Source organism: Trematomus bernacchii, unplaced genomic scaffold (genome assembly GCF_902827165.1).
Source record: "Trematomus bernacchii unplaced genomic scaffold, fTreBer1.1, whole genome shotgun sequence".
Taxonomy (NCBI): domain Eukaryota; kingdom Metazoa; phylum Chordata; class Actinopteri; order Perciformes; family Nototheniidae; genus Trematomus; species Trematomus bernacchii.
In genome coordinates this window covers 2,801,892-2,942,369 of record NW_022987801.1, presented here as the reverse complement: position 1 = coordinate 2,942,369, position 140,478 = coordinate 2,801,892, and the positions used below count along the sequence as shown (strand labels likewise).

At 40.8% G+C, this 140,478-nt stretch overlaps 6 protein-coding genes and 58 non-coding genes across 65 annotated transcripts in view; 60 read left to right on the top strand and 4 right to left on the bottom strand.

Moving 5' to 3' along the window:
• pik3c3 (phosphatidylinositol 3-kinase, catalytic subunit type 3) overlaps nt 1-2,561 on the bottom strand; it is an 11,677-nt gene extending 9,116 nt beyond the window's left edge. The window contains 6 exon segments of the mRNA XM_034150059.1: nt 316-372; nt 375-447; nt 612-755; nt 1,034-1,140; nt 1,142-1,223; nt 2,197-2,561. Coding sequence (XP_034005950.1) covers nt 316-372; nt 375-447; nt 612-755; nt 1,034-1,140; nt 1,142-1,223; nt 2,197-2,261 — 528 coding nt within the window. The 5' untranslated portion in view covers nt 2,262-2,561.
• Nucleotides 2,562-5,310: 2,749 nt separating this feature from the next.
• On the top strand, nt 5,311-6,576 carry msmp (microseminoprotein, prostate associated). The gene is given in 5 exon segments (XM_034150066.1): nt 5,311-5,419; nt 5,503-5,611; nt 6,308-6,377; nt 6,379-6,396; nt 6,398-6,576. Coding segments are annotated over 5 exon segments (393 nt in total). The 3' UTR covers nt 6,485-6,576.
• A 367-nt stretch (nt 6,577-6,943) lies between these two features.
• rgp1 (GP1 homolog, RAB6A GEF complex partner 1) lies at nt 6,944-11,532 on the bottom strand. The gene is given in 11 exon segments (XM_034150065.1): nt 6,944-7,497; nt 7,499-7,614; nt 8,018-8,195; nt 8,284-8,411; nt 9,470-9,616; nt 9,827-9,976; nt 10,145-10,208; nt 10,210-10,229; nt 10,398-10,531; nt 10,851-10,966; nt 11,176-11,532. Coding segments are annotated over 10 exon segments (1,161 nt in total). The 5' UTR covers nt 11,176-11,532; the 3' UTR covers nt 6,944-7,389.
• Nucleotides 11,533-12,795: 1,263 nt separating this feature from the next.
• Nucleotides 12,796-26,031, top strand: gba2 (glucosidase, beta (bile acid) 2). The gene is given in 19 exon segments (XM_034150064.1): nt 12,796-12,852; nt 12,854-12,928; nt 12,930-12,994; nt 16,293-16,384; nt 16,542-16,657; nt 17,605-17,823; nt 18,364-18,603; nt 18,822-18,924; nt 19,376-19,529; nt 21,323-21,448; nt 21,555-21,739; nt 22,333-22,437; nt 22,534-22,641; nt 22,800-22,951; nt 23,083-23,189; nt 23,866-24,008; nt 24,251-24,366; nt 24,526-24,717; nt 25,017-26,031. Coding segments are annotated over 19 exon segments (2,610 nt in total). The 3' UTR covers nt 25,272-26,031.
• A 477-nt stretch (nt 26,032-26,508) lies between these two features.
• trnan-guu lies at nt 26,509-26,582 on the top strand. The gene has a single exon. It is a non-coding gene; the product is annotated as a tRNA-Asn (tRNA).
• A 29,559-nt stretch (nt 26,583-56,141) lies between these two features.
• trnan-guu lies at nt 56,142-56,215 on the top strand. The gene has a single exon. It is a non-coding gene; the product is annotated as a tRNA-Asn (tRNA).
• Nucleotides 56,216-56,518: 303 nt separating this feature from the next.
• On the top strand, nt 56,519-56,592 carry trnan-guu. The gene has a single exon. It is a non-coding gene; the product is annotated as a tRNA-Asn (tRNA).
• Nucleotides 56,593-56,903: 311 nt separating this feature from the next.
• Nucleotides 56,904-56,977, top strand: trnan-guu. Its single transcript has one exon. It is a non-coding gene; the product is annotated as a tRNA-Asn (tRNA).
• A 311-nt stretch (nt 56,978-57,288) lies between these two features.
• Nucleotides 57,289-57,362, top strand: trnan-guu. Its single transcript has one exon. It is a non-coding gene; the product is annotated as a tRNA-Asn (tRNA).
• A 305-nt stretch (nt 57,363-57,667) lies between these two features.
• On the top strand, nt 57,668-57,741 carry trnan-guu. The gene has a single exon. It is a non-coding gene; the product is annotated as a tRNA-Asn (tRNA).
• A 311-nt stretch (nt 57,742-58,052) lies between these two features.
• On the top strand, nt 58,053-58,126 carry trnan-guu. The gene has a single exon. It is a non-coding gene; the product is annotated as a tRNA-Asn (tRNA).
• Nucleotides 58,127-58,437: 311 nt separating this feature from the next.
• Nucleotides 58,438-58,511, top strand: trnan-guu. Its single transcript has one exon. It is a non-coding gene; the product is annotated as a tRNA-Asn (tRNA).
• Nucleotides 58,512-58,823: 312 nt separating this feature from the next.
• Nucleotides 58,824-58,897, top strand: trnan-guu. The gene has a single exon. It is a non-coding gene; the product is annotated as a tRNA-Asn (tRNA).
• A 304-nt stretch (nt 58,898-59,201) lies between these two features.
• trnan-guu lies at nt 59,202-59,275 on the top strand. The gene has a single exon. It is a non-coding gene; the product is annotated as a tRNA-Asn (tRNA).
• Nucleotides 59,276-59,586: 311 nt separating this feature from the next.
• Nucleotides 59,587-59,660, top strand: trnan-guu. Its single transcript has one exon. It is a non-coding gene; the product is annotated as a tRNA-Asn (tRNA).
• A 312-nt stretch (nt 59,661-59,972) lies between these two features.
• On the top strand, nt 59,973-60,046 carry trnan-guu. Its single transcript has one exon. It is a non-coding gene; the product is annotated as a tRNA-Asn (tRNA).
• Nucleotides 60,047-60,357: 311 nt separating this feature from the next.
• Nucleotides 60,358-60,431, top strand: trnan-guu. Its single transcript has one exon. It is a non-coding gene; the product is annotated as a tRNA-Asn (tRNA).
• A 311-nt stretch (nt 60,432-60,742) lies between these two features.
• On the top strand, nt 60,743-60,816 carry trnan-guu. The gene has a single exon. It is a non-coding gene; the product is annotated as a tRNA-Asn (tRNA).
• A 311-nt stretch (nt 60,817-61,127) lies between these two features.
• On the top strand, nt 61,128-61,201 carry trnan-guu. The gene has a single exon. It is a non-coding gene; the product is annotated as a tRNA-Asn (tRNA).
• A 311-nt stretch (nt 61,202-61,512) lies between these two features.
• trnan-guu lies at nt 61,513-61,586 on the top strand. Its single transcript has one exon. It is a non-coding gene; the product is annotated as a tRNA-Asn (tRNA).
• A 305-nt stretch (nt 61,587-61,891) lies between these two features.
• On the top strand, nt 61,892-61,965 carry trnan-guu. The gene has a single exon. It is a non-coding gene; the product is annotated as a tRNA-Asn (tRNA).
• A 311-nt stretch (nt 61,966-62,276) lies between these two features.
• trnan-guu lies at nt 62,277-62,350 on the top strand. The gene has a single exon. It is a non-coding gene; the product is annotated as a tRNA-Asn (tRNA).
• A 311-nt stretch (nt 62,351-62,661) lies between these two features.
• Nucleotides 62,662-62,735, top strand: trnan-guu. The gene has a single exon. It is a non-coding gene; the product is annotated as a tRNA-Asn (tRNA).
• A 311-nt stretch (nt 62,736-63,046) lies between these two features.
• On the top strand, nt 63,047-63,120 carry trnan-guu. The gene has a single exon. It is a non-coding gene; the product is annotated as a tRNA-Asn (tRNA).
• A 300-nt stretch (nt 63,121-63,420) lies between these two features.
• trnan-guu lies at nt 63,421-63,494 on the top strand. Its single transcript has one exon. It is a non-coding gene; the product is annotated as a tRNA-Asn (tRNA).
• Nucleotides 63,495-63,805: 311 nt separating this feature from the next.
• trnan-guu lies at nt 63,806-63,879 on the top strand. Its single transcript has one exon. It is a non-coding gene; the product is annotated as a tRNA-Asn (tRNA).
• Nucleotides 63,880-64,191: 312 nt separating this feature from the next.
• Nucleotides 64,192-64,265, top strand: trnan-guu. The gene has a single exon. It is a non-coding gene; the product is annotated as a tRNA-Asn (tRNA).
• Nucleotides 64,266-64,579: 314 nt separating this feature from the next.
• Nucleotides 64,580-64,653, top strand: trnan-guu. Its single transcript has one exon. It is a non-coding gene; the product is annotated as a tRNA-Asn (tRNA).
• A 312-nt stretch (nt 64,654-64,965) lies between these two features.
• Nucleotides 64,966-65,039, top strand: trnan-guu. Its single transcript has one exon. It is a non-coding gene; the product is annotated as a tRNA-Asn (tRNA).
• A 311-nt stretch (nt 65,040-65,350) lies between these two features.
• trnan-guu lies at nt 65,351-65,424 on the top strand. The gene has a single exon. It is a non-coding gene; the product is annotated as a tRNA-Asn (tRNA).
• Nucleotides 65,425-65,734: 310 nt separating this feature from the next.
• Nucleotides 65,735-65,808, top strand: trnan-guu. The gene has a single exon. It is a non-coding gene; the product is annotated as a tRNA-Asn (tRNA).
• A 311-nt stretch (nt 65,809-66,119) lies between these two features.
• Nucleotides 66,120-66,193, top strand: trnan-guu. Its single transcript has one exon. It is a non-coding gene; the product is annotated as a tRNA-Asn (tRNA).
• A 311-nt stretch (nt 66,194-66,504) lies between these two features.
• trnan-guu lies at nt 66,505-66,578 on the top strand. Its single transcript has one exon. It is a non-coding gene; the product is annotated as a tRNA-Asn (tRNA).
• A 311-nt stretch (nt 66,579-66,889) lies between these two features.
• trnan-guu lies at nt 66,890-66,963 on the top strand. Its single transcript has one exon. It is a non-coding gene; the product is annotated as a tRNA-Asn (tRNA).
• A 304-nt stretch (nt 66,964-67,267) lies between these two features.
• trnan-guu lies at nt 67,268-67,341 on the top strand. The gene has a single exon. It is a non-coding gene; the product is annotated as a tRNA-Asn (tRNA).
• Nucleotides 67,342-67,651: 310 nt separating this feature from the next.
• On the top strand, nt 67,652-67,725 carry trnan-guu. The gene has a single exon. It is a non-coding gene; the product is annotated as a tRNA-Asn (tRNA).
• Nucleotides 67,726-68,036: 311 nt separating this feature from the next.
• On the top strand, nt 68,037-68,110 carry trnan-guu. The gene has a single exon. It is a non-coding gene; the product is annotated as a tRNA-Asn (tRNA).
• A 311-nt stretch (nt 68,111-68,421) lies between these two features.
• Nucleotides 68,422-68,495, top strand: trnan-guu. The gene has a single exon. It is a non-coding gene; the product is annotated as a tRNA-Asn (tRNA).
• A 304-nt stretch (nt 68,496-68,799) lies between these two features.
• trnan-guu lies at nt 68,800-68,873 on the top strand. Its single transcript has one exon. It is a non-coding gene; the product is annotated as a tRNA-Asn (tRNA).
• A 311-nt stretch (nt 68,874-69,184) lies between these two features.
• On the top strand, nt 69,185-69,258 carry trnan-guu. Its single transcript has one exon. It is a non-coding gene; the product is annotated as a tRNA-Asn (tRNA).
• A 310-nt stretch (nt 69,259-69,568) lies between these two features.
• On the top strand, nt 69,569-69,643 carry trnan-guu. The gene has a single exon. It is a non-coding gene; the product is annotated as a tRNA-Asn (tRNA).
• Nucleotides 69,644-69,954: 311 nt separating this feature from the next.
• Nucleotides 69,955-70,028, top strand: trnan-guu. The gene has a single exon. It is a non-coding gene; the product is annotated as a tRNA-Asn (tRNA).
• Nucleotides 70,029-70,340: 312 nt separating this feature from the next.
• Nucleotides 70,341-70,414, top strand: trnan-guu. Its single transcript has one exon. It is a non-coding gene; the product is annotated as a tRNA-Asn (tRNA).
• Nucleotides 70,415-70,724: 310 nt separating this feature from the next.
• trnan-guu lies at nt 70,725-70,798 on the top strand. The gene has a single exon. It is a non-coding gene; the product is annotated as a tRNA-Asn (tRNA).
• Nucleotides 70,799-71,109: 311 nt separating this feature from the next.
• trnan-guu lies at nt 71,110-71,183 on the top strand. Its single transcript has one exon. It is a non-coding gene; the product is annotated as a tRNA-Asn (tRNA).
• A 310-nt stretch (nt 71,184-71,493) lies between these two features.
• Nucleotides 71,494-71,567, top strand: trnan-guu. The gene has a single exon. It is a non-coding gene; the product is annotated as a tRNA-Asn (tRNA).
• Nucleotides 71,568-71,871: 304 nt separating this feature from the next.
• Nucleotides 71,872-71,945, top strand: trnan-guu. Its single transcript has one exon. It is a non-coding gene; the product is annotated as a tRNA-Asn (tRNA).
• A 311-nt stretch (nt 71,946-72,256) lies between these two features.
• Nucleotides 72,257-72,330, top strand: trnan-guu. The gene has a single exon. It is a non-coding gene; the product is annotated as a tRNA-Asn (tRNA).
• Nucleotides 72,331-72,633: 303 nt separating this feature from the next.
• trnan-guu lies at nt 72,634-72,707 on the top strand. The gene has a single exon. It is a non-coding gene; the product is annotated as a tRNA-Asn (tRNA).
• Nucleotides 72,708-73,018: 311 nt separating this feature from the next.
• trnan-guu lies at nt 73,019-73,092 on the top strand. Its single transcript has one exon. It is a non-coding gene; the product is annotated as a tRNA-Asn (tRNA).
• A 311-nt stretch (nt 73,093-73,403) lies between these two features.
• On the top strand, nt 73,404-73,477 carry trnan-guu. The gene has a single exon. It is a non-coding gene; the product is annotated as a tRNA-Asn (tRNA).
• A 311-nt stretch (nt 73,478-73,788) lies between these two features.
• Nucleotides 73,789-73,862, top strand: trnan-guu. Its single transcript has one exon. It is a non-coding gene; the product is annotated as a tRNA-Asn (tRNA).
• Nucleotides 73,863-74,174: 312 nt separating this feature from the next.
• Nucleotides 74,175-74,248, top strand: trnan-guu. Its single transcript has one exon. It is a non-coding gene; the product is annotated as a tRNA-Asn (tRNA).
• A 311-nt stretch (nt 74,249-74,559) lies between these two features.
• On the top strand, nt 74,560-74,633 carry trnan-guu. Its single transcript has one exon. It is a non-coding gene; the product is annotated as a tRNA-Asn (tRNA).
• A 311-nt stretch (nt 74,634-74,944) lies between these two features.
• On the top strand, nt 74,945-75,018 carry trnan-guu. The gene has a single exon. It is a non-coding gene; the product is annotated as a tRNA-Asn (tRNA).
• Nucleotides 75,019-75,323: 305 nt separating this feature from the next.
• On the top strand, nt 75,324-75,397 carry trnan-guu. The gene has a single exon. It is a non-coding gene; the product is annotated as a tRNA-Asn (tRNA).
• A 5,092-nt stretch (nt 75,398-80,489) lies between these two features.
• trnan-guu lies at nt 80,490-80,563 on the top strand. The gene has a single exon. It is a non-coding gene; the product is annotated as a tRNA-Asn (tRNA).
• A 1,541-nt stretch (nt 80,564-82,104) lies between these two features.
• Nucleotides 82,105-82,178, top strand: trnan-guu. Its single transcript has one exon. It is a non-coding gene; the product is annotated as a tRNA-Asn (tRNA).
• A 1,541-nt stretch (nt 82,179-83,719) lies between these two features.
• On the top strand, nt 83,720-83,793 carry trnan-guu. Its single transcript has one exon. It is a non-coding gene; the product is annotated as a tRNA-Asn (tRNA).
• A 609-nt stretch (nt 83,794-84,402) lies between these two features.
• Nucleotides 84,403-84,475, top strand: trnak-cuu. The gene has a single exon. It is a non-coding gene; the product is annotated as a tRNA-Lys (tRNA).
• A 313-nt stretch (nt 84,476-84,788) lies between these two features.
• On the bottom strand, nt 84,789-84,861 carry trnak-cuu. Its single transcript has one exon. It is a non-coding gene; the product is annotated as a tRNA-Lys (tRNA).
• A 556-nt stretch (nt 84,862-85,417) lies between these two features.
• On the bottom strand, nt 85,418-85,490 carry trnak-cuu. Its single transcript has one exon. It is a non-coding gene; the product is annotated as a tRNA-Lys (tRNA).
• Nucleotides 85,491-90,272: 4,782 nt separating this feature from the next.
• On the top strand, nt 90,273-117,980 carry cunh20orf27 (chromosome unknown C20orf27 homolog). 2 transcript variants are annotated; one of them, XM_034150171.1, is made up of 6 exons: nt 90,273-90,438; nt 93,967-94,070; nt 102,821-102,960; nt 109,353-109,491; nt 112,361-112,486; nt 116,061-117,980. In XM_034150171.1, the coding sequence occupies exons 2-6, from the start codon at nt 94,052-94,054 to the stop codon at nt 116,159-116,161; spliced, it is 525 nt and encodes a 174-aa protein (XP_034006062.1). In that variant the 5' UTR covers nt 90,273-90,438; nt 93,967-94,051; the 3' UTR covers nt 116,162-117,980. The 2 variants fall into 2 exon arrangements, with proteins under 2 accessions (XP_034006062.1, XP_034006063.1); XM_034150172.1 differs by having other exon boundaries at nt 93,947-94,070.
• Nucleotides 117,981-126,980: 9,000 nt separating this feature from the next.
• The window catches only part of vax2 (ventral anterior homeobox 2), a 22,065-nt gene continuing 8,567 nt past the window's right edge, over nt 126,981-140,478 (top strand). Inside the window, exons 1-2 of the mRNA XM_034150208.1 lie at nt 126,981-127,575; nt 131,722-131,909. Of these exons, the coding sequence (XP_034006099.1) occupies nt 127,347-127,575; nt 131,722-131,909 (417 nt within the window). The 5' untranslated portion in view covers nt 126,981-127,346. The remainder of the gene's footprint in view (nt 127,576-131,721; nt 131,910-140,478) is intronic.

Here is a 140,478-nt window from a genome sequence, read left to right as displayed (position 1 = left end):
GAAAAGAGTTTTTTTTTTGCAAATACGTTTGGACCATGGCCTGTTTCACACACCATACAGTACACAAACGCACAAATACTGCAGTGCCAACACTAACGCTCCTCTTGTACTCACATCACCTAGTATCTCCAGGTCAGGGCCCTGGAACAGATGATGATTTAGACACATCTGTCCACCTTTTCCAACACACACACATGTCCCTAATCTTATTCCTTTCCCTTATCCATTTATGTAGCCGTTTAGTAAACACACCACATCCCTTTTCTCCCCAATCCTTAACCCTATTCTCCTGTCCACAGACATACAGTACTGTACCTTGGCGAGTCTGCCCATCTGGTCCTCCGTCAGGCTGGTTGCTGGTGCGTCCGGTGTGTGGTGGTGGGCTCGCCTCCGTTCCCCTCCACACCTGGCCACACTTTCAGGTCATGCATCCCTTGCCGGAACATACTAGAAGACAACAGGCGGAGGTGTTTTAAAAATCACGTGTGTTTAATTGAACTTGTACATTCAAATCTTACAAGTGCAGCTGTAAGTGAAGTAATAATTAATCCTGGTGCCAAAATAAAGAATATTCCAACATGTTTTACAGTCATTAACGAGTTTAGACTGACCCATATTTGCCAAACAGGGTGACAGTGGTTCCTCCAACTGGGACCGCTCTGCCGGGTCCATATATGTCCCAAATTGTGAGAGCAACCTGGGCACTTTGGGGAAGGTCTGGGTACTTGACAGGCAGCCGCAGCCACTCATTCCAGCTGTAGAGGTGTGAGAGATGGTAAGAAGAAAGAGAAAAATGTCAGAATAACTAACATTTAACTACGGTAAAAAAAAGGATTTGCACGTTTTTTAGGCGCTGTTTGTGTCTTTTAAGCACTGAAGAAGGCAAAATAAGAAGTAGGGTAAACTGAGAGGAATTTCTTTTGAAGGTGAACATTTTTCTAATATACATTACGATTAAGATTTTAACAATGGCATCAAAAGGGGTATGTCTGCTAAGTGACTGAAATAAGAAAAGAGACAGATTTGTTCTCACTTCCAACGTGTGCTAAACGCTTTGTACGAGGTGCGGACGGGCAGGGCGAGAGGTTTTCCTTCAGCGAACACCTGACAGGTGACGTAGAGGTCCGAGCAGTTTTCCTGGGTAGAGGCCGGAGAACCGCAGCATGGGGTCTTCCAGCAGAGCTTTGTAGCTGTTCTGCTCTCGTTTCCCCTCTAAACTGCCTCTGGAAGAAGAGAGGAGACAGAGAGGGCGGTAAGGAAGGGGAGACGTTGTTTTCTGATGCTTTCAAGAGTACTCTCACTTGTTCACTTACAGATAAGTCAAATTAATTAACTTTCTTGGCAGGTTTAAGATTGTTGGTAACTTAAATCAATGTTACCATCTTCACATTATGTTGATATTCTTGATAATCATGATAAAAACCCATTTCTGTAACAGACTTATAAGACAGTTAATTAGAACTTTAATACATCCACAAACATTGTGATTATTTATTTCATGTGGTGTGCATGGAGGAAGTGATAAAAGAGAAATGATATAATAACAAACGCATTGTTTAAGAGAGGTTACAAACAACAAAGGTCTTATTGTAAAGCCCCCCCTCTAGGATTTAAAATGTATCCTATTAGGCTACTATGGAGAGTTTTGCCTTCTCATATGTGAGTATTGGCTTACTTTTCTTACAGATATAGGTCACACTAGAAATAAAAATAAAGAATATGATCATTTTCAATAAACGTATATATTATTCTCTCCACTAATCAATGAGTTCGTCCATAAAAGGCCTATGTATCTACTATTACAACGTAAATCATAGAGCAACAGCAAATGATTACATGTTGGCCAGATGAATACTTATTTAATCATCAAAATGAATGCCTATTATGTCCAGTAATACATGGGGAAAGTGATTGAAACACAGGGTAAGAATACATCTCCATACACATTTTAACGCATGTCCCTGGGAATATTAAAGTGAAATGTGATATTTACTTGTCGGTTTGATTAAACTCCGATAGATAAACAGTGTCTTATGACATATTTTAAAGCTTAAAGTCATAAAATCATGTAAAATACACACATGTCGTCCAACACTCACACAGACACACAAACAGACCAAGTATCCTGTTAAGTCACAAGATAGATTAGTTACACTGCTGGATACATAAGCGACGCATTATAAGTACAACACTTACATCTTAAGTTGAACATTGATGTCCATGTCACAGCTGTAAACATAGTTGAATTTATCAGTGTCCATCTTCCGACGGAAAAAAACACTTAATTTTAATAAAAAACCTGAACAACATGAAAATCCCGGACGGTTATACGAGACTTGGCGAGCGGTTGGGTTTGCGACAAGGCCCTCGGCACAAAAACACCGTTTGAAACTACCTCTCACACGGAAAGCTAATTTATAAGCGTGTAGACAAGTTTAAAAATGTAACTTGTACTGTGTGTATTCACGGTAAAGACATTATTTTAACCGCTGTCTCACCGGGCATGATTTAATGTTTTTGATAAGCTACACACAACAAACACAGCATCAGCCAAATCTACAGCCAGGCCAGAGTAGTCAATCCTCGATACAGCACGATAGATAAATTCAACAGGCAATCATTGTATCGTGTTGTGATTTGTCGAGTCTGATAGAACCAAGGAGGAAGTAGAAAAGAGGCGGGGTTAACAATACGCTTATTAAAGTGACAGTTCACCGAAGAGTGGAGCAGCAAAGCCCAAACACACATTAACCTGTTTCTCCACCCAAATTAAGGAAAACGGTGGAGTCATTTGTTTATATTCCACTAACGATATATATCTTTACTGTTGTATTTCATTGTACCTTTAATTCATGTGCAATGTTTTATCTATCTGCTGTGACGAAAAATAAAATCCCAAATTAGGATCAATAAAGTGTATCTAATACACCACGTTTTAGGTTATGTGAACTGGGCATACTCTAAACAAAAAATTGCATTGAAATTGGTATGTGTATTATTAATTATTTGCTGAAGAAACATACAGCTGTGGGAAATATGCAGATTAAGTTTTTATAGCATGAGTTCACTGGACTTTAAGGCTGCAGTTTGGTCTATATGGAAAATATGTATTATGTGTTAAAAACTCCCCATCAAACATTCCTGTTACAAAACATGATGACAGCCCCTTGAACTTTCATTTCACAGAAAGGTCACCAAATTCAAACGCACTTGTCCCTAATGAAATGCATATCCGTGAAGGGCAACAGGCGTTTGTAAGGAAAATCCTCATCTTTTGTTTTATGGGTCCTCCCTTTTCCTCCACATTGACGACAACCAGTTGTCAAATCAGGTTGTGAACTCATCGTCGGGATATTGTATGGGACCCTCAGGCGCTGAAGAGGTCAGCACCACCCGAGTTGAACTGATGTAAGAACATCTGCCAATAAAACATCTTCCAACGTCTGAAACAGCATCAGAATAAATTCAATTAAGGTTGAAACCGACCGCTGGCGCTGACCCTCCTCAAATCATCTCTGCTATCAGGTACGATATTTATCGTTACCTGTGTATTACTCATGTCAAGGGCACCAATACTTGAACTGCAATAAGTCTTCATAGAACCAATGTACAGCTTGAGAGAGGCAACTGTGAGTCATACACATGTATGAAGAAGAAGCACCCCGGGACTGATGAGGCCTATCAACACTCTCCGACTACTGTAGGGGTACGAGAGAAAAAGCACGTAAAACACCACGTTAAGAGGCCCCGGGGCCTCCTGTGGGAGGCTAGAGAGGATTTTTCCTATGATCTCGCACCTCAGACAGCAAACAACTGGAAGAAGATGAGCTAATGTTTTGTTGCCCCAGGCAGCGACACTATGCTGACTAGTCAGGGTCACATCTTATATTTTAAGATTACACAGAAATGCACACGTGTGCACGACATACAGCAAACTAAAGACCAGTGGAAGATGGATTTTGGGTTATCGAAAAAACATATAGGCCAAACTATGAAAAGAAGCACACACCTTTTGTGATAAGAGATGGGATAAAGAAATAACATTTTTTATTATTTTAAGCTTGACCTAGAAATGGCAGCACAACTACTCTATTAAAGCAATTACATAAATATGATTTAATATGTTTCTTCTTACTTAATACTCTGCATATCCATCATTCCTTATGGGTTGGACGGGACTGGCATGAGGTCACAGACTGGAGTTAACAGTGTGACATCATTAATATGAGGTCATTCTGGAGGTAGGGGTCAGAGGTTATAGCAGAAATGCATATACATGTATGTGTGCAGTGTGGTTAAACGTACAGATGGGTGTGAAATTAAACATTACATCTACTGGAGGAATGAATCTGGTTAAATAAAGGTTAGAAATGAAATGAACATTAAATCCTAAGAAAGAAATTCCCTCATTTAGTGTCTTGATGATTTTGGTGGAGACACTTGAAGCTCTTTCTACTCTATATTTTGAGTGTAGACATTTGATATTACTTTAGTGTATCAGGCATGTGTTTTAAATGTACATTAAGGCAAGGGTAAGTTAATGTCTGTTTATTTATGTAACATTTTAGCAACAAGGAAAGTGCTTACCACGAGACAATGTGCAAACGAGAGTAAAAAGCGAAATAGAAAGCCATCTAAAATAGAAGAAGATGGATATAAAGTATAAGAATAAAGGTTAGAGTGCAGTCAGCTTATGAAATTAAAGGAAAATAATGTATTTAATAAAAGGCACTGGCCAACAAGAGATTTGATTTAAAAATAAATAAATTCCCCAGGTTTATGGTGCATAAAAACTAAACGCTGCTTCTCCACGTTTACTCTCGACTCTGGGGACAGGATTGAGACCGCATTAGACACATCTTTAGTTACTGGACATCAACCTGGCTGAGAAACCATATGAAAGGTTGAATGGTGATGAATCATGTTTGATAATTCCATCCCATCCCTCTCTCTCTCCTCTCCCCCTGCCCTCCATCTCACCTCTCTCCTACCCTTCCCTCTCTTAGTCACCACATGGATGTGTCATTGTTTCTATCACTTTTTAGAAGTTCATGCCCACTGAAGCGCAGCGAGGTGATCTCCGGAGTGCCAAAACACCGCCAAGATCCTTACACCCCCCCCCCCCCCCCCCTCCACACAGACCACCACCTCCTCGTTCCCCAATGGATGGCACCGCTGACACCTTCCTCCGCCAGGCCTGTGGGCCACATGACGGTCTGACCACACCTCCACGCCAGGCTCGTAAAGCCCCAGGATGTGTATAAATAAGGGAGCAGAAGGAGCAGAAGAACCAGAAGCTGATCAAACCAGATGAAGATGGAGCTCGTCGGGGTTAACTGGTTCTTGCCGCTGCAGGTTTTCTTTCTGTGGACCAGCGTTGGTTCTGCTGCTCCCATGGTGTGCCACTATAACTCCAGAGGTGAGGTCCCATGCTTTAAAATGTAATCTGAAAAATGAAATACATATTTGCAATGTTTCTGAGTTGTTTTTGTGTCGTTGCAGCACTGTGTGAGTTCCAGGGGAAGAACTACTCGCTGGGGGAAAGCTGGATGGACAACGCCTGCATGCAGTGCACCTGTCTGCACCCTGTGGGAGTCGGCTGCTGCGAGACGTGAGTACACAAAAAACCTATGTGGTTGGAAGCAAATCAGTAAAAGTGGGGGATCAAAACGGATGTGTCTTCATCAAGAAATGTGGGTATAGTGGTGGACAGTTAGCAGGCACATTTGCTCACGTATAGACCATTTTTAGATACTTCTTACTTGAGTATTTCCATTTAATGCAACTTTGACTTCTACTCCACAGCAATCTAGAAGCAAATATTGTACTCTTTCCTCAACTAAATGTATCTGATAACCTAAGTTATCAAATAATACAAAATAAAATCAACTAATATTGAATCATGTATTAATACATGTCAAGATACTTAATTGATCGCTTGTGGAAATGCACAAAATTCAGGCAGAACTTGAATTAATATAGCATAATACAGTTTAAAAATACTATGTACATTTTGACTGAAGTACCAGCTGAATGTTTGACCTATAAGGGTTACACAGAACATTGGTCATGCTGAAGAACTGTTATTATTGTTTGATTAATATCATCTCTAACAACATTTGTGTACATTTATTAAGGAACCCTTTTAGTTTAGTTTAGGAAGATTCACTTGATATTTGGCAACCTGTAACTGCAAAATTAGTCAAATGAAAAGAAAAAAAGGAGAGTTCAAGGAAAAGTGTTTTTTGAAGCCATGAGTGATCGAAGAAGCTGCTGACTGCTCTCTTTTACCTCGATATCGGTCCAGGGTGCAGCGGCCGGTGGACTTCCCCGCGTGGTGTGAGCTGCGTGTGGAGCAGCTGACCTGCAGCGTGTCCCCTGGTCCAGACAGCCGACCCCCCGCCTGCCCTGCTCCCCCGGGGAGGGCATGAAGGACCCCGGCCACGGCTCCTTTGATCTGAAGCAGCAGCAGCTCGACTGGTAGAAAACCATCTCAGACACCGCTATCTGTTCAAGCTGTTTGCCTGTGGAACCAGTACTCACTAGGGTTAAATACCAGTAACCACTTTATACACAAACTGTATCAATATAAGACGTAACAGCATTTGTTCTTTCTGGATTGTATTATAAATGAAGGAAATGTGAGTGAAATGTTTATCTGAAAATATGATTTTAGCACTGAGCATTAAATGTTAACAACTTGGTAAATATGTAAGCATCTATATTTAGATCTTTATTTTCAGTATGTTTTTGCTTCTTCTATTAATCCAACAATGACTCATTGTAAATATAAGCAAATATAAGCGTACATTAATATATATAACTATTCCTGTTGACCTGTTCTCTGCTGTAACTCATTTACCCTCTTAATAAAAATCTTGTTTTTAACAAAGAATGTTGAATTTTGTGAAGAAAAAAAAAAATGGCTTCCTCCCACATAATCTTTCAAATTTAAAATCACACTTTTAATGATTTTTTCTTGTAGTATTTACATTTCAATGCAGCCTTTGCACAAGCTGAAAGAAAAAACAGGAAAACAGTAAAAACATTTGGATTAAGAAACAGCTGTTTCCTAATATGTGCGAGTGAGTAAAGGGATCAAAAATAAAATAAATACAGAAAAACACCGCAACCACGAACACAGTTGCATGTCATTAGGTCCAAAAATAAAGAAGGTTAAGATGCACTGCAAAATGCATAAGAAACAAGGCAAAAAATAGGTTGCATAATATACATATGGAATCCATCACTGGCTCTGCATAAACAATGGAATCAACAAAAACATAATGCTCCTGAAATGTGCACCTCTGTGCTAATAGTGTCTCTCACGCACACACTCCCATTGATGCCTGAATGTCTCACGTTCAAAAGGTCACACACACACAGCGGTCAAATGGTGATGCTGTTGGTCCCTGAAAAGTGGGACATGTAGGATGCCAAGGCCGGGTTGGTGGGGAAGACTTTGATAGGCAGATCCCAGCTGAAGGTGTCCACGGTCCACGTGCTCCGCCCCTGCCCATACGGTGACCTCTGATTGGTTCTGCAGAACTGTGGGCGGCTCCATAGGCTCCCGGGCGGTGACGAATTCAAAGTGAAGGCGCCACCTCAGCATCACTGTAGAAGCAGAGATACATTTGATAGTTAAGTTAACAGTATGGTTATTTACATTTTTCAAACAGTTAATCGTTAAAATCTCCACTTTATTCACAAAAAAGTTTCCATATTTGCCGTGTGAGTCATTTCCAGTAACATTTAGTCTAGTGATGGCTCATGAAACATTATATTAATAAAATGTCTAACACCCAAATCTTCTCTATGTCAAACTTTTGAGTAACACTAATCTACAGTAGAAGTCATTGTAGTAGAGACCCCCATTCGTGCCATTTTTGATTGCTAGAACACAGTGTATTATATTATTGTTATTATTATTATAAGTATGGCAAAAATATCTGAATATGGTGTCTGAAATATCACTAGATGTCATATTTGACATGTTTCAAGCCGACAGATGACTGACCTATGTCGGTGCTGAAGCCCGGCGTGACGTTGAGCGGGATGGGCAGAGAGAAGTGGCTGGAGGCGGTGTGCAGGCACGACTCCATGTGGCGCCCGTGTCCTGTCACACTGAGGATCTGTCCGGGGCGCCGCTGGTGCTGCTGCTGAATCTCCTCCTCACTCTGAATGCTCACCGAATACTGGAATACATACACACAGGGTAATATAAGGTAACGTTTTACAACTAAATGTACCACAGTGGTACTTGAACGAGAAGAGATAACACACCTGCAGGCAGGGAATATCTCCCTCTGAGAAGTTAAATGTGCCAACGATGTCCTCGCCGAGTCTGTAAACTATCTTGAAGATGCAGAACTTTGCCACTTTCCCACGCATATTGGTGATATTAAACATGTCTGGACAAAGCAAAAGGAATAAAGTCAAACTAGGACATTCAAATAAAGAAGTGTGGAAAACATAAGAAGTAGAGAACACAAGGCAAGGCAAGGCAAGGCAAAGCAAGGCACCTTTCAACACAAGGCAATTCAAAGTGCTTTACAACAATGAAAGACATTAAGAAAATGGCATTTAAAATCAGTCATTAAAAAGCAAAGATAATCAAATAAACATTAAAAAAATACATGGATAAAAGTTACAGTGCAGTTTGAGATGTGAATAGTTCAATTAAAAGCAGCGGCAAAAAGAAAAGTCTTCAGCCTAGATTTAAAAGTAGTCAGAGTTGCAGCGGACCTGCAGATTTCTGGGAGTTTGTTCCAGATATTTGGAGCATAATAACTGAACTTCTCCATGTTTAGTTCTGACTCTGGGGACAGAAAGCTGACCAGTCCCTGAAGACTGAGAGATCTGGATGGTTCATAATTTAGCAGGAGGTCAGAAATGTATTTTGGGCCTAAACCATTCAGTGCTTTATAACCAGCAGCAATATTTTTAAATCAATTCTTTGACACACAGGAAGCCAGTTGTAAAGACTTCAGAACTGGAGTGACGTGATCCACTTTCTTAGTTCACAAGTCATATTTAGAGATTGAGAGTAATTACTAAAACACTATTACTATTTACATCTATATTATTAGTACTATATTTTTTTACTTTTATCATCCAGGACACATATAATAGGTAAACATGTCAAATCTAGCTTGAAGTTAGCTGCTTTGCTGGTAAACAAAGGTACATCTTTTACATCTCGCTGTCATAAATGTAACAATTGAGCTAGAGAGGCAACACCATTTAGTTAATTGCTCTAAACTTACATTTTTACTTGGGAATGATAGATGACATCAAGCGTACATTTAACAAAATAATCTGAAAATGTTCAATTTAAAAGACAAAAAATAAAAAAACATAATGAAAACTGATTAAAAAAAGAATAATGCTTTGTATTTAAAAGGCAACTAGTGTGAGACATAGGGCTTCAAAATACAGCAAAGAAAAGCGAGATGACGATGAGACTCACGGGGGCAACGTCTCGATGTGGTGATCATCAGCATGTCCAGAGCTCTCTCTAAAGGTCGAGCATCCCTCCGGCTCGCTTCCTCTTCCTCCAGGAAAGGGTTGGAGGGGCAAACTTCCTCGTCCTGGGGAAATGGAGGCTCTGGCATGCCTACAGTTCAGACAGGATCATGTTAGCTATCAAGTTCTTGTTGTAGTAGTTTTTAATCATTCTAATTCTTCCAAATACAGTTTGTTTAAGCACAGTAATCACTTCTCATGAGTTTTTAAAGTTTAAGTCACGCCACTTTATCAGCACTGGAAGCATTGCTGTGCAAAATGCTTGCAACTAAACTTAAGGGTAGGCGAAAGTGTATCTGACCTTGTAGAACCAGCACTCTGAAGGGAACTCGGAGCAGTTTGATGGGCGAGTTGACTCTCTGGCAGCCGATGGTCAGTTTGTACACATACTTCACTGCCTGACCACGGTAACTAGGAGGACCATCTATGGGTACGATCTCACTGTATGAATCTGTGGAAGAGTGAGCACTCATGTCAGACTGTTAGACAGAAACAAATATGTTAATTATAAATGTTGCACGACCATTTGGGGAAAAATTAGATATGAAGCATCCAAGAACTTTATACTGTAAAACTAGTGATTTGTATGGACGTAGACTTTTTTTCACAATGTACATACAGGTTTTGCTCTCCCCGGGGTCCAGGCGCAGGTCACAGAATAATATTTTAGGTGGTGTGTCCAGGCACACATTGACCCCGCTCTCCTGTAGAAGAAAATAAAGAGTTTTGAAGGGATTTAAGGCATATTAATGATACAATAATAAGGCTAACCAACAGTGCTATAATATCCAGAACCTTTCTTCATAACAGATCATTCATGTACACTAATTTCTGCTTTTCTCTGATTTCGTTTTCTCCTCTCCCAAACTAACCTCTGCTTGGAATAAGCACTGTGTTGCTCTCAGCCTGGACATCGTGTTTGTTGCCCTGGGTCGGCAGAGCCACTCTGCTCTCACTGGCATGAAACTGGCAGTGGATCTGAGCACTGGCCCATGCCAGCATCTCACTGAGACACAGTCAGAAAACACAGTTACAAAAGGGTATCTACAGAATGATTAGTTACACGATTGATTTAACTGTCTTGCATTACATACATGGTCCCAATCCATATCGTGTTACAAGACACACACAAAAAAGGCATTTCGAAGGATCATAGCTTAACTCTTATCAGGCTCCATGGGCACTGCATGTTGCATACATAAACTAAATAAATGCTTTTCAGGGTTCAGGAACACCTTAATATTTGAACACAGCAATGGGCAAAAGACAGGTTTTGAAAGATCATACCTATTATGGGTAAATGCATTAAAGTTTTAAAACCCTACCTGCTGGCAGAGGTGGACAGGTGGGACATCGGGTTGGTGAATGTTATGAGACACTCCATGAGCTCCCCGGCGAGAAACACAGGGCCTCGGGCCATGGAGGCCACCACCTCGATCATCTGTAACGTTAGACGCCAAAAACACTACATTACTACATAACATCACTACTGTGGCGATCATAATGCACTGAGATCAAGCATGCTTTGTTATTCTGGAAAGATAACACTACATGTTTGCACATACCGCTACATGCTAAACAGAAGCTGAATAGTTTGGACTGCTTGCTAGCTAAAAGCTACTATTTTAGGGTCAATATAAACATACATACCTTGGCCTCAAACGTTACTGTTGCGAGGCAAAACGCTGTCTTGTAGATCGGAGCACCTAAATGTACTTTCGAGAAAGCAAATATACCCTCCTTCCCAAAGTACTAGACATGGCGTATGAGGTTAGCTAGCATTTCAGCTACAGTAAACAACACATCCGCCTCCGTATGACCAAGCACTAACCAAGGGATGCACAATTAATATATAAATATCACAACTATAGAAGAAAAAAACATTCTCTTTAAGAATATGTTTTGTCCGTCATCATTGTTTTACCTCGATCTTAATCGAACTTTTTTTTACAAAAATAAAACAACAGTGTAGAAATACAGTAAAAGTTTTTGGTCGACCATTTAGAAGCCGTCCCGTGGCACAGTTAGCGAGAGGTGGACTGTTGCTATGGTAACTTGTAGGGAGGCGTAAGCTCAATATGTAAACAAAACATTTAATTTTGTGCGCTAACACTTCACATTCTTCAGGAATCCTTTCAATACGGTCTTTATACTTTTATATTTATTCACATGGAGCAATGGCTGTCAATTGTAGGGGAAATGTATAAGTGTTAACTAATACATGTCCCCCTTTCTACTGAGAAAATGGTACAGTCTCAGCAGCGGCTTTGCCCGTTTCCTGCACTGTGTATCCCTACAGCACACTTATCAGGCTTCCTTTACTACCAGGCGGTTTACTGATTTTGACTTTATCAAGCTCAAGCATCAATTATCAACCTTCAAAATATGTAATCTAAAAGGGTTTTCTAGCTAACTGATGTTTTAGATCGGCCAATCTTGTAAAAGGAAGGGGAGTGCGTATGCAGCCTGATCGAAATTGTCACCTGAAAGACAGAGCTGAGGCCATACACTTGTTATTTTACAGCGACAAATGTAAATCATTTGCATATTGAGCAGATTGAGCCACCGCGCTAGCAGCAGAAGCTACAGTCCTGCAGACAGAGGTTGGTTTGGAGCAGCTGTGGAGTGACGTCGTTCTGGTATTAAAACAAATAACTTACTCTTCTCTACTGCTGTCAAGGCCGAGCTATTTGCTAATAGCTAACAAAGTTTGCCACTGTAACCAGCAGCGGTTGGGTAGCTAACGTTACATGATTCATATTAACTAATGTTGTCAGTTTGCAGTTTTGCATGATATCGGCCCTCCTGTATTTCTATCAGATGGATGTGATCACTCCTTTTAACCATTTTCTCTGATCTTCTTTGATGTCATTGTAGGTGTCCCGGCTTTTGTTGAGCTGTCATAAGGAAAAACATCCGGACTACATGCAGAGGGGGCCAAGGGGTCTGCTATCTCTGAAAACAGGAATCCAGAGAGTGATGGTGATGCACATTGCTGCAACTAACCCCTGACGATATGGACATACTGAGCTATAGAGGCTAAATTCTCTTGTGGATATTGAGAGTATTATAATGGCACTGGGACATGCAGGTATTCAGAGCTTGTTGGATGAGAACCAGTTTACCCCACAGGAATAACTTCTTGATCATCTACTTGCAGATTTCACATGCTACCTCCAGTGAAAGCATTGATAAAGTGGTTGAGATCTTCCTGATTTCCTACTCCCATTCATACATTCTTTAAGCTCCCCTCACCTATATCCTGCTAAAATGACTACTTCAGAGTGGGGTGAGAAATCCTCAGCGGACCTTATGAGTCGGTATGTCCTCCAAGGAAATGGGATATGGAGTTCCCAAGGAGGGATGGCGTATCTGTCTGGCACATGAGTTCAAGGAGAAGAGGGAAGCCCTTTCAAGCAAAGGATGTCTCGCTGTCCAACGTCTTGGAGCACGTTGGGCTTGGGATCAGGTGAGACATTCATGGGTTAAATGAGATGGGGAGTTACTTATTTACCTATGCAAGTTTTAAAAATCAACACCACCTCGTCTACAGGACCACACCCATTTTCCTGTGGTACATGAACTGGTCCGACTACAAATATTTGTCATTGAAAATCAGTAAATCAACACTATGTCTCAGAGCACACCGTGGTTAGTTCCTTTATTGACACAGGGTGTTTTCAGTTTACACCTCCCTCTCATGTAATGGCAACCTTTAAATAGTCTATACCCATTTAACCCATGAGACTGCTTTGACAGAGGAGTACCTGGGGAGGCATTGGCATACAGTGTCGTATTTCTCAAGCCACCACAGAGAGCAGGTAATCCTGCCTGAAGTGGTTAAGGCTGGCACAAGTTAGATTTTTTTTAATATAATTTTCTATCAACATAAATATGATATAACTAATAACTGTCTACCTTAGAGCAGTCTCAATGACATACATGACGTAAGAAGCACCAAAACAGTAGTATACCCATTTTTTCTTCTGCATTTTAAACTGATAATGCATGAGGGAGTACATTTTATGCTGTCCTGTGTGTATTAGCTTTTGTTTCACCCAGATAGGTGTAGCAACTGATTAACAGAGTAAACAGCTCTTTTGCAACACAGTCTACCATTTAGCTTTGTCTATTCGTGGGGTTGATAGATAGTGCTTTGTGTTTCTTGCAAAAACGGCAAACAAGTAACTCTATAAATGTTCAGTTTAATCAAAAGTATGTGCTTACATTCCATCCTTACTGAGGTAATGGACATGTATTTCAAAGTCAAAGTCAAAGTCAGCTTATTGTCAAAAATTCTACATGTGTTATACATCCAGAAATATCGAAATATCGTTTCCCACAGTGTGACATGTATACATTAAACAAAACAAAAAGGGCCTAGATAACCGGGGTATACAGTTTAAAATGTTAATAATATAATATTTGACACTAGATCCAGGTCAACTTTTAGTTCAAGGTTCAGGACATTTACTCTTCCAAGTACAAGATTGAGATTGCCAATCTTTCCACTCATAAAGTTCTCAGAGATATAGAGCATAAAACTCTGAATTGTCACCCTAAAGCTATAAAAAAACATCCAGTACAGATTTCAACATCTGTTGATCTGATCCTGTTTGTTTTCCTGACAAAGACATGCTGCTGCTTTTAGTGGATTGTCGGCACACAGCCAGCAACATTTGTCTTATCATTTCAATCGTGAGAGCGTGTCTCTGTGACCGTCAATATCAGTCTGGCATCAGGCCTCGGCTGATTTATACTGATTTATACTGATTTATACTCCCTGTTGATGATGGCCATAAAGATATGTACTTTGACTGAATAACTTTAAGCTTTTACATCCATCCTAATCACTGCTATTACTGCTTCTACATTTGTTCACATTGTCTTAACATGTGACACCTGCAGTGCAATGTAGATGTTTTTAACTCCGCGTTAAACCACAAACTTGCTTCATATTTCAGAAATCCTTTGCAATGTTGTGGTTATACAATCATACTGCATGTGAAAACTGAGAAACAAAACACAATCTTTGTCAACTCTCACCTTAAGGTTAGTTAGAGTTAGTTAGTTATTGCACAGACTAATGGGGTCGTTATTATTGTGTAGTAGGAGGTTCTACCTGGGTTAATAAGTTTAAAGAAGCCTTTACTGTTGGACCAATGTATAGAAATACTGTACATTTTCTGAGCTATTTGCACAGTATACTGAACCAAGAAGAAACAAGCTCATACAGCTCTTATAATAAACATTCAAGGAGAAGGAACAATGGGATTGTGTATCTTTTAGTAAGGGAACTTTGCCCTTTGCTGCAAGCTCTTGCCAGCTGTGGGTAGGTTTGGTCTTCAGTGGAGAACATGGCAGCTTGAGCACACACAGGTTAGATTCAGGTTTGCATACGTTGCTTTTATTCAGAGCTTATCAGGGTGAGGTCTAACTGTTCGAATTTCAGCTGAGCTACGAACAACACCTTCCTGACTATAATGCAACCTGCAATGGCTTTGAATTACTCACTTTAACCAAACCTATTCATCTCCTGAGGGGAGCGGCACTGTTGTTTCTCTGGACTGAGCTTTTCTGTTCGTGTACATTCAGGCCCTGCTCCGGCATTCACAGCAATTTGGCATGGGATGTTCATTGCAACAAGTAGAAAGCCCTCAAATGTTATTCGTTATTTTTGTATGTAAACAAGAATGCTGAGCACTAAGCCTCTCAGAGTTGTGACTTCTTATCATCAATATAAGTTGACATGGTGGACTAAAGGGTTAGCCCATTGACTGAAAAACGATTTGACTATTTTGATTCATTGATCAATTCATCGTTCAAGTCATTTTTAAAGCAAAAACAATGCTGTTTTCAGTCTATCAATCATGGTGATATCCTGCTTTTATCTGTCGAACATCATATTCAACTGGATCTTTCTTGGTTTTGGAGTGACAAAGTGAGAACATTAGTAAGTGCTTTCTCACTGGTGTCATTCACCGCCTTGTCAGCTTTCTGCAGAAACATTAGTATCATTCTTGGCAGTGGAACGTAAAATGTTTATCACATCTTAATCGTGTTTTTCTCATTTAGCTAAAGCCCTCTGGAGACATTTGGAAGAAGCACTCAAGGTCTCGGAGCAAAGAGTGAGCCAAATGATGCGGGCTAAATGTAATAAGGGGCTTTTATTACATTGCAGCCGGTTCTCTGCAGAACTGATGGCCTTTCTACTAAACTCAAAGTTTGACCTCAACCCAGCATCAGCGAGCTTTCTACTGATAAGGCATATGAATTGAGACGTCACCACTTCACACATCAAAGCATAAACAGATAAAGGCTCGCGATGACTGTGATCTCCCTCGGACTCTTGTGGTTGTCCGTAACCTGCTGTAACATAGCCTAATTAATATTTTACACCCTGCTCTGATGGCGAGTGCTGCACCTCACATTCATGCACATCTCACACTGCTAACCTCTCTCAGATAAAGTAGCCCTCCCCTCATCTTACAAGCACTTCCTTTATGAGGTTGCACAATGCCCTCGTTTCTCTCTGCCTGTGCGTGTGTGCAAGTTGTCCACCTTTTGGTTCCGGTGCTTGCAAACGTCTGAAGCTGACTTTTTTTAAACAAGAAAAAGAAAAAGAGCATGCAGAAAAAGCATGTTAACCAATTACAAATGCATTTTAAAATGATGAGCATGTTTATTCAAAGTAACACATGCAGTTAGGGCGCATTCAGTGCTGTGCTGTGTTGTGACTGTACTGTATACTCTGTGTGTTCATCCAGGTATCTGAAGTGGTGGTACAAGAAGACCCAGGTGGAAAAGAAAGCTCCGTTCATTGATATGTTTCGTGCCCAACCCTTGCGACAAATATATGGTGAGATCAGGATCTTACAGTGTGCTGAGCTTGTGATATTAAATCCTATTTAATATTTCACCAAAAACATACAGTACTATAACTCTTGAATTTGACCAGTTAAGCTCCTAAAGATAATAAGGAAATGACTGAATCCAGTTGATACCCTAATTTGCAGGTGCTCCACTTGGTGGTATCGGAGGAGGAACCATCACGAGAGGTTGGAGGGGGGAGTTCTGCAGATGGCAACTTAACCCCGGGATGTACCACTATAAAACTGTCACAGCAAACCAGGTATATAGAATGTTAAAGTAGGCAGAGACTATGGTTAAAGCATTTCATCAATTAAAATGACTTATTTAAGGAATATTTCCCTGGCTTTATATATGTTTTTCCCTATACAATAGCTCATTGGCTTATTTATCAGTAAACAATACCTCAACTCCTACTGCCTGTTACGTGAAGGTGTCCTAGGTCTATATATATATATATATATATATATATATAAGATGTTATTATTTCCAAATGAACAACATGTTTATGTATCTGCTGCAATCCATATTTGTTGGTGTTTATCCTTTAACCTGTGATTCAGTAAGGAATGTGAGTCAACCATGCTCTTAATTCATAAGAACAGTCTCCTTTTAAGTACCGACAAAATGCTAATGAGAAAACAAATCCCTAAAACACTTTAAAAAAAAAACGTTACATAAATGTATTTACTTTGTTCATTTGTGGTGTTGTTTTCTATTCGCCAAAGGAAAGAGCTAAATGTAAACCGCAAAATACCATATATTTCAAATATACGACCACAGTGGAGTTAAATGCTAGGAGACAGATAGCCGATTCTCTTCTGACAGCAGCCTCTGCACACTAACTGCAATGCATGGTGGGTGTGTTTTGGGAAAAGGGTGTGACTCTTTCTGTCCCTGGAAAAACTGGCTCTCTTGGTTTTGACTACACTGCACACCACCCTAATGTAGAACTATTAACTGGAGGCAGAATCAGGCTCAAGACATGCCTCTTGGGGGTTGTCTGAGGACATTCTGGGAAATGTAGGAAGATTCAGAATCAGAAAACCTTTAATAGTCCCACAGAGGGGAAATGTACGTTGTTAAAGAAAGCTCAGGCAGTACACTAAACAGTACATTGCACATACAGAACTTGTTGGTTATAAATGTCTAATCTCCTAAACCACAGATTAAATTCTCCACTTGCCCACATCCTTTTCTCTTTCTTAGTTTACAGTTTGTTTACGCCGTGGAGGGCAAACGGTTTACCAGCAGGTGCTCTCTGTAGAGCGTCCTCCCACTCTGCAGGGCTGGAACTGGGGCTACTGTGGAGAGTACGCCTTCTATCACGCCTTGTACCCCCGCGCCTGGACCGTTTACCACCTGCCGGGACAGAACGTCACCTTAACCTGCAGGCAGATTTCCCCAGTCATCCCCCACGACTACCAGGTAACTGAGACATCCCTGGATCGTATACATTATAATAGACTTATGATAATATTGTTGCATCAATCTAATTATGACACGCATCATGTCTAACCCCTGATCACCTGAACAATGAGAAGGTATTTGTTGAAAAACCCTCAAGCTTGTCAAAATAAATGTGGGAACCCCAAGACTATGATTGATGTTTCACCTACTTTCACCAACTCAAACTAAAAAGTGAATTATTTTTCGGGCGGATATAGAAATTGCAAATGCTGCAATCTACATTCTAACAAGTTACTTGAATACTTGCTTTGCTTTTGAGTTTTTTCAGCCTCAAATCATTTCAGCAACTGATGTCTCAACACTTTTGAATATATAGCAGAAGATCTAGGTTGTGGTGAAATAGCCTGTGACCTAAGTTTTTCATTTCCATATCTACACTGTAGCTAATGTGCACATGACAATAAAGCCTTGAATCTTGAAATGCACATTTTAGACGGTGCCTGTCGACATGCCCGTTTCACAAAAGTTATTTCCCAATGTGTATCTCCTTTATCCCAGGACTCTAGTCTCCCAGTGGCAGTATTTGTGTGGGACATAGAGAACAAGAATGACTACGCTTTGGATGTCTCCATCATGTTCACCATGGTCAACGGGTCGGGACACAAGGAAGATAAGAGCGGGGGACACTGGAATGAACCATTCCACCTGGAGAAGGAGGGGGAGGCGGTGTCTGGGGTTTTGCTACATCACTGCCTTGCTGTGAACCCTTACACTCTGTGCATCGCAGCCCGAGAACAGGTTTGATTACCAAGTTTATGCATTGTAAGGTTTTTGTAGTAGTTTGAACTGTACAGCTGCACAAGAAATTCCCAGGGAATAAACAGGATTTGCAACAATAGTCTCTATTATCTGGAAGTGGATTTATAATAATGAACTAGTTGTGAAATGCGTGGTGTTAGTGAGCATTAGGTTTTAGATTGACCCTAAATATGTGTGTTTTGTTCCCATTTGAACAGCCTGACAGGGAGGTCAGTCACCAGACAGCGTTCAGTCCAAAGGGAACCTGCAGCGGCCTGTGGAGTGACCTCATCACTGATGGACGGCTGGACTCTCCCACAGGTCGGTGCTTAAAAACTCACTGTGGAGAGATGAGACAGATTCATAACGGAACAGATGTCTACATTTGTCATTTCCTCAATATGAAACAGTAACAGAAAGAAGAAGAAGAAGAAGGAAAGAAACTGATGCACAGTAAAACACCAACAATTCCATCTAGGTCATCACGGAGCACTTGTCTTTGTAACCAGATTTGACCATTAAGTGTCATAGAAACTGGTGTACAAACCACAGTATAGAAAGTGAACACACTATAGATCAGGTATAAATAAGACCGTTTAATACAGACACAATACAGAATAGAGTGAATAAACATTAGTAGGTAAATAAAGACAAAGGCAGCAAGAGCTGAACCTCCAGTAAGATGTTTAACAACCTGCACAGCGTGATAGAGATACCATATGCTAACCTCTCTTGCTATCCTCCCCTCCCTCTCTAACTCTCACCTCTGCAGGATCCAGCCCGCCCACGCCTAAAGGAGAGAAGGTGGCAGCAGCGTTGGCTGTGAGCTGCTCGGTGCCGGCTCAGGGCCATAACAGCCTGGAGTTCTGCCTGGCCTGGGACATGCCCAATATCATGTTCGGCTCTAGGGAGAGGAAACACACCAGGTACGTCAAACAAACAGGAAACACACAGCTAACACACAGGAAACACAGGTAGAAACACACAGGTAGAAACACACAGGTAGTAACACACAGGTAACACAGAAACAACACATAGGAAACATACAGGAAGTAACACACAGAGAACACACAGAAAACACACAGGAAACACAGAGAGAACACACAGGTAGTAACTCACAGAAAACACACAGGTAACACATGTGCATCAGAGTTCCCGTTAGAATATTTTTTTGCCGGTCAACATGTCCGTTAAAGTTGAAATCTTCCGGACAAAATGAGAAAAGTGCCGGTCAAAGGTCTTCTTTGTTATTTATTGAGCTTTAAAACAAATTGATATGATTCGATATTAAACAAACTAATTATAGTAGATTAACTACATTATTCAAAAGTGTACAGTAACTTACAATAACACGGGAATAATAAACGGAGCGCTCTCCCCCTCTCCTGACAGCCCGTCAGTATCATGCAGCTCGCGGATCCAGTAATGAGTGACCCGACAGTAAAACTAAACATATCTATAACTAGTTTAGGTAGTTTGAGAGGTAATTAAAATAGCTACGTGATATTCTAACCTGAAGTGTGTGTTGCTCCGCTCACCGCTGCAGGTGATCATGCAGAGCTGCGTGTCGACTCGTCGGCAGCAGCTGATCTCTCTCTCCCGTCAGATTAGACTTCACTCTCGTTTATGTCCATATCGATCAGATCTAGCTAGTTCTAGCTAATGATATACCTGCTTATTAAAAGACACCTAAACAATAAGTCGCTATGCAACCGGGTGAGGCCACAAAGTATAGCGCAGCATTATACATTTGTTTACATGCCCACCGGAACCCCGAGGCATTACCAACAGATCAACGCACAATCAACCCATACAGGACATCTCTTTCTCCACATTAAGTGTTAGACATTAGAATTGACTATTCTTGTCTGTCACATACTCTTCTTGTCTGTCACATACTCTTCTTGTCTGTCACATACTCTTCTTGTCTGTCACATACTCTTCTTGTCTGTCACATACTATTCTTGTCTGTCACATACTCTCTTGTCTGTCACATACTCTCTTGTCTGTCACATACTCTTCTTGTCTGTCACATACTCTTCTTGTCTGTCACATACTCTTTTGTCTGTCACATACTCTCTTGTCTGTCACATACTCTCTTGTCTGTCACATACTCTTCTTGTCTGTCACATACTCTTTAGTCTGTCACATACTCTTTTGTCTGTCACATACTCTCTTGTCTGTCACATACTCTCTTGTCTGTCACATAAGTGGCGCAACTGATGCGGTATTGTGCTAAGGGAAAATTATTTTGACCGGACATTTTGACCGGAGAGATTTAAATTTGCCGGTCTTCAGCATATTTTACCGGTCAAAGTCCGGTAATTACCGGCTAACGGGAACTCTGATGTGCATTGTGTTGCTTTGCAGGAATGTAAACAAGCCAGAGTTAAACACAGTTACAGATATCGTTCTTCCAGTTTCTATTACTTTTGAAAAAGACCAGTCTAAGGTTGTTACAACAAATGCTATTAGCTGTTCCCTTTTCTATCCAGGACTCTGATGCATTTTATTTTATCTCATATTACAGTCTCAAAAGCTACGCCATGAATAATACATAGCGACATAAAACACAATACGCTTCCCTAATTGCAAATAAAACCCTTCAGTGACGGATATCCGAACAAGTATGCTTTCAATGCCGTGTCCTTTTTGAAGCCTCATTGTGTTTTCTGCTGTTGTTTTTCTGATGAAACTAACATCAACTTTCTGTTCCCAGGAGATACACTCGTTACTTTGGGACCAAAGGGGATGCTTCCCCCTCATTAGGTCACTACGCACTAACACACTACAGACAGTGGGAGAAGAGCATTGACGAGTGGCAAAGACCCATTCTCCAGGACAGGTAGTTGACAGTTCAAACATTGATTATAAATGATGAAGACATAAATAACAATAGCTTTCCATCCATGAATGCTTATAATTGTTTATCACCTTGGCTTGTGTTGCAGCTCCCTCCCCTCCTGGTATAAGTCGGCCCTGTTTAACGAGCTGTACTTTGTGGTGGATGGAGGGACGGTGTGGACGGAGCTACCGGAGGACGCTGATGTCAGTGGGGGGGTGCGCAGCGAGGACGGGGGGCTGCCAGCTCAGCCCGCCGTCGTTAAGGAGTTCGGACGTTTCGCCTACCTAGAAGGTAAGTGACAATGTGGCACTTGATCGATAGAAAAGTCATCTGAAACTTGGCAATCCATGATAGTTTCAGTTATTTCTCATGCAACACATTTGAGCTTCTTTTACGTGAGGAGTGTCTGTTTTCCCTACTTCATGATGGTCAACTGAATATTTTGGGGATTTGGGTAATTGTTTGAAATGTACAAAATGTTGGAAGAAATCATCTTGAACTCTAGGAAATGATAAAGGGTATCTTCATTGAAGAGACTTTTTGGACAAAACAATTATTTGATTTATTTCAAAAAATGATTAATCAATATGAACAGATAGTTGGTACTTTAATGTATATTATGTTATGTTAGAAATGATTAACTTTATTGATTGTAGTTCATAATTAACACATTTTAAATATCAGATAAGGTGAACACACCCAAAACTGTGTTAGTATTTTTTGATTGTCTGTTCCCTTATGCTACTACCTGCATGCTGTGTTTTGGGGCAGCTACAACACTAACCATGTTTTAACCATGAGATATTTGTTGGCATGAGTAAAAAGAAAGATCTGTCTTAATTAAATATGAAACCTACATAACTAAGCTATTGTTTTTTCCCCAGGTCAGGAGTACAGAATGTACAACACATACGACGTGCACTTCTACGCCTCGTTTGCACTTATCATGCTGTGGCCTAAACTCGCCTTGAGTTTGCAATATGATATTGGTGAGTGAAGTGCTTTCATCTTAGCGTTTGTATCAACTATCTCATCATGTGTGTTTGATTAAGAGCAATAGCTAAAAAGCTTTGATATCTTCTCAGCCGGCAGTGTGGTTCAGCAGGACCCGATGGAGAGGCTGCATCTGATGAGCGGGCGCTACTCTCCTGTCAAGGCCAAAAATGTGGTGCCTCACGACATAGGAGACCCAGGTATGAAGAGTGAAACTAGAAACTGAAAAACTAGGGAACACTCAAATAAATACATTATGAAGAATTACATTCCACTGGTGGCTGCGTAGGATTGTTTCCCAATGGTGTGATTCAAACATTTCTTGTCTCATTGCACAACATGATGACTCTTTCCCTAGATGATGAGCCGTGGCAGAGGGTAAATGCTTACCTCATCCATGACACTGCAGACTGGAAGGACCTGAACCTGAAGTTTGTGCTGCAGGTCTACAGGGACTTTCATCTCACTCAGGACCATCAGTACCTGAAGGACATGTGGCCCGTCTGCCAGGTACGAGGGATCTATGGGGTCTTCACGGTGCTGCATTTGAGAGTTGAAGCCCATCTGTAGTCATAACATAATTATCCTGGATTTGATGTTGCTTGTTCCACTTGGCTTTGTTATTGTGGTTGGTCTTCTAGGCGGTGATGGAGTCAGAGATGAAGTTCGACCTGGATGGAGACGGCCTTATAGAGAATTCTGGATATGCAGACCAGACTTATGACGGCTGGACGGTGACGGGACCAAGGTGAGAGGATGGAAAAACATGATACATAGATGGGTACTTTATTGATCCCAAATTGGGAAATGATTTTATTAGATATCAGGTTACAAAAATATGCAGAAATCTTAGCCCTTATTTTGAGTACACATTACCTACTTGTGTTGTCTTATATCCCAGTGATTTCAAATACTATGATATAACACAAGAATAATTGTAGTAATCTAGCTCAGTAATACTACCCACTACTGAAACTTTATATCAATAGAAAAATGAATTCTATTAAATTAGAAACCTTGAAGCAATTCAAACTTAACATACAAACACCCTCTATTTAATTAAATCAATCCTTAACAGGTCGTTCAATTCATTGAGCACTCCTCAAAGAAATAAAGTACTGTATGATAATTTCATTACAGGGTTTTCTCTAAATGTGATTGGATTAGAGGTAAAAGTGAAGATGAAGGGCTTGCCTTGTACATTTACAATTATATCTATTTTTATAATTAGATCTTGCAAGCTGGGAAATCAACTTAGGAAACGTTAGGGTTTTCATACACTGGCAAGATCAATTGAAGAAAAATACTATGTCATTAGCAAATGTTTTGTAATTAAAATATGACATTCAGAGCTATGGATCTTATTACCTCTTATTTTACAGGTTACATTTGACTAAAATTCTTATATTTTTGTTTTTTTGCAGTGCGTACTGTGGTGGGCTGTGGTTAGCGTCCCTGTGTGTTATGTGTAAAATGGCCAAACTGGTGGAAAATGAGGAGGCATACAAACGTTACAGAGACATCTTGGACCGGGGCAGCGCTGCTTATGACAAACTGCTGTGGAACGGTAAATTATCTCTAGTGATTGTGCAAAATCATCGCAACAAAATGTCCCTTTTGGTATTACTGCTTGCAACCGTCTCAAGCACTGCTCTTATAAAGAACTTCACACTTGACATTGCGCTCCCTATGTCGATAGACTTCCGGGACATAGTTGTGATACAAAAACATGTTCCCGATACTCAGAAACACCAATACTGTCTGGTATTTCTGCTTTTCGTTCATTTCCTATTTTCCTCTCATGTTTAGGCAAGTACTACAACTATGACAGCAGTGGGAGAGACCTTTCTAATAGCGTCATGTCTGACCAGTGTGCTGGCCATTGGTTCCTGAGAGCGTCTGGACTGGGAGAGGGAGAATACCAGGCAAGTTACAAAAAAAACAAGCCCTTATGAAGAAGTGCGACAAGAAAGATTCCCTATGCCAACCTACAGATTAGACAAACATCAATAAAGTTATGTTTTTCATCAGGACATACTTCAAATCTTTGTAGTCTCAGCATCACTTCCCCTCTCTCTCTCTAGGCTTTTCCCAAAGAAAAAATTCAGAGCGCACTGAAATCTGTCTTTGACTTGAATGTAATGAGCTTCGCTGGAGGCCAGATGGGGGCAGTTAACGGCATGCGCCCCGAGGGAGTGCCTGACCGCTCCAGTGTCCAGTCGGATGAAGTCTGGATTGGAGTCGTGTATGGACTAGCAGCCACTATGATACATGAGGTAAGTGTGTATGTGTTTTAGTCTATACACCTTACATTAAAGGGGTAAAACAATTTGGTATATTTTGTATATATTCGTTTTTTTCCCCAATGCCTCAACTAAGAAATCTATCTATTGAAAGCCTGCATTCAAAGTTTTCTATGGTTCAAGGTCTCGTTATATTTTAAACTTAATGGAGGCAAGTAATTTAGGAGAAGCACTCCAGCCGGGGAGTAGAGAGTAAATGATTGGACACATTATAACAATCCTCTGAAACACTGCCTCATGCCTCTCTGGCTATCTCTTTTTTTTTTGTTCAGGGGATGCAGGAGGAGGGTATGCGCACGGCGGAGGGCTGCTACCGAACTGTGTGGGAGCGGCTGGGCATGGCCTTCCAGACTCCTGAAGCGTACTGCGAGAAGGGAATCTACCGCTCTCTGGCGTACATGAGGCCTTTGAGTGTGTGGGCCATGCAGCTGGCCCTCAACACTTCACAGAAGGATCAGACCACAACAGCTCAAACAGAAGCTACAGATGGAGAGCAGGGACAGGATTTGGGAGAAACTCAGAGCTAGGACCTGATTATTAAAACTGGTGTGACTAGGAAGGTCTTCTGAAAATAACATCAAAACTCTCCTGCAGTCATCACCCTCATCTGCACTACTGCCCTGCTGCCCTGCTTAGTCACAGACTTTTAACTTAATTCTCTACTGTTTTTTTCTTCAAATGTTTGAGGCTCAAGGTCAGCACACTGATGGTTTACGCTTGAAAAACTCAGTAGCTACTGTCGATCATGATATTGTTAGGTCGGGATCTGAAGAGACTGCAAATGGTTCCTACTTTTTTCTTTTTTTGTCATGTGTAGGCCCATGTCAAAATCATAGCCAGTGTGTATTGCTAATTAAAATGTGACCCTTTGTTTCTGTAACATATTGTCTACTTTCCCACCTTTACATTCATTTGCAAGCACTACATTTCACAGTTTTTCAATAATATGGAACAAGTTAATATGCTTAATATTTTAGGACTGTTTCTTGTTTTTATACCAGCCTCAAGCAGTCACTATTGTCTTTGACAGTCGGGTTCACAAGAGGGCCTGTGAGAGAATCAAACAAGATTTGAAATATTGGTCAATAAAAACGGTCGATTCGAAGATTTCCTCTAAAATTTGAATTCTGTTCTTGGTAATGTAATATGTTTTTTGTTTAATAACATTTGGTGCCTTGTTGCATGTTGGCCACATCTACAATATATTAATGTAGCGGCAACATTTACTATGTTTTATAAAATCCAATACTCATGACAATCATGCTGAATAAATGACTGAATAATAAACCGGAGGTTAATTGTGTTATTTAAATGTATATTGATAAAGTTGTTAGTAAATACAAAAAAACTCTGTACAACACTTTACATTCACAACTTGTAAGATGTAGACATTTCACAGAACTCTTGGTCCAAGTAGCTAAATGATTAGCCATTCATATACATTTCATTCATTGGTTGGACTGGATGATGTGAGTTTGATGTTGGCTGGTAATATAGCAGAAGTGAAAACATCTGTGTGGAAAAAGGAACAGGTATATCTATCTTTTTCACATAAATGCAGAGTTCACAAAATTAGAAAAACTTTAGGTAAAAAAATAATATTTACAACAATATAAACTATATGTTAACACTTTTAACTGTCATCAGCCCAACACTATAGTCTCCAAATGACCATAATATTTGATCAAGATCTCTCTTAATCATATGTAACGATAACTGATGTTGGCAGGAAAAACAAATTGGCAGAGCGATAGGATCTGACATGTCTCTGTGGCGCAATTGGTTAGCGCGTTCGGCTGTTAACCGAAAGGTTGGTGGTTCAAGTCCACCCAGTGACGTTGATCCTTATATTAACACATACCTGCCAACCCTACCGATTTGGGCGGTAGTCTACCGCTTTTGACATGTTTCTACCGCCTACCGATTTAGCTGACTCTCCCTACCGATTTTCAATCTTCCCAAACTATAACAAATAAAAATGACACTACATAGACACTGGACTCGACTTTTGGCGGACACCGTTTGCAGCGTGTCTGTGATCCCATCATACAAACAGTCCTCTGTGTTTCAGTCGATCGCGAGATGTGTCTAAAAATAGAACAACAATATTCTGTTTTATCGTTAATGTCCTATAACATAATCTTCCTGTGCCAGAATAATGCACATGAACGCATCAAAGCTTTGTGATTGGCGTGACCCCATGTATCGGGGCGTGGCTGGTAGGCAGTGGGCACTAGTTTGCTGTGCAGTCCGCACACACAAGACCACAATTATGGCAGAAGCAAAAGAGCCCAAAATATATAATTTTCACTCTGAGTGGGGAGGATGATTATTTTTGTATCTATTCCAATTCAAAGTCTATCTGTCTCATCTGCAATGCGAGCGTGGCTTTATCGAAGAAGGGTAATTTAGGAGCGGCATTTCAAAACAGTGCACAAACGCTACGAGACGGAATTCCCTCCTAATTCTGCCCTACGCTCCCAAAAGGTGAGGGACCTGAAAGGACAGCTAAATGCACAGCAGTCCATTTTCACCAGGCCCAACAACAAGAGCAAGGCTGCTACCATAGCATCTTATCGTGTTAGTCACGTTCTTGCGAAACACATGAAGTCTTTCAAAGACGGCGAGGTTGTGAAAGAAGCATTCCTGGAGGCTGCGGACACGCTTTTTGGGGACAGTAAAAATAACAGTAGCATTTCAACAGGTTTTTGATATAATAAAAACTCAAGTTAGATACCGTTATTAATCAGCTGTAAGTTTTAGTTTGTTTGAACTTATTCATTATAATTATTGTACAAAATGGTATAAGAATGCAAACTTTAAGATCTGTTCTGTTTAAATTGATTATAGTCTATTATCAATTCAGAAACTAGTGTTGCTTGCATCCTATTTTAAAGGCATTTCTTTTTATACTCTACTAAAATGCAAAAAAAAGAAAAGGGTTTGATTCTATTAATTTTGTCTTTTTTATTGCACTTTGGCAGCAGATTCCTGTGTAGCTTCAGATCTGAGTTGTCTTATTAGTCAAACTAATTTATACTTTTGTAGCAACACTATTTTTATATAATGGCAAAGAAAGGGTTCAGTCTTTTCTTTTTTTCCTGTGTCATATGTGGCAGCACTGTTCAATGTTTCTTGAAAACATGACCCACTGTAGTATGTGACGTGTGAATAAACTCCAAACTCTGTATCAACAACACTGTTGTGTAACTTCAGTTAAATACTTGTATGTGTGGAGATTAGAAAGAGGTAAGATAAAGGATCTGCAGTATTTTATGAAGTATTAATCGTACAAAGGTCAGTTTTATACAAGTAGAAGTGTGTATTTACCTGGTAGTAGGCTGTCAGTAATGGCTACACCTCTCTATTTGGACTGGTAGATCTCGGCAGACTGGCAACTTTAAAAGTAGCTCTCGGTTCAAAAAAGGTTGGGCACCCCTGATCTACACTGTCAAGGTTCAAGGTTCTTTATTGTCAAACTAACACAGCTACAGAGTAATTATGTCGTTGAAAATCTTATGTCACAGGCTTCTCCAACAATGCAACTGAAAGAGGACCAGAAACACATTAAAAATATAATAAAATGTGGAGACTTTGGGATATTTATCTCCCATTCTTTTACTTTTCGGGCATTTTACAGACCAAACATGTCTTTGATGTCACTGTTTAGTGTTTACCAAACTACCACTTTTTCTGAAAAATGCATAAAATGATGCAATATATATATGTTAAATACATGCTTTATACATGTAATTACTGGGGTTCTGATTACCTAATTTGGGCGTGCACATTTGCCGCGCGCAAACCTACCTCTTTTGGATTTGGAAAGGTTGGCATGTATGTTAACATGTTAAGCAATGTTAGGATTTCTTTAGCCCCGAGTCTAGGATAAACTGAAAAGAGTACAAGGAAGCTTATAAAAGTTAACAGCATTTATTAAACAAATGATACGATGATACAAAATGAAATTTGCGAGTGGAGGCGCTCTCCCCATTCAGCTGTTGCCTGTCACGTGTGCGTTGGGTCAGCGCAGGTGAAGAAGAGGTCGATTCTTCCTGTCCATCACGGGTTATCAACTGTAGTCTTCTCCTATTGGCCGGCGTCGACGGGGGCGTGTCCAATGCAATCCTGCCGTTTTCTGTTGCTAAATTACATCATTAATGTCTGTGGTTATTTAAACATTCCCAAAACGTTTTGCAGCGTCAATAAGTGAAAATTAAAAACAGTGTGTTTTTAGGGTACAACATCACATGTCATTTCACCTTCAATTCACGGTTTCAAAACGTAGCATTCGCCACATGCTAATGCTAACCGGAAATGACGAGATTTACTTAGCGGAAAACCGGAAGTCATGTGTGAACATTCGGTTTTTAGAATAAAACAGATTTAAATTAAATACAGTGTATTTAATTTAAATGACGCCATATCAACATTGATTTTAATTTCTTGCAGCAACAAGCCAGGTCCCATGTTCAAGGATAAGCTTCCAGGAAACCACCAACATATGTGATATCTCGTCAGTTCACATGACCACATAATTCAGGGTTCTTACACCTTTTCCAAAGTCAAATTCAAGCACTTTTCAAGCATTTTCAAGGTGCATTTCAAGCTTATCAAGCATCTTACAGCTGTTGTAAATTACATATTTATATACACATACTTGTCCTCAAATGATTATTTCCCTACCTCACATTAAATCAGATGTTCTTTATGCTATAAACAACCAAATGTGTGTTTCGTGATAGCATTCTACATGAGGATGATAAATTAAAGACAAAGAAAACAAAGTGTAATATTTCAAAATGAGTGACCCATCTGTACGTAGACTGGGCATCCCATATAACCTGGCTGAGCCAATATACAACAATCCGCCATATAACTTAATTAATTAATTTAATTAAATAATATTTTCAATAAATTCTTTATTAACATGTTGGAGGTCCTTAGGTTGGCAGTGAACATAAGGCTCTCCCAGGTTAGGCCAAAGGGTGCATTATATGCACACATATACTGTATAAACTCAAATGTGAATTTTCCTTCACATTGAATCAGAAATTATGCAAATCAAATCAACTTTCAATCAGTCTTTGAGCTCCTTGAGTTGAAAAAGCAAACAGAAAACCTGCACAGAACACTGCACTGAATCATTCAAGGTAAGGCTACACAGCATACGGCCTATTAGGGAGTGTCTTTCAGTTCCTTGAGTTTGTCAGTTAGCTGTCTCTCCAAAGTCTCCAGATGTATTTCCTTTTCCTTAGCAGCTCTTCCAAGGCCATTGGGCTTGGAGATGAAGCTTAGTTTTCTTGTTATGCAACTGTGTACTACTTTTACTCCACTACAGTTCAGAGGTACATGGTGTACTTTGACTCCACTACATGTATTTAATACCTTTAGTTACTTTACAGATGTGGATGAATGATGTGAAATCTAATCACGTGTTAAATCAGACTTTAGTTCCACCTGGAGTAAATTCACAAGCTACCCTGCAGTATACAAAGTCATTCAAACTAGCTGCACCTTTACCAGCTTTGAGAACACTTTCATGATCAATCATTATAACACATATCATATATATTATTCTAAAATGGAGCCTCAGTGACCTTTGAGATATCACCCTCTTTCAATCCCAAGAGAACATTCCTCCTCAAAGACACATTCACCTCTGACAGACTTTCACTTGTGGACTAGAGTTATCCTGTGGATGAACTCAAGAAACACTATCTCCGCCTACAAGGCCTTCCCCTTCCCTCTTTTCCCAAAGTGCAGCCTCTCCTACTAATAGGTGCAGATAACTTTCACCTCATTACCCCAACCAAAAGAGTCTCTTCCGGTCCACAGGGGGCACCAATAGCCCTCCAGCTAGGTTCAAATACAAGATCTCACTCCTCACCCATCATTGCATCCACGGGAACGCTCCTTCATACCTCAAGGAACTACTCTCCACACGCAACCTCCATTCTACAACCAACCATCTGCTTCCCCCCCCCCAGGACCAAACTCCGCACCATGGGGGGGCTTTCTGTTCACCTGTGGAATTCCCTCCCAGACAAACTGAGGACTCCACAGACCACTGACTCCATTAAGAAGGGCCTACAAAAAAAAAGTATATTATGCCCCTTGTAGCACTTTGAGATTACTTTTAGCAATGAAAGGTGCTTTACAAATAAAATGCATTATTATTATTCTTATTAGGTTGGATACTCCAAGGGCCTCCCCTATTCAGGAGCCATCGGATGCCCCCCAGAGTCTCTTCACCCCAACTGGAACCCCCGATGCCGAACTCAGTCGTCAGGTGGAAAAACTATGGCAGATAGGTGTCCTCCCCTTTCAGGAAGGGCAAAGCATCACCAGATCCAAGCGCCCCTCCAGTCCAGTGGACCCCCTTCCAGCAGCTGATTGACCGGGGTCCTGCGTCCCACCCTCAGTATGCAGATATCCGGATGACTACATCGTTCAAAGTGAGGTGTTGGGGCAGGTAAAGGCGGGGCTCCAAGCTGACCTGAAGAAGAGTGAGTTGGGGTATCTGGGGTCGATGGAGTCTCCTCTTTGGTGCCGGGATGGGTGGGAGGTGGTGGTAGGTAGCAGCAGGTGTATGTGCAACACATCTTTCTTCTTAAGAAAAGCTTTAAGTACAATTGATTGTTTTTGTTCATTTAATATTGAGGAGAGCTAACAGGAAGTCTCTCATCAGCTGCAGCCTTCTTCTTTATTTTCCAAAATGCCTCCACGTTCCTCTTTACGTCTCAAACTCGCCCCGTGATAAATACACTGAGAACAAATAAAACCTGAGCTTACAGATTTGTCTGGAACACCAGAAAAACGTGTTGAAACCTCAATAAATAAACTTCACACGGTACGACCTCTCACCTTTCTGTGTGTCTTCACTTCCTGTCACCTGAGAGGAGAAGGAGAGAGAGAGAGAATAATGATGATAATAAAACTAAGAGAAACAGCCAGAATGATGAAGAGAGAAAGAAGAGTGTTGTTTTCCTCTGAGGTCATGCTCCATTAAAGAGTTTCATATCTTCATGAATGGAGGATATGGTTTCAGTACTCACAGGTCTTCTGGATCTTGGCTCTGATCATCTCATCATTCCTTCTTCCGATCCTGTAGAGATGAACACAACCCAACAGTTTGAGATCCAGTTTAAAATAAGTGTTTGTTCTTTGAGTCAGCTTCAGAGTCCTGATCTCATGCTTTACATCCCATCATATCTTCTCTGCAAACACTACGACTGCCACAGCTCTCAACTGCTTTACAGGAAGCAACCAGTCATTGGTCTAGAACAGGGGGGTCCAAACTTTTTTCACCGAGGGCCACATACAGAAAAATATATAAAGGTCTGGGCCACTCACTAGAGGTTTACTGCCTCATATGTTAAGTTATAAGTCAGGAAACTCAATCAAATGAAGGTAAAGGATGATTGTTACTTGAGGATGCTTTAAGAAACAAAACAGCTCACAGCTCTCCAGAGGGTTTACTGTATTCTGTCAGCAGCTCATTCCTTTAAACAGGAGCTTCAGATTGATTATAATTACAGGAAATATGAAGGGTTTATTTCACGCTTGTTATAACAATAAGTTATTGGGCTTTTTTCTTATCAAGTTAGATTTGTTAGAAAATGTTTTCAGCTTTAATTGACTGAATTTATTTTAAAGGTGGGCTTATTAACACATGAATACTACTGTGTAATATATGTGCACATATATATTTAAGAAGTACAATACAAGACAAGCAGAAGTTTCATTTGTGGGCCGTATTTCATTATACTTTCAGAATTTGCTGAGGGCCGATTCCGAGGGCCGCATTTGGCCCCCGGGCCGCAGTTTGGACACCCCTGGGCTAGAAACTGAAAACATCCCATAAGAACAGACTACCTTTCCCACTCTTCTGTAAAACCCCATATGTCTGTTATGCGGCTTTCACACCGGCGCTTTTCACTTTCTAGCTCCTCGCGAGAGCTTTTCTGGTTCAGCTCCCGTTTCCCTTTTCAGCTCCCGCTCTGTTCACACTGCCCAGAGCTGCCGCTGCTGCGTCATGACGTCACAGTTTACGTCGCTGATTTTCTCCCACAACAACAACGGGCCGGGGACTGCGTCGGGTCGATGATCGTGTTGCTTTTAATCATACGAAGCCAGATTAAATTAAATAACGACTTCTCCAACCTTATACTTTTCTCCAGAGTGCCGTGGTTCATTGTTTATTAATGTGTTTCAGCGGCATTTGCCGACCACTGCAGTGCTGGCTGCTCTTCAACGGGAGTGTATTCTCCCGTTAGCTCCGGGTTAGCTCACATGGCTCTAAAGTATTCACTGTCTGACTGTCACACAAGCAGCTGATACATATCCCCAGTTCCCCTTAAGTGAATGTGTGTCAGTCTGAATTGACGCTGTTTGGCATCACAACGCTGTTATGAAAGTTTCTCTGGTATAACATGGGTGATGTTAGCATAGCAACCGAAGCTAAACTGACTACTTGCTAAGCCGTTTTCTATAGGCACATTTTACCGGCGTATTTTTCATTATGATTCTACTTCTGATAGTCGGACATGACAACCTGTACAGCCCATGTATCTCCACAATGATCAATAACAGCGAACGGATGGTCAAAGTAAGGTTTCCTGCACGCCTCGACGTAAGAGACGTAAGCGACGCCGCGTCATAGCTCCGAAGCTCTTGCCTCTGGACCGACAATTTTTTGGAGCTGGAAGTGAACCGCATTCCGGAGCTATGACGCGCCGCCGCTGCGGTGTGAACAGGAAAAACCGGCGCTTTTCAGGCTCTAGCTCCCAGCAGGAGCTGGAAAAGCGCCGGTGTGAAAGGGGTAACAGAGAGTTGATTACTAAAGTGTGGCTTTGCATGTTCAGCTGGCCTTCTATGGTTGATGGAAGAATGAAAGAGCCTGCAGTCAGTGGGTAACATCACTGATCTGTTTCCCCAGTGAGAGAAACACCTCCCTGTGGTTCATACAATACTGCTGAACCAGCAGAGACCCCTTAAGGCCCTGACACACCAGGCAGTCACCAGAAAACTCGCCGACACCGACACCGACAGTTCCATCGACGAGTTCTCCTGCGTCTTGGCCATGTGTCGCACTGGAACACACCGCAAAGACTTCAGCCGAGCACGTACGAACTGCGCATGCGTGAGTGGCAATAACTCTCCTTACCAGCAGGCGGCGGTAGTGTGTATTCGTCATTCAAAATAGGCAACAACCGGAAGACAGAGAAGAAGAACAGACTGATATAAACAAACAAATAGCGTGTGCGTTCCATTTTCACTCTCGTCCATCGAAAACATGTTTTAGAATATAAAAATACATGAATGATGAAATGAGCACATAAAGTGCAGACATACTATAAAATCACAGTTAATAGACCTGCATCTGATGATCGCAGTGTTCTGGCGGGTGTGTAGTTTATTGAGTCAGCAATGTAGTAATGTAATAATGGCCACTTCTTGCTAAATTTACATTTCCATGTGATGCTTTTATCCGAGGCGACTCACAATAGGTAAATGAACAGCAGTAGACAGTATCTCATTTACTTAGACACTGTACTTAAGGACATGTTGAGGTACTTGAGACTAATCCTGCAACTTTATACTGACAAATAAACTGATGAGATGAAAAACCGGATATCAGAGATGTCCCTGCTATGTGTGGGAGGTAAGAGAGGACATTTAAGGGCTATGTTTGATGTCTTTAAGTATCACCTGCTGGGGTTTAGCTGCTGTCCTGTGCCTTTTTAAATCGTTTGTTTACGTCCCTCACTTCCGTTTCGCTTCTCATTTGCTAGCTGAACAGCTGATCAGAGTGGTTTCTTGGCCCGATAGCTTGTGTCCGTATTTTGAACATGTTGAATCGGCCATGTGTCGACCGTGAAAGGCCAAATAAGGCGTGTCACGGCTGAGGGTTCGGGACACACCAAATTGACTTTGGGCGACAAGGAACGCGTTGTCGCCAGACAACCGAAGACGGCCGAATACGGCCTGGTGTGTCAGGGCCTTTACTGACCTGAGGGTCTCCAGTCTGCAGTCTGGACTCTCCAGAAGATCTCTCATCAGCTTCTCTCCTGAATCCTGCAGATCGTTGCCAAACAGGTCCAGCTCTCTCAGATGGATGTTAGACTTCAGAGCTGAGGCCAGAGCAGAACAGCTGATCTCTGACAAACAGCAGTGCCTCAGTCTGAATAAAGAAAACATGATGAGGATACAAATCAGTATATAATCAGATGTGTTACTCAACATTGAAATGAATGGGAACAAAAACATATGTCTTCTTCAGAAAGTCAACTTTATCCTGTAAAACTAATATTACTTCAGATTAACTTTATTCAGACGTTATCGTTTACTAAATATTAAAAACATAGATTTACTTTTTACAACTAACATCTATTACAGTTCCTTTGAGAATCAGTCAACATTTATCTCTGCCGTTCTTACTTTAGTACCTACAATAGAAAGTATGAATAAAAGAATATTTACAACTTTATGGATGTAAGTTAATTATGTAGAAGAATCAGGTTGAATAACTAATGAAACATGAGATCTCCAGCAGTAACAGAGAGTCAGTGAACTGACATGAGAGTCTCCAGTCTGCAGTCTGGACTCTCCAGAAGATCTCTCAGCTTCACTCCTGAATCCTTCAGAACGTTCCAACGCAGGTTCAGATATCTCAGATGGGAGGGGTTGGACTTCAGAGCTGAGATCAGAGCAGAACAGCTGATCTCTGACAAACTGCAGTCTCTCAGACTGAATAAAGAAAACATGATGTAAGTTTAGAAAACAATGTTCCTGTTTGAAATAACTCCAGGTTTAATAATCTGTTCAGAGTTAAACAGGGTTTTAAAGGTCTCCTATCAGGCTATTTTTAGGCATATATTATGGGTCTCAGATATATACAAATATATAAAAAACATGTCTATGATGTGTTTTGCTCAAAATACCAAACAGATCATGCATTTTAGAAATCCCTCATATCCCTCTGTTCCAGCTGTTAGAGAAACGCAGGTTCGGGTCCTTAGCTTGAAAACAAAAACAAAGGAGGTGGAGCTAATGCCTGATCAGAATTCTACCAGGAGAAACTCAGCTAAATGCTGCCGTGATTAAACTCCATATCATGTTCCAAACCACATCAAGGATTATCTCTGAAACAGTATGGAGCTCAAACTCTTTCTCTCTCTCAGGTTTACAACAAGGTGAGTTCCTTTTTATTTCCTGCTTCTTCACACATGCTCTCTCCAGTACAGGTTAGCTCTGAGTGTTAGCCATGCTAATGTAAACACAGACCATATTACTTCCAGAACACGTCTCATTGTTTTCTGACAGCAACGTTTCTGATTGGCCCGTTGGTGTAAAGCCTGCCCACAATTTAGTAATGCCGTCATGATGCAGAAAATCTGGATCAGCTCCGTTGTTCCCCCGTTTTTAGAGATGTGGGTACGGAGGAAAAGAGAGAGGGTTTTGTTTCCTGACACTTTGTGAGTCTCCTGACACCGGGGACACATAGGGACATCAGAAAGTGACTTTTGCATGATAGGAGACCTTTAATATCAGAGATGATGTAGAAACTAGGGCTGTGCAATTAATCGTATTTTAATCGCAATTACGATTTTGGCCTGCCACAATTACGAAAACAACATAATCGAAAAAAACGATTATTTTGCTTTGCTAGGTTGTGACAGTGCAACATATTTGATCAAATTTATTTTAGTCTAATTTATTTTTATTTATCATATTTATATATGTTTAGTAGCTTGTGGAAGTGCGCTCCAAAATATTTGTTGATCTTGTTTATTGGTATTTATTATTTTGATATTATTTATTTAAATGTAAATATAAATGTATCATTTATTTTTGTATTGGTTTTTCAGTTTAATTATACATTCAGGGTAATCAACAGTTAAAAAAATACTGTTCAAATGATTATTTGTATTTGTTTTAAAGTTCAATAAATGGATGTTTTTTTAAAGTCAATGAATAATCGTATTTAATAATCGTGATATCAATTATTGACCAAAATAATCGTGATTATGATTTTTGCCATAATCGCACAGCCCTAGTAGAAACAATCCACTGATAATCTGGAACTTTAACTTTGATCAGATGTTTAACAACTCCTTCATCTCCCTCACAGCTCATCAGTACTGACAGCATCTCCACTGACTCATGGAGCACAGAGTGAGTCTGTGGAAGCTCAAACACTCTCCCTCACACATTCACCTTCTCTTTGTTATTCTGATCAATATTCAGTCATTAGCAAAAGTGGAAAAAAAACGTATTTGTATTTTTTTCAAATTCAGAAAATCATAAACACAAACAGATGAAGTTCAGTCAGTGAACTGACCTGAGAGCCTCCAGTCTGCAGTTTGGACTCTTTAGTCCAGAACTCAGCAGCTCCACTCCTGAATCCTGCAGAGAGTAGTTGTGACTCAGGTCCAGATCTCTCAGATGGGAGGGGTCAGACTTCAGAGCTGAGGCCACGACTTCACAGAGAGTCTCTGAGAGTCTACAGTAAGCAAGTCTATAATAACACATATATTACAACATGTGTTAAAAAAAGAGGAAACATAATGACCTCAAGCATTTGATGAAAAACATATTTGACATATGTTCTGATTGAGATTTGCTGTTAGTCTATTTTATATATAACAATATATGATAATAGAGTGTAATGTGTTGTCAGTGTGATCTGATCACAGGTCTGTGCTCCTGCTGTCACTGACTGCTACCAAAGAAACAGAAATTAAATAAATCACTTGACAATATTAGAGATGTACATATTTAAATGTTAATTAATATTGAGATGTGAATGATGGATGTTTTGGTTTCTCTGAGCATCTGGAAATGTATTGTGCACACAAACACAGTTAACAAACCAATAAAGTTTCAATATTTTAAACTGAATACCATCAGATGTTCTCACTATATGAGTATTAAGACATAACTCTGGTATTGGTGGGATATGATATAGATCTGATTTTAAACTCTTAAACATTGTGATAAAAACGTGTGTGTGTTTAATGATAAAGAAACTACTAGAAAGTAATAATAACTGATAACTGTAAGTCCTGCTGTGTGGTGTGATCACATGCTGAGAAACCTCTAAAGTCCTTCATGTGTTTGACATGTCGCCTCCATCACTCAATATGAAGAGAGAAACGGTTCAGTTTAAGAATTATTATAAATAAATAGAAGAACAGTGTTGGTTTATTTTGCTCTCAGTCTTTAAACAGCAGAAATGTTATAGTGTTTATTTGAATAATTAAACTTCTGATCCACATTAGTTTTTAAAGTTAATCACATCTGGACTTACCTGGCCTTCCTGCAGTTCCTCACAGCTGGAATCAGTCTCCGTTTCCCCTCACCTGATGTGTTGTACTTGGTCAGGTCCAACTCATCCAGAACCTCCTCTGACATCTGCAGCATGTAGGCCAGAGCAGAGCAGTGGATCTCAGAGAGTTGATGTGATCTGTTCTTTGACTTCAGGAACTCTGTGATCTCTTGATGTACTGAGTGGTCCTTCATCTCTGTCAGACAGTGGAAGATGTTGATGCTCCTGTCAGGAGAGATATCATCACTTCTCATCTCCTTCAGGTTGCTGATGGCTCTCTGGATGATTTCTGGACTGTTGTCTGTGCGACCCAGCTGGCGTCCTAACAGTCTCTGGATGATTTCTAGACGGTTGTCTGTGCGACCCAGCAGGCCTCCTAACAGTCTCTGGTTGGACTCCAGAGAGAGGCCGTGGAGAAAGCGGACAAACAGGTCCAGGTGGCCATTTTTACTTCTGAGGGATTTTGCCATGGCTCCCTTTAGGAAGACATCCAGGGATGGGTACTCCTGATCACTGCTGTTACTGTTCTCATAGGGCCAGTCTCTCTGCAGGAAGTCCTTCAGTACCTTTGTGTCCCTGTTGGTGTAACAGTGCAACATGTAGACTGCAGCCAGAAACTCCTGAATGCTCAGATGAACAAAGCAGTAGACTGTTTTCTTGAAGATCAAACTCTCTCTTTTGAAGATCTCTGTACAAACTCCTGAGTGCACCAAGGCCTCGGTGACATCAAGACCACAGCGCTGCAGGTCTTCTTGGTAGAACATGATGTCTCCTTTCTCCAGATGTTCAAACGCCAGCCTCCCCAGCTTCAGAAGAAGCTCCCTGTCAGCCTCCGTCAGCTGCTGTGGACTCGTCTCATGTCCCTCTTCATACTTCTGCTTCTTCCTCTTGGTCTGGACCAGCAGGAAGTGTGAGTACATGTCAGTGAGGGTCTTGGGCAGCTCTCCTCTCTGGTCTGTAGTCAACATGTGGTCCAGAACTGCAGCAGTGATCCAGCAGAAGACTGGGATCAGACACATGATGTGGAGGCTCCTGGAGCTCTTGATGTGAGAGATGATTCTGCTGGACAGGTCTTCATCACTCGATCTCCTCCTGAAGTACTCCTCCTTCTGGGCGTCAGTGAAGCCTCGTACTTCTGTTACCCTGTCCACACACTCAGGAGGGATCTGATTGGCCGCTGCAGGTCTGGAAGTTATCCAGACGAAAGCAGAGGGAAGCAGCTTCCCCCTGATGAGGTTTGTCAGCAGCACATTGACTGAGGACTGCTGTGAGACATCAGACACAACCTCATTGTTTCTGAAGTCCAGAGAAAGTCTGCTTTCATCCAGGCCGTCAAAGATGAGCAGCACTTTGCAGACAGCCAGCTGCTCTGCTGTGACCTTCTGTAAGGTCGGATGGAAAACATGGAGCAGCCTGAGAAGACTGTACTGCTCACCTTTGATCAGGTTCAACTCCCTGAAGGAGAGCGGGATCACCAGACTGACATCTTGGTTTTCCAAACCCTCGGCCCAGTCCAGAGTGAACTTCTGCACTGAGAAGGTTTTTCCAACTCCAGCGACTCCGTTGGTCAGGACCGCTCTGATGTGAGTCTGTTGGTCAGGTAAGGCTTTAAAGATGTCCTGGCACTTGATTGGAATGTCATGGAGGGTCTCTTTTTTGGAAGCTGTCTCCAGCTGCCTCACCTCATGTTGGGTATTAACCTCTTCACTCTGACCTTGTGTGATGTAGAGCTCAGTGAAGATGCTGTTGAGGAGGGTTTCACTTTCATCAGTTCCTTCAGTCACACGTTCACATCTCCTCCTCAGACTGAGCCTATGTTCATCTAAAACCTCCTGCAGACCACTATCTGCTGGAAGAGAAGGAAACAGGAGAGAATCAGAAAATGCTTTTGAGAATATAACAATAAAACTAATAAAAACAGACTGAGTTTAAATGTTTTATAAACATTTTAATGTCTATGTTCTTCAACAGAATACCTAATAAAAAAAAAAAATTAACCAGGAAGAGGAATAAGACGCTGCATGTGTTCGGCCTCTTACCTCGTACAGAGCTGGTCTGACTGGCTGTCTGCAGGCCAGCTCTGGTTCTGGATCTTTTCCCACACTGGGGACAGGAGGGGTCTCCTGATGGAGGGCGCTGCTCCCAGTATGAGGTGATGCACTGTCTGCAGAACCAGTGTCCACATCTGGTAGAGACTGGATCCTTCAGGACGTCCTGACACAGAGCACAGCTGTAAGGCAAGGCAAGTTTATTTATAAAGCACCTTTCAACACAAGGCAATTCAAGGTGCTTTACAAAAATGAAAGACATTCAGACAAAGGCATTTAAAAACAGCCATTAAGAAGAAAAGATAATATAAGAAACATTAAAAGAAAAAATACATGAATAAAAAGTTACAGTGCAGTTTAAGATGTGAATAGTTCAATTAAAAGCAGCGGCAAAAAGATAAGTCTTCAGCCTAGATTTAAAAGTAGTCAGAGTTACAGTGGACCTCCAGGTTTCTGGGAGTTTGTTCCAGATATTTGGAGCATAATAACTGAACTTCTCCATGTTTAGTTCTCACTCTGGGGACAGAAAGCTGACCAGTCCCTGAAGACCTGAGAGATCGGGATGCTTCATAATTTAGCAGGAGGTCAGAAATGTATTTAGGGCCTAAACCATTCAGTGCTTTATAAACCAGCAGCAGTATTTTGAAATCAATTCTTTGAAACACAGGAAGCCAGTGTAAAGACTTCAGAACAGGAGCTCCTCCACAGGAATACGACTTTTCATCTTCCCTCTGTGGAGATGAACACATCCTTTATAGAGTGGCGAAGTCCCTCCCCTTCCGGTGGACCTCCATGGGACCTTATTTCGGAAAAATTATGTATTGAAGTCAATGGAGAGAGAAAGATTATCTTTCGATCCCGTTTGAATTGTGCCACGAATTACACATATGATGTTTGTCAATTTAAAAGATAATTTTGCAAGTCAAAACAAAAAAAATGTGTCGTAAAACTGTGAAGTAACACATTTGTTTGTGTGAAACGCTCAATGAACTACATCTCTGGTCAACCACACACGTCACCAAGATGGCCGTCACTACTGTCTTGTCAACAAAACGATTGACTACCCTCACTATCACCACAATGAAACACGTCCTGAAGAATGTCATACAAAGCTGCCTGCCTGCCTTCCTTTGATTCTCTCTGAACTGCCTGGTCGTTTTAATGTTTAATGTCAACCATTTGTGCAGATAGCATGAAGTAGAGAAGATCGCCGATGCTAGCGTTAGCGTTAGCATTTCTCCCCCGGGCTTAAATTGTGTATTATAGAATGATCACACCGGTGACAGTACTATTCAAAGGGTTCACGAAATATGACTACTACTCTTACTGTTTAACATTTTGGGTTACTTAATGTTACTTCATGTTAAGGCTAATAAAAATGACAAGGCTGTAATGCTAACTAACGTGCTAGCTACTAGCTAGCTTGATCCAGACACTCCTGGTCCTTTCATCAGACGGGAAGCGAAAGAACAAGCAAGACCCATTGCTGGTATGATAACAACCTGGTACTAAGCACACAGGCATCTTGTTAAAGTTATCTTATCTTAGCCAGCGCCATATAGATAGATTATATCTATATGGCGCTGATCTCAGCTATCTCTTAGTGGAGGAAAACAATTGTGACATCACTTACGCGACTCTGGGATTTGTAGTCTTTCTAGTGGCGTATTTTTCATAGTCTTATATTTCAACAGTTTTACGACAAACTGTGACTTTTTTGACATGGAAATGATTTTTTAAGATTGACAAACATCATATGTGTAATTCATGGCACAATTCAAACGGGATCGAATGATAATCTTTCTCTCTCCATTGACTTCAATACATTATTTTTCCGAAATAAGGTCCCATGGGGCGGAAGTAGATGGGCGTGACTTCGCCACTCTATAGCACTTTACTTCCGAGGGGCTGATTCTCACCAAAGGTACAACAAGGGGGCACATTCTAGTTTGATATTTAAAAAAAGGTCTATATAATATATACCCTTGTGATCAGGTAGATAGCTTACAATTCACATTATCATAAAACCAAAGAGCATCCTGTCTGGATTCATCACCCAGAGGAGCACATGTTCCCTGTATCTACACACACAGCTGTATTAACCTGGTGCACTATAAACCCAACTTGCATAGAATCTGCTGTGAATTCATAGAAATAAACATATGGAAAGGATGCCAAAATAACAGAATGATACTGATGTGTAAAAAGCCTGAGTTAATGCTTTGTCAGGTCTGTCTCCAACACAACAAGCATAACATTTTTATTTTTTCTGAAGAGATCGGTTTGATTAAAGCTAGGCTAACATTAGCTGCTCCATCAACACTCAGAGTAACTTCATGAAGTCATAAGTACAGCAGTCACTATATTGTTAGCACCACAGACAGTCTCTGGTTTAAACAGGAACATGAATAACCCTGATTTAATATGAGCTGCTGTCGAGCTCTGTTCTCCTCTCTGATTCCCCTCAGACCGTCAGAGACCACAGGAGCACAATCTCAACACTAACAGGTTTTTGTAACAGAGCGTCACAAACTTTACACTCAAGTTGAAATGTGTCACGCTGCACGAATACGCAGGTGACATGAATTTAACATCTTCACTTCCTTCATGTTGCCAGGCACGGATCTGGGTCTTTGCATTGACTCTACATGTGATTTTACAAAACACTGTTTAATCTGCTAATGCTAAACACAACCAGCTCACCAGGTTATCACTATTATTAATAAACATCTTAAAAAGACATATCATAGATATGCCCAAGTAGTTAAATAATGTTTTGGACAATATATATAGTTTTTAAATCAGTATTTATCAATATTGTTGCTATTTAAAACCATTTTATACCACAGATACAATGATAATATAATTGCATATTGAAATATCCTTAGATAATGTTAGCTTACTCTGCTGCGTGTTTCCTTTACAAACTGCTCACATGATATCATTAAAGAACAGTTTAATATATTAGATTACATAAAAGCTGGATCCTCTTCAGGTCAGTTTACAGGAGAGACTCTTACTTTGTGTCTGAGGGTCCAGGATCATTACTGAAGTCTGGAGCCCACCCTTTAGACTAGTGATGTGTCGGTCGCGAACGAGCCGGCTCAAAGAGCCGGCTCTTTTAAGTGAACGACGGGAGCCGGCTCGCGCCCGCGAACGAGCCGTTTTTTTGTTTTTGTTATTTTTTGTTAAGTAATACAAGACAGAATGATATGATGATCTCCGCGCTACAGCTGCTCCGTGCATGCATGCAGTGGCATGTAATATCCAAGGATTAGAGACTGTTGGATGCTGCTGTTTTGAGCATTGCAATACATTTATTTGTATTATGTTTTTTTATGATTAGAGACGGTTGGATGCTGCTGTACTGAGCATTGCAATATATTTATTTTCACTATGTTATTTATTTATGATTATCCTTGGGCTCAGCAAAGATTTGATGTCAGCTGTTGCTGTCTTTTTTTCTATAGTTAATACTGAAATAGAGCCCTGCTGTTTTGTCAGGGCCTTTTCTTTAAATATAATTTTAAAATGTCGATACAGTAGCCCCTTTTTTTAAATGTCTATGCTTAAGTTTTTATAGGTGTTGCTATCTGCTTTGTGTAGCGTGGTTCTACAAGCAAGTCTGTGCATTCATTGGGTGGTATCAGAGAGATACAAGGGTCTGTAAATGCAATGAAAACAATTGGCCACATGCAGCAAATAATTTATATTAAACATGTAATTTTTACTTTTGAATACTTCAGTACAAAGGATGTATTGAATAATTTAAGTGATATGTGTACACATATAAATCATTAGTCAAAACAGGGCTACATTTGATTGAATTATAAAAGGTATACTATGTGGTAAACTGAAGAGCCGTTTGGGAGCCGAAAGAGCCGGCTCTTCTTGGTGAGCCGAGCCAAATGATCCGGCTCACCAAGAAGAGCCGGAATTCCCATCACTACTTTAGACCAGTCACTCTTCAGAGAACACATGGAGACCGTAGACCCTGCTCTCTGTCTGTGGAAACAACACATGTTTAAACATCATTAGTTCATTTAAAGAGCAGCTTTTGATCTATGACTGTTCACCTTATTAAAGATGTTTAGAGTTGTTGAGTCGTGGTTGTGGGTTTCTGTTGTGAAAATTCATTAGAATGTGAAACGTTTTACGTATTTGCATTTTATTTGCTTAATTTAACACAAAGTCCAACATGTAGAGAGTGAGGATGATTTCACTAGTAGATTATTTACTATCTCTGATGATGACAAGAAGCAAGAGATCAATTACACTTTGTTAATGTACTCTACTGGGTGTCATTAAACACTTTAGATGATCAGATACCAACAAACTGAATCCTCTTCAGGTCAGTTTACAGTAGAAACTCTTACTTTGTGTCTGAGGGTCCTGGTTCATTACTGAAGTATGGATTCCACCCTTTAGACCAGTCACTCTTCAGAGACAGACCGCTGGAGACTGAAGATGTGTCCTCTTCCTCTTCTTTTACATCACTCATCTTCTCCAGTCTGAGAGATAAACCAGTAACACCACACAGACACACACACACACACACACACACACACACACACACACACACACACACACACACACACACAAAACTATCTTTCATTTCATTTCATTTCAATCTTTATTTCGAACAGATTAAAAAAATAATAATAATAATAATAATAAATGTGAAAAACAGAATACCGTATTGTTAAAATACAGTATTTATCCACATTCACGATAATATTTATATATTCAACAAAAAAAGTCTTCATATTAATAATAATAATAATAATTAAAAAAAAAAATCATGTGTCCGAAAGGGAGTAGGAGGAAGCAAATGCTTATTAATTCCCACCCCTTACTTGATCAATGATTGTCCTTTAAGTCATTATGCAAGTTATTCCTACTTACATTTACATTTATACATACATATACAATAATTTCTCATCTTCAGTCACCTCTCTTCATTCTCATAGTTTTCCAAAAAAGTGTTTCTGGACGTCCATCTTAATAATAAACTTGGTTAAAACACATGAAATCAGTCAGACTTCAGGCCGCTCTCCATTTGGGCTGTCACATATTATGTAACTCTGACGAATCAGAAAACACGAAATAATAAAAGTGTACAACACTTGCAGAAGTCTCATTGGACTCTAGGACGCAGATTGTTAACCAATAAGTTATTTTCTGACATCCAGTTTGACAGAGTAAATAATAAATGTGTTAACACTCACCCTGTTGTTCTCCTCGTCTCGAGCTGTAAAATGGCGTCTGGCAGTCGGACTTCATACTTGGACTTTCACACCTTCACCTGTCTGCACCTCCTCCCTCTGATTCATAACCAGCCTTATCAGCTGAAGCAGTTCACACACAGGGACTTTGTTCAGTGAGATAGAAAAACACATGCAGCTAAAAACAAGCTCAACAAAGTTATCAAAAGACGACACAACATCCACACATCAGCGTCCATAGGATATAATTAAATCTGCTTTATATGACAAACAATGAACAGCGACTTAAATAAAAACACAAGGCTACATTTAACTAATTTACAAGATGTGCCAAAATCAGGGCTGAAATAGAGATTTCACCTCTAGCAAGTGTTTTAAATAGAAGGAAAAGTGTTTTAAATAGGGGCAGAGACAAGGAGAGAATCAGGCTGCAGCACTTCACTGAAAAGTGTTTTAAATAGGAGGAAAGTGTGCAGGGATGCTCAAATTCGTGTTCATGCAGCCCCTAAATAATGGTAATACTGATTAAAAATCATTTCTAGGGCAGAAAGTATTTTAAAAGTGAGAAAAACTTTCAAATGGCTTAAAAAGCACCAAGTGATTTAAGTGCAGTTCCAAGTTTCCCCACAGGAGGGCTCCAGGGAGCGCATCACCCGACATGAGCACAGTGCGTTAACAGCATAGACTGTATATATAAATGGACGTAGGGTCCGTGACGTCACCCATAGGATTCTGCAGAGTTGCCGAGAAGCCCTTAGTAGGCGGAGTCGGCCACTAACGGCTCGACAGTGACGTCAGAGTCTGACTCACGCCTGCTCCAGCCTGCTCCAAATAAGGGCAAAGAGGCGGAGCCGAGGCGGGACCATAGACTGTATATATAAATGGACGTAGGGTCCGTGACGTCACCCATAGGATTCTGCAGAGTTGCCGAGAAGCCCTTAGTAGGCGGAGTCGGCCACTAACGGCTCGACAGTGACGTCTGAGTCTAACTCCCGCCTGCTCCAAATAAGGGCAAAGAGGCGGAGCCGAGGCGGGACCTGTTGCCTCCAGCTGGGAAGTAACAGAGCTAGCTCAAGCTAAGAAGCTAAGCTAACATGCTTCCCCATCTGCACACTGCCGTCACATTTTACGTTTCTAAGGTAAGCGGACATGAAACTATTCAGCAAAACTATAAACAATAATTTAAGTTATTGAGTTTTTAGCATAATACTTCAGAATCTTAAAATCCCTTAACGTTTGTATGCAACGTGCTAAATGCAACACTGGAATCAAGCAAATTAATATGTTTGCATGACATTAGTTATTTATATTTTGCTATCACTTAATTATACGTTTAATACATTTAAGTCAAGCTAAGGTACAGTACATGTGATGGTAGCTAGTTAGTGCTCTTACCTGTGAGGCCTCCTCCAAACAGCATTATAACCAGACTGTATCATTAAAACTATAAGTACCAGTTCTAGATCCTTGACTTTAGACAAACAATTCAAAAGACAAAATGTATTTAAAGACCAATCTTTATTTGAAGGTGCCTCTTAACCTGAGATATTAGTTATACAGTAATAGTATTGACAATCTAAAAAAACTGAGCAACTCAACAGTCAACTTTATATTTCTTATTGTCTAAAGCATTTATTATTTTCATTTTCCCCCACTCATATTCAGTGTGGACGGATTGAGACAGCGTGGTGTCCAGAGAGCTGCAGAGACTTCAGGGAGAAACCTCCGTGTGATGGACGTCCAGTCTGTTGGTTTGGAGAGGACTGAGGGTCTTTCCTCTGCGAGGAGGACCAGGCCTGATGGAGGAGCCCATGCTGGACATAGCTGATACCAACTGCACAGGCCTTGTCTGTCACTTTATTTGACTAAATGTGTTTACTTATACATTTAATAGGTTTACACCTTCTGTCCATATGTGCTTTTTTATTTAAAACATGTTTGATTAACTTTTGGTTCAGATTTCAATAAATTGAATTTGTATTTGCATTCCTTTTGTCCATTATTCTTACTGAAAATGTTAGATTACACATTCACATCTGACTGAAGATTGGCCCCATTTATTTGTGACGTTGCAAACTCTGCGGTACAAGGTACAGGTGTTGTGAAGCTCATAAAGTGAGGGAAATAGAATTAATCAGCTGATGGAGTGTAGATGTGGAAATAGGTGCATTCGATCAGCTGACTTCACAATAAAAGTAGTTTCTTAGTGAATGTCCTGTACTGGTCTTAAAATCTCATAACATCAGCTTTTAATTTTCCTCTTGGATGTTCTTCTTGACCCTCAGAGAAGGAGAAAATGTTGAGTCGTGTCTTTCAGGCATGTCCTTTCCTAACAAAAATTACAGGAAACATAAAACATATTATTGCAGAACAAGTGTGTTATTTATGAAAGAGGTGTGTTTGTGTTTTTAGGGGCTGTAGATATAATTATTTTGTAATTGTAATGTTTTATTTTATTTCAACAGTGAGCTACAAAGACAATCAGATTATGAATGAACAGTATGACATTCATCAACATTGAAATATATTTTATTATCAAAATAATATTTAACTGTTATCAAAACTTAGTGCAACTGTAGAAGCTTGCTCTGTTCTCTCACTGAAATCATAACTTTTACCACGTTTTTTACAGACAATATTGAGAGATAAATAGTAGCAGTTCTCACTAATAGCTTTGCCTTCAATACCTTAAATTAGAAAGCTGACAAAGTAATATTGCTTGTTAACATGTAACCCTTTGCATGGAAAAAACCCTCAACTTCACTGATGTGTAGGTGATCTAGTATTTAGTATTGTTTAATGGAATGTATATCAGTGTATTAAAGTCAATACTTCATTTATTTAAACCAATATCTTTCTTGATTCTTTGTACAGTATGAAAAAAGAGTATTTGTACCTGTGCTGAAGTTCACTGCTGTGAGGAGTCCAGTTCTGTCTCTCACTCTCTGGTCCAGCCTGTCTGCATCACCTGGAAACTTTAAACAAACAGATATATATGTAAAGAACCATGTGTACAAACAATATAACTTATTCTCTTCTGTTGAACATGTTGGATTGTGTATTGCCCGAGTCAGGGTTCTTTTTATTTTACTGTAACTTTGGAAGTTGTGTTACCAATGCTGTTGTGTTACTGTTTATTTGATACCAATTTGGTAATGCAATTAATAAAAACAACAACGTTTGGGTTCGTTCTTCAGATGACTGTGACGTTAACGTGTAAGCTCAATAATGAACTCCAGCTCAACCAACCATATTGTAATATCTAAGTAATCATCTTGAAATATGACATTAATAATTGTAATATACACACATCTTATTGTGAGGTTGATTTCACATACACTACTTCGACGTTAGCTTGTCTACATACTTGAGCATAGCCAATTTAAATTAACCTTAGCGATGCATACAGTGCCTACCTACATAATAAAATATCTCTCTAAGTTACAAGGATGACCTTATTTTATCAACCTCAAACAGAAGCCTTTTGTTCTACAGTACTATCTCACTTAACGCTTAACACTTGTCTATTTCATTTTAACCTTTATATATACAGTCTATGGTTTTAAGTTAACTTGGAGGATACGATTAGCATCGTTAGCACCGATGTAGCTACCACTCGCTTACACGCTAACCCAAGCCTTAACATTCATTACGTAGCTGATTAAAATCATAAACACATAAATAAAGTACTCGAATTTCACTTACCGCAAAACGGCATTCATGCACCGTCTGTTTTAACCGCAGAGCGAGTCACAATAGTCCGATAAGCATGAAGAACAAACAAACACGGCCGGGGTCAAGTTGTGTTCCCTGGATGAACTGGGCAGGCAGAGTCCCTGTAGCTTCACGGACGGAGCAGCTAGCAGAGAGACAAGAAGCTAACAGCAGCAGTCACCTGACAGAGCTGTCACTCAATGTGACCACGCCCTAATTTATGCAAAAACTTTAAGACCTAATATAAATAAAAGGGTCGTGTTAGAAAACAATTCACTCACAGATTCATAATCATGAAGGTGAAATCTAACTATATTCATAATAATATTTATTGGATCCATGGGTAGAAACATGTTTTTTTAGGCTGTGAAATTGGGCATTTTAACATTGGGGTCTATGGAAATTGCTCCTTTCTGCAGTCAGCGCCTATCGGCCAATATATGAACTGCAGTTTGTGGCACTTCCGTATTGGCGTCCCGGCTCTTCCCCAGAGTTTGCCGCTTGGGCGGGACCAAGTTTTCTAACACGACCCTTTTATTTATATTAGGTCTTAACGTTTTTGCATAAATTAGGGCGTGGTCACATTGAGTGACAGCTCTGTCAAGTGACTGCTGCTGTTAGCTTCTTGTCTCTCTGCTAGCTGCTCCGTCCGTGAAGCTACAGGGACTCTGCCTGCACAGTTCATCCAGGGAACACAACTTGACCCCGGCCGTGTTTGTTTGTTCTTCATGCTTATATATCGGACTATTGTGACTCGCTCTGCGGTTAAAACAGACGGTGCGTGAATGCCGTTTTGCGGTAAGTGATATTCGAGTACTTATGTGTTTATGATTTTAATCAGCTACGTAATGAATGTTAAGGCTTGGGTTAGCGTGTAAGCGAGTGGTAGCTACATCGGTGCTAACGATGCTAATCGTATCCTCCAAGTTAACTTAAAACCATAGACCGTATATATAAAGGTTAAAACGAAATAGACAAGTGTTAAGCGTTAAGTGGGATAATACTGGAGAACAAAAGGCTTCTGTTTGAGGTTGATAAAATAAGGTCATCCTTGTAACTTAGAGAGATATTTTATTATGTAGGTAGGAACTGTATGCATGCTAAGGTTAATTTAAATTGGCTATGCTCGAGTATGTAGACAAGCTAACGTCGAAGTAGTGTATGTGAAATCAACCTCACAATAAGATGTGTGTATATTACAATTATTAATGTCATATTTCAAGATGATTACTTAGATATTACAATATGGTTGGTTGAGCTGGAGTTCATTATTGAGCTTACACGTTAACATCACAGTCATCTGAAGAACGAACCCAAACCTTGTTGTTTTTATTAATTGCATTACCAAATTGGTATCAAATAAACAGTAAGCATTGGTAACACAACTTCCAAAGTTACAGTAAAATAAAAAGGACCCTGACTCGGGCAATACACAATCCAACATGTTCAATAGAAGAGAATAAGTTATATTGTTTGTACACATGGTTCTTTACATATATATCTGTTTGTTTAAATTGTGCAGGTGATGCAGACAGGATGGACCAGAGAGTGAGAGACAGAACTGGACTCCTCACAGCAGTGAACTTCAGCACAGGTGCAAATACTCTTTTTTCATACTGTACAAAGAATCAAGAAAGATATTGGTTTAAATAAATGAAGTATTGACTTTAATACACTGATATACATTCCATTAAACAATACTAAATACTAGATCACCTACACATCAGTGAAGTTGAGGGTTTTTTCCATGCAAAGGGTTACATTTAGATGTTAACAAGCAATATGACTGTCAGCTTTCTAATTTAAGGTATTGAAGGCAAAGATATTTAACGCATAGTGACAACTGCTATTTATCTCTCAATATTGTCTGTGAAAACGTGGTAAAAGTTATTCTTTCAGTGAGACAACAGAGCAAGCTTCTACAGTTGCACTATGTTTTGATAACAGTTAAATATTATTTTGATAATAAAATACATTTCAATGTTGATGAATTTCATACTGTTCATTCATAATCTGATTGTCTTTGTAGCTCACTGTTGAAATAAAAAAAAACATTACAATTACAAAATAATTATATCTACAGCCCCTAAACACAAGCACACCTCTTTCATAAATAACACACTTGTTCTGCAATAATATGTTTTATGTTTCCTGTAATTTTTGTTAGGAAAGGACATGCCTGAAAGACACGACTCAGCATCTCCTCTTTCTCCGAGGGTCAAGAAAAACATCCAATAGGAAAATTAAAAGCTGATGTTATGAGATGTTAAGACCAGTACAGGACATTCACTAAGAAACTATTTTTATTGTGAAAACACAGTCAGCTGATCGAATGCACCTATTTCCACATCTACACTCCATCAGCTGATTATTTCGATTTGCCTCACTTTATGAGCTTCACAACATGTACCTTGTACCGCAGAGTTTGCAACGCAAATAAATGGGGACAATCTTCAGTCGGATGTGAATGTGTAATCTAACATTTTCAGTAAGAATAATGGACAAAAGGAGTGCAAATACAAATTCAATTTATTGAAATGTGAACCAAAAGTTAATCGAACATGTTTTAAATAAAAAGCACATATGGACAGAAGGTGTAAACCTATTAAATGTATAAGTAAACACAAATAGTCAAATAAAGTGACAGACAAGGCCTGTGCAGTTGGTATCAGCTATGCCCAGCATGAGCTCCTCCATCAGGCCTGGTCCTCTCCAAACCAACAGACTGGACGTCCATCACACGGAGGTTTCTCCCTGAAGTCTCTGCAGCTCTCTGGACACCACGCTGTTTCAATCCGTCCACACTGAATATGAGTGGGGAAAAATGAAAATAATAAATGCTTTAGACAATAAGAAATATAAAAGTGAACCGTTGAGTTGCTCAGTTTTTTAGATTGTCAATACTATTACTGTATAACTAATATCTCAGGTTAAGAGGCACCTTCAAATAAAGATTGGTCTTTAAATACATTTTGTCTTTTGAATTGTTTGTCTAAAGTCAAGGATCTAGAACTGGTACTTATAGTTTTAATGATACAGTCTGGTTATAATGCTGTTTGGAGGAGGCCTCACAGGTAAGAGCACTAACTAGCTATCATCACATGCACCTTAGCTTAACTTAAATGTATTAAACGTATAATTAAGTGATGGCAAAATATAAATAACTAATGTCATGCAAACATATTAATATTTGCTTGATTCCAGTGTTGCATTTAGCACATTGCATACAAACGTTAAGGGATTTTAAGATTCTGAAGTATTATGCTAAAAACTCAACTTAGATTATTATTTATAGTTTTGCTGAATAGTCTCATGTCCGCTTACCTTAGAAACGTACAATGCGACGGCAGTGTGCAGATGGGGAGCATGTTAGCTTAGCTTGGTAGCTTGAGCTAGCTCTGGAATTTCCAGCCCGGAGGCAGAAGGTCCCGCCTCGGCTCCGCCTCTTTGCCCTTATTTGGAGCAGGCTGGAGCAGGCGGGAGTGGAACTCTGACGCCACTGTCGAGCCGTTAGTGGCCGACTCCGCCTACTAAGGGCTTCTCGGCAACTCTGCAGAATCCTATGGGTGACGTCACGGACCCTACGTCCATTTATATATACAGTCTATGGGCGGGACCTGCTGCCACTGGGCTGGAAGTTCCAGAGCTAGCTGAAGCTACCAAGCTAAGCTAACATGCTCCCCATCTGCACACTGCCGTCGCATTTTACGTTTCTAAAGTAAGCGGACATGAAACTATTCAGCAAAACTATAAATAATAATCTAAGTTATTGAGTTTTTAGCATAATACTTCAGAATCTTAAAATCCCTTAACATTTGTATGCAATTGTGCTAAATTCAACACTGGAATCAAGCAAATATTAATATGTTTGCATGACATTAGTTATTTATATTTTGCCATCACTTAATTATACGTTTAATACATTTAAGTCAAGCTAAGGTACAGTACATGTGATGGTAGCTAGTTAGTGCTCTTACCTGTGAGGCCTCCTCCAAACAGCATTATAACCAGACTGTATCATTAAAACTATAAGTACCAGTTCTAGATCCTTGACTTTAGACAAACAATTCAAAAGACAAAATGTATTTAAAGACCAATCTTTATTTGAAGGTGCCTCTTAACCTGAGATATTAGTTAAACTGTAATAGTATTGACAATCTAACAAAACTGAGCAACTCAACGGTTAACTTTATATTTCTTATTGTCTAAAGCATTTATTATTTTCATTTTTCCCCTCTCATATTCAGTGTGGACGGATTGAGACAGCGTGGTGTCCAGAGAGCTGCAGAGACTTCAGGGAGAAACCTCCGTGTGATGGACGTCCAGTCTGTTGGTTTGGCCGGAGAGGACTGAGGGTCTTTCCTCAGCGAGGAGGACCAGGCCTGATGGAGGAGCCCATGCATAGCTGATACCACCTGATCAGGCCTAGTCTGTCACTTTATTTGACTAAATGTGTTTACTTATACATTTAATAGGTTTACACCTTCTGTCCATATGTGCTTTTGATTTAAAACATGTTTGATTAACTTTTGGTTCACATTTCAATAAATTGAATTTGTATTTGCAGTCCTTTTGTCCATTATTCTTACTGAAAATGTTAGATTACACATTCACATCCGACTGAAGATTGGCCCCATTTATTTGTGACGTTGCAAACTCTGCGGTACAAGGTACATGTTGTGAAGCTCATAAAGTGAGGCAAATCGAAATAATCAGCTGATGGAGTGTAGATGTGGAAATAGGTGCATTCGATCAGCTGACTGTGTTTTCACAATAAAAGTAGTTTCTTAGTGAATGTCCTTAACATCTCATAACATCAGCTTTTAATTTTCCTATTGGATGTTTTTCTTGACCCTCAGAGAAAGAGGAGATGCTGAGTCGTGTCTTTCAGGCATGTCCTTTCCTAACAAAAATTACAGGAAACATAAAACATATTATTGCAGAACAAGTGTGTTATTTATGAAAGCGGTGTGTTTGTGTGTTTAGGGGCTGTAGATATAATTATTTTGTAATTGTAATGTTTTTTTTTATTTCAACAGTGAGCTACAAAGACAATCAGATTATGAATGAACAGTATGAAATTCATCAACATTGAAATGTATTTTATTATCAAAATAATATTTAACTGTTATTAAAACATAGTGCAACTGTAGAAGCTTGCTCTGTTGTCTCACTGAAAGAATAACTTTTACCACGTTTTTACAGACAATATAGAAAACAATTCACTCACAGATTCATAATCATGAAGGTGTAATCTAACTATATCTATAATAATATTTATTGCAGCCAGGGCTAGAAACATGTTTTTTTCTGCTGTAAAATTGGGCATTTTAACATGGGGCTCTATGGAAATTGCTCCTTTCTGCAGTCATCGCCTATCGGCAAATATATGAACTGCAGTTTGTGGCACTTCCGTATTGGCGTCCCGGCTCTTCCCCAGAGTTTGCCGCTTGGTTAACAGTAGAAAATACAATAAAAAAAGGCAAATCAATTGATTTAAAGTGCAAGGAGGCTCCGCACCAGACCCAGGTACATTCCTACATCCCCACAATAGTGACACTGATGTTTTAAAGTCGTTTCTGTGGGGGAAAGAGTGCTAAAAGTCTGATAAAAGTCTGATAGTGTGGTAAAAGTCTGATTGTTTCAGAGACCCATAGAAATGATACAATAAACCATTTACATCTAAAAGTATTGATTACAATTCATTTTTATGGGGAAAAGTGCAGATGAGGTATTTTTGGTATTTTGGGCAAAACACTTCTCCCAACGCTGTATATATATGCTGTTAAAAACTGCAATATATACCTGGCTGCTAAATCCTCAGAACTGTTACAGGATGTGTTTTTTGTAAATTGTATAACTTTTTATTTTATTATATTCTTTTATCATATAACTTTTTTTTTACTTTAAATACTTTTTTTTGCATGTGACATATGTAACATTAAGCTGTCAGTGGCTCTTTTCTGCTGTAACAACGTACATGTCCCCTCTGTGGGACTAATAAAGGTTTTCTGATTCTGATCTGAACTACGATGCTCAACAGCTCGCTTAACGGAATTTTGACGCTGGTATCAGTTTGGTTTCCCACCAATCACGGGAGTATTGTGTATAGAAAGTGTTGAGTTATATTTCTCGCGCTACCTTACATCCATGAAGGCAACATGACAGAGGGAGGGCTGTCACTCAGGATGCTAAACTACTCTTTGGTAAGCCCCCCCAAGCAACATCAGGGCCAAAAGTTTGAAAGCGGAAAAAACTGTGAAACCTGAAAAAACAAGATTTGAAACTGAAAAAATAATTGTTTGGAATCTGAAAACGGAAAATCTGCAACTGAAAAAAAGGATTCAAATATCAAAATATGTATGTAAAAGGAGTGGAGCTGTCTTTTTATGAAAAGTAATTAAGCTAGCTCCGACTTCTTTCTCTTTTTTTTTATCGATAAAAGCGAACTATTCAGTCAGACAGCAATTTATTATAAAAGTAAAGCAAGTACAATTTCAAGCACTTTAACCAAAATTCAAGCACTTTAACCAAAATGCAAGCACATGAAATTTCAAGCATTTTCAAGGATTTCCAGCACCCGTACGAACCCTGATAATTGGTCACTGTATGTCTCTATCCAAAAGAGCACATTTTAGCTCCTACAGGTTTGTATTAAGGCCCCTTCCACTTTGCTGTGTGAAAGGAAAATTAAATCATAATATGTATTCTTTCAGCTTGACTTTTATAACTATTATTTCCAAAACAAATCGGTGGAGCTCTGAAATGTAGACCACACCCGCTCCTTTAGGTAGGAAGGCAAACAGACCCCTTGAAGCATATAGCAAATTAAGGAGGGTGGGGGCTGAGATTCAGTCGAAAACCAGTAACAAAAGTAAAAGTGTAATTGTTACACATAATCAGTTGCTGATAATACACTTATTTGCCTAGTAAGCAAACTAGTGAATTTGAATACATGAACTAAGTCTTTATAAACTATAGCACACATTTAGCTTCCACAGGTTTAATTTGAGGCAACTTCTCAACTTCTTGAAGCAAAGAGGTATCCAGGCCAAGCCCCTTTTAGCAGGGTAGGATGTCTCTGTGGCGCAATTGGTCAGCGCGTTCGGCTGTTAACCGAAAGGTTGGTGGTTCAAGTCCACCCAGGGACGTTTACTGTTTGAATAAACATGTAAGGTAACATGCCAGTTGACGTGTTCAGGGGCAAGGTTCTAGGAAACCAGTAACAACAATATAACTGTTACACATCATCATTTGCTGTACGTCCTTGTTTCCACAAAAATTGAAGACGTGAACTAAAGCTTTAAAAACTAGCGCACATTTAGCTTCCACAGGTATCATTTGAGGCAACTTCTACTTCTCTGTATTCTAGGCAAACAAACTTCTTGAATCAAAGAGCAAATGAAAGCGGGTGGAGCAGGGATACATGCCACGCCCCTTTTAGCATATTGCATGTCTCTGTGGCGCAATTGGTTAGCGCGTTCGGCTGTTAACCGAAAGGTTGGTGGTTCAAGTCCACCCAGGGACGTTTACTGTTTGAATAAACATGTAAGGTAACATGCCAGTTGACGTGTTCAGGGGCAAGGTTCTAGGAAACCAGTAAAAACAATATAACTGTTACACATCATCATTTGCTGTACGTCCTTGTTTCCACAAAAATTGAAGACATGAACGAAAGCTTTAAAAACTAGCGCACATTTAGCTTCCACAGGTATCATTTGAGGCAACTTCTACTTCTCTGTATTCTAGGCAAACAAACTTCTTGAATCAAAGAGCAAATGAAAGCGGGTGGAGCAGGGATACATGCCACGACCCTTACAGCAGCATAGCATATTGCATGTCTCTGTGGCGCAATTGGTTAGCGCGTTCGGCTGTTAACCGAAAGGTTGGTGGTTCAAGTCCACCCAGGGACGTTTACTGTTTGAATAAACATGTAAGGTAACATGCCAGTTGACGTGTTCAGGGGCAAGGTTCTAGGAAACCAGTAAAAACAATATAACTGTTACACATCATCATTTGCTGTACGTCCTTGTTTCCACAAAAATTGAAGACGTGAACTAAAGCTTTAAAAACTAGCGCACATTTAGCTTCCACAGGTATCATTTGAGGCAACTTCTACTTCTCTGTATTCTAGGCAAACAAACTTCTTGAATCAAAGAGCAAATGAAAGCGGGTGGAGCAGGGATACATGCCACGACCCTTACAGCAGCATAGCATATTGCATGTCTCTGTGGCGCAATTGGTCAGCGCGTTCGGCTGTTAACCGAAAGGTTGGTGGTTCAAGTCCACCCAGGGACGTTTACTGTTTAGAATAAACATGTAAGTAACATGCCAGTTGACGTGTTCAGGGGCAAGGTTCTAGGAAACCAGTAAAAATAATATAACTGTTACACATCATCATTTGCTGTACGTCCTTGTTTCCACAAAAATTGAAGACATGAACTAAAGCTTTAAAAACTAGCGCACATTTAGCTTCCACAGGTATCATTTGAGGCAACTTCTACTTCTCTGTATTCTAGGCAAACAAACTTCTTGAATCAAAGAGCAAATTAAGGAGGGTGGGGGCAGAGATCCATGCCAAGCCCCTTTTAGCAGGGTAGCATGTCTCTGTGGCGCAATTGGTTAGCGCGTTCGGCTGTTAACCGAAAGGTTGGTGGTTCAAGTCCACCCAGGGACGTTTACTGTTTGAATAAACATGTAAGGTAACATGCCAGTTGACGTGTTCAGGGGCAAGGTTCTAGGAAACCAGTAAAAACAATATAACTGTTACACATCATCATTTGCTGTACGTCCTTGTTTCCACAAAAATTGAAGACATGAACTGAAGCTTTAAAAACTAGCGCACATTTAGCTTCCACAGGTATCATTTGAGGCAACTTCTACTTCTCTGTATTCTAGGCAAACAAACTTCTTGAATCAAAGAGCAAATGAAAGCGGGTGGAGCAGGGATACATGCCACGACCCTTACAGCAGCATAGCATATTGCATGTCTCTGTGGCGCAATTGGTTAGCGCGTTCGGCTGTTAACCGAAAGGTTGGTGGTTCAAGTCCACCCAGGGACGTTTACTGTTTGAATAAACATGTAAAGTAACATGCCAGTTGACGTGTTCAGGGGCAAGGTTCTAGGAAACCAGTAAAAACAATATAACTGTTACACATCATCATTTGCTGTACGTCCTTGTTTCCACAAAAATTGAAGACATGAACTAAAGCTTTAAAAACTAGCGCACATTTAGCTTCCACAGGTATCATTTGAGGCAACTTCTACTTCTCTGTATTCTAGGCAAACAAACTTCTTGAATCAAAGAGCAAATGAAAGCGGGTGGAGCAGGGATACATGCCACGACCCTTACAGCAGCATAGCATATTGCATGTCTCTGTGGCGCAATTGGTTAGCGCGTTCGGCTGTTAACCGAAAGGTTGGTGGTTCAAGTCCACCCAGGGACGTTTACTGTTTGAATAAACATGTAAGGTAACATGCCAGTTGACGTGTTCAGGGGCAAGGTTCTAGGAAACCAGTAACAACAATATAACTGTTACACATCATCATTTGCTGTACGTCCTTGTTTCCACAAAAATTGAAGACAGTGAACTAAAGCTTTAAAAACTAGCGCACATTTAGCTTCCACAGGTATCATTTGAGGCAACTTCTACTTCTCTGTATTCTAGGCAAACAAACTTCTTGAATCAAAGAGCAAATGAAAGCGGGTGGAGCAGGGATACATGCCACGACCCTTACAGCAGCATAGCATATTGCATGTCTCTGTGGCGCAATTGGTCAGCGCGTTCGGCTGTTAACCGAAAGGTTGGTGGTTCAAGTCCACCCAGGGACGTTTACTGTTTGAATAAACATGTAAAGTAACATGCCAGTTGACGTGTTCAGGGGCAAGGTTCTAGGAAACCAGTAAAAATAATATAACTGTTACACATCATCATTTGCTGTACGTCCTTGTTTCCACAAAAATTGAAGACGTGAACTAAAGCTTTAAAAACTAGCGCACATTTAGCTTCCACAGGTATCATTTGAGGCAACTTCTACTTCTCTGTATTCTAGGCAAACAAACTTCTTGAATCAAAGAGCAAATGAAAGCGGGTGGAGCAGGGATACATGCCAAGCCCCTTTTAGCAGGGTAGCATGTCTCTGTGGCGCAATTGGTTAGCGCGTTCGGCTGTTAACCGAAAGGTTGGTGGTTCAAGTCCACCCAGGGACGTTTACTGTTTGAATAAACATGTAAGGTAACATGCCAGTTGACGTGTTCAGGGGCAAGGTTCTAGGAAACCAGTAAAAACAATATAACTGTTACACATCATCATTTGCTGTACGTCCTTGTTTCCACAAAAATTGAAGACGTGAACTAAAGCTTTAAAAACTAGCGCACATTTAGCTTCCACAGGTATCATTTGAGGCAACTTCTACTTCTCTGTATTCTAGGCAAACAAACTTCTTGAATCAAAGAGCAAATGAAAGCGGGTGGAGCAGGGATACATGCCACGACCCTTACAGCAGCATAGCATATTGCATGTCTCTGTGGCGCAATTGGTTAGCGCGTTCGGCTGTTAACCGAAAGGTTGGTGGTTCAAGTCCACCCAGGGACGTTTACTGTTTGAATAAACATGTAAAGTAACATGCCAGTTGACGTGTTCAGGGGCAAGGTTCTAGGAAACCAGTAAAAACAATATAACTGTTACACATCATCATTTGCTGTACGTCCTTGTTTCCACAAAAATTAAAGACAGTGAACTAAAGCTTTAAAAACTAGCGCACATTTAGCTTCCACAGGTATCATTTGAGGCAACTTCTACTTCTCTGTATTCTAGGCAAACAAACTTCTTGAATCAAAGAGCAAATGAAAGCGGGTGGAGCAGGGATACATGCCACGCCCCTTACAGCAGCATAGCATATTGCATGTCTCTGTGGCGCAATTGGTTAGCGCGTTCGGCTGTTAACCGAAAGGTTGGTGGTTCAAGTCCACCCAGGGACGTTTACTGTTTGAATAAACATGTAAGGAAACATGCCAGTTGACGTGTTCAGGGGCAAGGTTCTAGGAAACCAGTAAAAACAATATAACTGTTACACATCATCATTTGCTGTACGTCCTTGTTTCCACAAAAATTGAAGACGTGAACTAAAGCTTTAAAAACTAGCGCACATTTAGCTTCCACAGGTATCATTTGAGGCAACTTCTACTTCTCTGTATTCTAGGCAAACAAACTTCTTGAATCAAAGAGCAAATGAAAGCGGGTGGAGCAGGGATACATGCCACGCCCCTTACAGCAGCATAGCATATTGCATGTCTCTGTGGCGCAATTGGTTAGCGCGTTCGGCTGTTAACCGAAAGGTTGGTGGTTCAAGTCCACCCAGGGACGTTTACTGTTTGAATAAACATGTAAGGTAACATGCCAGTTGACGTGTTCAGGGGCAAGGTTCTAGGAAACCAGTAAAAACAATATAACTGTTACACATCATCATTTGCTGTACGTCCTTGTTTCCACAAAAATTGAAGACATGAACTGAAGCTTTAAAAACTAGCGCACATTTAGCTTCCACAGGTATCATTTGAGGCAACTTCTACTTCTCTGTATTCTAGGCAAACAAACTTCTTGAATCAAAGAGCAAATGAAAGCGGGTGGAGCAGGGATACATGCCACGACCCTTACAGCAGCATAGCATATTGCATGTCTCTGTGGCGCAATTGGTTAGCGCGTTCGGCTGTTAACCGAAAGGTTGGTGGTTCAAGTCCACCCAGGGACGTTTACTGTTTGAATAAACATGTAAAGTAACATGCCAGTTGACGTGTTCAGGGGCAAGGTTCTAGGAAACCAGTAAAAACAATATAACTGTTACACATCATCATTTGCTGTACGTCCTTGTTTCCACAAAAATTGAAGACGTGAACTAAAGCTTTAAAAACTAGCGCACATTTAGCTTCCACAGGTATCATTTGAGGCAACTTCTACTTCTCTGTATTCTAGGCAAACAAACTTCTTGAATCAAAGAGCAAATGAAAGCGGGTGGAGCAGGGATACATGCCACGCCCCTTACAGCAGCATAGCATATTGCATGTCTCTGTGGCGCAATTGGTTAGCGCGTTCGGCTGTTAACCGAAAGGTTGGTGGTTCAAGTCCACCCAGGGACGTTTACTGTTTGAATAAACATGTAAGTAACATGCCAGTTGACGTGTTCAGGGGCAAGGTTCTAGGAAACCAGTAAAAACAATATAACTGTTACACATCATCATTTGCTGTACGTCCTTGTTTCCACAAAAATTGAAGACAGTGAACTAAAGCTTTAAAAACTAGCGCACATTTAGCTTCCACAGGTATCATTTGAGGCAACTTCTACTTCTCTGTATTCTAGGCAAACAAACTTCTTGAATCAAAGAGCAAATGAAAGCGGGTGGAGCAGGGATACATGCCACGCCCCTTACAGCAGCATAGCATATTGCATGTCTCTGTGGCGCAATTGGTTAGCGCGTTCGGCTGTTAACCGAAAGGTTGGTGGTTCAAGTCCACCCAGGGACGTTTACTGTTTGAATAAACATGTAAAGTAACATGCCAGTTGACGTGTTCAGGGGCAAGGTTCTAGGAAACCAGTAAAAATAATATAACTGTTACACATCATCATTTGCTGTACGTCCTTGTTTCCACAAAAATTGAAGACAGTGAACTAAAGCTTTAAAAACTAGCGCACATTTAGCTTCCACAGGTATCATTTGAGGCAACTTCTACTTCTCTGTATTCTAGGCAAACAAACTTCTTGAATCAAAGAGCAAATTAAGGAGGGTGGGGCAGCGATCCATGCCAAGCCCCTTTTAGCAGGGTAGCATGTCTCTGTGGCGCAATTGGTTAGCGCGTTCGGCTGTTAACCGAAAGGTTGGTGGTTCAAGTCCACCCAGGGACGTTTACTGTTTGAATAAACATGTAAGGTAACATGCCAGTTGACGTGTTCAGGGGCAAGGTTCTAGGAAACCAGTAAAAACAATATAACTGTTACACATCATCATTTGCTGTACGTCCTTGTTTCCACAAAAATTGAAGACGTGAACTAAAGCTTTAAAAACTAGCGCACATTTAGCTTCCACAGGTATCATTTGAGGCAACTTCTACTTCTCTGTATTCTAGGCAAACAAACTTCTTGAATCAAAGAGCAAATGAAAGCGGGTGGAGCAGGGATACATGCCACGACCCTTACAGCAGCATAGCATATTGCATGTCTCTGTGGCGCAATTGGTCAGCGCGTTCGGCTGTTAACCGAAAGGTTGGTGGTTCAAGTCCACCCAGGGACGTTTACTGTTTGAATAAACATGTAAAGTAACATGCCAGTTGACGTGTTCAGGGGCAAGGTTCTAGGAAACCAGTAAAAACAATATAACTGTTACACATCATCATTTGCTGTACGTCCTTGTTTCCACAAAAATTGAAGACGTGAACTAAAGCTTTAAAAACTAGCGCACATTTAGCTTCCACAGGTATCATTTGAGGCAACTTCTACTTCTCTGTATTCTAGGCAAACAAACTTCTTGAATCAAAGAGCAAATGAAAGCGGGTGGAGCAGGGATACATGCCACGCCCCTTACAGCAGCATAGCATATTGCATGTCTCTGTGGCGCAATTGGTTAGCGCGTTCGGCTGTTAACCGAAAGGTTGGTGGTTCAAGTCCACCCAGGGACGTTTACTGTTTGAATAAACATGTAAGGAAACATGCCAGTTGACGTGTTCAGGGGCAAGGTTCTAGGAAACCAGTAAAAATAATATAACTGTTACACATCATCATTTGCTGTACGTCCTTGTTTCCACAAAAATTGAAGACGTGAACTAAAGCTTTAAAAACTAGCGCACATTTAGCTTCCACAGGTATCATTTGAGGCAACTTCTACTTCTCTGTATTCTAGGCAAACAAACTTCTTGAATCAAAGAGCAAATGAAAGCGGGTGGAGCAGGGATACATGCCACGCCCCTTACAGCAGCATAGCATATTGCATGTCTCTGTGGCGCAATTGGTTAGCGCGTTCGGCTGTTAACCGAAAGGTTGGTGGTTCAAGTCCACCCAGGGACGTTTACTGTTTGAATTAACATGCCAGTTGACGTGTTCAGGGCCAAGGTTCTAGGAAACCAGTAAAAATAATATAACTGTTACACATCATCATTTGCTGTACGTCCTTGTTTCCACAAAAATTGAAGACAGTGAACTAAAGCTTTAAAAACTAGCGCACATTTAGCTTCCACAGGTATCATTTGAGGCAACTTCTACTTCTCTGTATTCTAGGCAAACAAACTTCTTGAATCAAAGAGCAAATGAAAGCGGGTGGAGCAGGGATACATGCCACGACCCTTACAGCAGCATAGCATATTGCATGTCTCTGTGGCGCAATTGGTTAGCGCGTTCGGCTGTTAACCGAAAGGTTGGTGGTTCAAGTCCACCCAGGGACGTTTACTGTTTGAATAAACATGTAAAGTAACATGCCAGTTGACGTGTTCAGGGGCAAGGTTCTAGGAAACCAGTAAAAATAATATAACTGTTACACATCATCATTTGCTGTACGTCCTTGTTTCCACAAAAATTGAAGACGTGAACTAAAGCTTTAAAAACTAGCGCACATTTAGCTTCCACAGGTATCATTTGAGGCAACTTCTACTTCTCTGTATTCTAGGCAAACAAACTTCTTGAATCAAAGAGCAAATGAAAGCGGGTGGAGCAGGGATACATGCCACGCCCCTTACAGCAGCATAGCATATTGCATGTCTCTGTGGCGCAATTGGTTAGCGCGTTCGGCTGTTAACCGAAAGGTTGGTGGTTCAAGTCCACCCAGGGACGTTTACTGTTTGAATAAACATGTAAGGAAACATGCCAGTTGACGTGTTCAGGGGCAAGGTTCTAGGAAACCAGTAAAAACAATATAACTGTTACACATCATCATTTGCTGTACGTCCTTGTTTCCACAAAAATTGAAGACAGTGAACTAAAGCTTTAAAAACTAGCCCACATTTAGCTTCCACAGGTATCATTTGAGGCAACTTCTACTTCTCTGTATTCTAGGCAAACAAACTTCTTGAATCAAAGAGCAAATGAAAGCGGGTGGAGCAGGGATACATGCCACGACCCTTACAGCAGCATAGCATATTGCATGTCTCTGTGGCGCAATTGGTTAGCGCGTTCGGCTGTTAACCGAAAGGTTGGTGGTTCAAGTCCACCCAGGGACGTTTACTGTTTGAATAAACATGTAAGGAAACATGCCAGTTGACGTGTTCAGGGGCAAGGTTCTAGGAAACCAGTAAAAACTAATATAACTGTTACACATCATCATTTGCTGTACGTCCTTGTTTCCACAAAAATTGAAGACAGTGAACTGAAAGCTTTAAAAACTAGCGCACATTTAGCTTCCACAGGTATCATTTGAGGCAACTTCTACTTCTCTGTATTCTAGGCAAACAAACTTCTTGAATCAAAGAGCAAATGAAAGCGGGTGGAGCAGGGATACATGCCACGCCCCTTACAGCAGCATAGCATATTGCATGTCTCTGTGGCGCAATTGGTTAGCGCGTTCGGCTGTTAACCGAAAGGTTGGTGGTTCAAGTCCACCCAGGGACGTTTACTGTTTGAATAAACATGTAAAGTAACATGCCAGTTGACGTGTTCAGGGGCAAGGTTCTAGGAAACCAGTAAAAATAATATAACTGTTACACACCATCATTTGCTGTACGTCCTTGTTTCCACAAAAATTGAAGACGTGAACTAAAGCTTTAAAAACTAGCGCACATTTAGCTTCCACAGGTATCATTTGAGGCAACTTCTACTTCTCTGTATTCTAGGCAAACAAACTTCTTGAATCAAAGAGCAAATGAAAGCGGGTGGGGGCAGGGATACATGCCACGACCCTTACAGCAGCATAGCATATTGCATGTCTCTGTGGCGCAATTGGTTAGCGCGTTCGGCTGTTAACCGAAAGGTTGGTGGTTCAAGTCCACCCAGGGACGTTTACTGTTTGAATAAACATGTAAGTAACATGCCAGTTGACGTGTTCAGGGGCAAGGTTCTAGGAAACCAGTAAAAACAATATAACTGTTACACATCATCATTTGCTGTACGTCCTTGTTTCCACAAAAATTGAAGACAGTGAACTAAAGCTTTAAAAACTAGCGCACATTTAGCTTCCACAGGTATCATTTGAGGCAACTTCTACTTCTCTGTATTCTAGGCAAACAAACTTCTTGAATCAAAGAGCAAATGAAAGCGGGTGGAGCAGGGATACATGCCACGACCCTTACAGCAGCATAGCATATTGCATGTCTCTGTGGCGCAATTGGTTAGCGCGTTCGGCTGTTAACCGAAAGGTTGGTGGTTCAAGTCCACCCAGGGACGTTTACTGTTTGAATAAACATGTAAGTAACATGCCAGTTGACGTGTTCAGGGGCAAGGTTCTAGGAAACCAGTAAAAATAATATAACTGTTACACATCATCATTTGCTGTACGTCCTTGTTTCCACAAAAATTGAAGACGTGAACTAAAGCTTTAAAAACTAGCGCACATTTAGCTTCCACAGGTATCATTTGAGGCAACTTCTACTTCTCTGTATTCTAGGCAAACAAACTTCTTGAATCAAAGAGCAAATGAAAGCGGGTGGAGCAGGGATACATGCCACGACCCTTACAGCAGCATAGCATATTGCATGTCTCTGTGGCGCAATTGGTCAGCGCGTTCGGCTGTTAACCGAAAGGTTGGTGGTTCAAGTCCACCCAGGGACGTTTACTGTTTGAATAAACATGTAAAGTAACATGCCAGTTGACGTGTTCAGGGGCAAGGTTCTAGGAAACCAGTAAAAACAATATAACTGTTACACATCATCATTTGCTGTACGTCCTTGTTTCCACAAAAATTGAAGACGTGAACTGAAGCTTTAAAAACTAGCCCACATTTAGCTTCCACAGGTATCATTTGAGGCAACTTCTACTTCTCTGTATTCTAGGCAAACAAACTTCTTGAATCAAAGAGCAAATGAAAGCGGGTGGAGCAGGGATACATGCCACGACCCTTACAGCAGCATAGCATATTGCATGTCTCTGTGGCGCAATTGGTCAGCGCGTTCGGCTGTTAACCGAAAGGTTGGTGGTTCAAGTCCACCCAGGGACGTTTACTGTTTGAATAAACATGTAAAGTAACATGCCAGTTGACGTGTTCAGGGGCAAGGTTCTAGGAAACCAGTAAAAACAATATAACTGTTACACATCATCATTTGCTGTACGTCCTTGTTTCCACAAAAATTGAAGACATGAACTAAAGCTTTAAAAACTAGCGCACATTTAGCTTCCACAGGTATCATTTGAGGCAACTTCTACTTCTCTGTATTCTAGGCAAACAAACTTCTTGAATCAAAGAGCAAATGAAAGCGGGTGGAGCAGGGATACATGCCACGACCCTTACAGCAGCATAGCATATTGCATGTCTCTGTGGCGCAATTGGTCAGCGCGTTCGGCTGTTAACCGAAAGGTTGGTGGTTCAAGTCCACCCAGGGACGTTTACTGTTTGAATAAACATGTAAAGTAACATGCCAGTTGACGTGTTCAGGGGCAAGGTTCTAGGAAACCAGTAAAAACAATATAACTGTTACACATCATCATTTGCTGTACGTCCTTGTTTCCACAAAAATTGAAGACATGAACTAAAGCTTTAAAAACTACCGCACATTTAGCTTCCACAGGTATCATTTGAGGCAACTTCTACTTCTCTGTATTCTAGGCAAACAAACTTCTTGAATCAAAGAGCAAATGAAAGCGGGTGGAGCAGGGATACATGCCACGACCCTTACAGCAGCATAGCATATTGCATGTCTCTGTGGCGCAATTGGTTAGCGCGTTCGGCTGTTAACCGAAAGGTTGGTGGTTCAAGTCCACCCAGGGACGTTTACTGTTTGAATAAACATGTAAGGAAACATGCCAGTTGACGTGTTCAGGGGCAAGGTTCTAGGAAACCAGTAAAAATAATATAACTGTTACACATCATCATTTGCTGTACGTCCTTGTTTCCACAAAAATTGAAGACGTGAACTAAAGCTTTAAAAACTAGCGCACATTTAGCTTCCACAGGTATCATTTGAGGCAACTTCTACTTCTCTGTATTCTAGGCAAACAAACTTCTTGAATCAAAGAGCAAATGAAAGCGGGTGGGGGCAGCGATCCATGCCACGCCCCTTTTAACATATTGCATGTCTCTGTGGCGCAATTGGTTAGCGCGTTCGGCTGTTAACCGAAAGGTTGGTGGTTCAAGTCCACCCAGGGACGTTTACTGTTTGAATAAACATGTAAGTAACATGCCAGTTGACGTGTTCAGGGGCAAGGTTCTAGGAAACCAGTAAAAACAATATAACTGTTACACATCATCATTTGCTGTACGTCCTTGTTTCCACAAAAATTGAAGACGTGAACTGAAGCTTTAAAAACTGCTGCACATTTAGCTTCCACAGGTATCATTTGAGGCAACTTCTACTTCTCTGTATTCTAGGCAAACAAACTTCTTGAATCAAAGAGCAAATGAAAGCGGGTGGAGCAGGGATACATGCCACGACCCTTACAGCAGCATAGCATATTGCATGTCTCTGTGGCGCAATTGGTTAGCGCGTTCGGCTGTTAACCGAAAGGTTGGTGGTTCAAGTCCACCCAGGGACGTTTACTGTTTGAATAAACATGTAAAGTAACATGCCAGTTGACGTGTTCAGGGGCAAGGTTCTAGGAAACCAGTAAAAATAATATAACTGTTACACATCATCATTTGCTGTACGTCCTTGTTTCCACAAAAATTGAAGACGTGAACTAAAGCTTTAAAAACTAGCGCACATTTAGCTTCCACAGGTATCATTTGAGGCAACTTCTACTTCTCTGTATTCTAGGCAAACAAACTTCTTGAATCAAAGAGCAAATGAAAGCGGGTGGAGCAGGGATACATGCCACGACCCTTACAGCAGCATAGCATATTGCATGTCTCTGTGGCGCAATTGGTTAGCGCGTTCGGCTGTTAACCGAAAGGTTGGTGGTTCAAGTCCACCCAGGGACGTTTACTGTTTGAATAAACATGTAAGGTAACATGCCAGTTGACGTGTTCAGGGGCAAGGTTCTAGGAAACCAGTAAAAACAATATAACTGTTACACATCATCATTTGCTGTACGTCCTTGTTTCCACAAAAATTGAAGACATGAACTAAAGCTTTAAAAACTAGCGCACATTTAGCTTCCACAGGTATCATTTGAGGCAACTTCTACTTCTCTGTATTCTAGGCAAACAAACTTCTTGAATCAAAGAGCAAATGAAAGCGGGTGGAGCAGGGATACATGCCACGCCCCTTACAGCAGCATAGCATATTGCATGTCTCTGTGGCGCAATTGGTTAGCGCGTTCGGCTGTTAACCGAAAGGTTGGTGGTTCAAGTCCACCCAGGGACGTTTACTGTTTGAATAAACATGTAAAGTAACATGCCAGTTGACGTGTTCAGGGGCAAGGTTCTAGGAAACCAGTAAAAATAATATAACTGTTACACATCATCATTTGCTGTACGTCCTTGTTTCCACAAAAATTGAAGACGTGAACTAAAGCTTTAAAAACTGCTGCACATTTAGCTTCCACAGGTATCATTTGAGGCAACTTCTACTTCTCTGTATTCTAGGCAAACAAACTTCTTGAATCAAAGAGCAAATTAAGGAGGGTGGGGGCAGCGATCCATGCCAAGCCCCTTTTAGCATATTGCATGTCTCTGTGGCGCAATTGGTTAGCGCGTTCGGCTGTTAACCGAAAGGTTGGTGGTTCAAGTCCACCCAGGGACGTTTACTGTTTGAATAAACATGTAAAGTAACATGCCAGTTGACGTGTTCAGGGGCAAGGTTCTAGGAAACCAGTAAAAACAATATAACTGTTACACATCATCATTTGCTGTACGTCCTTGTTTCCACAAAAATTAAAGACATGAACTAAAGCTTTAAAAACTAGCGCACATTTAGCTTCCACAGGTATCATTTGAGGCAACTTCTACTTCTCTGTATTCTAGGCAAACAAACTTCTTGAATCAAAGAGCAAATGAAAGCGGGTGGAGCAGGGATACATGCCACGACCCTTACAGCAGCATAGCATATTGCATGTCTCTGTGGCGCAATTGGTCAGCGCGTTCGGCTGTTAACCGAAAGGTTGGTGGTTCAAGCCCACCCAGGGACGTTTACTGTTTGAATAAACATGTAAGTAACATGCCAGTTGACGTGTTCAGGGGCAAGGTTCTAGGAAACCAGTAAAAACAATATAACTGTTACACATCATCATTTGCTGTACGTCCTTGTTTCCACAAAAATTGAAGACGTGAACTAAAGCTTTAAAAACTAGCGCACATTTAGCTTCCACAGGTATCATTTGAGGCAACTTCTACTTCTCTGTATTCTAGGCAAACAAACTTCTTGAATCAAAGAGCAAATGAAAGCGGGTGGAGCAGGGATACATGCCACGACCCTTACAGCAGCATAGCATATTGCATGTCTCTGTGGCGCAATTGGTTCAGCGCGTTCGGCTGTTAACCGAAAGGTTGGTGGTTCAAGTCCACCCAGGGACGTTTACTGTTTGAATAAACATGTAAAGTAACATGCCAGTTGACGTGTTCAGGGGCAAGGTTCTAGGAAACCAGTAAAAACAATATAGCTGTTACACATCATCATTTGCTGTACGTCCTTGTTTCCACAAAAATTAAAGACGTGAACTAAAGCTTTAAAAACTAGCGCACATTTAGCTTCCACAGGTATCATTTGAGGCAACTTCTACTTCTCTGTATTCTAGGCAAACAAACTTCTTGAATCAAAGAGCAAATGAAAGCGGGTGGAGCAGGGATACATGCCACGCCCCTTACAGCAGCATAGCATATTGCATGTCTCTGTGGCGCAATTGGTCAGCGCGTTCGGCTGTTAACCGAAAGGTTGGTGGTTCAAGTCCACCCAGGGACGTTTACTGTTTGAATAAACATGTAAAGTAACATGCCAGTTGACGTGTTCAGGGGCAAGGTTCTAGGAAACCAGTAAAAACAATATAACTGTTACACATCATCATTTGCTGTACGTCCTTGTTTCCACAAAAATTGAAGACAGTGAACTAAAGCTTTAAAAACTAGCGCACATTTAGCTTCCACAGGTATCATTTGAGGCAACTTCTACTTCTCTGTATTCTAGGCAAACAAACTTCTTGAATCAAAGAGCAAATGAAAGCGGGTGGAGCAGGGATACATGCCACGACCCTTACAGCAGCATAGCATATTGCATGTCTCTGTGGCGCAATTGGTCAGCGCGTTCGGCTGTTAACCGAAAGGTTGGTGGTTCAAGTCCACCCAGGGACGTTTACTGTTTGAATAAACATGTAAGTAACATGCCAGTTGACGTGTTCAGGGGCAAGGTTCTAGGAAACCAGTAAAAATAATATAACTGTTACACATCATCATTTGCTGTACGTCCTTGTTTCCACAAAAATTGAAGACGTGAACTAAAGCTTTAAAAACTAGCGCACATTTAGCTTCCACAGGTATCATTTGAGGCAACTTCTACTTCTCTGTATTCTAGGCAAACAAACTTCTTGAATCAAAGAGCAAATGAAAGCGGGTGGAGCAGGGATACATGCCACGACCCTTACAGCAGCATAGCATATTGCATGTCTCTGTGGCGCAATTGGTCAGCGCGTTCGGCTGTTAACCGAAAGGTTGGTGGTTCAAGTCCACCCAGGGACGTTTACTGTTTGAATAAACATGTAAAGTAACATGCCAGTTGACGTGTTCAGGGGCAAGGTTCTAGGAAACCAGTAAAAACAATATAACTGTTACACATCATCATTTGCTGTACGTCCTTGTTTCCACAAAAATTGAAGACGTGAACTAAAGCTTTAAAAACTGCCGCACATTTAGCTTCCACAGGTATCATTTGAGGCAACTTCTACTTCTCTGTATTCTAGGCAAACAAACTTCTTGAATCAAAGAGCAAATGAAAGCGGGTGGAGCAGGGATACATGCCACGACCCTTACAGCAGCATAGCATATTGCATGTCTCTGTGGCGCAATTGGTTAGCGCGTTCGGCTGTTAACCGAAAGGTTGGTGGTTCAAGTCCACCCAGGGACGTTTACTGTTTGAATAAACATGTAAGTAACATGCCAGTTGACGTGTTCAGGGGCAAGGTTCTAGGAAACCAGTAAAAACAATATAACTGTTACACATCATCATTTGCTGTACGTCCTTGTTTCCACAAAAATTGAAGACATGAACTGAAGCTTTAAAAACTAGCGCACATTTAGCTTCCACAGGTATCATTTGAGGCAACTTCTACTTCTCTGTATTCTAGGCAAACAAACTTCTTGAATCAAAGAGCAAATGAAAGCGGGTGGAGCAGGGATACATGCCACGCCCCTTACAGCAGCATAGCATATTGCATGTCTCTGTGGCGCAATTGGTTAGCGCGTTCGGCTGTTAACCGAAAGGTTGGTGGTTCAAGTCCACCCAGGGACGTTTACTGTTTGAATAAACATGTAAGGAAACATGCCAGTTGACGTGTTCAGGGGCAAGGTTCTAGGAAACCAGTAAAAATAATATAACTGTTACACATCATCATTTGCTGTACGTCCTTGTTTCCACAAAAATTGAAGACGTGAACTAAAGCTTTAAAAACTAGCGCACATTTAGCTTCCACAGGTATCATTTGAGGCAACTTCTACTTCTCTGTATTCTAGGCAAACAAACTTCTTGAATCAAAGAGCAAATGAAAGCGGGTGGGAGCAGGGATACATGCCACGCCCCTTTTAGCATATTGCATGTCTCTGTGGCGCAATTGGTTAGCGCGTTCGGCTGTTAACCGAAAGGTTGGTGGTTCAAGTCCACCCAGGGACGTTTACTGTTTGAATAAACATGTAAGGTAACATGCCAGTTGACGTGTTCAGGGGCAAGGTTCTAGGAAACCAGTAAAAACAATATAACTGTTACACATCATCATTTGCTGTACGTCCTTGTTTCCACAAAAATTGAAGACATGAACTAAAGCTTTAAAAACTAGCGCACATTTAGCTTCCACAGGTATCATTTGAGGCAACTTCTACTTCTCTGTATTCTAGGCAAACAAACTTCTTGAATCAAAGAGCAAATGAAAGCGGGTGGAGCAGGGATACATGCCACGACCCTTACAGCAGCATAGCATATTGCATGTCTCTGTGGCGCAATTGGTCAGCGCGTTCGGCTGTTAACCGAAAGGTTGGTGGTTCAAGTCCACCCAGGGACGTTTACTGTTTGAATAAACATGTAAAGTAACATGCCAGTTGACGTGTTCAGGGGCAAGGTTCTAGGAAACCAGTAAAAACAATATAACTGTTACACATCATCATTTGCTGTACGTCCTTGTTTCCACAAAAATTGAAGACGTGAACTAAAGCTTTAAAAACTAGCGCACATTTAGCTTCCACAGGTATCATTTGAGGCAACTTCTACTTCTCTGTATTCTAGGCAAACAAACTTCTTGAATCAAAGAGCAAATGAAAGCGGGTGGAGCAGGGATACATGCCACGCCCCTTTTAGCATATTGCATGTCTCTGTGGCGCAATTGGTTAGCGCGTTCGGCTGTTAACCGAAAGGTTGGTGGTTCAAGTCCACCCAGGGACGTTTACTGTTGAATAAACATGTAAAGTAACATGCCAGTTGACGTGTTCAGGGGCAAGGTTCTAGGAAACCAGTAAAAACAATATAACTGTTACACATCATCATTTGCTGTACGTCCTTGTTTCCACAAAAATTGAAGACGTGAACTAAAGCTTTAAAAACTAGCGCACATTTAGCTTCCACAGGTATCATTTGAGGCAACTTCTACTTCTCTGTATTCTAGGCAAACAAACTTCTTGAATCAAAGAGCAAATGAAAGCGGGTGGGGGCAGGGATACATGCCACGCCCCTTACAGCAGCATAGCATATTGCATGTCTCTGTGGCGCAATTGGTTAGCGCGTTCGGCTGTTAACCGAAAGGTTGGTGGTTCAAGTCCACCCAGGGACGTTTACTGTTTGAATAAACATGTAAAGTAACATGCCAGTTGACGTGTTCAGGGGCAAGGTTCTAGGAAACCAGTAAAAACAATATAACTGTTACACATCATCATTTGCTGTACGTCCTTGTTTCCACAAAAATTAAAGACATGAACGAAAGCTTTAAAAACTAGCGCACATTTAGCTTCCACAGGTATCATTTGAGGCAACTTCTACTTCTCTGTATTCTAGGCAAACAAACTTCTTGAATCAAAGAGCAAATGAAAGCGGGTGGAGCAGGGATACATGCCACGACCCTTACAGCAGCATAGCATATTGCATGTCTCTGTGGCGCAATTGGTTAGCGCGTTCGGCTGTTAACCGAAAGGTTGGTGGTTCAAGTCCACCCAGGGACGTTTACTGTTTGAATAAACATGTAAGGAAACATGCCAGTTGACGTGTTCAGGGGCAAGGTTCTAGGAAACCAGTAAAAACAATATAGCTGTTACACATCATCATTTGCTGTACGTCCTTGTTTCCACAAAAATTAAAGACATGAACGAAAGCTTTAAAAACTAGCCCACATTTAGCTTCCACAGGTATCATTTGAGGCAACTTCTACTTCTCTGTATTCTAGGCAAACAAACTTCTTGAATCAAAGAGCAAATGAAAGCGGGTGGAGCAGGGATACATGCCACGACCCTTACAGCAGCATAGCATATTGCATGTCTCTGTGGCGCAATTGGTTAGCGCGTTCGGCTGTTAACCGAAAGGTTGGTGGTTCAAGCCCACCCAGGGACGTTTACGGTTAGAATAAACATGTAAAGTAACATGCCAGTTGACGTGTTCAGGGGCAAGGTTCTAGGAAACCAGTAAAAATAATATAACTGTTACACATCATCATTTGCTGTACGTCCTTGTTTCCACAAAAATTGAAGACATGAACTGAAAGCTTTAAAAACTAGCGCACATTTAGCTTCCACAGGTATCATTTGAGGCAACTTCTACTTCTCTGTATTCTAGGCAAACAAACTTCTTGAATCAAAGAGCAAATGAAAGCGGGTGGAGCAGGGATACATGCCACGCCCCTTACAGCAGCATAGCATATTGCATGTCTCTGTGGCGCAATTGGTTAGCGCGTTCGGCTGTTAACCGAAAGGTTGGTGGTTCAAGTCCACCCAGGGACGTTTACTGTTTGAATAAACATGTAAGGTAACATGCCAGTTGACGTGTTCAGGGGCAAGGTTCTAGGAAACCAGTAAAAACAATATAACTGTTACACATCATCATTTGCTGTACGTCCTTGTTTCCACAAAAATTGAAGACGTGAACTAAAGCTTTAAAAACTAGCGCACATTTAGCTTCCACAGGTATCATTTGAGGCAACTTCTACTTCTCTGTATTCTAGGCAAACAAACTTCTTGAATCAAAGAGCAAATGAAAGCGGGTGGAGCAGGGATACATGCCACGACCCTTACAGCAGCATAGCATATTGCATGTCTCTGTGGCGCAATTGGTTAGCGCGTTCGGCTGTTAACCGAAAGGTTGGTGGTTCAAGTCCACCCAGGGACGTTTACGGTTAGAATAAACATGTAAAGTAACATGCCAGTTGACGTGTTCAGGGGCAAGGTTCTAGGAAACCAGTAAAAACAATATAACTGTTACACATCATCATTTGCTGTACGTCCTTGTTTCCACAAAAATTGAAGACGTGAACTAAAGCTTTAAAAACTAGCGCACATTTAGCTTCCACAGGTATCATTTGAGGCAACTTCTACTTCTCTGTATTCTAGGCAAACAAACTTCTTGAATCAAAGAGCAAATGAAAGCGGGTGGAGCAGGGATACATGCCACGACCCTTACAGCAGCATAGCATATTGCATGTCTCTGTGGCGCAATTGGTTAGCGCGTTCGGCTGTTAACCGAAAGGTTGGTGGTTCAAGTCCACCCAGGGACGTTTACTGTTTGAATAAACATGTAAGGTAACATGCCAGTTGACGTGTTCAGGGGCAAGGTTCTAGGAAACCAGTAAAAACAATATAACTGTTACACATCATCATTTGCTGTACGTCCTTGTTTCCACAAAAATTGAAGACGTGAACTAAAGCTTTAAAAACTAGCGCACATTTAGCTTCCACAGGTATCATTTGAGGCAACTTCTACTTCTCTGTATTCTAGGCAAACAAACTTCTTGAATCAAAGAGCAAATTAAGGAGGGTGGGGGCAGAGATCCATGCCAAGCCCCTTTTAGCAGGGTAGCATGTCTCTGTGGCGCAATTGGTTAGCGCGTTCGGCTGTTAACCGAAAGGTTGTTGGTTCAAGTCCAACCAGGGACGTTCTACTTTTTGAATAAACATGCAAGGGAACAAGCCAGTGTGTACAACCGCAATTTGATTGAATAACTGAAGTTACCTACTGTAACTCCAGCTTCTATGAGTATTGGCGTAGCCCTCTAAGGCTATCGCTATTGGGTAATCCCCCTGCGCACCCGCGCAGCACTGAAACACTTGTAGTCCACGCCCGCCCGCAAGGTGGGCCCCACCCTCGGGCTCCCTTCCGGTATAAATAGGAAGGAGGCCCGACAATCTGCTCCCACACAAAACAACTTTTCTTCAGCTATTCGTGGAGCCAGTGGGGCCCAGAACTTAGAGGGCTACGCCAATACTTATAGAAGCTGGAGTTACAGTAGGTAACTTCAGTTCTATTTCGTATATGGCTTCGCCCTCTAAGGCTATCGCTATTGGGTTAAGGGCGAAGCAAGATGTAGTCTGCGCCCCACTGGGTCCCCCCGGTACAAGAAGCACAGACACACCTGCTCAGATAATAACCCATGCCTATTGCGCCATGCGAATGGCGCATCACAGTCCCTGGAATATAGCATAACATGAATATTTACCATGAGGGGACGAAGGCTGGGAATAATACATACCTGCCGCTGTCGACGAAGGTCACACTTTGCCCAGTGACAGACAGGAGGGGGAATAGCAGCTCTCTGCGTGCAGACAGGCAGGAGAGCGCACAGCTGGGTCCCCAACATCACTCACTCTGACAAGACATTCCGTACGAAATGTGTCAGGGGAAAAAGGGGGACGTCCCTCTCATAAAAGGGAAATACAGGCCACTCTCCGTGTGCCGAGGCAGGAGAGAGGCTCACAGCTGGATCCCTGACGTCACTCACTCTGACAGGACACTCAGCACAGGGTGTGTCAGAGAGGAATGGGAGACATCCCTCAAATAAAATTGAATAAATGAACAGGGAGAAGACCAAGATGCAGCAGTGCAAATGTCTTCCACTGACATTCCTCCGTGCAAAGCCGTGGAGGAGGAAACATTCCTCTGGTGGAGTGCGCATTGATGTTCTCCGGAGAATCCACCCCAGCGGAGACATAATGTGACACAGCTTCACACAGCCAGTGTGACAGCTGTTGTGCAGATAGAGACTGCCCTATCGAGCGCTCTCTATAATGCACAAACAGGCGCTGAGAACGGCGCAAGGCAGCCGTGCGCGCCACATAGCAGGACAGCTGAGATGAGACGTGGCTTCTTCCTCCGACCTGCTGAGGAGGGGGAAAGAAGCCAGCCAGGGTGATCACTCTTGACCTAAAAGAGTTTGTGATGACCTTAGCCTGAGGCATGAAGCCGGGTTAGCATAACGGCTGTCCTCCCTGGCGATTGAGGTAGGCTGCCGTGGCCTGTTGGCTGGGCGAATCAACACATGTTTGATTGTACAGCAACGGGGCGAAGTGCTGGAATACTTCCCAACCCGGAGAACAGCTCCAGCACATTTACCTCTGACGCACGGGGTCGGTGCGTTGGCGAATGAACCACCTCTGGAGACCCCTCCTGTGGGGGAGACCCCGGGGAATCCCCACGTGATCAGCTGACGTCATGCTGAGCAGCTGTATCACGGAGAGGGCTGTCACCATGCTGTGGGATGTGACACGCTGGATAGGGAGCTGTCAGTTCCTCCACTCGCTGCAGCGAGAGCCGCACTCTGCTGGCTGAGTTTTATTCCACTCGCAGATAAATGAATGTCTGGGGGGGGAAGAGGACAGCTCTTTTTCAAATCCATTATGGAAACCAAGCTTTGACAGATGCGATACGAGATGTAACGTCTGTAAAGCGACTTCCTCCCTGGAGCGACCAGCAATTGCAGATCGTCCAGATAAAACCACACTCTCTCATCCATCCTCTGTGTAGTGGCTCCAGCCTTCTATACACTTTGAAAAAATGCGAGGAGCCAGGGAACATCCGAACGGCAGACGATTGTCTGGTCTGATATTTCCCTGAAAAGAGAAACGCAGGAATTTCCTGAGTTTCGGGATGATGATAGGCTACATGGAAGTATATGTGCTTCCGGTTTATGGAAGTGAACCAGTCGTCCTGGTGAACACATTCCAGCACCTGTTTGATCGTCAGCATGGGAATACTGACAGATCAAGGATGGGTCTCACTCCCCCGTTGGAGAGGCTTCTCTGTGATATGCTGTAATGGTCGTCATGACCGTGCTCTGTAGGAGGCATATCTGGGACAGAGGAATGCCGCGAGCTATGCAGTTTATAAACCAATAGGTTAAAACAGCAGGCTTCTGCAGCGAATGACCCACCTCTGGAGTCTCCTCCTGTGGGGGAGACCCATGGGGATCACCGCGTGACCAGCTGACGCCAATGCCGAGCAGCTGCGTCACGGAGAGGGCTGTGCGGGTTTAGACACGCCGGAGGAGATCTCGCTGCAGTTCCTCCACTCGCTGCCGCAAGAGCCGCGCTCTGCTGGCTGAGTTTAATTCCACTCCCAGATAAATTAATGTCTGAGAGGGGAGAGGGCAGCTCTTCTCCAAATTCATTATGAAACCCAGGCTTTGACAGACCCTCTGCTGATCAGCCTGCTCATCCATCTGTCCATCAGACACACGCGCTACCACTCTGAGAAACACTCTGAGAGCGGGCGCACATGCTCGAGATGTGTTGTGGTCGTCATGGCGACGAGCCACATCAGAGCCCTCGCCGCCGCAGCCCGTGAGGCAAACCAAGGTGGGCCTGGAGCAAAAGGGCTGTGAGGGAGCCTCCACACGCTGCGTTTCACTCCGGCTCTCATCATGAGGCGTGTACACGCTCAGGGGATGAGTGGAGGTGTGTGCCGTGACGTCCACATGAGGCGTCATAACTGCGCTCATGGGCTTATTATGTGTGGAGGAGACATATCTCGGACAGAGGAATGCCGCGAGCTCTGCGGTTCATTAACCGATAGGTTAAAACCAGCAGGCTTCTGCAGCGAGCCCTGCTGTCTACTAATCAACAGATTGGTGGCAGCTGGCTTAATTAGCGAACTCTGCAGTTTATTAACCGATAGATTAAAAACTGCAGGCTCTTACACAGAGTGGGGGGTGAGAAAACACTTGATACTGATGACTCAGACAAAAAGTTGGAAAATGAACTCTCCTTTTATTTTCCACACAACCCCAACACGTCAAAAACGTCTCTGCTTCCTCGGAGGCTCTGGTGGAGCAGACCAAGAGCGGGAGTGCCTCGCTCCCCGTTGACCCACCGCTGGAAGACCCCTTTGTCTCTGGGGTGGCGGGGGAGCGGAGACGTGGGACGGAGCCCGTGCAGCCGCTGAAGGACCCTGACGCCGCGGCTGTGGGCGTCTCTCCGCCTGCCGCTGTGGCCGGGTCGGACGCTGCGGCTGCTGCGGGCGTTGATGCCGCTGTGGCCAGCTGACGTGCTGGCGGATGTCGTCCGCCTGTTCTGCAGCCGACTTCATGGACTCCACCATGGCGTGGAACTGGGGTCCGAACAGCCCGTCCGGGCTGATTGGAGCGTCCAGAAGCACCTTCCTGGCCGTCTCCGTAAGTGACGCCTGCTGCAGCCAGAGGTGGCGCTGAATCGGCGTCACCCACGCGGCGATCCTCGCCTGGGAGACAGCGACGGACGCGCACAGTGTGAGCGCCGTGCTGGCCGCCTTGCCGATCTCCTCCGCTTCATCAGCGGCCAAGGTGGTGGACCGCTCCACCAGCGTCACCACCGAGTTTGAGAGCAGCGCGATGTTGTTCGCCGCCGCCGACGCCTGAAAGGCACACTGGTGCACCCGGTCGGCCTGGCGGGCGACATACTGGTCCCTGGGGGAGGCCAACGTAGGGCGCCGTCCGACGACCACGTTGGCCTGTCTCACCCCAAAAAACGCCGTCAGGCTCGGCTCCAAAGAAGGGGTGGCTGGGAAACCAGCATCTGTGAACCCCTCCACCTTGGTGAGGGGAACAAATGTGGCCACCGGAGCCTTCAGGGTCCTCGGGTTCGCCGCCGCCCCCTCCTGGTACCTCCTGATGGCGGGGAAGCGTGGCCAGACCGGGTCACTCCTGACCGTCTGCACCCGCGAAAAAACTCCGGCCATATCGTCCGGAGCACACCTCTCCTGAGCTGGGAGAACGGGGAGACCTCTGCAGGCGGCCGCCTTGCATATGATCTCCGGTAGTTCCCCCAGGATGCCACCTATCACCGGCAGCGCCGTGGTGACGGAGAAGGGGACCGCATGCTCGTCCGCCAAGCCGGCACCCTGCTCCGACTCTGTCTCCCCCGTCCGGGGGAGAGGAGGGAGGGGAGAACCGTACGGTGAACCGTGGAGGGAGGCGGGGTAGGAGTCGTCCGACACCTGCCCGGCACTCGGCTCCAGGGACATGAGGCCGCCGTCCACGGGCTCGAAAGCCTGGACGGGCCAATCGTCCTCCTCGGCCGCAGCAGCGAGAGCGTCCGCTCTTCGCTTCCTGTCGTCCGAGGGGAGACGGGCACAGTGTGTGCATGCGACCTGCTGGCTTAGAGCCGCGTATGCGTGCTCTGGCCCCAGGCAGGATTCGCACATCGTGTGCTGGTCGTAACCCATAATATATCCAGAGCCACATGAGGGACAATCTCTCACACAATTGCTGCTCATGATTGCTCTGTTAATGAAAGTGTCTCTTGTGCTTCAGTAACGGGGTGCTGAAGAAAAAGAGGGAGCAGATTGTCGGGCCTCCTTCCTATTTATACCGGAAGGGAGCCCGAGGGTGGGGCCCACCTTGCGGGCGGGCGTGGACTACAAGTGTTTCAGTGCTGCGCGGGTGCGCAGGGGGATTACCCAATAGCGATAGCCTTAGAGGGCGAAGCCATATACGAAATAGAACGTGCCAGTTGACGTGTTCAGGGGCAAGGTTCTAGGAAACCAGTAACAACAATATAACTGTTACACATCATCATTTGCTGTACGTCCTTGTTTCCACAAAAATTGAAGACATGAGCTAAAGCTTTAAAAACTGGCGCACATTTAGCTTCCACAGGTTTCATTTGAGGCAACTTCTACTTCTCTGTATTCTAGGCAAACAAACTTCTTGAATCAAAGAGCAAATTAAGGAGGGTGGGGGCAGAGATCCATGCCAAGCCCCTTTTAGCAGGGTAGCATGTCTCTGTGGCGCAATTGGTTAGCGCGTTCGGCTGTTAACCGAAAGGTTGTTGGTTCAAGTCCAACCAGGGACGTTCTTCTTTTTGAATAAACATGCAAGGGAACAAGCCAGTGTGTACAACCGCAATTTGATTGAATAACATGCCAGTTGACGTGTTCAGGGGCAAGGTTCTAGGAAACCAGTAACAACAATATAACTGTTACATATCATCATTTGCTGTACGTCCTTGTTTCCACAAAAATTGAAGACATGAGCTAAAGCTTTAAAAACTGGCGTTCAACACGATCCAGCCTCGGCTACTGAGTGACAAGCTGCAGGCTATGAGGGTAAACTCGTCCACCATCTCCTAGATTACCAACTACCTCACGGACAGACCACAGTACGTCCGGCTGGGCAGTGTGCTGTCTGATGTGGTGGTTGGTAGTATTGGAGCCCCACAGGGGACTGTGCTGTCTCCTTTCCTGTTCACCTTATACACCTCTGACTTTCAATACAACTCAGAGTCATGCCACCTGCAGAAGTTTTCGGATGACCCTGCAGTGGTAGGGTGTATAAGGGATGGACGGGAGGAGGAGTACAGAGCGTTGGTGGGTGATTTTGTTGAGTGGACTGGAAGAAATCATCTGCTTCTGAATGTGGCCAAGACCAGAGAGATGGTCATTGATTTCAGGAGGAAGAGGACATCTCCTCCTCTGTCCCTGTGCATTCTAGGAGAGGATGTGGCAGTTGTGGAGGTCTACAAGTACCTGGGAGTGCACTTAGACAATGGGCTGAACTGGAGGATCAACACTCACGCTGTGTACAAGAAGGGGATGAGCCGACTCTATTTTCTGAGGAAGCTGAGATCCTTCAACGTATGCAGTAAGATGCTGGAGATCTTCTATCAGTCTGTTGTGGCTAGTGCACTCTTCTTTGCTGCGGTCTGCTGGGGGGGCAGCATCAGAGCCGGTGACACCAGCAGGATCAATAAACTGATCAGGAAAGCTGGGTCAGTCATCGGCATCAAGCTGGACCCCTTTGAAGCTGTGGTGGAGAGGAGGACACTGAACAGGCTGTTGTCCATCATGGATAACCCCACCCATCCTCTCCACCTCCAGCTGGACAGTCAACGGAGCTCCTTCTCCAACAGACTGCTGCAGCTCCCCTGTCACAAGGACCGATACAGGAAAACATTCCTGCCCACTGCAATAACACTGTACAATAAATCACCTCTGGCTGGATGAGAACTCTCTGCTCCATAGTTTCTCTTGAAATAAAACCACGTTGTACATTTTACTCATACATAATCTGTTTCATATTTAATACTCCATATTCCATATATTTTGAATATATATATATATTTGTATATATATATATAATATCTGCATGTATATTTTCTATTTCGACATGTATATTTTATATTTTATTTTATTTTTCTTTCTATTCTTGTATATTTTGTAGTTTTATTTTATTGTAAAATGCCTTTTATGCTGCTGTAACAACAACAATTTCCCAATTTGGGATCAATAAAGTACGATCTATCTATCTATCTATTTGAGGCAACTTCTACTTTTCTGCATTTGAAAGCGGGTGGGGGCTGAGATCCATATGACTCCCCTTTCAGCAGAATAGCATGTCTCTGTGGCGCAATTGGTTAGCGCGTTCGGCTGTTAACCGAAAGGTTGTTGGTTCAAGTCCAACCAGGGACGATCTTCTTTTTGAATAAACATGCAAGGGAACAAGCCAGTGTGTACAACCGCAATTTGATTGAATAACATGCCAGTTGACGTGTTCAGGGGCAAGGTTCTAGGAAACCAGTAACAACAATATAACTGTTACATATCATCATTTGCTGTACGTCCTTGTTTCCACAAAAATTGAAGACATGAGCTAAAGCTTTAAAAACTGGCGTTCAACACGATCCAGCCTCGGCTACTGAGTGACAAGCTGCAGGCTATGAGGGTAAACTCGTCCACCATCTCCTAGATTACCAACTACCTCACGGACAGACCACAGTACGTCCGGCTGGGCAGTGTGCTGTCTGATGTGGTGGTTGGTAGTATTGGAGCCCCACAGGGGACTGTGCTGTCTCCTTTCCTGTTCACCTTATACACCTCTGACTTTCAATACAACTCAGAGTCATGCCACCTGCAGAAGTTTTCGGATGACCCTGCAGTGGTAGGGTGTATAAGGGATGGACGGGAGGAGGAGTACAGAGCGTTGGTGGGTGATTTTGTTGAGTGGACTGGAAGAAATCATCTGCTTCTGAATGTGGCCAAGACCAGAGAGATGGTCATTGATTTCAGGAGGAAGAGGACATCTCCTCCTCTGTCCCTGTGCATTCTAGGAGAGGATGTGGCAGTTGTGGAGGTCTACAAGTACCTGGGAGTGCACTTAGACAATGGGCTGAACTGGAGGATCAACACTCACGCTGTGTACAAGAAGGGGATGAGCCGACTCTATTTTCTGAGGAAGCTGAGATCCTTCAACGTATGCAGTAAGATGCTGGAGATCTTCTATCAGTCTGTTGTGGCTAGTGCACTCTTCTTTGCTGCGGTCTGCTGGGGGGGCAGCATCAGAGCCGGTGACACCAGCAGGATCAATAAACTGATCAGGAAAGCTGGGTCAGTCATCGGCATCAAGCTGGACCCCTTTGAAGCTGTGGTGGAGAGGAGGACACTGAACAGGCTGTTGTCCATCATGGATAACCCCACCCATCCTCTCCACCTCCAGCTGGACAGTCAACGGAGCTCCTTCTCCAACAGACTGCTGCAGCTCCCCTGTCACAAGGACCGATACAGGAAAACATTCCTGCCCACTGCAATAACACTGTACAATAAATCACCTCTGGCTGGATGAGAACTCTCTGCTCCATAGTTTCTCTTGAAATAAAACCACGTTGTACATTTTACTCATACATAATCTGTTTCATATTTAATACTCCATATTCCATATATTTTGAATATATATATATATTTGTATATATATATATAATATCTGCATGTATATTTTCTATTTCGACATGTATATTTTATATTTTATTTTATTTTTCTTTCTATTCTTGTATATTTTGTAGTTTTATTTTATTGTAAAATGCCTTTTATGCTGCTGTAACAACAACAATTTCCCAATTTGGGATCAATAAAGTACGATCTATCTATCTATCTATTTGAGGCAACTTCTACTTTTCTGCATTTGAAAGCGGGTGGGGGCTGAGATCCATATGACTCCCCTTTCAGCAGAATAGCATGTCTCTGTGGCGCAATTGGTTAGCGCGTTCGGCTGTTAACCGAAAGGTTGTTGGTTCAAGTCCAACCAGGGACGATCTTCTTTTTGAATAAACATGCAAGGGAACAAGCCAGTGTGTACAACCGCAATTTGATTGAATTACATCCGATGAGATACATTTCCAACCTGACTTGAAAAGGGCAACAACCACTTTGTAAAATACAGGGAGAGAAGGGATAAGTGGGAGAAAGCCGGAAGACGAGAGGTTTTGAGGGCAGGGCCTACTTTCATAACAGCTTTGTCAGAAACAATTGAAGCCTGTTAGATTAAAAAAATGTTTAAACATCACTGACCATAACATGGGTATTCAACTCTAAATTATTTGTCTGAAAAGAAAATGTCCGTCCCTGGGTGGGCTTGAACCGCGCGTTCGGTTAACAGCCGAACGCGCTAACCAATTGCGTCACAGAGACCGAGATGGGGCTCCAAGCAATCATTCACATTTTAGTACATGTCCTCCACAGCAAAAAGGAAGAAAAGGGACAGATACTACCTTTGTATGTGTGTTGTGTGTGTGTGTGTGTGTGTGTGTGTGTGTGTGTGTGTGTGTGTGTGTGTGTGTGTGTGTGTGTGTGTGTGTGTGTGTGTGTGTGTGTGTCAGTGTGTGACTGTGTAAGTGTGTGACTGTGTGAGTGTGTGTGTATGGCCCGGCTAGCTCAGTCGGTAGAGCATGAGACTCTTAATCTCAGGGTCGTGGGTTCGAGCCCCACGTTGGGCTCTATATTTTCATTCATATTTCCCTGTACAGATAGTCTAGTCCTTCCGTATGACGTAACTATTTAAATTAATAAATACGTTAATTCATTAATAAATACAGGAAAAACAGACTAAATAAATGTGGAAATAAATACAGGAATAAATAAATACAAGAATAAATAAATATGGAAATATCTAAAAATACATGTATTGATGGATTGATTTATCCATGCATCTATTTATTTATACTCATGTCATGTTCCGTCTTCTAAACAGATCAAGCAGAACTAATGTTTTAGTATTTTAATCTACAAATTGGAGGAAAAAAAGGTTTGCGCCCAACGTGGGGCTCGAACCCACGACCCTGAGATTAAGAGTCTCATGCTCTACCGACTGAGCTAGCCGGGCTACAAGCCACCTGTTTACCCGCATAAAAAAAGAAAAAAAACATAATGCACATGTGACACACGATCTTGACTTTTGATAGGATGATAGAAACTGAAGTCTTTTGGCTTAAGTCCTACTTGCTGAGGTTGACGTTTTCTTGTGATACCCTTTATAACCACCTAATCAGGATTTAAGAGAAAGCGGTTCGAGTATATACTATATCAGGAGAGGAAAGCTATTTCAAAAATATATTAAAGATAGTATATAATAAACATACCATCATTCATATCAAATTGTATATGGCAGATTCACAATAATACCCTGCATTATATTTGTTACTGGAAATTTGTATTTCCACATGTATATTTTCCACATGTATATATATATTTATTAACTTTTGAATGCCATTTTATTACTATTTCAGAAATATTTTGGACTGTTTATTTCTTGCATCTTAATTTTCTTATGTACATTGCCTTGTTTTTTATGCTGCTGCAACGCAAAAAAAATCCAAAATTGGGATCAATAAAGTACCTATCTTTCCATCTATAAAGTTTTTCAAGAGAGAAAAGTTGTGCGCCCAACGTGGGGCTCGAACCCACGACCCTGAGATTAAGAGTCTCATGCTCTACCGACTGAGCTAGCCGGGCTGCTGGTGTCACCAAAGCAGGTTGTGATTACAAACCTGCTAGCAACTCAGATGTAGGTTTTATCTTTTTAATTTAACGTGTTTGAGAGGGCTGAGTAGAGTACCAGCAGCCTGTGAGAAATGCCGGTACGCAAATAAAAGTCAAGATACGCCAAAGAGTAAAATGTAAAAGCTCATGTACTACTACCACTTCGAGCCCTGCAACAATCGTATATTGATTCTGATGTAGTATGCACTTATTCAGTCTTGAAGTAGCTCTCAATAATTACTAGGTAAGCACAGAGGTGTGTCAGAGTATTTGAAATGTTCACTTACTGTAAACGTTGCTGTCATCTGCTCCAAATACCGAGCAAATACCCTAACCCTGGAAAAAAAGTGATTAAAAAAGCCAACTTTAATAAAGCCAAGAAATAGATGTTATCAATCAAAAAAGTATCTTGACTTTAAAATGTTCAGAAAAGATAGCGTTCACCTGTCAGTAAGATCACCTTGCAGAGTACATGCAGAGTCCAACCACGTGCCTAGACAAACTTGCATTAGCTTTGCCTACGGGTTTAAGTTAGCTCCATTTGATATGACTACATATTTCTCAATTCATTATTATATATAATCTTTAAAACAAATGGTGCACACAAGTTGAACTCCATTTGATATGACTACATATATCTCAATCCATTATTATATATAATCCTTAAAACAAATGGTGCACACAAGTTGAACTCATAAGAAATCAAACTGAGCCTTTTAGCCAAGGTGCTAATTAAGCACATGTTTTAAACTAGCATGCTAGTCGACAGGCTGTCTAATTAGCATTGTTGTATTAAACAACCACAGCTCAATCAGTAGCAAATATATATAACAAACTCTCATTATTTGCAGTTAACATTTCCGGTTATTAAAAATCATTCAAATGTAACTAAAATTACTTTCTTACCGTGGAAACTGTCTTGCCGTTAGCTAGCTGAAATCATTAGCATGCTAATGACTTCGGCTTGATTGGCGTTGCTGCTCGTCCACAGTTGCGCAAAAAAGATAAACAAATAAAATAACACGTTACAAAAATGCCATTACCGAACCGAAAACACACGTTAATAATAAATCCAACTTGTATGATTAAGCCAAGCGACGTTGCAAAATAATTAAGAAAAAGTTTAAAGCTCCCATGTCATGCTTTTCCGGTCATTACCCGTCCCCTTGTGTGTTATGAAGGTTTTTATGCATGTAAACGGTGTGCAGAGTCAAAACCCTCAAAGTACACCCTGTAGCGAGTAAAACTCTAACACAGAAAATACCTCCCCAAAACGCCTCGTTGGAGATACGTCACTGCCCATTTGAGTCTTCCATTTGGTTCCGGGTACGGCCTGATGTCATGCGGTACCCGGAACGAAATGGACCAATCCCGAAGAGCTATGGCCACACCCAGCTGCGCTGGCCGCACCCTCTGCCAGCCTAACATTTACTGTTGGAAGCTCTGGTTCAGTTCACAATCGATCCAGTCATGCCACTGCCAAGGACCTGTTTCCTGAAATGTGAGGAGAAATCTGAGCTGTTTGTCCTACCGACGGAAGAACCAGGACGAAGTCAGTGGTTGACATTTCTTTTTAACACTGTTCCTTCAGAGGTTCGAAGAACCGGAATTTCACAGACGAAAGCTTCCAAAACATTGCCCAGTTTGAGGCCGGATATGCACAGCATTTGAAACTGAAGGACGATGCTATTCCTAGTTTGTTTGGACCGTTTGGAGCAGGGGAAGATTCGGGTACACAACCTGTAAGTTTGCATTGTTCTTTGTGTATTTATCAAACAAGACTGTTTAAATGTGTAAACTGTGTGGGACTGCTAAGCCATTGACACAGTGCTAACTGTGCTAACTAAGTTGCTAGCGTTTCCATATATCAACTCTAATATCAGCAGATGGCCTTGCATACATGTATCTCATAGCAGGAGAATGTCTGCATTCACACACAAAATACCTATTGACAGTATACTCCGGGTGATTTGCCGTGCGGTCAGTCGCGAAACGTAATTACATTATAGCTGGCGTAGCGTGTATGCTACCGATCTAACCAACGGAGCTAGACATGGGTTTGCTCATTTGTGTTATGCTACGTTGCTAGCGTTTAAATATATCAACTACAATGTCAGCAGATGGCCTTACATGTTTGTCATGGCAGGAGAATGTCTGCAGTCACACACACCGGGTGATTTACCGTACATTGTGACAGTACATGTACATACTGCATGTATAGCTAACGAGGCTAGCTATACATGCTAGCGCAAAACAATGTATTCATGCAAGTTACAATGTATGACCGAACGTAGCAGAATACCCGTATAAGATTGCAATTATAAACACGTTATTGCTAGCCTAATATGAACCACTAGCTTTTGTTCATAGTAGTTTTATTACACTACATTATAGTTGCCGTTCCTCCAAGCTAGCGTTCATATCGTGTTAGCTACCAAAGTAAACAAGAAAGCTAGGTTAGCATATTAGCTGGCAAGCTGTTCATTAGATGGATCCACACTCCTACCACAACTACTACTAACGAATCTAAGACAACTAAGTTTCTCTAATATTTTGTGATTTGCATTTGATTTCGTCCAGCCAGATCCTGGCGGACAATACATGACGGGGACCGGACTACCACACTGAGGCCTCGTCCTAAAAAGCACCGGCTGCGCCCAGGCAAGATGTGGGGAGGAATGGATGATATATGTATATATGTATATTTATGTTCATTTTGTACATTTCTAAAAATAAAGTTTAATGGAAATACTTAGTAGGCCTATCCTTTCTTCCCTGAATTATTTGCTCCTATAACATATCATTCATATATAGCAAACCATGATTTGATTTCTCATCAAAAAGTAGTAGTTTATTACAGGTAAAAATAACTTACTCTTTGTTATGACCGGCTCGTAGGCCACAACGAACGGAAAGACAAGGAGACATACACGAGTTTACAAAACCACGGCACATTTATTGTGGTAAATGCAGAGATAGGTGGTCGAGTGGAGAGGATCACCGAGCCGCTTTGGAGAGAGACGGGCCGCCGAGTGACTCCGGGCAGCTGGGCTTAATAGCACCTCGCTGATTAGCCTCTTCAGCTCCACCCCATCGTAAGACCTGCAACACGCCTGCACAAAGGCCCTGGGGCCGTCACACTCTTTTATAACAACAGTTGTAGGTACAGTTCGGTTAGTTAGCGTATAAAATATACGGCTGTACCAACGCCATTATAAGACTGATGTTCTGAGAGCCAGCCGAAAAAAGCGGGCGGAGCCTCTCTGGTGGTTGACTAATCAGAACAGAGTGGCCGAGCTGACCAATCGGAGCACACTAGGCTCACAGGGAGGGGGGGGCAAGAGCTCCAACGAGTCGTTTAGTGGAGAGAGTGAATACTGCTGAATACACATACTTGACAGAGATGCTGTATGCGAAACCAATGTGAGTTTGGAAAATTGCACAGTATAAATCTATTTTAGTATACCTCAACAATGTAATTATGATCAGTGGAAATGGCCATGACATGGGCCCTTTAAGTGCAACACACCTTTTGCTCCGGATATTTTTTTTCTTCCCTGTCCATCCGGGAACTTTTGGGTGTGGGTGGGTCTGAATGTCTGATGCTTAATGATCTCCATCCTTCATTAAAAAGTGTGTTTTTTTTTGTTTTTTTTTGCTTATAAATTAAGTATGCCTACAACCAGAGGTGGAAGAAGTACTAATATCTTGTACCTAAGTAAAATGAGAAGTACCAGAGTGTAGGAATACCCTGTAGTAAAGGTCCTGCATTGCAAATGCTACTCAAGTAAGTACAAAAACATTGGCATCTAAATATACTTAAGTACCAAATGTTCTCATTATACAGATTGGCCCATTTTCTAATAATATAAATAAGGTGTTTGTATTATAATTGTTGATGCATTACTGTGTTTATCAAAGCTGGAAAAGGTGCAGCTAGTTTTAATGACTTTGTATACTGCAGGGTAGCTTGTGAATTTACTCCAGGTGTAACTAAAGTCTTATTTATTGGTTGAATATATCACATCATTAATCCAAATCCGTAAAGTAACTAAAGGTATTACATACATGTAATGGAGTAAAAGTACATGATTTACCTATGAATTGTAGTCGAGTAGAAGTACAAAGTAGCAGAACATACTCAAGTTAAGTAAAAGTCCCTTAAATTAGTGTTTTTATAATATATTTCTTAATGCTCTTAATGTCTTTCATTTTTGTAAAGCACTTTGAATTGCCTTGTGTTGAAATGTGCTATATAAATAAACTTGCCTTGCCTTAATTGCCTTAACATTTTACTTAAGTACAGTACATGAGAAAATGTACTTAGTTACTTTAAACCCCTGTTGAAAACGTTCACGGACTCCTTGGCCCACTTTGACAAAACTTTGGATGTAAGGGAAAGCTTTAAAAGCTAAAAGTTTGTAGAAATACAACATGATTTTAATTTCCCTCATCCAATGCACTCCCATCACCGCTAGATGGCGCCATCCAATTACAGTAAAGCACTAGTGGTTGCAGGTGGAAAGAAAGATGAGGCCAACCGCTGCATATTAACTAGGTTTAATATTCACTATTCGGTGAAACAGAACAAAAAGTAGAGAGTATAGGCTTAGACTTCTGTCTGGTGTCTTTTATATTTAAACATTTGCCAAAAAACTGTTTATAAACACACACTGTATATGGGCGCATTAGGATCCACGACCAAACCACGTGATCAAACGCGGAAATCCTACAAGCGAGAAAGTGCATTGGAGAAAAGACGAGAGGAGGAGTGAAGGTCCGCCTGTGCTGTGAGCTGCTTGCGATATTATCTCAGAATACCTTTATCTGAAACCCCTCCGTACCGACACACAGTCCACAGACAGAGAGTCGTCGGTGTCGGTTACCTGGACGAGTGTCACCTGCAGGGAATAAAAATAAGGTAAGCGAAATAAAACTGGAAGACAACTTTTGAGCACTCACCTGTCGCGATAGCTACCTAGCAAACGTGAGGATTGCGTTGTTGTTGTTGCTACTAGCATGTTAGCAGTTAATAATGTTTAATTTAAGTAACTGCTGCTGAATATACATAGTGTGTCTGTTACAAAAGTCACGTTATGTCATGATAATGGTGATTTGATCAATACTTTTCCGACATAAGTGTTTTTAAATTAATTTAAAACTTTATTTGTATTGCATGAACAATTAGGAACTACAATTTAAGCCTTTGGAGAGTTTAAATTGAGGCAATTGAAATAATGTAGTACTATGATACATTGGTAATTACTATAAAACAAATGGAGATTTCACAACATGTTGCCAGATACCTAATATAAAAGGGGAGGAAATGTTTTTAATAAATACTTCTCAGCATATAACAATACAATCAATCAATAACCTACCAACAAATGACCATAACATTGATACACCCCTCTAAATCACTGAACAGTGAAACCTTCATGTGTTTTGAAGGGCTGCTGTTTTACACAGTGTTAGACTTAATGAGGTATAACTAACTAACTGACCATTGTGAGTTATATAATCATTTGACAAGCTTGAGGCTATTTTAGAGAATTTATTTTTAGCATGTTCGCTTTAAAATGACCTCAAGTGGTGAAACTCAGATTTATGTTGCTTCACAAATCAATGAATCACCTTTAAGCTTAAGTAACTCAGCTTTTTGATTGATGCAACAGAGAACAAAGGGTTAACACAGCATACTGTTAATGTGTCAGCGTGTGCCTGTTTCACATGGAGGAGATCAAATCAGTTTCAAATAACAAGCATAAATTCAAAGCAGGAGATGGGAACCTGTTGCTGAACATTTAATTTGTCAACTGTGGCACGGAGCTGAGGGAGAGCTGTCAGTGAAGCTTGGTCGGGATTCAAGATTTAGATAAGGTGGTCATGACATGCATGTAAATGAAGCTCAGTTCACTCGTCCTTTGAAGGTTACTGTATAATTAACCCGTTTGTACAATGCATTAGAAACCCCAGTGTGAGTGTACAGCAACAACTGAGAGAATCATTAAAGCATTTTCCAGTTAATAATGACTGATTATTAACAACTATTTGTTTAATGACCTGTGTGAGTATCTCCAAACCAAACCTACAGTTTTTTATTTTTATTTTCACATTTTCCCCAATTGCAAGCACATCAGACACTGCTTGTATGTACACATGTCGAAATCAACAGTAACAAGACATGACAATACCTGGTATATGCGTTTTATTATGGCTAATGCAGACGAACAGCTGTTATTAACACTTACTCAACACTTAGTATACTTTATGTTAAATATTGGGTTATATTTTGTAGGTTTTTCCAACATTTCTATATATTGTGAACACCTTGATAGAGTACTAGTAAGGTCAAGCAGAATCAAAAACAATAGCAGATGATTTACCAGGTTGTCACAAAGTCAACAGTTTAATTGAATTATCTAAGTCCACCCCTGATTACAGAATCAATTCATCCTTGTAAAGGAAAACGTTGCACATTTTTGGTTTATCTAGTTTGAAACCTGTTGTTAAATGTAACCAGTTACACTCAGCAATATTTACTGATAGCAAGGATAGCTATGACAACAACAAAGAGATCGAATATTTTTGATAGAGACATTTTTCTTTAGCAAGTTGTACACAGTTTGGCAAGTAATGTATTTGATGTGACAACAATAGGGCTGAACGATTAATCGATTTTAAATCAAAATCGCGATTTGAAATGATGTGATTATCAAATTATTTTGTTTGTTCTTGTGTGTCAGTCATCCACACCAATCAGAAGTGCTGTGCTCCACATGTACCAGCCATTGTTAACCAATCAGTGGCAATCAATCAACAATCATTGTTAACCAAGTGGCCCATGATAGTAGGTGATAGACAGATTAATCCAATCACCTGCCAAGTATTTTTGAAATACTTTTCCAAATGGCTTCCAATGGAGCTTTCCTAGATGGTTTGGTGAAACAAAGCATCTGAGTCAGGTTAGTAATGCTCCATCACATGTTTCTATTACAGGGTGAATCTTAAACTGAAGCTTGACTTTAAAGCAACCCAACTGAAGTTTCATGTAAGTTTAGTTCTTTCACTCGTAGCTCTGTGCTAGAGACGGGAGCACGTTGATACGACATTCCTAACCGGAGATATGGCCGCATTTTACAATAAACTTCCGTTGGGTCGCTTAAAAACAAATATCGCAAATCCAATCGCAATATCTGTCAGAAAAATCGCAATTAGATTTTTTCCCAAAATCGTGCAGCCCTACAACAATCCCCTGAAGTTTTTACGTAAACATCTGTCATTGTGGGATACAACCTTTTCCCTCCACTTCTGGTGCAGTTCACAGGGTGTTCATTTGAATCTCATTGGTGGGTTTCTAATCATAGCGACCCATTTAGGTGCCCTAAACAGCAGTGATATTTCCTGCTGCTGAAAGTGGATCATTGGCTGATTCTCAAAGGATGTGACCTTTTCTCTTTTCCATGAAGTAACATCCTCTCCACCCATGTCGCAGCAAGAAAGGCAAAAACTCTGGATACTTAGTATTGCTGCATATTTGTGTTCCCACTCTTGCTACATTTGGACAAACCACAAGTGACATTTCTAAGAACAAGGTCAAACTAACTGAAATCAGGTTTTTGCTTGGCATAAAGAGTGATAGAAAAACCCTTTCCATCTTTTTCTTGACCTTTTAGTTCTCCATTTGCTGACAACTTGCGCAATATAAACATATTGCAAAAGACTGTAATACCGCACTCAGGAATTAAGTCAGTTAAAAGAGAGTATCTGTAAAGAAGCACACTTTAAAATGTTAATATCATGTTTTTTTGTATTGGTAACTAATAAAATAATGTAATAATTTCCATCAGAAGTCAAAGCAGCAGAAAGACCGGCACTTGGATTCCTCTTTATTAATCAGAAGTCATCTCCTTTGTAACCAAGTTATCGCCTATTTCCCTCACATTATGCATCCCTAACAAGTGTCTGACAAAAAGCTGATCTCCTGACTATTATTGCAGCATTAGATTACATAGAGCTATCTCTTTCACGTATGTGCTGCCATGTTGTTCCTTTATTCCCTGCCTCTATTTCAATATCTACATAAGGCGTCTCCCAGAGATTTGATGAACATTTTCCATCTGCGCGAAGCAGCTTCAGCCCCTAGGTAATCCTCTTAGACTGTTTTGTTGTTTTCCTTCAATGGAAGTCTCAGCCGGGAGTCTGTGATACTCCTGGGTTGACGGGTAAAGCCCAGCTGTGCTCTCAAGCTAAAACACAGGCGAACCTGGGGTCACGCATTCAGAAAGAAAAACACCCCTTACCGATATTTCAATCTCCTCATCAACCTTTATCTTCCACTGCTCCTCTCTTGATCTAATCATTGCCAATTGTTTCCCGTTTCTCCCTGTCTCTCCTGCTCTCTATTGTCCCATGCTTCTCCCTCATAGTCTCCTAACTTGCTTTGCAGGGTTGTTCTGAGGTCGCTCTGCTGAGATGACAAGGCTGTGACAGTGTGTGTCCAAGTGTGTCGGTACTGGAACAAGTCCTGTGACATGGCTGCCGCGAAGAAGAGTGAGTAATTACTTTGATGTACAGCGACATTTCAAGAACAGAGATACTTCTCCACAGTGTTTTAGTAGTTATTCAATCAGCACTATAACACATGTATATTTAGATATGGCTTTTAGGCTGACGTGACATGCAGCCAGGGCTAACGGCCCGTCCACACAGCGGCGTGCGTTGAAAGCTTCACCATTCACTTTGACGTCACTTTTCGCCGAACTGCATTGTGGGAAGTGAAGAGGAGCTTTGCTGGCGTGGCTCGCTGCAAAAGTTGAGCAATGTTCAACTTTTGAAGCCTCGGCAGAAGCGTCAGCCAATCGAATCATATGCCAGTACAAGCTCTAGCCAATCAAACCGCTGCTTGTGTGTCAGGGCCGGGAGATTCATGTGATTGGTTGTTGGTCGAGTTTCAGACACGCCCGCCGGGAAGCTTCAACGCACGCCGCTGTGTGGACAGGCCGTAAGTGTCTCAGGATTTAGTTTTACGTTTCTGAGGAATAAATCAATTTAGTGGCAGAAATGTGCAAATTAGTTGAATAAATGTGTATTAGGGGAAGCAAGGGAAACAAAATCAGTCGACTTCCACTTAATCCAGATTTCCTGAGGACCTTATTCAGTCTCCATCTTCTCCATTTCACTGTTCCATCTCTGATCTTAGACATTTCATTTGAAGATTAATCAGAATCCAGCCCGTCATGCACATTTATTAAAAAAATGTAATGGCGATGATTTGCAAAAATATGATTAAGGGCAGGAAATCAAGATTAGCTTCAAGATTAATATATTTTAAGAGCGGTTTTACAAGTACAGTTGTTTAAAACGCTTGTGCAGCACACTTAAAAAGACAAGTCAAATATAAAAAAGAGGAATATAAGAATAAAACACAAGAAACAAGAAAAGAAAATATATATACTTGCTATTAAAAAAACATAAGGTTGCATTCAAGGCGATATTCCAAGGGTATTGATTGCACATTGAGTGTTTGTGTTGGGTCTACATGACTCAATATGCATGCAGGCTTTATTTATTTATCTCTGTATTTATGTATATTGCTCAGTGTAGTGGAAGTCATAGATTACTTCCTGTATGATTAAGCCCTTCCACTATCCTAATGCGTGTAGCTGTATCCTTTAATCTGCTGTAGTTGAATTCAATTTCCTATAATCTTTCCCCTGGATTAAAAGTTTCTTTGAAGTGTTATAAAAACAAGGAAGACCTTTACTCCAGTATAAAGAAGCGTGATTGAAAACCCCACATTAACCTTTTCACCGGCGTGACATCCTGGGGGCTTTGAGGGAAGGATAATCAATCGGTTTAAATCGATTCTGATCTTTCACTTCAGTTTCTTGGTAAAAGGGTGTGTTGACGCTGGTGAGTCAATGTCAGCAGATTTGCAAGTGAGTTTTGTGAAGGCAAGCACATTTATTTCATCAGAAGCAGGAAGGGCTCAATAACAGAAGGAAAGCAATACCTCGTACTGACTCATCACATTTTTTGGAAATATGCTTAATCTCCTCCCAAGTGGAGTATGGGTAATTGTTGTCTTCAAGAAATGTTCTGCAGGTCTTTGTTCTCTTAAGGTCACGCGTGAAAAGGGGTGGAAAGAGGGCTTTGTCTATTGACTTGTTGTTTCTATTTTCCATGTGCACTCAAATGTCACAGGAAGTGTTTGTTGCCTTTTTTACGGTATTAGTACGTAGCCACCTTTTGGAGAATTTGTGTTATTAAGAAATCAGAGCACTGGTCTTTTTATTATGAATTTATGAAAAGAGATATGCAAAGGACGCACTTACACAAGCACATCAATTCATACAGATAATTGTGCTTTTAAAGGTAGAAATCAAACAAATAAATCACTGTCTGCGTTAAAGCAGAGGCGAGGGGAACAGATGCAGAAGCAGGAATGTAGACCGAGATGGATTTGTGCAATAAGGCTGGCGAGCAGTGTGCTTAAAGTATAATTTAATCTGTGTTTTACAAATGCTTTAGTCCCAGGTGGGTTCGTTTTTTATGTTTTCACCAGCTGGAGAAGCGTGTGATTTGCAGTGTGAGGGAGATGACTTGAGTTTATCAAAACAGGACGGAAACTGGGCCATTGTCCTTTTTGGAAATCACATGATCGAGCTGATCAACGGCAGGCGATTATGTTTTTTGATGCCTGCGAACAATGCATAATTAAAACTACATTTGGGCAATTATTTTGTCCAACACTCCAGTTTCTCCATAAATGAACCTGCACATTTTGGGTTTGATTAGTGACATCTTGGTGACAGACAGGGTTAGGGGTCTGTAACAACCAGCACAGCAGAGGCAGATATCCTGACAGACAGATTAGTGGAGAGACAGAAGTGGAGATTAATCTGAAATAAGCCAGTTCAGTGGGGGGTTGCATGCTTATGGTCATTGGTCTGCTACTTGTGTGTGTGTGTGTGTGTGTGTGTGTGTGTGTGTGTGTGTGTGTGTGTGTGTGTGTGTGTGTGTGTGTGTGTGTGTGTGTGTGTGTGTGTGTGTGTGTGTGTGTGTGTGTGTGTGTGTGTGTGTGTGTGTGTGGGTGTGTGTGTGTGTGTGTGTGTGTGTGTGTGTGTGTGTGTGTGTGTGTGTGTGTGTGTGTTTGTGTGTGTGTGTGTGTGTGTGTGTGTGTGTGTGTGTGTGTGTGTGTGTGTGTGTGTGTGTGTGTGTGTGTGTGTGTGTGTGTGTGTGTGTGTGTGTGTGTGTGTGTGTGTGTGTGTGTGTGTGTGTGTGTGTGTGTGTGCTCCCTCTAAAAGATTGCTATATCAGAGGGAATGGTCATTATTCACATTATCACTAGAGACTATGTTAAAAGGATCATGGTGTGATTAAAAATAATAATAATCTGTTGAGGAACTGTACCAAACATTGGTTTTCAATTAAATCTGTAGATTACTGTTGGTAGTCTAGGACTTCTCGCAGCACATTTCACAATATAGAATAATATTTCAACATGTTTTGCCATTACCCAATATCGGGCTCACATTTTGGACAGTGCACTAGTCCAAATTGTGATAACATTTTTATAAATTGTGCATCCCTAGTAGAAGCAGCTGAAGGAATAAACGTTAGTAATGCACTGAAATGTGTCCTTGACAAATATGTTTTTCCTGTGCAAACAAAGTTATCGCCAGCTGCTTCACAAATTAATAACCACAGTCACGACAATGAAGATGAGACTTGTATTGGTAGAAAGGCTCAAACTGACGGAGGGGAAGTTCAGTTAGACACGTTGCAAATTAAAACCGCCTCTCTTTCTGAACTTCAAAGCCTTTTAACTCTTACCACTGTACAATATGAAAGCCTGACATTAATGGGTTTAATATGACAGTAATTACAGTAATGGAGCCCTATTGTATGAACCTTCTTGGGTTCATTTAAAAAGCCACTTATAGCAGGAATGGAGAGCTTAAATAACACTACCTGTCATGTGATGTGATGATGAACCTAAAGCTTAGTCTTGGTCTCTTGGTTCCGACATCAAGGGAAAATACATCCTTATCTTCCTATATTTTCATTCATGTGTGATGTTGCCCAATTGTTGAAGTATATACATGATACAATGCTCTAAATTGTTGAATGTTAAATCCTTAACCCAAGACCTGTCATCAAATACATTAGTTGTATATATTTATCAGTGTTATTTCAGATACCACTTTTGATATTTTAGGTGGAAAACTTAAAGGGGCCCTATTATGCTCATTGTCAGGCTAATAATTGTATGTTTTTGCTGCTACTGTGACATGTTTACAGTACATGCTTTAATGGTCTAAACTTTGGGATTTTAGCCTTTGCAGACCATTTACATGCACATAAACCTTTATAACACACTACAGGAAAGGGAAACACCCCAAAAAACATCATGGGGCCCCTTTAAGTTGCTAAGGCTCATTTATGTGTGAGTTTAAAGCACGTTGTTCCATGAAGAAAACTCATTTTGTGATCTTAACCTACCTTGACTCCTATTATCCTTTATCTGGTGGGATATTGCGTTTTATATCTTATGATCAGTTCCATGATGTGATATTGTTAATATTGCAAGGTGTATCTTTTACTGCTTCTGAAATTGAACAACATATCACAATAACAGCCCCCCCACACACACACACACACACACACACACACACACACACACACACACACACACACACACCATCCTGTACATATAGAACATTATGTAACTGCTGAAGTCATTATTGTGACCCAGATAGCCGATAGCATGGTTTTTTAATCTCCAATATGAGTCTGTATGAAAGTTTAATGGAACTGGGCCCAAGTGGGATATTAATGGTCCGTACTTCATGATATGCAAAGACATAATTCAGCATATGGACTCAATTAAAAGCATTGTTGGAGTTCAACACAGTGGCTCTACAGTATTGCCAAATTGAAAACATTGAAGAATTATCAACTCCATCCCTTTTTTATATACCCACCTTATCTGAGTCATAGTAAGGCAGGAGTAATGTGTCAATCTAACACGTCAAGGCTTTACATTTTAGAAAAATGAAATGAATTAGGCTGCTATCAGTTCCTCTTCAAGATAAATGTTAGTTATTATCTGTCTCTGCTCTGTACGCTTAAGTATTCAAACGGATGGCACCGGTTTCACCTGGGCAGAGAAAGTTGAAGGATCTTCTTATGACGAAAATCCTGTGTTTGATATAAATAAATATTTCTGGTCCAGAGAAGAAAAGGAAAGAAGCCTCTAGGTTTTGAAGAAAAAGGAAAGTCATATACCAACTTAAAGCTTTGTTGGGAAAAATACATAAAAGTATAAAATATCCCTGTCCCTCAGGTTGGCTAGAATACCAGATTAAAGTAAGAACAAAAGCATGAATCTTAAGTGAAATAACCCAAATGTATCCAACTTTGGTTAATGCAGGACCTCATTACTCAAACTCGTAGGTAAGTGTTGCTCAAAGAAATTAAAAATAGTTTTAACTTCAGTTTTGCTTTATCTCAAACTACTTTGTGTGCACCCTAATAACTTAACTAACCACGCTTTAATCCAGTCATCAGGAGTAACTGGAAATGAAAAGTCTGCTGTGCCCAAGCTTTGTTTTGCAGCCAGTGTTAATTAAAACCCCCATCTAGCTCACTAAATTAATAATGTTGAATCCAGATACCTGTTCAGTGTGGTTTGTTGACACCCTGGGGTATTTCAATGTACCCAAGCCAGAGAAGTAGAGCCAAAAGGCTTCGATTCAAAGTTGAGAAGTGCATTTGTATTTTTAGGTGCTTAAAAATCAGAGCTAGATGCGCTTGATTGAGCTTTGTCGATAGAGTTGGTAATAAAGGCTTAAAAACAAAGCTCAAGCATATTCCTGATTGGAGTACCCTTTTTAAGTATTGGGCAAATCAAGAATAAATGAAAGGTTAACAAACAGGATGATATAATAATCTAAAATATGGACAACACACACTGGAACAAACATTTCCCAAGATGTTCATTGGGTAATGGTATTCAAATGTAAGTGATGGATGAGTCCTGAAAAAGGTCAAACACCATTAAAGGGGACCTATTATGCAAAATCCACTTGTTCATGTATTTTACACAGCAACATGTGTCCCCTCTGTGTAAAGAGATTCTGAACGTTTCAGGAACAAAGATTTGCTCTCTTTTTGTCCTGATCCATTTCTATAAAAACCTGTCTGAAAATGAGCTGATCAGATTTTGGCCACTTTATGATGTCATAACGTTTTTTTGGCTTGTGTAACCATTAGCCAATCACCAACCAAGGTACCCCCCCCCCTTATCACCTGAATCTCCTCCTAGAGCACCATTGTGTTCTTTTTAACCAAATATCTCTCATGCGGCTTTCACACCAGCGCTTTTCCCTTTCTAGCTCCTAGCGAGAGCTTTTCTGGTTCAGCTCCGGTTTCCCTTTTCTGCTCCCGCTCTGTTCACACCGCCCAGAGCTGCTGCGTCATGACGTCACCGTTTACATCGCTGATTTTCTCCCCAATGGAGCTCACAACAACAACAACGGGGGGGGGGACTGCGTCGGGTCGATGATCGTGTTGCTTTTAATCATACGAAGCCAGATTAAATTAAATAACGACTTCTCCAACCTTATACTTTTCTCCAGAGTGCCGTGGTTCATTGTTTATTAATGTGTTTCAGCGGCATTTACCGACCGCTGCAGTGCTGACTGCTCTTCCACGGGAGTTTATTGTCCCGTTAGCTCCGGGTTAGCTCACACGGCTCTAAAGTATTCACTGTCTGACTGTCACACAAGCAGCTGATACATATCCCCAGTTCCCCTTAAGTGAATGTGTGTCAGTCTGAATTGACGCTGTTTGGTGTCAGTCTGAATTGACGCTGTTTGGCATCACAACGCTGTTATGAAAGTTTCTCTGGTATAGCATGGGTGATGTTAGCATAGCAACCGAAGCTAAACTGACTACTTGCTAAGCCGTTTTCTACAGGCACTTTTTACCGGCGTATTTTTCATTATGATTCTACTTGTGATAACATAACATGACAACCTGTGCAGCCCATGTATTGATTCCATCCGATAGCTGCTATAATAACAAACAAAACGTCTGCCTGCTCTCCACAATGATCAATAACAGCGAACGGATGGTCAAAGTAAGGTACAAATAAACAGAATCACACGAAGCCTGGTTAGTGTTGCCTGACTTTATAAAGTGTGTTTCTTTTTTTATAAGTGTGTGGTTGCCTTCTAGTCACTTTGCTCAGCGCTACTGCTTGTAGGCAGGCATGACGAGACTCTTCAGTCAACCCATGTTCAGGGGAGGTGGGTTTGGTTTCCTGCACGCCTCGACGTAAGAGAGACGTAAGCGACGCCGCCTCTTAGCTCCGAAGCTCTTGCCTCTAGACCGACAATTTTTTGGAGCTGGAAGTGAACCGGATTCCGGAGCTATGACGCGCCGCCGCTGCGGTGTGAACAGGAAAAACCGGTACTTTTCAGCTCCAGCTCCGAGCCGGAGCTGAAAACGCGTTGGTGTGAAAGGGGCATCAGAGGGGCGTGGGGAGGGGCTCCTTATTTTCATCTAAAGTAACAGACAGAGAATCAGCACTTTTGAAACAGGGCTGAAACTTTTATGGGATGCTGCAATGATCTGTTTGGTGTTTGGAGCCAAACACTTCAGAGACATGTTTTGTATATATCTGAGACCTATAATATATTGATGAAAAACAGTATAATAGGAGACCTTTCATAGATAATTGAATAATCATCTTAAAAGTGGTGCTTGACATTTAGCTTCTGTGTTTGACTCACAATAGGTCTGGGAAAGTGAAGTTAGACCCAAGGGTTGAGAAGAAGTTTCCATTATCTCACACTGGGAGTAATGCCTGGGCCGGAGAACAATAAATATCAATGTGTCTCAGTGTCATAGGAGAGAAGTGAAACCTACAGAGAAATAATACAGAGTGTTTAGCTTGAAAGCCCAAATGTCTTTAGCTCCTTTGTTTTGACACTAGGATCCAGTGGAGGCGTAGAGGACCCGTTTAAAAGAGCCATCTTTCTTTTCTCCAGGGTTCAAACTCGATTAAAGCTGCCTGATGCCTGCTTTATCAACAAGGGAAGACATGGTTGGCCACTTCTGGTCATAATAAAAAACAATATAACCAACGGTGTAATCCTTTACCACCGTGACCAATAATCTAATTTGTTGGAGGAGGGCCCTTGAGTATACTGAGCAGGAATTATAACTTTTTTACTACCGAAAGTCTCTGCTGAACATTACACACTTTCTCTCATGGACTTTTTTTGTTGATCATATCTCCAGCCTGGTGAAGTTCCTGCAACATTTTTTTTTTAAAAAGTCTCTTTTGCAGACTTTGTCAACATCCATTTCTCTTCTTCGCTCCGCTCTTCAAATATGTTTCCTTTGTCTCTCTTTTCTCTTCCTCTGTTCTTCTGTCCTATTGACACTATATATGATTGTATATATTTACTGTATGTATGCATAAGTATGTGCCTTTACAGGTCTCTAAGCATTCAGACAACACAGTGGATTTGATGTTTTCCTTTAAGTAGTGCTCTAGACCAGCGGTTCTCAAACTGTGGTCCGCGAGGGTACTGCAGGTGGTCCGTGAAATAAAAAAAAGAAATCCACTTTTTTTTTTATCAAGGATTTTCCCGGACCACCTCATATATGCAAACTGTAAAAATAAGTACATATATAGACGTAGTGTTAAAACGCAGATATTTGTTATTGTTAATTACGGACAACACTTCATTTCACCACTGGTTACCCATGGTTACGTGTGCGCATGCAAAACCACAAACATGGATCGGTGGCTAGCATCAGGTTCTCTGAAGAGAAAAGAGGTTAACGTTACCGTTAATGAAGATAATGAGAGTGAGTCGGAGGCATCAAGCCAGATTCCACAGAAAAAAACAAAGAAAGGGAAGATTAAGAGAAAATACAATGACACTGAAGATGAGCCTTTGCCAGTATGCGTTCTGTGCTACGAGACACTGGCTAACGAGAGCCTAAAACCAGCTAATCTTCGCCGTCAATCTTGGAATCTGGCACTACGTTTATATATGTACTTATTTTTACAGTTTGCATATGAGGTGGTCCGCGAAAATCTTTGATAATAAAAAGTGGTCCGCATAAACAAAAAGTTTGAGAACCCCTGCTCTTGACTACAGTTATAACACTTGAGTGGAACGGGTTTACACGCCTTTTCTTCCTTTAAATGGGATCCAGTTGGAGTTTTTGCTCACGTCAGACCTTCACTGACTCTTTCCTCTTCCCCTCTCATTCAGGTTGTGCCAAGACAGGAGGCGTTCGCTTCTCAGAGGAATCCCCCGCCGCCGCACACCCGACACATGTTCACTTCGACGAGAAGCTGCATGACTCCATCGTCATGGTGACACCGGAGGATGACGGCAACTTCATGGTCAAGGTGTGTTTAACCTCCAAAAACCCCCACACTCATAACAACTTTGTACGAGTAAAATATGTCCACATTTTGCCTACATTTCATATTTATTTATTTTACTTTTCTCCAAGCTTCACATCCCTCAAAATGTAATATTTATACTTCATTTTAAGAAACACTTATTTCTGACTTTTTGCTGATACTCCCTGTATTCATCGTACAGAGCTGCAGTTAATTTAGTGTCCTTGCATTGTCTTTGTATTCAGGTTTTAAACTCAAAATAAATTGTTGTAAAAACGGCAGAAAAAATCTAATTTCTCTCCCAAATCAAGAGCACTAACAATCTTAGCAGTTAATATGATTTTAATGGAAATACTACACTACCTTGCCAAGTAATTATTTGGGCTACGGTTGAGCATATTTGGCGCAAGTTGTGACTTTAGAAAACTCATGGAGGGAAGTGATTAAAAGCAATACATGAGACATAATGTCAGGCCTTACTCTTACATTGAAAGGCGATGTCAGTGCATAACAGGCACACATAATATGACTGTTATCAGGCTTTTCATGCAACAAATAATTAACATGATAATCTAGACTTGATTGCTTTTTATTGAGTCACGCTAAAATACTGGATATCTTTATCCTCATTAGATAATGATCATCCTTTTCACCGACTCAGTTATCAGTTGGCATCCTCACATGCTCCCTTGGATCAGAAAGTGTGTTCTGGAGTAGTTTTCTGCCTACAGACATTATTCAGGTCCCATCTGCTTCATGGACAGCAGATCATTTCATCCAAGTCCATCTTCCTGCCAGGGTTATAATGTCTTTGTGGATCCGATTCAGAAGGAAATCAGGCAATTAAAAAAAACGCCTGATATACTGTAAAATAGGGAAGAAAACATGAGCAGGAAGCAGGTTTCTAAATTAAAACCCCAAGCCAAACTAAGATAGAGATGAAAACAGATTTGTTACCAGCATGGAATCAAAGTTTGAAACTTTTTCAGACATTATATCTGGCCCTGAAAGTCTTGCACTCGGTCCCAATTAGAGGCTTTACTTCCCGATGTTCCATGTTTTTCAAGTGATGGATATAATATTAGAAGTTATTCTTTGATGTAGCGGGGGGTTAGTGTCCTCATTGTCTACGAGCACTGATGAGCTTTATCTGCGAAACATCCAGGAGAAGATTAAAGTCTTTCCTCATCACTGTTAATCTCCTCTGTGGGCTATAATGGCTCTGAACAATGATATCAGACTCCTCATCTGTTCGCTGCTGTCAGCTCTTAAACCCTGCAGGAGCTCAATGGAGGAGCCAAGCAACGGCAACACAAGGTGGCGAAAGCTTTCAAACAATTCTAAAAATGATCAAATCAAATCATGTGGAAAACTAATGTCTGTGTCTTTAAATTTCACATCAGTGACAGTTAATTTGTTTCAGCTCTGCAAAATTGCATTTCCCCGTGTGGGATTAATAAAGTATCTCTTCTTCTTCTTCAGACTTCATTAACATGGAGGCTGCTGATGAGAGAAAGCTGAACTACTCAATTAAAACATAGCTTTGAGAGGTTGCTGTTTACAGATCTTTAATCCTTGTTCTCGAACAATAGCATTTCTTTAGGGCTTTTACCTCTATGAATTAACAGTGTTGTGATTTCATCATTTAAAGGGGACCTATCATGCAAAATGCACTTTTGTACGTCTTTTATACATGAATATGTGTCCCCGGTGTTCCAGGGAACTCACCAAGTGTCAGAAAACACAACCCTCTCTATTTTCCTCCATACCCAAATCTCTAGAAAAGGGGCTGCAACGGATCTGATAAAAACTGATCCAGATTTGAACACTGTCCTGACGTCAGGACGGTGGCGCTACGGCTATTGGGCCAACTCCACCAATCAGGAGGAGACAGCCACGGCCATTGCCGTTCGAAAGCGCTGGAGACGCTGTAGTACATATGCCAGGCCTGTAGGTGGTGCTGTTCTCACAGAATCAGCCCTTGCAAAAACAGAGCTAACATTTTTCAAATTGAGCGAAATGAGGCATGGCTAAAATGCATGATCTGTTTGGTATTTTGAAAAAAAAAAAGTATAAATATGCCTTATATAGGTATGGTCCTACACTATATTATTCAAATATAGCATGATAGGTCCACTTTAACTATTATTTATATACAGTGAGTGAAATGTCTTGGCAACTGTTGTATTGATTACCTTTTAAGTACGGATATCCATACAAGGTTAAATCTTTAATAATACATTCCTTCAAAACCGTATTATCCGCTTCAACGCTAATTAGCAAGCATGCTAGCATGAGCATGCTAGTGTACTGATGTTAGCATTTAGCTTAAAGATCTGATGTGCCTTACAGAGCTGCGAGCATGGACACAGTTTAGTTTAAGGATGTTTAGTAAAGTAATAAACGATAAGTATGTTGTCTACAGCTGGATAATAGCTTCTTATCGGACTGATTTTAATATAGATAGAGGACCGTCAACATTTCTAACAAGTCATGGTTTTGTCTATCTATGCACACCTAGAATCATTTTATGACTTTAGCTGTCTTTGTTATAATTACTTCTCCGTTTTATTAACGCTTAATAAACCTAACTTTGCAATTTCTCACCCCATTTCCTTCTACTTTTTTAATTTTCTTAATGGCACACTTAAATGTTAATATGACTTCCCCAGGGTGAAGTGCACTAATCGGCCTAAATAGATGACCAACACCTTCAAAAAGCTTTCAGGTTAGCCTTCCCTTTCTACTGTTTCTCAGTTAAACCAAAAGCCCAAGGGGAAGTTCTGTACAAGCTCAGTGTATCTAAGCTTTCAAATGCATTCAAAGCCAAATCAATTTGCCTAAAAGCTGCGTGTGTCCGTCGTTTAAATGGACTACAAACTTGGCTGTGACCTTCACAGTTACAGAGTAGCCTGTCCGTGTGAGTGTGTGTGTCGAAGCTCTTTCAGCGTGCTGCAGAGTGGGAGCAGAGTCCTGTCTGAGCCTCATTGTGGAGCTAAGGGGAGGGCTGCTGTTGCTATGGAAATGGACCGGGGGGGGGTGCACAGACCAAAGACGAGGTGGGAGTGTGTGGGATGGAAAGCATGCATGCAACAGCTGTATGAATAACAGTTTTGATGAAGCTCATTTGAATGTCACTGTTGTAAGTACGTCAAAACATCACTTTATACGTGGTAATGTTTCTGTGGGTGAAGATGGTGAATTATGGGATGCTAATGAGCAGCTGTCAGCGTTACAGAGATCAGCAGGAGAAGTGCTGCTGCAGTGGCCATTTCAAGTTGGGTGAATTAGACATGTTTATGATTGTGTTTTTGTTGGTTGCACATTAGATTGAATCATGTTACTGGTTAAGGGATGCAAGGACGTGTAGCTGCCTTCAGGAAGCAGTGCTATAAAATATCAGAGAGGCTATACTGATGTTTTATTTAGGGTTAAAGCAACTCCTATCAACATTTTATGAATCTACTTTCTGCATGTATTGTGAAAGGCAGGGTACATAGTGACTAAACTACTAAGAATGATCACCTGTATCTTACCCTTAGCATTACTCAGGCTTTTTAGCATTTTAAGGAGTCTGTACCGAAACCCTTTGTTTTGGGTCAGTCACCCTGTTCTTGTCAGCGTTGTTTAGTAGCACCTTTTAAACATTCAATAGGCAGGAGTTTACACTAAAAAAGCACTGAAAAATCCACAGTATTGTGCTGTTTCGTAAACATAGGAGCATCTAAAGAGTTGCATGTAAAGATATTGAGGTCAGAAGGAGGTGGAGACCAAAACAGAGCTAACAGGAGCGTGAACATTGCATTTCAATAAAACAAGTGGAGATTCCAAATAAATGCTAATGTTGCTTCATATATTCTGGATGTTTTAATTGACAACTGTTTGCTAATACGTTCCTAACGACAACTTTGTCAAGCGGGGTGATATGTGATTGTTGCGTTTCCAGCATAATTAGAGCCAGCAACCAGAACAAAATGTTTACTCACTCCAGTCACTCTGGGAGTTTCTCAGTTACTCTGGTGTGTTTATCAAGTCATGCTTACCCTGAATATGACTTTAGCTCAAGTTAGATAATCTGTTTAAGATGCATGACAGCACTGAATTAAAATCACCATCTGGAGTCGCAGCAAAATACATTTTAAACTCGAGCTTTTGCCAACAGCTGTAAACCAGAATGTATTCAAGACGGAGATGGCGTTTCATATTCACTACTCACTGAATTCACTTGGTTAACTGGATATACAAGTTCATAAAATGTGTGGCATTTCCCCGTTAGTTGTGTAAAGAATTGCTCCATTGTTTGGGAGGAACGATGAGCCGTTTGTGTCTCTGGGTGTGTCTTACTCCCAGTGTTACACTTCTTCAGAAATGAAGCGTTTGTGTCATCGCTCAGTTGTGCAATCGTACACAAATGTTAAGTAACTGAAATCTCTCATATTGGTTATTGCTTTTGAGTCTCTTGTCATTGAAATCTGCCGTATAAAATCATTTAAAATACATTTGTCAGAGTCTCTTCTCTGTGTCTGGACATGCGTGGGACTATACAGAATGATTGTTTTTCTTGCAGTGTTGCTTCTCTCACTTCATGCTGTTTGCAGCCTCTGCTCTCCTGCTCTAACTGGAGGTCCTTTGGGGCTAAATCTGCCGTTTCCAGCTCTAGAGGTTTTAGACTTATCTCTCGTTGCATGCACCTCCCTCCGGTCTCCTCCTCTCTCTCTCTCGCTGTGTCTCTCCTTTTTATCTCGCCTCCTGTGAAGCTTTCTTCAATCGGCTCTGTGATGACTCCCTCATGAATTTTTCTCTTTGTTTTACACTAGGCTACACATCACTTCTTCCCTACCTTTTATAGTCTCCTTTTACATGTTGCATTGTGGATTTTATGAATTGAAAAGATGTGAATTGTTCCTTATTCAGTGGCAATAAGAGACAGTGTTGTGTTTTGGTTACGTCAGTTATTTCTTCTTGATTTATTGAGTAGCTTGTATAGGGCTGCAACGGAAGTTTGTCTATTGATTTATTGGTTGATGTTTTCTTCAATTAATCAGTTCCCAGATACAATGGGGAATTCTTTTTTTCCAACCAGTTGTCCCAATACCCAAGGATATTTAAATGTCAGTAATAGAAATCAGAAAGAAGCAGAACATAATCACTTTCCACAAGCTGTGACCGGATAAATGATTGGTGTTTTTTCCTTAAAAGAAAACACTGAAATGGTTAATCAATCATACGTTATCTTTGCATCAACTTATCAATTAAAATCTCTCCATTTTTGTGACTATAAATTCCTTTAAAGGGGACCGACCTATCATGCAAAATGCACTTTTGTACGTCTTTTAGACATGAATATGTGTCCCCGGTGTTCCAGGGAACTCACCAAGTGTCAGAAAACACAACCCTCTCTATTTTCCTCCATACCCAAATCTCTAAAAAAGGGGCTGCAACGGATCTGATAAAAACTGATCCAGATTTGAACACTTTCCTGACGTCAGGACGGTGGCGCTACGGCTATTGGGCCAACTCCACCAATCAGGAGGAGACAGCCACGGCCATTGCCGTTCGAAAGCGCTGGAGACACTGTAGTACATATGCCAGGCCTGTAGGCGGTGCTGTTCTCACAGAATCAGGCCTTGCTAAAACAGATCTAAAAAATGTCAAATTGAGCGAAATGAGGCATGGCTAAAATGCATGATCTGTTTGGTATTTTGAAAAAAAAAAAAGTATAAATATGCCTTATATAGGTATGGTCCTACACTATATTATTCAAATATAGCATGATAGGTCCACTTTAAATTAAATAATTTTTTATTAAATCTGGATATAATGCTTAACGGGAAGTGCTTCTTCTGTAAAATATCTGGAAATATCTGAAAGAAATCGTCGCCAACTTAGAATTTTGCCTTCCTTGGGGTCCATGTTTTGAGTTGTAGAGCTTTTTGAGCGTGTCATCCTCCAAACTGCTGTAGAAGGTGTGACCATGAGTAAGATTAAGCTTTTGTATTACTTCCAAAATCTATCCACACGAGATTAGTATTATTGGAAGATTTTGGACTTGATGGAAATCCAGGAGCTCGTGTTTAAATTGCCAATTTGGCAGAGGTGAGGGGGATTAAGATCGCCAGAGCAATAACAAATGATTTCAATTAGAGGACTCCCTCAAGGAAAACTCTGCCAGTGCTTATGAGAATTACTTATCCATTTCCCTCATATAAAATAATCCTTTATTTATTGAGCTGTATTGGATTTACACTATGCACTATGAGGCCTGTTTCTCTCACTATAAACCCCTCTCTCTGTATGTAACAGGAGGATTATCCCAAAGTTTGAGTGAGAGTGAAAGACAGCCATTGTTTTTCCTCTTAATCCCAACTCTTTCCCTTTCAACTCCCTCTCTGCAGGTCGGCTTCCTGAAGACGCAGCACCGGTATGAAATAGTGTTCACGTTGCCCGATGTCCCGGCTCTGGGGAAGGATGTGTGTCCAGCGCCAGTGCCCAGTCCACACCTCCGGATCACTGATATCACACCGGCACCAGAGGGTAAGGCCTTTTAGAGGACGAACAACTCACAAATAAACATGGCAGAGTCTCCGTATACATTTTAAAGAAAGCATTATGAACACAGAAGAAAACATGCTTAAGTTAATACCATAGCTAAATGTTTTATCACATATAGTAAGCTAGTCAAATGACTCGCCTTGGATTCTATTAAAACTTAACAGACACTAAACTATATTGCCGTCTGATAAGCGGTACCTCAGCATCAGGACTAAAGTTTTATCCCACTAAGACTACTTAACGCCTGAGCTTGCACTATTTTTGTATTGTGGTTGTTTTTTCAAATGTGTTTTATGTCTTGTAATTGCATTGTTGAGGAAACTGTGTTTTTACACCGTAGTTTTACGTTAGTAGTATATGATAACACATTAAACCTTTTGAATCTTCTGAAGATAGGAAGCCTTGTCTGCTGGTCCAATCATGGTGTCTCTAACCCTTTTAACCTTTTGTATCTACAACTGCTAATGAAAGCAGGCATACTGTGCTCACAGTGGGGCAGTTGGGGTCAGAGGGAATTCAGCGATTTAAGACAGATACAAATATTCTTTACCTGAAAATTGGCAGAACTTTTTTCAGCCCTTGGTTGTGTCTGCAGTCTTTCTCTCAGGCAGCACAGATACATAACAACTTCTTAAATGCTAAATCCAGGACAAACAACCGTCATAGCTTTTTCAATCAGAGTGTGAAGAAGCAAAGGCAGCTGTTTATCATACAGAAATGTCTTATCTTTTTATCCAACATTTTGTAAACATATATGGACTTGCATTTATGTAGCTTCTTCTAAGTCTTTCCGCCACTGCAAGAGGACATATTATGCTCATTTTAAGGTTCATATTTGTATGTTGTGACATGTTTACATGCCATAATGAGCCATTTGAGGATCAGTATCTTACAAAACTACTCTTGTACATGCAGAGTGCGGAAACCTGGGTTCGAAACCACCAATCTAACAATTAGTGGACAATTTGCTCAACCTTCTGGCAAACATTATTATCTTATTATGTTGCATTTGAGACGTTTTTTGCTCCTTCTTGATGTTCATTCAAGCTGCAAACAACACTCTTTTGTTGAACCCTTTAAAAAGGTGTCTTAAAGTCAGGAGCTTTAACAAGGCAGGGTTTTTTTCCCTGAGTCATATATACAAGGCAACATTTATCCAGAGTGTAATTCCCAGAAACAAGTTAAGTATGAGCCTGTCTTTGTTGCAGGAAGAGCTGATGTGAAGTAATTCTCTCTTGTTGCACCATTATTATGTTTAGTTGCGTGCAGGACCAGATGGCTGAGGATTACAGGAACAGACAGTGGAGACAGTGTTAGCTCAGCAATCCGTCTCTGAGGAATCATAAAAACTAAAAGCTCCCTTTCAGACACTTTCCTGTGTTTGTGTTGTATTCCTGTTGTCGGAGGTGGTTAACCTTCTAAACATCTATTGTACGACTGACCTGAAAGTGTTCTGAATCTTTCCCCCCCGCGTCACTAAACCTGCAGATTTGTGCCAAAGGTGATCGTCTAATGTTACTTGGATTCGTTCCCCCTAAATGAAACTGAAGCAGGTTACTGACCTTTACTTCTACAGGTCTAAGGTCTACAACACATAAGGTGTTTCTCAATCGCGAGTACGCTTGCTTGGTAGCACATGTCTGCCGAGCGTCTTGCTTCAGAAGCGAGGCAAGAATACTTCCTGACATTTGGAAAACGAAGAGTGGAACACGCTAGCAAGTGTGCAGGTGTGCGTCATATGAGAGGCCCCGCCTTACATTTTCCGCCACAGATTTGGGGAAATTGGTCCATGCGCAAAGCATTGTGGGGATTTTAAGACCGCGGAGTCTACACATGTGCAGCCTCGAAATTTCTCCTAACGAAGTACGCCGGGCTCGGTAGATTTCCAAGTATGCTGGAGATTGGAACAGTACTTCGGCGGCACTCGATGACGTAGTATGCTTGAAATAGTGGCTCTGAAGCAGCTTTACTCGCGATTGAGAAACACCCCCAGTTGTCTTTGTGTATTTGTGAATGAAGCGCCATCTCATGGTTAAATCCTGTAATTGAACAAATGGGGAAATTTGGCAACGCCCTCTTAGCAATTTGGCAACGCCCCCAGCCACTGGGATCCGCTGGGTTTTCGGTTGGAATCCGCTGGGTGGAGTCCGCTGGGTGGGATCCGCTGGGTGGAGGTCCGCTGGGTGGAGTCCTATCTGGAGTGCTACATCTGTACTTTACTGTAACACCCTTTATACCAGCGGGGTTACATTTCTGTATACTGTGTGATCACAAAATAAATAAATATGTCACAAATAAAGCTGATTGATTGGTGGATTACACTCTCTCAGCTTACATTTTCCTTGTGTTTAATATATTCATACTTTTCTGTATTAATAATAATAATAATAATATTACATTTATTTTGTAAGCGCTTTTACAGGTGCTCAAAGTCGCTTTATAGAGGTTGTAAACAAAGAAAAAGACAACAATTAAATATAGTAAAACAACAATCACACATTAAAAGCCAGTTTGAAGAGGTATTCATACATTTTTATTCGGTTCTCTTTACCGTTTTTATCGTGCTTTTTCAGTTTTTATATCATTTTACTCTGCAGGCGTTTTAAATCAAATCAAATCAAATCAAGGTTTATTTATAAAGCACATTTAAAAGCGATTTTTGGTCGGGCCAAAGTGCTGTACATGTAATAACTACAATCACATAAAAACACATTTTTATTGATTTTATCATTTGTTTCTTGTACTTTTACTCGTGTTTTCCCGAAAGCCCTTTGGGTGGCTTTGGGGTATGAAATGTGAGATATAAAAACGACCTCTCTTTGTATTTGTGTTTCTCTCTGTGTGTTCCCAGGAGGTCTGAAGGTGACGTGTGAGTACATGGCGCAGCAGGAGGGCGTTCTGTGTGAGGAGGTGCTGCTGCTGAGCGAGACCAACCAGGACGTCTGCGTTAAGGTCAAAGTTCACGCCAGAGTCATGGGTGAGGCTGCTTTACTCATACAAGTTGTTATCTTTGCAACACGCTGCAGCTTGTAGATGAGCTCTTGTTATCTTTTTGACCATTCGGGGAGTGAATGTGTCTCATTCATGTTTTAAGGTTAAGGTTCATTTATTTCTAAAGCATATTTCAGACACAAAGGCAATTCAAAGTGCGTTACATAGGCAAATACACATACTGGCTAAAAAACGAAATATATTAAGCTTGAGTGGAAACACCAGATACTACAATGTCAGTTTTTGAACTGCCCTTTCTATTTTTTATAGTAAACTAGCCACAATTATTATCTAAAATGATCTTTCCACCGCTTGTTTCGTCCAACCAATAATCCAAAACCCCAAAGATACAAACAAAAAGTAAGTTCAATTCATGGACTTATTGTTACGCACTGCTTCATAGTAATAATAATAATAACTTTCACAAGTATGGGCTTCGAAATGTACTTCAGTAAAAAGTACCCATAACTAGCAGCTGTTTTAAAGAGTACCTGACCTCCCTTTATATTAATAGAACAATAATGTCATTGTTAGCTAATGAATGTTTCCATGCTGAACAACGGCAACATGACAACGTTTTCATTGGTCCCTCTTCTTTAGAGAAGACCAGGAAATGATGGATACACGGATCGTGTTCAAATCAATAGGCACGCAATGACTCTAAATAATAATGATCACGCCACCAAACACACATTCAAACTAAAGGAACCAGCCTGTTTGGAAAATGTAAGAAGTAGAAAGTACAGGTATTTGTGTTCAACATGTAAGAAGTAGAAAGTACAGGTATTTGGGTTCAACATGTAAGAAGTAGAAAGTACAGGTATTTGGGTTCAACATGTAAGAAGTAGAAAGTACAGGTATTTGTGTTCAACATGTAAGAAGTAGAAAGTACAGGTATTTGGGTTCAACATGTAAGAAGTAGAAAGTACAGGTATTTGGGTTCAACGTGTAAGAAGTAGAAAGTACAGGTATTTGAGTTCAACATGTAAGAAGTAGAAAGTACAGGTATTTGGGTTCAACATGTAAGAAGTAGAAAGTACAGGTATTTGGGTTCAACATGTAAGAAGTAGAAAGTACAGGTATTTGGGTTCAACATGTAAGAAGTAGAAAGTACAGGTATTTGGGTTCAACGTGTAAGAAGTAGAAAGTACAGGTATTTGGGTTCAAAATGTAAGAAGTAAAAGTACTCCACTACTTCCCACCTCTGCCTGACACTAACATGTTAATCCCTGACCCAATCTTTCAATTTTCTTTGACAATAAGTGGATCATGTTTTAAAAACGCACTTACTTACAGACTTACTTTGGCATCTGGTAGTTTCTCCTTTTAGTTTTGAAGGGAGAACTTTGAAACAGAGCTCACACTATTTTTAATTTGTGTGCTACTGCCTCCTGCTGGTGACTCCGAGTCAAGTTAATCACCAGCAGCCCTTTTTAAAATAGATATGAAATGTTACTATTTAGATTAAAATGACATTCTTGTTTATGTCTTTGTCAATGAAGAAGCTCTCTGAGGCAATAAGCTCCTGCAATGAATGTGCATTTACTCCACTGAGACTGAATTAGACGATGCTATGTGTGTCAGCAGATGGAGAATTAGGTAAATAGGTCGTTTGTGCGTCACCATTAATTCTGGCGTGCATTTAGTACAGCTATTGTGTGTGTTCGTATACGCATACATATGTGTTCCTGAGGCTGTTGTGTTTATTTTTACTCACAAACCGTGGCCTGAACATCTGTCCAGATGTGTGTAATTGAGGTCTGGATGGCGACCAAATCAAAGGATTAAGCTCTGCCTCTGCTTTTACTCTTAGCTGCTAACCTGCATTTAGATCAGTGACTGGATGAGGATGATATAACAGTATAATGACACTGGGGGGGGGGGGGGGTACGTTCAGTGTTGTTGAAATACACCAATACTGTATTGGTGCTAACTTTGGTGGGATACAAGAAGCGGTTAAGAAATCAATCTTTTTCATTATCGTTTATTACTTGATCAATCATTTGTGGACCAAATCTATGTCCTCAAATTGAAGGTTTGGATGTTTTTTTACGATTTAATCATTGGTCGATTAAATAAACGCACTTTAAAGGTGCCTCTTTGAGCTCATGAACATTTTAAAGGGGCACATTCATTTTTTCTTTTACAATACATTTTGCGAAAATAATGAGTTCATGCTGAAATGAGCTGTATGTTGCAGCTCTAATATTTTCAAAGTATTTTTTTTTACATTAACTGCCATGTGTGTCGGCTGCCGTTGCTCCCGATCGTGACCGTGGTCATAATAACGGGGGGAAAAGGATGTTGCATTGGCCGGGAATCGTGGCAGGCGAGAATTCTACCACTGAACCACCAATGCTTACATGCTACTGTATGTACAGTAAATATATTTATAAGCGAGCACGACCAATCACAGAGAGAGACCTTATTTTTTTTTTTTCATTTTATTTGTGGTTTTAAAACATCCCACTGTGAAACCTGCGACCCGAGTGGTTAAAAAAACGCTTCAGTGGACGTGTTAAATGTCCCGTAAATGTCTTTTAACACAGACGTGTCCATAATCACCATGACTGAGAGCTGAAGCAGTAAATCGGTGTGTCGCAGTAAAGAGGGAGCTGTTTTATCTCCCGTTCTAATTTCTGTGATTGTCTATTGTGTTGTGCTCTGCAGCAGACAGGAGGGTAACGTGCTCCACTGGGGGAGGGTCTTATCCATGTAATCGGATACTTCCAGAGCGGAGGGAGTTGAGGGGGAAGGGTTGCCCTAAAGCGAGCGTCTCAGTCAGTTCCTTCTCCACTTCTCGCTGTGCACACTACATGGATTATCTTCCTGCAAAGTGGGACTGATACTTATTACTACTATTTGCTGGTTCAATCCAGTCAGAATCACATGTTTTAACCCTCACACTCCTTGAGAAACAGGCTCTTAACTTGCATCTCAACCAAGAGTCAGTGGCTCTACTCCAGAGTGTTTTGTATGCCTACATAAAACTTTCACAAGGAAAAAAGGACACATCATTCCCATTCTTGCGTCCCTTCAATGGCATCCTGTGAGTGTTCATTCTGATGAGTTTTAAGGCAAAACAGGCTAGATGTGAGACTACCAGCGTACTTCAACAGATGGACGTCAGAAACCTATTCCTCTCACTCCTTTTACAAAATCAGATGAGTCTAGGCTCTGTCCGTGATTTTCAGTTACTTTCCAAAGCTAACAATGACACATTTACACACAATTCATATTGGTGTATTGGTATTGTATTGGTGTTTACATCTGTGCAGAGTTGAGAAAGTAGCAAGGATTTTACCTTCTTTCTACCTTCCTAAGTAAGAGTAAATTCGCCTCATTTGCCTTCAAATGTGGTCAAGTAGAAGCAGAAAATATGCCACTCTAGAAGTACCACAAATGTACTTGAATCACCTTGATTGGTATTACCTTAGACGGCATGAACCATGTCTAACGCCTATTGATAAAAAGTATTTCACCCATTGCTATTATGGTTTGAAAAGTGTTTAAAAAAACCTTTCTTAAAGTGAATTTATGTCACTGTGTCACTAATACAGATCGTCACCACGGTACGCCCATGCTGCTGGAGGGGGTGCGCTGCATCGGGGTGGAGTTGGAGTACGACTCTGAACAGAGCGACTGGCAAGGATTCGACTAAAGATCCGGCTCCACTTCCACCCAAAGTACACACACATATACACAAACACACACACACACACACACACATACCTGCCGTCAGAGAAGTGTACACAAATACAGCAAGAAGGTAAACACACTAAGGATTTAGTGCCACGCAATGTCCAAACAGTATGTTGAGCAGCCCAGTGTTCAGTGTTGGATTCAGAGGAAACGTGCGTCCTGAGAACGTTTACACACAAAAACATTCCTCAACTGCAACATCAACAGCATCTGAACACAGTTTCCTCCCAATCCTCTTTTTGTCACCTTGATGTATTCAGTTGTACTTTCCTTACTGAGCCTCTAGAGGGCAGCAGCGCTCTTTGAATCCGATATCAGATCCCTTTTCACCTCTTCTCCTGACATATACACTGAATGTGTTCAAAGGTAAGGGAGTAAACAAGGGCTCTTTTATTCATAAAGTAGCTTCAAATGGACCTGTAGCAAAGGAATATACATCGGGGGGAAAGAGTTTGTCAAAGCTGAGCCTGTAATGTCTCTGTTTCACCACAAGGGGGCACTACAGACCATCAAGTAAAGATCCTTCAATCTAAAGGCTTTTTTCTTTTATTGGACAAACTCCTTCAGTGTGGTCACATTTCTCCATTTAAAGGTCAAATCCAAGTAGAGGGCTTTTACACTGCTCTATATCGTTACCCCGAGACAACTTAAGTTACTGATTTTTTTGCATATCCCAGGAAATCCCAAACAACATGTGTGAACATTAGCAAGAAAGAGAGCAATAAAAACAGAAGAGAATATTGCTTCAAAACGTGCGTCTGATGTTTAGCGTTTACGTTTAAAAACCCTGCTATCAAACTTCTTTACTGTTTAGCTAAAAAGACGTTGTTTTCCCCCCCACCTTCCCCACAATTAAAGACATGTTCAACCAAAGCAACATTAACAGTTAATAGGTGTAAATCAACTGAGAAATCTATCCTTAGCCATTCAGAAAACCTTTTTTTTTCAGGCTCTTAAATTTGATATCTCCGGGCTCTGGGGTGTTTGTTAAAAAGACAGCACTTTGCATATTTTTCTTTATTCTCTGACGTTGGACAGGCCAATCTAATTGTCTACTAATTAAGAAAATAATAGTAAGATTAATCACTATTTTAAATCATCTTGCGTTTAAGGCTTGTGGGTGGATTTGTCCAGCAGAGTTTGTGAAGGATTTATTTTGTCTTTTGTTTGAATTCATCTACAAAGCCTTCAGAACACTCATGTCACTCAAAGTGCCTTTCATTGTACCGTCCTGTCATTTCCCTTAAAACCCAGATGTTGTTTTTACCATCACATCCTCTCACACGGGAATAACACTCGCACCAGCTGCCTGTTTGTTGTCGTTTCAGTGTTGAATCCATCTTCCAGCAGCTTTGCTCCAACAGGTGCTTCTGTCTGATCACAGTACGAACCACACAGAGCTGACAGGCATTGAGGATTCATTCAATTGCCTGTCAGCTCTGCCTAATTTACATTTGTGCCGTGATCTGGCTGCACCGCCGTCTCCAATTTCCTACAAAATCCTAACATTTCCTCTGTGAGAATCAACAGTTTTTGTTACACCATATTGAATACATCGGTCTTAAAGGAAATGATTCTGTGTGTAACTTCTCTACATATTCGACCACAAGCTGTCGGTTTAGTTCAGATAAAGAACATGTATTTGATGTTTGCTTTATAATGTCTGCTTTAATGTAAAACTGAAAATAGGTTACTGTTCCAAGAATGTAGCCGTTTGTCTTCTGTGGGTGTGATGTGTATTTTTTAATGTTGAAAATAAATAAAAAAAGTGTGTATGAGTTTGAGTTTTGTCAGTTCATCGCAGGAACACTTGGTGGCAGTCTGCACCGCTTCACCTTCACACAATACACTCTCATGAGGCTCCAGAAGAGATTATAATACTATTAAAATACATTTCTGATTAATGTGAAGCTCTTTAATTTGGGTTTATTACAAGATTAACTGGTCTACATATTAAAACTGTTTAAACGTCTTATCATTAATACAAAATATGTAATTCAAGAGCTCTACAAAACCTCATTGTCATTGACCTTCTGTTTGCTAAGTTCCTGTACTAGAGTGAGGTAAGAAATATGTAATTTACTTTTCTATTTTAGTATGTATAAATCTGAAATGTTCACCTAAATATTAACTTAAAATAATATTTAAGATCACTCCAAATCCTTTTGTTAGTCTTATGTACTAAAATGTGTTTTCCTTGTATCTTCCAATATCTTGTTCAAATTCATGTTGGACTTCTTTGTGGTTTTACACATTATAAAACACATTTTGAGTCCAGAGCATTTGCTTCTAATATGCATGTATTGCACTTTTCATTTTGTATTGGTAAGGGCCGTTTGAAAACAAAGCAACATTTGATGTGAACTCAAGATTCATGAAGGAATATATAGAATGTAGGTTTGCTTAGGAGCGTCCTGTTACAAAATACAATGAATTCAGAAGATGATAAAGAAACCAGAACAATCAGTAGACCTTCTGGTTAGACTGGCAGGAACCATGGACTGCCTCCTGACCAATAAATAACACAAAGCAACAACAAACGTTCACTAAAAAACATGTTACAGTTGAACAGGGCACAGTTTAGTTGGAGCAGCTGCCTTTTAAGTCCACGTTACACAGTAGAAAAAAGCTTTGCAGTATCAGTGAGTTTGTGTTCTTCAGATTGGCCCTTTTGACATTAGTGTATCAAAACAAGGTGAGGATTCTTCTCTCTGGCTCACTTCCAGTCGTTGTATAACACATTTACTTAAATAGCCATTGGTGTTATTTGGTTGTGGAAAAGTGCCTTTAGCCATTCACCCGGGTCCACCAGAGGTCCAAGAGAGGGGGATATTATTCCAATTCAGATCAGACAACTGATGATGTTATAAATTCAGTTTATTTGAGTGAATGGACAGGGCAAATTGCAGAGTTACTGCACATTTCTGCTCTTTTCTCAACCCAAACACATGAATAATTCATAGTTCATTGTTTTTTATAGGCGTACTTACACATTTTCAAAAATAAAAAAAGATTGGTGTTACTGATGCAGAGCTGTGTTAGGTTTATCTGAGTGAAGAGACAGGGCACACACATGGTTAAAAAGCGAGGATCTGTCCCTGCAGGCTGAGACCTCCTAAAATAAATCAAAGCAAAATCAGAGCCGAGCTTAAACGTGTTAGACATAAAGAATAACACAAATAAGTCAAGCAGTAGCAGCAAGAAAGTGGACATTGGTTACTGTAAGATCTATAAGTGTTAGTAACTCTGAATGTAGGCCTTTTCTAATTATTGAGAACATTAAAGTCTATTTGACATTGAACTATATTTAGATTCAAGATTCAAAGGCTTTAATGTCATATGAACACTGAACAGTAGCTTCAGGGTAGAAATGGCAATGAAAAGCTTAAGTCCCAAGCTCCTACATAGTTATAGGACATAAAACAAATAAGAATAGTGCAAGAAGAAACAGAGTAGAATAGATTAACGACTATGTGCTGCCTGAATGATGCACGTGTTAGTGCTTAGAAACAAAGCAGGAGTTTGCAGACCCTGCAGAGGTCAGCTCGGATCCCGGCTCTCAGGTCGAGTCCCGAGTCAAACCGGGACTCGGCTGAAAGTCCGCAGAGACCGGCTCTATACACGAGGCACTGACGCACATCTGCGGAGGGATCCGTGTTGCAAGAAAAGAACAAGACATGCTTTTTTAGGCTCTTTTCTCACCCTTTGCACAGCATGTCAAATCAATTTCACTTTGTGTGTGAGGTATTTTAAAATCGTATTTGTTGCATCGTTGCAGTCTTTTACTTTGGCTGCAAAACACTTGTTTAGTTATTGTTAATAGTCGTAGAATGAGGAATATACATGAAATATAAGCTTTTAAAGTCGATGTTTATTGGTAATAAATATTGGTCACCTCGTAAGCTAAACAGATAACCTTTAACACTTTGTTTACAATTATCAATCCTGAAACTTTATTTAAAAATAATCTATGGTTTGGCCCTTTAATGCAACACATACACAAGTTAAGTATTAAGCATTGCATTTATATATAATTTGTTAGTCCTTTTATTTGTCTTAGTTACTCTAGTAGCCTATTTTCCGTTTTAAATGTATAAAATTAGATATCGGGTTTCTTGGTTATTTAACGAAAGATGTCACCAACGTCCGTAAATATATATAACTTCGCCTAAAATAGGTTTGTAATGATACTGGCATGTAGCTTACACTATAAAACATGCAGCTTTTTTAGTAGCACTTAGTTCATACAAAGCACGCATTTTCTATTCATGTATTTATTCAAACGGGTTAAAGATACTGCAGTTTGATGGTCTTGTTATTTTAGCCATTGGTTTAACGAAATCATATTCAACCGTTTTGAGTTTCCATATGTTATCTTTTTGGTACTGTGTCATTTACTCCAGCAGATACGTTTAGAGGTTTAAGAAGTACTCAGATATCTCACTAAAGTCAAAGTAGAAATACTACACTCAAGTCCTGCATACAAAATCCTACTTTAGTAAAAGTACAAAAATAATTGCATCAAAAATATACTATAGGTAGGCTACCAAAAGTACTTATTTTGCGTATATGTTGTTTTATCTTATAATCTGAACATGTTAAGTATTTTTGTTTAATAAATGTATTAAAAAGTACGATATTAGCTGCCAAAATAGTGGAGTAGAATACAAAGTATAGCATTAAATGGAAATACTCCAGTAAAGTACAAGTACTTGAGTAAACATACTTTAATACATTCCATTATTTTGCCTGTAAAGTGCAACGTATACACTTTGAGTTCAACAGCTTGGAAACAAAAGTTGAATAAAGTTTTCAACCCCCTGAGAGTGAGAGGAACAAACCAACACAGGAAGAAACAAGCAAAGAAAAAGGAAAATGTGTTTTAAATATTTAGAAAAGAGGCCAAACCTTAACTTGACTCCAAACAGATTTTATCCAGAAGTCGATGAGGAACTCCAGAAAGTGTTGCGTAAAACTCGTGCGTAATTTACATTAGACCTCCTCCTTCCCGAGTCTTTTATTAACGCACCTGAATCCTTTTTCTCTCCCTAGGATCCAAGAAATATCTCAGTCTGTCAGTTGTACAGCTTTCTGGATCAAACGCATTTCCACGCATATATTTTAACAATCACATTTACATTTACGTTCGACAACTTTTTGGGGATTTTACGGCGTCTTTTAAAGGCTTTTCAAATCATACATGCATTTAATTTGTGTGAAATCTAGAAAAGTGCACATCGCAGCAGGGTTGTATAAATCAGGTGAAATCTGTCTTTCAATAAAATTACACTTCCGTGGACTAGTAGGCTACATGTTTGCCATTCCTGCACAGATTTGTCTGGAGCTTGTGTGTGTGTGTGTGTGTGTGTGTGTGTGTGTGTGTGTGTGTGTGTGTGTGTGTGTGTGTGTGTGTGTGTGTGTGTGTGTGTGTGTGTGTGTGTGTGTGTGTGTGTGAATGTTTGCGTGTGTGTGTGTGTGTGAACTCTGAGTGGCTCGCTGCCCTCCCCCTGACCTCTGGGTTTACAGTAATCTCTGTTGATTGATCTGATTGATCAGATTCGGGGGGGGGGGGGGGGGGGGGGGAGATGAGGCAGTCGGGGAATGGTGCAAACAAACATTTTGTTTATCCTTATGGCCTGCGGGCAGATGCAGAATCCAGATCTGGGTTTGTACCAGGGGCGTCGCCTGGACCTGAAAACATTCGGGGCTTAGCCCACAGTGGCGGCGGCACTAGTGGCATTTTTCACTGCAACACTCCCCACACGCACACACACAGTACACCCGCGACTGTTACAATGAAGGCTCGATAATCAGCTCACGGCATATAGGCAGGGGTAAAGTGGTATTTTTTATGAGTGGGGGGCTCACCTCCTCTAGGGGGTCCGGGGGGATGCTCCCCCAGGAAGATTTTTTTTTAAATATTGAAGTTAAATGCATCAATCTGGTGCACTTTGAGAGCAAAATGAAGAGATCTATGGATACCTCTCTCAACACCAAGCAGAACTGTAAACAGATGTACTTTTTCTTTATGGATATTTTACTAATCACTCCCCTTTTAAACTCTATTCTTGTTTTACTGCCATATAGTATTTCATAACTGTTTTTCCTTTATTCTCTTTTTTTTAATAACTATAATGATCATATGAAGGTGTGCCGCGGAAATAATCTTTTGAATAATTTGTGACCAAACCGTTTGAGACCCACTGAGATAACTTAGACTAAAGTTAACTATCTAAACACTCAGAGAGTCCTTTAGCTCACCTGAGTCTCTCAGTCTGAGAGGAGAGGACTCTCCTCCAGCTTCTTGTGGAACAAACAGCTCCTTATGTCCGTTAGTGCAGCTAGCTAACCAGATGCTAACAACACGGTCCATGCTGACACCGGTCCCTCCCTCCCCCTCTCTCCCTCTCTCTCTCTCGCTCACACTAAATGCGCTATTGCCACACACACACACATACCCCTTTCACACCAACGCAACTCCGGTTCAAGCTCCGTGCTAGAGCTTTTCAGGTTCAGAACCGGTACTTCGGTTTAGCTCCGGCTCTTTTCACACCGCTCAGAGCCCGACTGGTGCTACCGCTGCTGCGTCATGACGTCACAGTTTACGTCGCTGATTTTCTCCCCAACGGAGCTCACCTCACAACAACAACGGGCCGGGGACTGCGTCGGGTCGATGATCGTGTTGCTTTTAATCATACGAAGCCAGATTAAATTAAATAACGACTTCTCCAACCTTATACTTTTCTCCAGAGTGCCGTGGTTCATTGTTTATTAATGTGTTTCAGCGGCATTTACCGACCGCTGCAGTGCTGGCTGCTCTTCCACGGGAGTGTATTCTCCCGTTAGCTCACACGGCTCTAAAGTATTCACTGTCTGACTGTCACACAAGCAGCTGATACATATCCCCAGTTCCCCTTAAGTGAATGTGTGTCAGTCTGAATTGACGCTGTTTGGTGTCAGTCTGAATTGACGCTGTTTGGCATCACAACGCTGTTATGAAAGTTTCTCTGGTATAACATGGGTGATGTTAGCATAGCAACCGAAGCTAAACTGACTATTTGCTAAGCCGTTTTCTACAGGCACTTTTTACCAGCGTGTTTTTCATTATGATTCTACTTGTGATAGTCGGACATGACAACCTGTGCAGCCCATGTATTGATTCCATCCGATAGCTGCTATAATACAAAACAAAACGTCTGCCTGCTCTCCACAATGATCAATAACAGCGAACGGATGGTCAAAGTAAGGTACAAATAAACAGAATCACACGAAGCCTGGTTAGTGTTGCCTGACTTTATAAAGCGTGTTTTTTTTTTACAAGTGTGTGGTTGCGTTCTAGTCACTTTGCTCAGCACTACTGCTTGTTACAACTTGTATTTGCCGTACTCGCCTTAACTGTTAGCTCAGGTTAATCTCGCCCCCCTCCGACGTAAGCGTGACGTATGCGGTTCTTGCTTCTAGACGGACAACTTTTTGGTGCTCGAAACGAACCGGATTCCGGAGCTTAGAGGCTGCTCCGCTGCGGTGTGAACAGGAAAACCCGGTGCTTTTCAAGCTCCAGCTCCGAACCGGCCCTGAAACACCGTTGGTGTGAATGGAGTAACAGAGCCGAGCTTGAATGACACAAGCACACGTTTATTTCCATGCAACTCTCTGATTGGTCTGGTGTCATGCCTCTGTTGCATTCACTGAACACGGGAAATTACAGTGCTGCCGTCCTCTCTTGTGTCATGATGAGGTTCACGTAAAGCACGGTTAATGTATTATATTATTGAGGGAGAATTGTCCGGGGCTACAGAAAAAACATTCGGGGCTAAAGCCCCGGATGCCCAGGCCAGGCGACGCCACTGGGCATCACTTTCATGTTTGTGCAGCATAATGGAGATTTGAGTATAGCAGAAATGTGATTCAAATAAAACTGAGTTTAGATTCGATCAACATCATGGAAAGAGAGGAGGGGGGGGGGGACATACTGTATGGAGAGTTTGTTCCCCCTCATTGAGGTGGGTTCAAGCTGAAAGTGCATTCAGATCATTATAGAGTAATAACACTGCGCAATAATGACTTTATTTAACAGTAACCATAGCCCTAAGGCGGATAGATCTTCCATAACGTTACAAAAGTAGGACAACTTGGTTATTAATCCATGGATGAAGTAATTAAAAAAACATGGGCAATAAGAAGCAGACAGCTCCTTTAATCAAGTAAAGTAACACAATATAATTTGTTACTGTAAAGCATTATGCATTATTGATGTAGTAGCATGTAAACATAATGTTAATATTGCAGCTGGTCAGGATGATTTTAATGTTTTTATTTTGATTTCTAATGACTATATCATGCATGTGTTCATATTTGTGCAGAAATAATGGACCCCTGAGGAAATAAAGGGGATCCTCTGTAAGTAAAAAGCAGCAATTAAAAAAATGTCAAATGTAATATGGTATGAAATATTATAATCTATCTAGTTTTTCACCTTATTTTAGGCAATTTCCACTGTGCATCAACTATAAAATAAATTATATAAGGTGTCAGGTAGTGCAAAAGCGATAGCAGCAGTCTAAAATAATGAATGTTAAAATGACACCAAATGGATTTATAAAATATGAGCAGTCTTCAGAAAAAAGTTTAAAAAATCTGCTTTTTTGGAAGGTTTTTAGTTGTGCACCAGAGGGTGAAAAAACACTGCAAAGGAGGACGAAAAAGTGTGTGTGTGTGTGTGTGTGTGTGTGCGTGTGTGTGTGTGTGTGTGTGTGTGTGTGTGTGTGTGTGTGTGTGTGTGTGTGTGTGTGTGTGTGGTGTGTGTGTGTGTGTGTGTGTGTGTGTGTGTGTGTGTGTGTGTGTGTGTGTGTGTGTGTGTGTGTCGCAGCAATCAGTCCCTCTTGTCTCGCTGCTGAGTGCTGCGTCTGATTGACAGTCTCTATTCATCCTGTGTGAGATTAGGCCAGCTGAAAGGAGTAACGACCCATGGCTGTGTGTGCAGTAATTACGGCCGTGGATAAGAAAAATAAGAAAAAACACACACATGGCAAAACTATAATTATATAATCCCGCTCAAAATCCTTTTTTCTTCCTCCTCCTGTTCTCCTCTGCAGTGTTTTCAGAGACGCTTCACCTGTAAGGAGGAAACTCCACCCGGTGTTGTCAGTCATTCCTGCAGCTGACATGATTTCACAATCACAACAAACTGCAGGCTGCTCCATCAGCAGCAGGAAATAGCTGCTGTTAGAGGAAGATGGCTGTGTGCCTATATACAGTGAAGGATCGTAAATGAGATGGAAAACCAATAGTAACCTCTCCTTAAATGCTCTTTTTGATCCAGGAGATTCTGCAGGGTGCCATCGACATTTCATACAACAAGACTTGAGGTGTTTGGAGAGGGGTTGGACAAAATAACAGAAACACCTGTTGACTCATCACGTTGTTCAACTCTCGTTTTCAGGATGTAATGTCATTGTAATGGACTATAATCCATCCCTAAATAATAACAGGTTGTGATAAATATGAGTCGAGAGGCCCGATATCTTTTTTAGATTACAGGTGATATTTTTTAAAGATATTGAATATTTTCTGCTACCACAAATAACGGCAATTTTGAAAAACACTTATTTTTGTGATGATACAAATAATGATCGTGTTATGAAAAAGCATTTAGAGAAAGAAAAACATTTGAAATTCAGGACATTTTAACAAAGAACACATTTAGAAAAGTACCTTATACGACTAAGGGGACTAAACTACTTTTCTTTTTAGAAATAATATTAGAAATTACTTCCAATATGAATTGATTTGGCTTATACCATACGTTCAATGTAAATATATAAATTCAATTCATTTTTTAATATTTAATATCTGTAACATTGTGAATTGTTTGTCCCATTATTGATCTAAATGTGTGATATTTTAAATATGATTTGAACTTACTTTCTTTGCTTTCCCATTGTTTTACAGAGCTCAAAAGTTCGGCTGTAAAACTAAAACAATATCTGAAAATAAGTCAATGTTATTTATTTTCAACACCTTTTAATATGTTCCTGTCTTTCTTCTTTTTATTCACCCACTTATATATATTTGTATTTACTTACCTGTCTTAACTTTTTATTTAATTTGACTGATTTTAAATGTGTTTAATTTTATTGATTTTTACTGTTCTATTTATTTATTTTTTAACCTGGAATGGTTAGTTTTAAGGGAAAAAAATATAATGGAAGGAAGGTCATTGTCTCAAGTCCTTCCATAAAACAAACATTAAAACAAATAAATAAACAACATCTGAAAGTGAGAACAGGGTTTGGATGTTTCCCCGGATCGGAAGCGCACCACCATCGTCTCATGTCCTCGCGCCTGATCCTAAACTGCAGCGCGCTCATCGTCTTGTCAAAACGTGCCCAGCCGGCGGGCCAATCCGCGACGAGAAGTGCGTAGGCAGGAAGTGACGTGAGAGGTTCCTGCCTCTGTAAAGTGTATTACGGTGTCACTACAAACATTCTCCACACACTAACATCTCTGCTGTAGTGTTGGCAGGGTGTTAGCGTGCGTGAAACAAACGATTAAAGCTGACTTTATTTGTGCGTAAATGTGTACTAAGAGTCCCGAATACTGAAGGGTTTTCAACACTACAAATATTTTCTTGTTGACAGAAGACCCCCTTCTATGTGGCCATTTAACCATCAACAACATGCACCCACGGATCCGCAGAGGCAGTGGATGTTACCGGGGCTGAAGTAACAGGCTGCTCGGGAAGCACCGGGAGAAACTTTCCCTGTGCCCGGTGAACTGTGACCGCTTCTCTTGGTGCACCGCCGATCCTCTCATTGTATTTCTACGTGGGTGAGCAGTGTGTGTTCTTTTGTGGCACCTCCTCCATAGATCTGGTTGCGCCATGCATTTCTCCTGGCTACTATAGTAAGAGCACTTGCTCTGGTTTGGACTGCTCTGCCCGTCATGCCGCGACACCTGAATCTCACACCGGCTCCCAAACAGGAGTGCATGGTTTCCTTGTAACTGGATCTACTTTTAAATTTTTGGAGGCAGAAGAGGGCATGCAAAGCAGAACACTTGCAAAGAGGAGAATAAAGTAAAAGACGAGGTGAGCAGCTACAGAAGGAGAGATTATCTTCAGAGAGTAAAACTATTACTTGTAGATGTTCGATCAGACCACCACTATGGGCGATGGGAACCACCGATGTGGACCCAACCCGCTGGACCGGATGGAGACGAAGTGCCGCGCCGAGATAGGGAGCCGGTCCCCGGTTCAGAGCTCCACCGATACCCCGGGGACCTCAGCGTCCACCCCGACGTCCTCCAGCGAAGACGGGCACGACAAACTTTTGGGAGTGGACCCTGACTACTGTCGGAGGATATTAGTAAGAGGTAAGTGAACGCAACATTTAAAACTAATTCACAAACTGGGAGAGGTTTCAGGAAGTCCACAATTGTCCCAACAATATGCAGGCCTTCTGTAATTATAGGCTCAATAATACTATAATTAAAATAACTAGACGTGCTGTTAAACATGAACCTGAATCTGGAGTTGTTAGATAATCAAAGCATTGTCAAAATGCTACTCTAAAATATCCTGAACTGAAATGAGGCAGATATTAAATGTAGCCTAAAAGTGTCTGGACTGATGCTTGAATACAACACCCCTAAAGCCCCTGCTGTGGTTACAATGGGCGACTTTCACTTCCGTCATACCCAAATGACTGTAACACCACACCCGTATATCAATCCCAAAATAAAATCAGTAATTGCAGTGTATAATTTAATCAATTAAACGTATACAAACCTTATTTGGTACAGTCTGTATCTGATGTGACTTGTTTGTGTTCGTTTGAAAAGGAATTAGTCAGATTTAACAATCAAAACAATAGCTATATGATTTTTCAAGCATGTAATAAATCTTTATTTTGAACACAGGTTGGAAATCATATTTGATATACAAACAGAGGGACATTTTCTGTCTATAATCAGAGGAAATTCCCCCCTGTAGGCTGTTACTGTAGAATTATTAACAAAGGAGCTGATGATAATAAATAAAACATTAATAGCTCTCCATCGATAACCACTATGAAGCGGTGTGTGTGTGTGACAGTGTGTGTGTGTGTGTGACAGTGTGTGTGTGTAGTTTACTTGTCAGTAGCTGAATGTCTTTGTGTGCCAACGTTATGTTAATGAACATCAGAATTATTAAGTGTCCACGCCCTCCTGCAAGTCTTTTTAAAAATCCACCAAATTAAGATAAAACCACTGCAGTCAGAGAATAAAATATAGGGATACAATTTGGTCATTTGTTCAAATTAATAATATATAATTAAATAGTTGTATTGTAATAATACATGATTTGTATTGGAGTCACATTTTAAATCTAAATCATCTGAAATAATTTGTATTTATTTTACGTTTGAATTATGTTAAATTAAATGTTACATGCAAGCACGTAAACGGAAAGACCCAGCGAGTGGATACATCTAAATTAGATAATACAATTATTAAGCTACGTGAGACATATTTTGAATTCAGGCCATTTTCTACATGAAGGGTATTTTCTATGTAATGCTCACTAATAACACAAAGTCAGCACGTTACAGGATTCCCCTCCATTCAGAAATCCTATCCGTAAAAAAAAAAGGATGCAATTTAAAATAACAACTTGTATTTTTGTGCAGTATGTTTGCAGCGTTGTGTGGTTGTTTGCTGTGGGCAGAATCAATATGTGGCCAGTTATAGGCTGCATGTTGTGGATATTATTGTTGCTGGCTGGTTAGATGCATCCTTTATTGAACGTAAACTCGTGCGTCGTCCTGTGCCAAACAGAAGAACCGTTACTCGTTTCCATGAGGCTAAAGTTAATATAAAAACACCAAATAAATACTATTATGAAGGCCACAGAATGTGCGAGGAGGAGAAGAAAAAATGCAGAAAGAAGGAAACAATTAAACGTGGATTCAGATACATTTGTTGTTGCTTCTTCAGATTCGTCGTCAGTTCCAGAAAAAATATAAAGAGCAGGTTATATATATTTAGAAGTATATCAGTTTAAGGATTATTGGTTGGCTTTAACTTGTTTTTTCGTGTACATGAGATTATGCATTTCTTCACATGAGATCGTGGCCGGCATGTTTTCATAAACTGTGTTAAATATAGTGATTTATCATGGCTTCTGTTGAATCAATCGCCGGTTAAAGGGGAGAAATGTGGCCTGAATAAGGACCGGGATGTGGGCCTGGTTTCTTCTGAATATAATGTACATTACACGGAGAGGTGAGGCCCGCAGTGTCAGGATTTGTTTTTGAAGCCGAGTCTGGATGCTCGGCACAGAGGCGGGGTCACCGAGAGGTCAGCAGGTCTGCGTAATGCCGCTGGTGCACCTCCTTTGCCTGCAAATGTTTCCATCACACTGTAAGCTGTTATTTATTTATTTATTTCCCTTCTCTAGTGGAGCCAGGGAAGAACATTTTGTACATGTACATCTGAATATTTGGAGGGTTTAAAACATATCTAACTTGCCTGGCGAGTTACGCAAAGGCATAATCCGTGCGTAAAGATGGAGACCTCTCAGGCATGTTTCATTATGTATCTTAGGCCTCTAGGCTAACCACACACTGAAGAATAACTGCCCCTGTGATTGAAATAACATTTTATTACACTACGGGGGTACTTACTGATTAAATTACTGCGTTTCATTAACTTTTTTGTTTTCTATGCTCTAGCAGAAGCAGCCCACATTCTTCTTTTTACGCATTCATTTTTTCTCCCTTTACATCTGCTGTATGTCAGAACTTCATATTGTTTTTTTCTTTTATATTTCCACGCTTTTAAATATAATTTAATGTAAGGCAATTTTGAATTCCCTTTTTATAGCTAATATTATATAAATGCACTCAGTTTATATCTGTTACATATAGTTTTGGTAACTGCAGGCGGTACTTTTCCTATACAGAACTCTATAGATGTTCGGTTCAATCAGTTTTGTTTCATATTTAATTCAGTGCTCTTCATATTTTATTGGATTGCATATTTTATGACCTCAAAACCCTGGACAAAGAGGAGGTCTTGTCTGACCTGCGTTTCCATTCAATGTGATAAATACCAACAAATATTCCCGGCTACAGTGTAGCTAAAGTAAACAGATTTTACGGTTTGAAACGGGTATTTAAAACAATAAAATGTGTCCTTAACACATTTTATTAATTAGTGTCGACAATAACCTGGATCCAGGGCGGGGTGTATTGACCCTGACACATCCAGGATATAGGTTATATTATTATTTGTATTTACCAAAATCTACCTTTTAATATATGTTGGTTTCGTACACATTTAAACAAAAAATCTATTTAATTTTAATTTTTTTTATTCTACAGAAAATATTTTGGACAGATCGACGCAATCATTAGACAATGTGTGACAAACGACCCCACTAGATAAATATAAAATTGAATGTACTATAACCAAAAAACACCTGACCCTATAATAGACCTGACCTAATAAACAAACAGGTGTCATTGATGTTGTTGTCGTTGTTGAGGGATACTGACGCACAGACTTTGAAAACAGTTGAAAAGTGAAACAGTTGAAAGTGAAACTGTTGATTGTCAATGATTTTCCATGCAGGGAAATAAAACTATGCCACCTTTAAGTGCACGATCACTCGTTGTAAAACACCGAATGGCCCTGAACACATATTCCTCGCTTTCAGTCACAGCACTCAACACAAATCTCCGTTTATTTTTATCCCACTGTGTGCTTTTTCTTCTAATAAGCCGTTCTTGCTGCAAACGCTTTTGAATCAAGGATTTAAATAGGAGTGTTAGGTCAATGAAAGTACAAGATATTTCTTTATGTACGCATGACTGACGTAGCCTGCACCCACAGTCACGTGGAACAACATTACGCAGAGGGATTCATCCTAACTTGAGGAACATCTCAGCAACAAACATTAGGTTTTCCTGAAACTGATACATTTATGTAATGGCAAGTATTTATTATTAGTTATTATGTTTACAACGCTTTTGTAAATAGGCAGTATATGACAAAAGGGCCTCTTTCACAGGGCACAGATGTGTCATTAACACTCTCTTTTACCATTTTAAGCCATAAGCCTAACTGCTTATTAATACATCAGTTTGGTTACATGTAGGCCTATAAACCACCTCAAAGAAACTTGTGTTTAACTTTTTTATAACCTACAACTGTAAAATAGTCTACCACTCATATTATATTTTGTGTGTGTGTTGAGTGTTTATATTGTGTAGCGGCAAAATTCTTAAGAGATACATGTAAAAATGTAACTCCATCCTTAATGTGCATGTATTTCGATGATCCAATACCAAACAGTGCTCTACAGTTATTATATCCTGGTGCTTACCCCGGTAAATAACCATTTGCCATCTCTTGTGCGCCAATCCCGCCACCCACTGTCTCCCCCTTCAAAATAAAAGCATAGCGTATAATAAAATCTCTACTACAAAAACGGCAAGAAAATCCACGTCTAACTGTTCGTTGTGTTCTTGTTCGCAGACGCTAAAGGCACCATCCGGGAGATCGTCCTGCCGAAGGGCCTCGACCTGGACCGGCCCAAGCGGACCCGGACCTCCTTCACGGCCGAGCAGCTGTACCGGCTGGAGCTCGAGTTCCAGCGGTGCCAGTACGTGGTGGGGCGCGAGCGCACCGAGCTCGCGAGGCAGCTGAACCTCTCCGAAACTCAGGTGAGGAAGAATTTACTCAAGTAGGCTACTGTTCAGTGAGGTATTGAGTATTTCCATTGTCGGCTTTACTTCTACTTCCATTTGAAAAGGGAAATAATGTAATTGTACTCCACTACATTTATGTAACTGCTTTAAATGCATCTCTCAGAATGAAACTAGTGGACTAACTCTTTAAGTCACATTATTTAAACATTTTCCCAAAAGTCAATCGGAACTGTGTCTACAAAAGTAAAATGCTACTGCAACAATGTGGAATTATATACACCCAGCCACACCTTTTACTCTTTATACTTTAAGTAGGCCTACAGCTGATAATACTTTTGTGATTGTACTTAAAGGTGGGGTAGGTAAGTTTGAGAAACCGGCTCGAGATACACTTTTTGTTATATTCCATGGAATGCTCTTAACATCCCGATAGCAATGAATATCTTAAGTGCTTTGACAAAAAATCCATAAAAAAATGTCATCTGTGGAAGCCGTAATACTGTAAAAAGCACGACTAATCATTTTAGCGGCCCGGCTAAAATAACTGGATGGCCTACCTGCCTGTTAGCCTTCCATCTGTGCACAAACTTATCTCGTGCCCTCATTGGTCATGTGCGCGTTCGTGTGTGTTGGAGGAGGGGCTCTGTAAGGAAGTGGGAGATTTTTTCCGGCTGTGTATTTTCAAATTCTAGCGATCTCGAGCTGGTTTCTCCAAAATTACCTACCCCACCTTTAAGTAACATTTTGAATGCAGGATTATACTTGTAAGGATGTATTTTGACAATAATGTATTGGTACTTTGACTGGTCTTAAGTATGGAAACCCCATTGCTAAAAGCTGCACCAACAATGAAAACAAACATGAAATTTACGTTTTTATAAAATCTATAACGAACATTGTTGATAATTACTTAGCAGAACAATTGTCACATAAGCTAACTAGCCTAGCCTCTGGTGGCTAAATCCTTAAAGGATATCTTTACATTTGAGTTACAAAGTTTAGGTATTTTATTTATTGTCAAGCAAATTGTGTTAGTCATTTCGATTAAAAGTAGCCTAACTTTTGAAAAAAGTCACAGGTGTTGTTGGGGTCTTTAATTGGTTCCTCAGCCAATCACAGAGGGTTAGAAGAGCTGCCACGCTCAAACACTCACGTGGCTTGTTCACAATCAGATTTTCAAATGCAAAAATTCTACCCAAAACATGTAAAATATCTATATCGGAGTAAAATGAGTCCTTGTATCTAGGCCTGATAATTTATGTAGCCCAGGTATTTAAAAGAAAATGTAAAATGTTGTCAACATTTACTTTAAATTGATTTGTACAATCTGGAAAGTGTATGACATAAAAGCAGAACGGTTACTCAATGCGTAATGGTTGCATTTGACTATCCTGAGCAGCAATGAGAACATCCAAAATACCATATATCGTATATATATACATATATATATATGTATATATATACCGAATACTCATTACTTCCAGTGCAGCTCACAAAATCAGTATAAACCATTTGCTGTGTGTGTTTTTGTATCGTAACTAGAAACGGTAATGCCCCGTGTTGTTGGTAGACACAGTGGATCGGCCTGTCGGTACATCCGGGTTCTTCTAAACACTCCTGACATTTCATAGCAGCCATAAAGCCCCCGCGCGCTTCATTCAAATCTGCTGCTCCACGAGCCCAACCCCTCTGTGTTTATTATGTGCGTCATCACTTATACACCAACTTGCAAAGCACTGCAGTAACAGCGTGTTTATATTAAAGTCACTGTAACTCGTGCAGCAATTTTGGGTTTTTGTGCGTAAAATTTGTTTTTTCTTTGTTTATTTACAAATCACGAAAGGATATAAACTCCAGCACACTGTGTATTGGTGTTGTATGTTTCCTGTACATTTCAGATTCTTTATTGAGAGTCCATTCTGGGGGGAAAAAGCACAACTATTGCTTATTTTATCCAAAGTGTCTATCTGCTATAATTTTAAAATGGGCATATGGGTCACTTAACTCTCCACCTGTTTTATATCCAACATAAACCTGTATGTTAACAACATAGGACATCGTCTATGTAGGCTAGGCTATATATTCATGCAGTATGGTCTCCAAATAAAGATCGAATAAGAAAAGTTGTGGATAATCACGCACTGCTTCGCCACGTCTAAATACGCCTAAGTCCAACAACATTTCTTATAAAGCTATGGGGTGAGGCTACTGTTTAGGTTTCAAAACGAAACAACTTCAAGCCACTAAATACATTTAAAGTATATTTTGGTTATAACAATATTCAATTACGCGCCATGGGGATGGTTTTGTGTCTTTTTTTGGCATTTAAATCCCCTCTTGTGTATACAAAACACTTGTTGCAGGAGATTTACGCATCATCCCTCTGGCTCTGGAGTACACCCAACATTAATATCTAAGCACAAAAAACACACTCACACATAAAGGGTCTGAGTGTGTGTGTTGGTGTGTGTGCGCTTACACGTTTGGGGAGCACAGAGCAGCCACTGTGTCCCTCATTAGCGCTGACACTAGGGGTGTTAATGGGAGGGCCTCCGCTTCCTGCTGCTGTCAGGCGACGCTGATTGGCTGAATGAGAAACTGCCTGACCTTCAAGTGAGAACAAAATGTAAATAATAAAAGTCTCCAGTCCTCGCTCGTAATGGCGTGAAATATTGAACCCATGAATTTTCTTAATGATATTGAAGCAGCTTCTAGATCGAAAGGCTTTTAGTTGGCATTATGTGTGGCGTTTGAATATTTCAGCATTCAAGGCAAATCATGCAAAAAGACATTAGGGAGCTCTCAAAGTTTTAGGACATTATTAAGCGAGTTGTTTTGTGGTTTTCAGGTGAATTACAGTGTGTTTGTCTCCATTATAAGAGTTAGCCTTTTTCTCTTACTTTGTTTCATTTGAATCTATCATCCATCTATTTATCCCTGCAAACAAAAAGTGTAGGCTTATTTCAAAGCTAAACAAAAGGCATTGGAATATGAAATCACTTTGAACAAGTCGTGTTTTTGGCATATTTCCATTTGTTTTTTTTACAGCACAAAGCTTTTCTCGCATTTGATGTGATCATAGATTCAGGTAGTGCAATCGAAATATTATATAAACGTGAGGAAATGATTAGGATTTGATTTCTGTTAAACATTTAATCAGATTTGTTTGTCTGCCACGAATTCATTCACAGTAATATAAAGAAAAATATCGAATTTTGTTTATCATTGTTAACCCAAACATCTGCCAAATTCATATTCTCTCTAGTTTTCAAACAAATTAACTTTCACTTTTGTTTCAGAAACATTAATACCCAAAACACGATTAAAGCGTTATCACACACTGTTTTTATGAACGTGACAGGCCTTTTTATTTTTGTCTGTTCCTAAAACACAAATACTAATTACAGTAATATGGGAGGTTAGATCGTTAAGTGTTTTTTTAACAATGTTTGGGGATTTGGTCATTGACCCATGCTGTAACTCCAATTAGTTTGGTCAGGTATTCGAACTGATCATGCACGCAATGAGGCAGGAGACAGCACACACACACACACACACACACACACACACACACACACACACACACACACACACACACACACACACACACACACACACACACACACACACACTGCAAAGGCCTAATGGGACAGAGTGCTCATCTAATTATAGAAAACTACTATTTTTTCAAAGGCATGATGATTGACAATGCGATTATTATAAATAATTCCATTAATGTGTCTCCAAAAAAAACAAGCAGATAACTTACTAAACAAATGAAAGTTTATTTTAAAAAAGCATACTATTTCCAAATGTATGTCTGGTGATTTTGACGTAACGTGTGATAGATAGCGTGTCATCGCAATTTGGATACCACGTATACTTTGCGCATTTCTTTCACCAAAACGACACAATAAGAGTAGGCTACAACAAGAAAACAGCTTAATAAAAGCCAAAAGCGTCAAGGCCTACAATTGGATGGCGTCTTATTGTTCCAATCCGCTGTTAACAATTTCAAGATATTTCAATTACGTTAAACTTCATATCTTCACTTTCTCCTTCATCCACCAAAACCGTAAATTGTAAACGAGTCAACCGCGAATATCGTATTTTTAACCCATCAATTAAACCTACATTTTTCAAATTACAGAAGAAGAAAACTCCAACCAAGTAAATTTACTCAGGTATTATATTTATACGTATAGCTATAGGCCTACTTGTACTTTACAAGGGTATTTCCATTTCCTGCTACACATACTTCTACTCCACTACATTTTGGTGGCAATTGTTGTACTTTTTACTCCAGTATGATTATAAAAGACTCATAGATAGCTACTTAGGCTACATGAAAACACATGATGTGATACAATACATCAATTTAAATATACACAGTATTTAAAACAAAAAAAATTCTAAAGACGAACGACTAACATTAAAATGACTTGACGTGTTTTTCCTTTTAAAAACATACCATTATTATCCTGCAACACTGTTATTAAAAAGGAGCTAGTCGGTATACTCAGCACTTTGACTTTAGATACACGAAGTTTCAATATTTTAAGACCACATTAATTCTACTTTTACTCCAGTAAAGAGCCTCGGGTTTTCTTCCACCTTTGATTAAATCCCGTCTGAAATGAATGAAACAGAAACGCTGCTTTAGGATGGTTCCTTCCTATTCTGATATTTGACACTTAAATGCATCCATAAACATGCGCCAATAAACGTATTTTGCGGTATTAGTATAGCTGCAGCATCGCGAGAATGAAACGTACATCTCGTTCACACTGCTGAAGTAACGCGTTACCGAGTAATCGGTTACAGACGGAGCTCTCCCTCCTTCATCCCGGCAGGTGGCTCCCCGCTACAGCGGAACACAGCAGGAGGGGAGGAACACACAGAAACCGTAACCTAAAAAAACGAAAGCCTCTTCATTTCTGGTACATTTCTGGTTAGTTTACTGGTGGATTTTCACAGATAGCACACATGGATGATCTGGGATTCTTCAGCTCTTATTGTGAAGGTATGTGCAGGAGGATCATGGGTATTAATTAAGATTTGTGTGGATCTACTGTAAATGAGCACAGAGAAAGCTTAACTTGCTGTTTTTTTTTGCTAACTTTGTTGAGTAAATATGAGCTTTGTTCTCAATATTTTTTGAGATAATACATTTGGAGGTGATTTCTCCCATCTTCTTATACTCTTGGATGATTTGTGTGACTTCAGGAGATTTTAGGACACCACGCTGTGTGGTCACTTTAAGCTCTTTGAGTTTGAGTGCAGCTGACGCCATTGTATCAGTCCATTGTTGTTTGCAGCTCTTCCATGGAGAAGCAATGGGTTTAATGGTGTCTGGGCTGGGGTTTAATCCTGCAGCAAATGGGACGGAGCTCAGTGATGGAATCATGTTTAATCTTTAATGTAAAGATGAGTGAACGCCGCACAAATGTGAGCTTCGTTTGAATACAATTCCCATAAAAAATGTCCATGCAAAGATAAAAAAACGTCCTAGAATGATGTATTTTTACTATGTAGTTCTTATTGTGTCTTAGAAAGTGTAAAACTTAAAAATGATGCTTCTTGTATATTTGTTTAGCTTCTTGCAACAGAGGGAGGCTGTAGGTCACGTGTTGGAGCTGGTATTGTCCTTCTAAAGGATCTTCATGACTTATGTTAATCATTTTCTTGTAAATCAATCTATTTATAAAACATAATATTATAATAAGAACTTCGGCAGGAGGAATATCCCAGAGAGAGTAAGCCTCTATTAAAACTAGTTGACCCTTGTATGACCTGATCAATCTAAATACCCAGTTTTACACACTGCTTTTGCAAATGGGACAAAATATAAGTATTTTTATTAATTAAGGATTGTACAATTGTCCAGGCATTGTTGTACATGGACACAGGACTACACTCTGAGGTTGAAAACTGATAACATTTCTGCTTTTTTACTTGAAAATCAGAAAAATAGGCTCGTTTGATACCACGTACTGTAGGAAATCAGTGTTTTTGTAGACAACAAGTTTCTGTGTCTGCGTACAGTGAATGCCTCGTTGTGTGTATTGTTCTCAATGGCAGTCAGACAGCCGGTGTCTGGCCACTTGTCTGGGCGTCGAGGACCCAGCCATGACGTGTCGCTGTGCAGATGTAGCAGCGAGGAGGCAGCACAGTACGGGGATTGTCCAAACACTCAGAATAGAGAAAGAGATAGGAAGGGACGCAGACAGACAGGGAAACACTTGCTGCTTTATGCATTCAGAGAAAATGTTTGGTGATGTAAAGAAACAAAGTCCTTCCTCATTTCTCTGAGCTGAAGCGAGACCATCGTCCTTTTGTTCCACTCACTGACGGTCAAGAAACCTGCGAGGCTCTGATTATCTAATCAACTGATTAGATAATCACAAGGACATAATGGCAATTAAGTCGTATTTGCGATTGTCCTTAATCACTCTGTCAGATTGAATTGACTTGTTTCATCAGCTCCTGGCAGAGTAAAGTGTGTGAAGGCGAGGAATCATTTTCCAAACATATGGAGGACCACATCATCCAAGATTTGATACAAGTGGTTTTTACTTTTGGAGCTTGAGTTGCCATGGTGGTCAAAGGTTGTCCATGCAGTACATCTATAATACATCTTTCACAAACCTGAAGTGGAGATTGGAATCTTAACCATGTGTTCATAAAATAAAATACAGTCAAATCCTGACGTATGAAATCCAAAAATACGTTGTAGGGGAATGTCAAATGTTTATGTTTAATTTAGGAAGTCTGACTTTCAATTCTGATAGTAAAAAACGGCCAGGAATGTTTTTTAAATGTATTTTAACTTACAAATCTTTAGTCATATTCACTCAAATTGTTATTATATAGTGGTTCTAGTAGTAATCACATATGTATTAACTAATTACACAAACGCATTCAGCGGAGAAATTTAAATACATGAAACTTCAATATATATTTATTATAGTTTATACTGAGTTAAAGCCCAAAGTATGCCGGCATGGAATAAAACATCAGGAACAGATGGACATGCATTATATGTAGTGTTAGATGTATGGGGGCAAAAGGGTGTGTCATGCACTAATGAAAAAATGGCAGCTAAATGTTGCAACCATCATCAGTTCTTAAGACCTCTGTGTTGCTATTTCCATCTCTGACAACAAAAGAAACATGAGTCCTAAAAGACCAAAGACCCAGCAGTTTTATTTATTTATTTTTGCCAAAGTTGATTCCAGTGGCTGCGGGGTGACATGTAAGAAAAGTCACGGACCACAATCAACCCCCCTGCTGATTTCTTCGGTGAATGAGTGCTGCACATCTCTATCATTACAGTATGAGAAGGGAGGAGGTGAAGGCTGTTGAATGGTTGTAAAAGGCCGGAGGGAGGGGTGGATAGAGAGAGGAGAGAAAAAGAGCTGGGCCTCGTAAACAGTCCCAAGTGCTTTTGCGCTAAGGAGGATTAGGCAGCCATATCTACCAGCTTCTATAAGACGGGGTTAACCCCTGGCTGAACCTGGCTGGACATGTGCTGCAGCGATGGAGGACCACGTCGCTTTTATTCGCTCAAAGTTAGATGATAAGGTTTTGGGGTCAGCTGAAATGTTTTTTTATTTATTTTAATCGTTTATTTGGTAGGCACATTGCACATTAATGAACACTTACAACAATAAATGTGGCAAGCGTAAATATGCCGGATTTAGCTTTGAGCTACTTTCCATCCGCAGTCCCTCACATAAAACATTTAAGAAAATGACATTTACAAACATAGCAAATACAAATACATGAAATGCAAAAAGTGCAAAAGAATACACAAGTATTTATGACATGACAATACAATATAGCAGCAATACAATATCCATGTAAACATTTATAAAAAAAACACATACTTTTAAAAGACTTAAAATTGTCAAAACTCAAGAAATTGTGTTTTTCAAGGATGATACAGTGGTGGTATGAATTTGGCTTTCTGTCAAACACCTTGATAGCTCTGTTGTACAGCTGTGCTATTGGTTCAGGTTTGTGGCACAAGCAAACGACCAGTTTGTCAAACAGTATTCAATGTGGGATAGAATCATACAGTGGAGGTATGACTTTGCAGCATTGACAGTTAAGAAAGGTCTAATTTGTTTAAAGTTTTGCAAATTGAATTTAATAGTATTTGATGGTTTCTTAATATGTTTCTTAAAAGTCAAGTTTCCAAGATGACTCCAAGATACTTGAAGTGGGGGACTAGTTCTATTTCTGCTCCGTTTAAAAACACGTTGGATCCTTCGATTTTGACTGGTCGTTTACTGAACATCATGCTTACTGTTTTTTTTGCATTTAACTGTAAGCAAATGTTGTTCAGCCAGTGTTGAACCTTGTCCAAAGCATTTGAGAGACAGGATGAGATTATTTCAGTGTTTTTCCCATGTACAAAGATGACCGTATCATCGGCATACATTTGCACATTCAACTCAGGACATACATGTGGTGGTATTGGTGATTTTGTTGAGGGAAGTATAGTTCAAGGTTCAAGGTTCTTTATTGTCAAACTAACATAGCTACAGAGTAATTATGTCGTTGAAAATCTTAGGTCACA

Bases quoted from the DNA above. Each gene is read 5' to 3' on its own strand.
- cunh20orf27 (XM_034150171.1), top strand. The intron at 102,961-109,352 runs GTGTGTTTAACC...CCCTCTCTGCAG, and splicing joins ACGGCAACTTCATGGTCAAG to GTCGGCTTCCTGAAGACGCA. The intron at 112,487-116,060 runs GTGAGGCTGCTT...TCACTAATACAG, and splicing joins AGTTCACGCCAGAGTCATGG to ATCGTCACCACGGTACGCCC.